The sequence below is a fragment of the Pelodiscus sinensis genome, chromosome 18 (assembly GCF_049634645.1).
Source record: "Pelodiscus sinensis isolate JC-2024 chromosome 18, ASM4963464v1, whole genome shotgun sequence".
Classification (NCBI taxonomy): Eukaryota; Metazoa; Chordata; order Testudines; family Trionychidae; genus Pelodiscus; species Pelodiscus sinensis.
Genome location: NC_134728.1, coordinates 11,289,417 through 11,411,312, shown reverse-complemented (window position 1 = coordinate 11,411,312; position 121,896 = coordinate 11,289,417). Strand labels below are relative to the sequence as shown.

Genomic DNA, 121,896 nt, shown 5'->3' with positions numbered 1-121,896 from the left:
GATACAAAAAAGTACTGTTGATTTTGTCACGAAAGAAAGAAAAGCAAACATTACCCAGAACTGTGCTCTTGCAAGCCAGGACAAGTATTTGTGAGCTGAAATAATGCTTGTCTTAATGGCATTTTAATATTTTTAGAAGACCTGAATATCCAGCTACGTGTTTAAGGGCAGTTGGCCCCTTCAGAAGGGAACATTTGCTGTCTGAAGGGCAGGATTGTAATAGCTTTTAATTGATGTAACTCTTTCACATTTTGTTTTCTGGACAGGTGTACCCCACCCATTCTTTTGGTCCCAACACTGATCTCATGTTCCAGCTAAACTCCAGACACCAATTAATCTAACTAATGGCCACCCCAGGGCTTTTAGATACAATGATTCTTGGTAGCTGATGCTCTATGTATCTTTCTCCCCAGACTGACACTTGATGCATATCCCCATCCCAGCGGTGGCCTCCTTTCACTTTAACAAGCCAAAGAAAGTCAAAATGCTAGATAATCCTTGTTATTTACTAATAAGTAGCTATTGACTTCTGTTGAAGTAATTATTAGTATTTATTCATACAAGAGAATAAATAAAAATGTCAAATATAGCAAGAGGAAGCTGAAAACAATATTTACCTCAAGGAAAATGAATTGTGTTCTGTTGCTTAAACAAGAAGTCTTTCAAGGTACTGTTAAATATGTAGGTTTGTTAGAAATAACAGAAAAAAGGTTTGAAAAGTCACGCTATTGTTGAGATTTGGAAAAGCTTGCCCACACATTCCCTTTTACCAGTGTTAAAAATGTAATTGATTTTCCATGGAAATTAGCAATCTTAAAGAGGACATGAAAATCTAGAAATTTTATGATTTATTTGTGGGGTAGCCAAAAAATCTTTTTTACAGGGCATGTTACAGTCAGGGTGTTATTTATTAACCATCTATGTGACCTACTTTATCTTACAGGTTAGTATTATTTATATCAAGGAAGTAAATCATAGAAAAATAATGACTCTCTTTTCTAGGAAGAGGAACTTTTTATGGGTTTGTACTGTGCTTAGCACAATGGAGCTCTAGTTCTGTTTATGATCACCATGGTCATAAAACAAATAATAGTTGTTTTCAATAAATCACATAAGATGTTTTCTTACCTTACTCAGCCATCACATTTTGAGTTTCTCTGGCAAAAATCATAATGAGCTGGAATAAATGGCAGGGCGCATCACTATGTTTGTTAAAAATTCAAATAGTATTGTTTGAACCCCCCCCTCAGGCCTCCTCACTTACCAGGGGTCTGTTCTCTCCCACCTCAGGCTTCCCCCAACCTACGAGGGACCTATTCTTTCCCCCTCAGCCTCCAGGAGCCTGTTCCCAATCCTTCTCCCCCAAGCCGGCACAACCACCAAGGGCCTTTTTATCCCTCCCTCCAGGGCTGCAGCCAAGGGGCAGGGGGCAGGGGGACTACTTACTTGGTGTGCCGTGTGCTGGCAGGTAGGATGTCAGAGCCCCAGTTCTACTGGCCATTCTCTTGGTGATATGGCTACTCCCCGCCCGCCGTGAATGGACACTGTATATTTCCCTTGTGGGCTTGCCCCCAGTGGCCACTCTCATATCATGTCCCTCCAAACAGCAGCCCCATCCCTTTGTGTGTTATGGAAAACTGTCCTTTTCCTGGGGTTCCTGGTTGTCCTGGCATAACCAAACTCTGCCCTTGCTTTAAGTTAATAGAAGAGGAAGCTGCATACCAAATATTTAGGAGGAATTCTTGAACAAATTTTATATCTATCTATCTATCTATCTATCTATCTATCTATCTATCTATCTATCTATCTATCTATCTGTCTGTCTGTCTGTCTGTCTGTCTGTCTGTCTGTCTGTCTGTCTGTCTGTTCAGATTTCCTCCTGTATTTTATGTAATTGTGACAGAGTGCAGACAGTGAGTAGGAAGTAGGGCTCTGATCACTCTGATGATAATTTGTGCCCCAGGCAAAGCTGATTGGGGGTAATAATCTGATCAGACTGGTGGGCTAGGTGGGGGAAAATCTTCATTGGCTCCATCAGCACCAGACGGATTAAAAAAGGCACAGGAAGGAAATGCAGTGGGAGAGGTCAGCAAATATAGTAAACAGATGGGAGCATGGGGGCTTGTGGTGATACTTGTGAAGGAGAACAGAAATACAGTTTCATGTAGAGCACATCTAGGGGAGTCCATGCAGTTTCTGTATGGAAGAGGTCATGAGGAGTGTAGAGCCCCCATTACAGTGATGTTACAAAAATGTTTTATTTCCTGTTTCACTATGTTGACAGTTGAGTTAAAGTATTTCAAAAGTCTAAGCATCAAGGACTTCTTCATTTTTTTTGTTGGTGAATTACTGAGTTTCATTGAAGTCCAACATAAGTCTTGTGTTGCTTACACACATATGCTGAATAAATTCATGAAGTCATCATGTGAGCAGATGAAGTAGCCTTTTATAGGGGCAGCTAAAAATTGGGTTAGGCATAGTCCAAGAGAAACCATTTACTTAAAATACTTAAATAAACTTTTGACTATTTTTTACAAGGGTGGGTAATAAAATGACAGTAATTCACCAGGGTTAGCAGGCCTCCACAACTATATATAACTGTGCCTCTTCAGATACAGGTGATCCCAGTTTCGAAGCAAAAAAACGCTCCTCTCTGTTTAGGCAGCTAACAAACAGCTTTATTAATTAATAAAGCACAGCATGAGCCAAACGTGGTCCCAGCAGAGCCGGGCCCAGTAAGGCTGGCTAATACAATCAATCCTAGTATCTTTATACCCTTAGCCAAACAGTCTGACGTCAGGGCATCCAATTACAGAAATCCTCAATTAAACTTGGAAAAATAAAGCTTTATCAGCAAGATGGCGGACAGGTACGAGGGAGTGCATCTCCTGTCCCAACCAGCCCAATTAACACATACCAATAGCCCATCCTGTAGGCCTCTTCTCACAGGGTGACAGAAAGTTCACTCTGGTCTACGTGCTTGAGAGAAAAGCTGAAATGGTTTCTGATATACAAGATGGCTTCTAGCTAAATATGAAATGGTTTCTACAGCTTCTATGCCAGCTCCAACTGGCTACAGAGCGTCATTCCTGGCCAATGCATGGTGTGGACCAGGACACCACTTCCCACAGCTCCCAGGGGCCAGTGATCACTGGTGCATGAACAGGCGCAGGTAAATATAGCAGTGTGAACCTTGGTGAACTTGTTCTGGCCTATGGGCCGGTATTATCTTACCCTGTTTTACAACATGTTTGTGCAATTATTTAGAAATCAAATTCCCTAAGAACTCTGTGGAGGAAGCTACCTATTTCTTTATTCATTGACATATGTAAAATATGCAATAAAGTACATAAACATGACACCAGCCATTACTAGACATTGTGATTTGTTTTTTTAAATCCATTTCCATTTAACCATACCTCTATCACTGTTCAATGAATGAGAAGAAATCTGCCCAGGAAGGAATGTCTGCTCACTTCCTGAAATAGTGGTAATGACTGTGGAACTGTGGTGTACTAGTTATTCTGAAGAACTATCTGCCCCTTATGAGTTATTGTGTGATCTTCTTGAGATCAGTCCAATTGCTGTGTAACTGCTGAAAGCTTGAGTTTGTGTCTTCTAGATTAGCAGGATGTGAAATCCTTCCTCCATGCACAAATCTCCTATCGTTCGGGGAGAAAAGGACGCTCAAACACCTTGACAACATCATTCCCCACTCTCCTTTCATCTCAGTGGAACCCAGAGTCTGCAACGAAGGGGAACAGGTGGTGAGTGGACAAAGAGAAGTTGGCAGCAGTAGAGGGCCCTCTGCAGCCCCATAGATAGTCCCTGGAAAACATAATACAGCCTTTTCCCACAGTCTTCTCCATGTCTTGGGGTAAGTCATAGCCAGGGGAGTCCTTGTTAATACAGCTCTAACAAAGCTACACTGCCAGGGAGTTTTTTAATTAACAAACTATATTTTTGCCCAAGGAAATATGGATTGGAGGAGCTGCCAACTACTGGCATTGGAAGGCTAACAACACTACCTTTGTGCTGAAATGCAGAAATTTTTGAAATCTTCTCTCAGATGGCTTCTGTACCAATTTTTCTTCCTTTGATAATAGTCCTTTGAACTTACACTGTGCCTTCCACTTATGGACTGAAAGTAGGGCAGAAAGGTTTTTTTTATGGTTGTTAAGTAACTATCTCAACAATTACTAATTTAATAATCTATCGAAACAGAAAATGGTCAAACCAAATAACTGTCTTTGTGATAAATCAAGACTGAGATTCCCACTACTTTAGTCATAAATGCTTCTTGCCATACTTTAGGGGGACACTATAAGAAAAACAAGCAAAATAATCACAATTATTAACTAGTTTCAGAATGGTAGCCATGTGTGACGTAGTGGGGGTACTTGCTGGGCTGTGGTGACCTCTGCTGTCTGGAGCAAAACCCACCAGGGAAAACCTCAGTATGCAAAGGTGACGCCAAACCTGTTGAACCAGACACCCCCCCATGGAGAGGGACAAAGGAAGGGGGAAGGCTGCCCTGGTTGGGGGGCAGGGCTGGAAGAGTGTGAGTTAGTTGCTGTCTGGGAGCATGGAGGAGACAGCCTAGGGAAAGGGGCTGGAGTTTAGGGGCCCAGTCTCCCCCGCATCTCAAGGGGGCCTGAGGCATCCTAGCCCAGCTCTGTGACCAGATTACATCTGTGCTGTGCTGTGCTGTATCCTGGAGAGGCAGTAAACTTCCTTTATTCCACCAGCTGGTGCAGTCTATTTGTGCCATTTCGGGGTGCAGGAGACAGGGGACCCCCAATGCGCTGTCATACCATGTTAGTCTGTTTGAACAAAAACAACAAGGGGTCCTCTAGCCATCTTAAAGACTAACCAATTTATTTGGGAATAAACTTTTGTGGGCTGGAATCCACTTTGTCAATTGTATTTGATGAAGTGGGTTCCAGCCCATTAAATCTTATGACCAAAAATTTTTGTTATTTATTAACTAGGAGAAACAAGGTGGGTAATGAAATATTTTTTATTGGACCAGCCTGGGTTGGTGGAAGAGACAAGCTTCTGAGCAACTGAGAACTTTTCTTCAGGTCACAGAACTCTGTGTAGCTCCAAACCTTGTTTCTTCCACCAACCGGTTGGGCCAATACAAGCCATTACTTCACCTGCCTTGTCTCTCTAATACCCTAGCACCACTACAGCTACAACAGTACTGCAAAAAAATGATTAACTATGACAGTTTTATTATTAAGGAAAGAAAAAAATACTAAGAATGGTTACTTCAGCATGCTTCTTGTGAGTTTTTAATAATATACATATCACACCACTGAGAGTGGGCACACCTCTGCTGAGGTTGCTTTTCTATAGCTAAAACAAAAGTGTATTTCCAAAATTAGTAGAGTCCTGTATTAGTGGATTGCAGATACAACAGCATTCATAGATGGGTAAAGGGATTTTGTTTAAGGGCAAGTGAGTCCTTTTTGGTTTATAGTGGATATCCTAAACAGTTTATGAATGAGGAAAGGTGAGTGATTTTAATTAAGTCCTATGGAACTAAAGAAAGTATTTAAATTCAGTTACTTGAAGCCATTCCATGAACTGTCTTGAGAAAGGCAGATTAATTAATATTAAGAATCATAATATTAAAATTAAATCCACTTTACTCTCTGTTTCTCTTATGTCTCCTTGTTAGCGATACAACCTAAATCTTGTTGGTGTTAAAGAGAAGCTATTGCTGTCTTAAATTACCATACCATTTCAATAGCCTATTAAAATCATTACAACAAGAAAAACCTAACCCTAGCTCCTGGACAAGTCCTTTGGCAAACTTTTTCAGCCCTCATGTTTGATGACATCATTATGCTACAGAAGTACAGGCAGTCCCCGGGTTACGTACAAGATAGGGACTGTAGGTTTGTTCTTATGTTGAATTTGTATGCAAGTCGGAACAGGTACATATTGTAGGGGAAACTCTAGCCAAACATTTCTCCAGAGCTCAGTTTTATTCTCCCACACCTCACTTCCCTCAGTCCTTTATTCTCAAGATGAGGTGTCTGCTGAGAAAAGCCGCTTCGCGTCTCCCTGGTCTGCTGGGGGGAAGCAGCTAGTGCGGGGTTGCCTCACCCCGTTTGTAAGTAGGGATCCGATGTAAGTCGGATCCATGTAACCCGGGGACTGCCTGTAGTGCTATATTGAAGGCTGCTTCTTTTTGAGGCAATAAAGGGGCTACTTTGCTTTATTGCTGCTGTTTGCTTAATTGAAGGAGGCTGAAGTGGGTGTGTAGCGACATTCCTGATATTGAAGTGGAGATGAAAGAAGTGTGCTACTTTTTTAATTCAAAGAGATTTATATTCTTCTTTCATAATTCCATTGGACAATCAAGATAACTTTTTTAAGTCTTGGCTGGATTTAAATATTAGTTGCTTTCACCCTTTCATTGGATGAAGATGTTCATAGATAGTCCAGGTACAATCATGAATATTCACTTTGTTAATGTAAATGCAACAAGAATTGTAACTGTGTTGTGGAGGGAAATCTCAGAACATCTTTTAAGTTTAGAGATTTAATTCTTATATTCATTACATTTTCTGAAATACTCTTTGGTTTAATTAGGCTTTCACTAGAGTTGAAGTTTTGTTCATATAAGTCCTGACCCCTTATGTCATCTACAAAAATAATTTATTAGCTTTCACAATAGTCTCTTCAAACGTGCATAATTTTCAAAGAGAGTCTTTTACACCTATATGCAGACAATGCCTTAGACACTATGGGTACATCTAGACTACAAGCCTCTTTCGACAGAGGCTTTTTAGAAAGTATCTTTTGAAAAAGCTTCTTTCAAAAAAGAGCGTTTAGACTGCACTAAGCAGATTGAAAAATCGATCCGCTTTTTCGAGAGAGAGCGTCCAGACTGCCTGTACGCTCTGTCGAAAAAAGGGCACCTGGAAGCATTTCTGCCAGGACATGAGGGTAGCCTTTATTTCCGGGTCCTGCAGCATGCTCTTTGCAGAGACGCGTGCTTTAAGGGATCCTCCTGAACAGCCATTCCTCTGCTCCTGCAGCTGGCTTGCCTACCTCCTAGAGGGACAGCAAAGCTTCTGCAGTGCTTGCTTGGAGTGCCCTGCTTTGTGGGACACCATAGCATTTGGTTTCCTGGTTGGTTTTTGTGCTTTCAATCATTTTTTTGCCATGGAGCTGGAGCTGCCCCTGGGCAGGCGATGGCCCCACACTGTGATGCTGGAAGTTCTGCTGCATCTTCATGAGACCATCATCATGTTCATGGCACAGCTGGATTCAGAGCCCAGCTTTGAGCCCTTCACTCAAACTGCAGCCCCACTGTCCTTACCACCTAACTTATTCCTGGAGAGGGGAGTTTGAAGGCTGGACACCAGTTCAGACTGGTGGGACCATCTTGTTAGGGAGCAGGGGGACGACAAGGCTTGGCTCTGAAACTGCCATATGCGGAAGTGCATGTTCCAGGAGCTGTGTGCCTGGCTCACCCCTGCCCTACAATGTCAGGACACCCACTTGCGACCTGCCATCCCCCTGGAGAAGTGTGTCGCTATTGCTCTATGGAAGCTGGCCACCCCCGACAGCTACCGCTCGGAACACCAGTTTGGTGTGGGGAGGTCTACTGTTGGGGCCGTCTTGATGGAGGTAAGTCACTCTCTAGGGACAGTCCATAGTGGGGGAGGTGGATAAGGGGGACAGTCAGGACCGGGCAGAGGGAATGGGGTGGGAATGGTAGAAGCCCTCCTGGCCTCTCACTGCTGTGGTGGGGGGGGGGGTGGGGAAGGAGGGTTGCCTGAGGGGGTGCTCTTGGGATCGGGGAGGGGTGAGGGAGCACCTCTCATCAGCTCAGGCAACTCCTCTAATTTCCTCTTATATGTGTTTCTATTTGTCCCTTTCTGCAGGTGGTGACGGCCATCAATTCGGAGCTGCGTCAAGGACTGTCCGCCTTGGAGACCTGGATACCATTGTGGCTGGATTTGCAGGGCTAGGATTTCTGAACTGCGGTGGAGCACTCAATGGGACTCACATCCTGATCCGCGCACTTCCCCATTGTGCAGCGCAGTATATTAACAGAAACGGCTACTTTTCCATGGTGCTGCAGGCCCTGGTTGGTCACCGGGGACAATTCACAGATGTTTGTGTCAGGTGGTCAGGCCAGGCACACAATGCCTGCATCTTCCAGAACTCATACCTGTACCGCAGGCTGGGACATTCTTTCCAGAGCAAAACTTTGCAGTCGGGAATGTGCAGATGCCTATGTCCATCGTGGCCGATGTGGAGTACCCCCTTATGCCCTGGCTCACGAAGCTGTTCACTGGGCACCTGGATTCGAGCAGGGAACTGTTTAACGCCCACCTGAATCAGACTCGCTTCCAGGTAAAGTGCGCCTTTGGCCATCTGAAGGGCAGGTTTAGATGCCTGCTCACTCGGCTGGACATGGGTGAACGCAACATCCCCAAAGTGATTGCTGCCTGTTGTGTGCTGCACAACCTGGGGGAGAGGAAAGGGGAGGCCTTCCTCCCTGTGTGGGGGACATGGGCTGATGTGGAGGGGAGGCTGTTTGAGCAGCCCTGGACAGCTGCCATCCTCCAAGCCCACCAATTGGGATTGTGTATTTGGGAAGCCCTGACGGAGAGATTCTCCCAAGGAGCCCGATGAGTTTCCCAAGGGCCTTCCAAATGTGGGTGTGCCCCATGCCCCCAGTGCCTTCCCCCCAAAACCTATCTCTGCCCCCCGTTGTACACATTCACACAGAGAACAGAGATAGGTGTGCTTGACAAAATGCTTACAGTTTATTGCACTGTTGTATGTTACAAAACCTATATCACTGTTTTGTAAAGAAAAATAAACTTTTTGTTAACAATGTAAAATGCTTCCCTTAGGGTATGTCTATACTGCTACCCTAGTTCGAACTAGGGTGGCTAATGTAGGCATTCGAACTTGCAAATGAAGCCCGGAATTTAAATATCCTGGGCTTTATTTGCATGTTCCCTGGTGCCACCATTTTTAAATGCCCCCTAGTTCAAAGTACCTACCCGCAGCTACATGCAGCACAGACTAGGTAGTTTGAATTAAAACTCCTAATTCAAACTACCGTTACTCCTCTTGCAATGATTCTAGCTTCTACTAGACTAGCAAAAAGACTCCTCACTTACTTACACCCACCAGCCCAACTCAGTTCACTCAACTATGGCAGAGGGGAGGCTTGTTCCTCTGAGACCTCTTACAATGAGGGTGTCTCTCCTGCAAACACTGGTGTCATATTTTACAGTTTCCACATTTATGGCTGGCATGATTTGTGACCCCCACAACATCCCCAAATTAGTTACAATACACCACATTCCATTCCAACACTGATCGTCCATCAGGCCTGGCTGAATTGGATTTACATAGCCACACCTTGTATTCCCTCCCCCTCCTGGCATGAGCTGTATTTACATATCAAGTCAACAGTTAACAGTTAATTATCTTGCAGAGCTAAACAATTGGAGTGAGCACACTCACCCACAGGGCAGCTGTCTCCTTTTAGCTGTCTGATAGCAAGCAGTAGTTTAGCCCCTGCTTATAAATGCTCCACTGCTTCCAGTCCATCCCTACAGAGTGATGCCCCAGAAATACTGGTGTCCTAGGCAACTGCCTACTCTGCCTATGGCTAAGGACTTCCCTGCTCTTCCAACCAGAACTCCAAGAGGGCTTTGATCTCAGGCGCAGACTAGGAGGGTGCCTGGCATTTGGTGCCCTTGGCTTGGTGCGGGGATGTGTCCCTGGAAGGGTCAGGAGGGCTTTGGGGAACTTGTCCCTGGGACATGGCTCTGAGTGTGCCTTCCAGCAAGAGCCGAGAAGTCAGGATCCTGGTTGGAGCTGGCTTGCTGCCACAATGCTACTCCTGGGCGCCTGTGCCTTTAAAAGATGCTACAGGCAGGAACAATGGCGGTGAAAGGTCTGGCAGGGGTGTCCACCAGGGCTTCTTCCTGGAAGCATTTAAAAAAAAAAAGAAAAAAACCTTTTCCACATCCACACATACCTTTTTTTGACAGATCTCTGTTGAAAATAGCATTATTTCTCATAAAATGAGGTTTACTGCCATCAACAAAACTGCCGAGTTTTTTCGATTTACTGTCGACAGAACGCGGCAGCAGTCTAGACACAGGTAAATATTTTTTGAAAAAAGGCTACTTTTTTCGAAAAATCCCTGTAGTCTAGACACACCCTATGGGCAACCTCTCTTTCCTGCAAGGCACTGAGTGCCCTTGAAACTAGCCGGTAGCAGCCTGGGCACTGCACTCCACTTTTCTGTAGATATTGTGTTGTTCTCCAGCTTCTCAGATTTTGTACTTCTGAAAAGAAATCTCCAGTTGTCATGGTTGTGAAGAAAACCGCAGAAATGTGACCTTAACTGAAAATGTGGAGACCAGCTAGTTGAGTTTGTAGGAGCCTGGAACCACGGGGTGGGGCAAACTGCCCCATTCTTCCAGGGAAGTTGTTACTCAGAGGCCTAGTGATGATTTCAGTGTCAACATTGTTAATTATTTTATTGCAGCAGTAAGAAAGATGATATCAGAGACATGCACAAGGCTGGAACAATTTGTGTAGCGGGGTGCTGAGAACCATTGAACCAAACTCTAAGTCCTGTATCTGATGGGAACCACTTCAAACCAGATGAAGTAGCACCTCTAATTCCCTCACCCAGGGGGTCTCATTTTACTACAACAGGTGGGTAGTGCTGAAGAGATACCACTATTTATCCATCCCCTCCCGCCCAGCCCAGGAAGTCAGCATGTGGTTCTCCTAAAGCATAACCCAGGTGGAGCCCAGCAGAGCGGACAGCGCATGGTCCTATATTGAACGGTACCACCTCCCTTGAGCCGAGCCTCGGGTTGCCACGGGCATGGCCACAGTTTGCTTTGGGGGCAGAGCTCTCCCCCCCCTCCTCAGTCTGAGCCCCCCCCCCCAAGCCACACGCTTTGGTGAGAAGTGAGGGGACAGGCTCACGCCGCGGGGCGCCCTACAACGCAGCCCTGCAGCCTCCAGGGAAAGGGGGTGAGGGAGGAGGGTGCCCCCAAATCGCGCGCCCGCCACCCACACGCTCCTACACCGTCTGCGCGGACCGGACTCGCAAGGTGCCCCCCACCCCTAGGGGGGCGGGTCTGCCTGCAGCTCCAGTAGCGACTTGCAAGGCGGCGGACAGCTCCCCCCAGCCGGCCTGGGGAGCCTCTGCATCGCCCGCCCGGGCCCTGCAGTGGAAGGGAGGGGGCGGCACGTGGCCGCCCCGGCTGCTCCCCCAGCCGGCTTTATAAGCTGGGAGGCAGCGCCGCCGCGGATCACATCAGCGGGAGTTCCCGGGACCGCCTGCCCCGCTGGCCATGGGGTGCCTCGCTGCGCTGCTGCTCCTGGCGGTAGGTGTGGGGGTCGCCGCGCTTGCGAGGGGGACAGGGCGCCTCGTGGAGGTTGGGCAGGGGGAGGTCGGGAACCGCGCACTGGAGGAGGCTGGAGCTTTGCACAGGCAAGGGATGCGGGAGCGGGGGAGATGATGAGCCGGTGTTAGGGGAAAACCCTTTGGAAATACCCATCTTTGCTCTTGAAACTGTTCTCCGGTCAACCCACCGGCTTCGCTGAGGCACCGATCTCAAAGAGGGGGGCTTGGCAACATTTGAGTTTTTACAACCATTTCATATTTTTAAGCGTTTGGGTTTTTAATCAGTTTCAGTTTTCTTTGTTGTGAGAAGTTAGGGAGCGACCAGACACTAGTTATTTAATGACAACAGTTAAGAGTCAAAAAGTTATGGTTTTATAACCATTACAACGCAGGTGGTCAACAGAATATATCAACACATGCCAAGTAAAAACTATATCTTTCAATTCAATCCTAGAATGTTCTCCAACCGAATTTTTCTTACTTTGCCTATCTGTAAATATCAACCATCATGGAAGGAAATGTGTCAGTTTGTGTATGTTCTGTGACATCAACATTTGCCAAAAAAATCTAATCCTTCCAAGCCCACAAATAGGTTCTTGCATGCAAAATGTAACCAAACAAGATGGGGATACTCCCACAAGGTAAAACTATGGAAATGACACTTAAAAAGACCGGATACCATTCTCAGTCCCCAGTTCTAGAAAGACTTACACACCTGCTTTTCTTAGCTTTTTTAAGCATAATACTAGTCCCATTAAGTGCAGTGGAACTAGTGACACACATGAAGTTAAACATGTGTGAAAGGTTCTGCAGAACCTTATTTAAACACAAGAGCATACCAGAGAACCCACAGAATTGCAAAGTCAATTGATTATTTAATAAAAACATGTATATTTCACACCTGTTCATTTATGAACTACTAGAATTAATACAAAACCAGTATAAAGTGAAAAGACCTTGTTTACATAGATGTGCTCTTTTATGGCTACAGGCAGTCCCCGGGTTACGTACAAGATAGGGACTGTAGGTTTGTTCTTAAGTTGAATCTGTATGTAAGTCGGAACTGGCGTCCAGATTCAGCCGCTGCTGAAACTGACCGCCAGTTCTGACTTACATACAGATTCAACTTAAGAACCCCAAGCTTCCCCAAGTCAGCTGCTGCTGAAACTGATCAGTGCTGATTCCAGGAAGCCTGGGGCAGAGCAACTCTTCCTCCGGCTTCCTGTAGTCAGCGCTGGTCAGTTTCAGCAGTGGCTGACTTGGGGACGCCTGGGGCAGAGCAGCTGGGGTGCTGCTGGGTTGCTCCAGTAGCACCGCTCCTCGGCGCTACTGGACCAACCCAGCAGCACCCCAGCTGCTCTGCCCCAGGCGTCCTGATTCAGCCACTGCTGAAACTGACCAGCAGCGGCTGAATCAGGACCTGGGGCAGAGCAGCTGGGGTGCTGCCGGGTTGGTCCAGTAGTGCCCAGAGCGGGCGCTGCAGGACCAATCCGCAGCGCCCCAGCTGCTCTGCTCCAGGGTCCAAAACAAAAGCCTGGTCTGCTGGGGGGGGGCACACTAGCCGTGCCCCCCCCAGCAGACCAGGGACACGGGGAGCAGAGCCGCAGCGGCAGCGGGGTGCCGCGCCTCTGAGGCTTTGCTCTGGCAAAGTCTCAGAGGTGCGGGACCCCCCCGCGGCTGCGGCTTGAGTCCCGGTGCCTGTGGTCTGCTGGGGACGGTCCCCAGCAGACCACAGGCACCGGGACTCAAGCGGCAGCAGCGGCGGTTCCCCGCGCTTCTGAGGCTCTGCTCTGGCAAAGCCTCAGAAGCGCGGGAACCCGCCCGGTGCCTCTGGTCTGCTGGAGACGGTCTCCAGCAGACCAGGGGCACCGGAGCAGCTTACGAACGGGGCTTTCTCGCCCCGGAGCTCACAGGTAGCAATCTGCTACCTCGACCTCCGGGGCGAGAAAGCCCCGTTCGTAAGTGCGGATCCGACGTAAGTCCGATCCGCGTAAGTCGGGGACTGCCTGTATAAAGTTTCCTCTTCTCTTAACTACAATTTCCTCTTCTCCTAACTTAAAAGCAAGGTCAGGGTTTGGTTGTTCCAGGACAACTGGAAGTCCTGGCAGAAGGACAGTTTTCCATAAAATGCAAAGGGATGGGCTGCTGTTTGGAGGGATATCAGTTTCCATTGGGGGCAGAGAGACTGCAGGGAAGAGCTATGCTGCAGTGCAGAGTGTTCACTGGCAGCAACTATACCACCAGGAAAGTGACCAGCAGGATTGGGGCTCTCCTATCTTGCCTGCTAGCACACAAAGTAGCTCCCCTGACCCCAAACCTTTCCCCCCTTTAGCACAGTGCCAGAGGTGGAGAAAAAAGGCCCCTGGCAGTGGGGGGACAGCTGGGGGAGAAAAAAGCCCCCCTCTCCTGAGCCCCTCCTTACCCTCCAGACCTCACTCTTATACCCGCCTGTCCCAGGCTCCTCCATCCGCTCTATATCCTGAAAGCCCTTCCCTCAGTCCTGCACTCCCTCCCCCACACCACCACCCTTCTGCTTTGAAGGATCCGGGCAATGCAGGGTAAGTCTGCTATGCTCGTACTCCTAAAAAAACACGCACAATTACCATGATTATATGTGCATATTTCATAGACTAAGGCCAGAAGGCACTACTGTGATGATCACATAGCCTGTAGAATTTACCCCAGAAACTGGATTAGAGCATGTCTTTAAGAAAGAAAATTGCATTTTAAAGATTTTAAGAGTTTGGATTCACTATTTCTCCTGGTAAGCCATTCGTTCCAACCCTTAATTAGCTTCACTGTTAGAAATTGCCATATTTCAAGATTAAATTTGTCTGATATCAATTTCCAGACATTGGTTCTTGTTACCTCTTTATCGGCAAGGCTGAAAAAGTCCTTAGCCCCCTGGGGTTATGTATATTACGGAGAAGATTGACCCTCCAAAGGTCGATCTTCTAGCATTTGAATTAGCGGGTCTAGTGAAGACCCGCTAATTCTAATTGAGAGTGTGTCCCCGTTGGCACCGGTAGACTTGTTCATCATGAGGAGTAAGGGAAGTTGACGAGAGCATTTGCTCCTGTCAACCTCCTGTTGTGTAGATGGCCCGAAAACACAATTTAAGATACATTGACTCCTTAAGTCAACTTTCTCCTTCAGTGTATACCAAATCCCTGAGATCTCTTGTGCCTGTGTCAATGCCTCTGTCACTTTTCAACCTTCTCTTCAGTAAGCTGAATAAATTAAGCTCCTTAAACCTCATAGTGTAACACACCTTTGTTTTTGAGCCCCTAGTCATTTTTCTAGCCTTCTTTGTTGCTCTCTCCAGTATTTCCATATCTTTCTTGAAATAGGAACATCACAACTGGACATAATATTTTTATTTGCCAGAAGTAGATTTAAAAAAAATAATTTAAATGGATAATATCAGTGTTTATTTTCAGACTCTTTTGTTTTTATCTGTAAATTTGCAGAGCTGCAGGAATTTATGAAAGTGTTAGACATGGTGTGAAGGTCACAGAGTTATTTACCTGTAGATGTTGAGATTCAGAAAGTTAAAGCTTTAGGGATGGTAATATTAACACAATCTGTGTCAGTATCACATATCAAAATATACAATATAAATAACCTTAAAGGAAATTCTAAGATCACAAACACCATTTTTTGTACGTTGCCTAATAGTAGTTTTCAGTCATTGATTGATCAAAATATCTTGGTACGTTTGGGTATGTCTACACTACAGAGTTAGTTCGAACTAACTTAGTTCGAATTAGTTAATTCGAACTAATCTAATTCGAACTAACGCGTCTAGAACTAAAAACTAGTTCGAATTAGTGTTTTGCTAATTCGAACTAGCATGTCCACATTAAGTGGACCCTGAACAGGGCTTAAGGATGGCCGGAAGCAGTGCCGGCAGGGCATCAGAGGAGGACTTAGAGCGTGGAGATGCTGTCTCAGGCTAGCCGAGGGCTGTGCTTAAAGGGACCCGACCCCCACCCTGGACAGACAGTTCTCAGGGGTGCCCCGCTTGAAAACCAGTCCTGGCTTGGAGTGCCCGGAGTGCCCACACTGGGCACATCACACCACTCGGCCATCATCCCGGCTGCACTTGCCGCAGGCTGCCATCTGGGGAGAGGGGGCAATTGGGGGGCTGCAGGAGAGCTTCCACCCCCAGAAGCCCGCAGAGCCAGCCCAGTCCTCCCCATCGGGGGCTCGTGCCCCATTCCTCCCTCACCTCCTTCCACTTACTCTTCCCTAGCCCCTCTTCTTGATGTACAAAATAAAGATAACGTGTCTTCCAAAATGGAATCTGTCTTTATTGAACAAAACTGGGGGAGACTGGGAAAAGAGAGGCTAGGAGAGGGGAGGGCAACTAAAATGATCAGGGGTTGGGAACAGGTCCCATATGAAGAGAGGCTAAAGAGACTGGGACTTTTCAGCTTAGAAAAGAGGAGATGGAGGGTGGACAGGATAGAGGTCTCTAAAAGCAGGAGTTGGGTGGAGAGGGTGCATACAGAAAAGTTCTTCATTAGTTCCCATAAAGAAGGACTAGAGGACACCAAAGGAAAGGAATGGGTAGCAGGCTTCAAACTAGTAACAGAAAGTTGTTCTTCACAAAGCAAAGAGTCAACCTGTGGAACTCCTTGCTGCAGGAGGCTGTGAAGGCTAGAACTAGAACAGAGTTGAAAGGGAAGTGAGATCAAGTCATGGAGGTTGGGTCCATGGAGTGGTATTAGCCAGGGGGTAGGAGTGGTGTCCCTATGCAAGGTTTGTGGAAGGCTGGAGAGGGATGGCACAAGACAAATGGCTTGGTTACTGTCTTCGGTCCATCCCCTCCAGGGTTCTTAGGGTTGGCCGCTGTTGGCAGACAGGCAACTGGGCTAGATGGACCTTTGGTCTGACCCAGGACGGCCATTCTAAGCTCAGGGCTCAGGGTCGGGGTCTCAGTGGACCCCCTTGATTTTCATGCACACCTGCTCCTGGGTGGCCAGGCTGGCAGCTCTCCTGCCCTAGCTGGCCACTTTCCTGTGCCTAGTGCGGAGATCGTGGACGAGGTCCACGATGTCTGCACTAGCCCAGGCGGGTGCCCGCCTCTTGCGGTCCCGGGCAAGCTACCGGGAGCTGCCAGCCTGGTCCCAGGAAGAGGAGGAGGGCTGGGGGGCATCGGGTGGGTGGCTCAATCCGTGCCAGGTGCAGGGTCTGCTGGCTCGGTGCTGGCAGGCTTGCACCTGGCACGGGCACCGTAGCCAGCCCGTGCCCCTTTAAGGGGTCCGGGGCCAGGAGGGGGGCAGAAGAGTTTCCCTGGTGGTGCCCAGAGTGGCCACCAGGGAAACCTGGGGAGGGCTAGCCTCCCACTAGTTCGAATTAAGGGTCTACACAGCCCTTAATTCGAACTAGTAAGTTCGAACTAGGCTTAATCCTCATGGAATGAGGATTACCTAGTTCGAACTAAGCGCTCCGTTAGTTCGAATTAAATTCGAACTAACGGAGCGCTAGTGTAGCGCCTATGAAAGTTAGTTCGAACTAACGTCTGTTAGTTCGAACTAACTTTGTAGTGTAGACATACCCTTTGTGTGTATGGTGAAATTGACATTTCCTGATATCTATTATAAAAATCTAATTCTCCCAAGCCTAACAGAAAGGCAAGATCACTCCCCTTCTTCTACTTGGCAGTTCTCTTTTTATAATTCAAGGGTCACATTAGCACATTTAGCCACTTCATTGTACTGAGAGCTCATATTGAGGCAATTATCTACAATGACTCCTAAGTCCTTTTCGGAGTCTCTGCTTTTCAAAACAGTGTCCTGTCCTATACATATAGCTCATGTCCCTTGCACTGGTTGCATTAAAACCCATATTGTTTGATTTTAATTGTTTATTCAGGCAAGTCAGATTATTCTGTAACAGTGACTTGTCCTCATTATTTACTTCCCTACCAAACTTTGTATCGACCTTTATCCCGGAAAAGATTTTATATGATTTACACTGAATATTTTTAAACAACAAGGCTACGTGTAGACTGACATGATTTTCCGCAAATGTTTTTAATGGAAAAGTTTTTCTGTTAAAAGCATTTGAGGAAAAGAGCATCTAGATTGGCACGGACGTTTTCCACAAAAGCACTTTTTGCAGAAAAGCGTCCGTGCCAATCTAGATGCGGTTTTGTGCAAAAAAGCCCCGATCACCGTTTTCGCCATTGGGGCTTTTTTGCGCAAAACAGTTTTTAGCTGTCTACACTGCCCGTCTTGTGCAAAAACATTTCCGGAAAAGAGCTTTTGCCCAAACGGGAACGTCAAAGCATTTGCGCAAGAAGCACTGATTTTGGACAGTAGAACACCAGTGCTTTTGCGCAAAATCAAGTGGCCAGTGGAGACAGCTGGCAAGTTTTTTCCGCGAAAGTGACTGCTTTTGCGGAAAAACTTGCCAGTCTAGATGCAGCCCAAAAGTGTTAGAGCAAGAACAGATCCCTTACATAGCAGCAAACTGATACCTTCCAACAGTTATATTTTCAGGTCTTTCAGTGAATTAATTTTTAAGTCCACCTAATGTGCATCCTGTGAATTCAATATCTTGCAATTGTTAGATATGTTGTACTAAATATATTAAAATAGAGTTGGGTTTATCAATCATCTTATCAAAAAAGAAAACAAGTTGGTTTGACAGCACCCATTTTCTGTAGCATTAAATATATATTTAGCGTCTAATTCTTTGATAGTCCCTATATCCGTGGTCCCCAACAATGCGCCCGCCAGGTGCTCGGGGCTGGCCTGGCCCCGGGCACATGGCGCACGGGCGCTTGCGGGGGGAGTGCGCTTGGCGGGTGGAGCGCCGGGCGTGTGGCACTCGGCGGGAAGGGGCGGAGGGGAGCGCCGGCCCCGGGCACGCGGCGGGGGGGGAGCACCGGCCCCGGGCACGCAGCGGGGGGGGGGAGCGCTGGCCCCGGGCACGCGGCGGGGGGGAGCGCCGGCCCCGGGCGCGCGACACTCGGCGGGGGTGGGGGAGGAGCGCTGGCACCGGGCGCGCGGCACTCGGCGGGAGGGCCGGTCCCGGGCGCGCAGCCCTTGGAGGGGGCCCTGCCCCCGGGCACGCAGCTATGGGGGTGTCCGGCCCACGGGTGTGCGGCTGGGGGGGGGCCGCCCCTGGGCATGTGGCTAGGGGGGGGCCGCCCCCGGGCACGCAAGTGTCCCCGCCCCCTGGCGCCCGGCGGGCAAACGGCCACGCCCCCTGGCGCCCGACAACCTCAAAAGGTTGGGGACCACTGCCCTATATTAACCAATTCATTATTTTGCCACGCTATGTTGTCAGGCTAGTCGGTCTACAGTTCTCTGGGTTATCCTTTCTACCCTTCCTAAATATTGGAATTATGTTTGCAGTTGTCCAATGTGCTAGAATTTCCCCAGCTTTCGAAGTTTTGTTAAAAATTATTAGGAGTGCTTTAGAGAGCTCTACATTACATTTAAAACTTTTGGCTGATGACACATCAACATAAGAACGGCCATAGTGGGTCCGACCAAAGGTCCAACTAGCCCAGTATCCTGTCTGCTGACAGTGGGCAATACCAGATTCCCCAGATGGAGCAATCACAACAGATAATCCTCAAGTGATCTGCCCCCTGTCACCCAGCTCCAAAGAAACAGAGGCTAGGGACACCATTCCTCCCCATCCTGGCTAATAGCCATTGATGGACCTAACCTCTGTGAATCTATCTAGCTCTTTTTTGAACCCTGTTAAAGTTCTAGCCTTGTTAGCCGACGGTTAGGGCAATGTGTGTGTGTGTGTGTGTTTTTGAGAAAAGGTTTAACGTTCGTGTTTTTACTGCTAGGACCGGGGTTCCATCGCAGAGGGTAGCCAGCAGGCCAACAGACGCCCCGTTATATAGGAAGAGCTTATTACACTTTAGATTTTAGCTGCTAGAACACAAAGTTTTTTCACAGCGGTCAGCCTGGGGAAGGCTGAAAAGTGCCCCAACGGATCTGTCACCTGGGAGTGACACAGATTTAAACGCCCAAGCTTTTTTTATGTTTGTTCCTTTATGACCGGCTGAAGTTTTTTTAAATTGTGCTTGGTTTTATTACAGCAACTGAAGGAGTCAGGTTAAAGCTTAAACAGTTACAGGTTTATTAAAAGACTTATAAAAGCATATGGTTACAATGGCTATTGCTCTATTTTTTAAATGCTAGCAAATATATATATATATAGGTTTTAAAAATGATTACAGGAAAAAGGTAAAGATAGAAAATAGAAATAATGGTACCAAGTGACAGCTTAATCTTTAAAGAGCTCTAACACTATGTATATATATACTTAAACAAAGGACCACATCCGGGTACAATTTTTACCCCCTTCTGTGCCTCTCGACTCCAGCGTGTCAGGCCAGGGCCGGTCTCAATTCCTAGGAAAGATGAATACGAGGTGGGCGTTCCCTTGAAACCTTGGGAGATTAAACACCTAACCCGACCAGCAGATAGATGGTAGATTGACACTTAAAGCAAGTGTGCTGCTGGACTTATCTTTATACCCCTGGGGGCCCGTATTTTTTTTTTTATTTTAAGAGGCCAAATTTTACTGGTTCGTTTTGTGGTGCCAGTTTTTACAAGCAGGTTACAAGTTAATTTACACTTGTAAGAGAGGAAGATAGCTAAATTAGGACTGCCGGATGTTCTTGTTGGGCAGGAGATTCCTTTCCCCGCGGACAGCTGTGTGTTCGTATCAATATGGGTTAAGTCAAGGGCACGATATACAGCCTTTTAGTTTGACCACCCTTTTATCTCTGCTTACTGTTGGTTATGGTTACTGAGCCAGCATATCTAAACCTTTTGCTCCAAGGTTTTTAAAGAATATGCTGTTTTCCTGCTCTTATGTGCCCTGCATGGTTTTAAGCAGACAAAGATGAATCTAAAATGGGGGTTTACGTCTGGCTACAGGCCTTCACCAAGTCCTCTGGCAAGGAGTTCCACATGTTGACTGTGCGCTGAGTGAAGAAAAACTTCCTTTTGTTTGTTTTAAACCTGCTGCCTATTAATTTCATTTGGTGACCCCTAGTGCTTATATTGTGGAAATAAAAAAATAAATAACTTTTCCTTGTTCACTTTTTCCATACCAGTCATGATTTTATAAATCTCTATCATATCTCCCCTTAGTCTCCTCCTCTTTAAGCTGAAAAGTCCAAGTCTTTTAATCTCTCTTCATATGGGACCCGTTCCAAACTCCTAATAATTTTTGTTGCCCTTTTCGGTAACCGGGTTTGGTTCTTTAAAGGATTTGAAACCACAGACAGAGGAATACCTCTTTTTAGGGTCAAACAAAGATTTTTTTATTTTTTCTATTTACTTTATAATTAATTTTCCATTTAAATCAATTCACTATTTTTTATTCTTTTAAGACAATATAATATACAAAGAAAAAGTAGAAAAACAGTACAGTTAAAAAACAAACAAGAAATAACTTCTCCTACAGATATACCTTCCTAATTTACCTTTAAACAATTTATGGAGTTAACAAATATATAATACTCACGTTAAGAAAGATAGAAGCATTGCTTAGATTCAGGAGATATTCTTTTCTTTATGTTTTTCCTTTCTTTGGATTTTTCGTTGCAACTTACGACCGGTGTTGTTCCCCTTTCAGAGCTTATTTGTTCCCCTTTCGGAGCTTATGTGCGGCAGCGAGATTCAGCGACGGGGAGGGAGCCCTGGTTGATCAGACCTAGCTTTTTGGATTCGCAACCCGTCCACTCTTGGTCTGTTTCAGCCAACCTTATATACTCTGTTTCGGTATTTTGGTAGTCCTCCACTCGCCTGACAATTGCTGACGTTAGATTTTTGTTGTCTCATTCTGCCCTTACAAAAACTTTCGTCTGCTCCATTTGGGGTAATCAGCACTTTGTTGCCACTGCTGTCTGAGTTACTTACTTCCCTAAAAACAGGGTTATTGTTGGTCATCCAATCAAATTTTGTTTTTATTTTTATCTCCTGTATCTCACAATGCTGCCTTTCCTTTACACTTACAATTAAACTGGTGCTCATTTGACATATTCTGGGTAGGCCTCAATACCTTCCTTTCACAGCCCTTTTCTGAATCTTTTCCAATGCCAATGTATCTTTTTTGAGACGAGGCAACCACATTTGTACGCAGTATGCAAGATGTGGGCATACCATGGTTTTACGTAGAGGCAATAAGATATTTTTCGTTTTATTCTCTATTCCATTTTTAATGATTCCTAACATTCTATTTGCTTTTTTGACTGCCGCCGCACACTAAGTGGATTTTTTCAGAGAACTATCCACACTGACTGCAAGATCTCTCTCTTGAGTAGTTGGAGCCAAATTAGTCCCCATCATATTGAAATGTATATCTAATTAATTATTTGGATGTCAAGTGTAGGTGTAGCTGTGTAGGTCACAGGATATGAGAGACAAGATGTGTGAGGTAATATCTTTTAATGGACTGATTTCTTTTGTTGAGTTGGTCCAATAAAAATATTCTGTCACCCAATTTGTGTATCTAATGTGTGTGTCAAATTATTTATTATGACAATTGCATGTTAATCATGCGGCACTGTTATACTGTCTTGTCAATTTTGATGCTAGTTATGGGCCTGTTCCTGCTGCTCTTTCAACCAGTGGTGAAATTCCTATTCATTTCAGTGCCTAACATACACATTTGTTCAATCACTCTCTGGTAAATGCGGGCCCATAATACATAGCAACATTTACTGTTTTCTTCTGGGTTCAATAATTATGCTTCTGTGTAAGGCTGGTGAAACTTACTTAAATGACTGCAAGAGAGGGGAAGGGGGGGAATTCCTGAAGAATGAGAGCATTTGGAAAACTATCTTAGACTTGTCCCTGATAACACAGAACAACAGGTTTACCTTATGTCGAATTTGTCATGCCCCAGTTAATATCAATAACATTGCATTGCTCTATCACTCTACTGATGGGATAAATAATCTCTTGGTTAAATAACTGTGCATTATCCCAAAGAAAAACAAGAAATGGTTATTTCCACTCTAGAGCCCAGAAGTGACAAATACAGTTTCTAGCTTTTCAAGTACTTTCCTTCAACAAACAGAAATTCTACCTAATTGTCTTGATAGGAGTTTAATTTCCTCAACCCAAGTTCTCCCTGTGAGCTAGAGCATTAGTTAAAAACAGTCTTACAAGTATGAGATAATCCATTCTCACTCATGCAAATTCCTGTTATTTTAAATTTTGCATTTAATAATACATTACCAATTTTGCATATATGCTGTCTCTTCAGATACATGCATCAGCACTGCAAAGAAGGGAGAGACCTCAGCGGGTGTTAGTTTTGTTTATAATAGCTCTTAATGTGTCTGTCTCTGCATTAAGTCTTCAAATATATAAAAGGATTAGAGCTGCCAATTAACTGCATTTAACTCATGCGATTAACTAAAAAAAATAACTACCACAATTTTTTTAAAAAATGTGGTTAATTACACTGTTCAACAACAGAATGCCAATTCAAATTTATTAAATATTTTTTATTTATTTTTACATTCTCAAATCTATTGATTTCTGTTACAATACAGAATACAAGGCATAGAGTGCTCACTTTGTATTATTTTCTGTTACAAATATTTGCACTATAAAATGAGAAAATAAATAGTATTTTTCAGTTAATCTAACACAAGTATTGTAGTGCAATCTCTTAATCATGAAACTGTAATTTACAAATGTAGAATTATGTCCAAAAAATCTTGCATTCAAAATAAAACAATGTAAAACTTTAGAGTCTACAGTCCACTTAGTCCTCCTTGTTCAGACAATTGCTCAAACAGGTTTGGGTACATGCCACTTATGCTAAACATTTGTATGCCTCTTCAGGCTTTGGTCATCATTCCAGAGGACATGCTTCCATGCTGATGATACGCTTTAAAAAAATAATACATTAATTAAATTTGTGACTTATTTCCTTTGTGGAGAGCTGTATGTCTCCTGTTCTGTTTTACCTGTATTCTGTCATATGTTACATGACATAGCAGTCTTGGATGATGACCAAGATACATTCTTTGTATTTAAAAAAACAACAACAAAACCCATTTTCACAGCAGAGTTAACAAATGAAAAGAAGGTACCAATGTGGGATTTCTAAAAATAGCTACAGCACTCAACCCAAGGCTTAAGAATCTGAAGTGCTTTCTAAAATCTGAGAGGGATGAGGTGTGGAGCATGCTGTTCGAAGTCTTAAAAGAGCAACACCCCAGCATGGAAACTACAGAGCCCAAACACCAAAAAAGAAAATCACTCCGATGATGAAAATGAACATGAGTCAGTCTGCTCGGCTTTAGATCATTATCAATTAGAACGTGTTATCAGCATGGACACATGCCTCTGGAATGGTAGTTGAAGCCCCATCCTATGGGCTGTATTTTTCAACCAGTTAATAAACAGCACTTGCAAGTAATAATGCATGTCACAATATAGCCTTGGCAGACACCTAAAATTAATACATGCAGCTCTAGAATGTATACATACAGAATCAATCCTATTCTCCCTAGGGGAAGACCAGATAACTTGATAACATGCCATAAAAGGGATAATAATATTGTTCTTTAAACCCAGATACAGCTGACACGCAGTTCACGCTTTTGTTTGTTATTTAAGGAAATGGGTAAAGTCCTTGGAATGACCTGATTAATATCAGTCACAATAAAGTTGTTTTTTGTACTGACTGTGCCCTTTACAATAAATGACATTGATTTGATCTTCCATGGAAAAGCTTGTTTTGTGTTTGCAGCTAAGTAGTTCTGCATAATATCCTTTCATAATTTTACATAATATAGAGACAGAAAACGCTCAAAAGGCTGGACTTTCTTTTCTGGTCATAAAGTGCGCTAGTGATCTTAAAGACTAGTTGACTATCCGATAAGCAACTGCTTATCAGATAATCAGTCGACTAGTCGATTTCCTGCTCTCTCCCCTTGCTGCCTCTATCAGATAGAGGCAGCAAAGGAGGGGAAAGGGGGTACTTGAAAGCAGGAGTGCAGCACAGCTGAGCCCAGGATCAGCTGTGCAGCACAGTGTGTGTGGAGTCTGGGGTCAGCTGGGTAGTCCCCAGCTGCCTTGGAGTTTCAAAGGGGTCGCGCCGCATAGCTGATCCCAGGACCAGCTGTGCGGTGCTCCATGTGTAGAGCCTGGGGTCATCTGGGGATTCCCCAGCTGATCCTGGGTTCCACAGAAATGCGTCACTGGAGCCTAGGATCAGCTGGGAAGTCCCCAGCTGACCCCGGCTCCAGTGTGGCATTTCAAAGCGGCAACTCACCATGGAGCCCAGGGTCAGCAGGGGACTCTGAGTGCATTTCAAAGCTAGCACCCGCATGCAGCCCGGCATCAATGGGACTTCCTGCTGGCACTGGGCTGCATGCAGAGTTCCGCATTCCTCCTTTGAAATGTACAAGAGCCCCAATAGTTAACATCCTTAAACTGCACTCACAACATTTGATCCACAATTACACTGCAGTTGCAAATCAAGTAGTTTAGCAGATTTGACTCCCTCTGCAAATAGTTTTGCAGACAGAAAGTTAAAAATTTCAGTTTTGTAGGTATAGATTACATCTGGTAAATGGAGCCTAAGTCTCAGCTTTGAAAATGTAAGCCCACTTGTAAGTTCAAAAAGCTCAAAATAGAAAATCTTTTTATCCTGCTACAGCTGTGAAACATGTTTTGTAGAACTTCTTTCCTTTAATTTGAAAAGGAGCCCAATGGAGTTAGATAACAAATTCCATGGATGTTGGGCTCTTGATTCCATTGAAAATCTCGACTGGCCTGTTTTTTCTCCCAATGCTACTGACATTAATAGAAAGAGAGCAAAAAGTCATAAAAGTCAACGAGCTTACTCTTAAAGCTGAAAATAATTGACCACTTACTTGCAAAAGAGTATCCTGTTGTGTGGTAATTATCCTTCTATGTTAAGTACCAATAATATGGTGGGTCTGTATACCAGGACATTAGTATAGCCTAGTATTTATGATACTAGAAACTTTGAGTAAGTTCTGGAGCGATAAAGACACCTATTCCATTGTAAATCCATCTCGGTTTTAAATTTTACAATTTGGGAAGTGCCTGAGCAGAACTCTTCTGAGAGTCAGGTATCTTTTGGTTCCTTTTTTTTGGGGGGGGAGGGAGGAAGGGTTCTGAAAAGACAATGTACTTTCTGTTGGGTAAGTACAATATTAAATAAGTCACTCTGAGATCTTATAGTAAGTCACCCCCCCAATTAATGTTATTTTGTTTTATAAGATTACTGTTGCCAGCAACTCCTCTCATGAACAGAACAGTGTCAGTCTAAAAAAGACAACCCATCAGACAAGCGGCAAGGTTTGTTAATCTACTAATTTCCTTAATAAAAAATAAATTTAAAATTGGAGTGATACGTATTTTTTTAGAATTTTCATTGGCTAGTCTTGGCTTGCAAGAAATCACCATAATGTGAAAATACAGACAAAAATTAGTTACTTTATTTAAAGATCAGGGCACACACTTCAATGAATCGTTTATGCGTGAGAAGTCAAAGGGAAGAGTGGCCTATTTGCAAAAGAATTTCCATCATGTACCTTCACCCTTTGTATCTAAGGTTATGTCTAGACTACAGGCTTCTTTCGGAAGAGGCTTTTTTCGGAAGAAATCTTCTGAAAAAACGTCTTCCGAAAGACAGCATCCACGCTGCAAAAGTACATCGAAAAAGCGATCTGTTTTTTTGAAAGAGAGCATCCAGACTGAATGGATGGTCTCTCACATATAAGCAGTGATTGCTGTGGACGGCACGACCACCACGGCACCTGTGTTTTTTCCTCTTTCCTCTTCTTCCGAAAGAACTCCCTCTTCCCCGTCCACACACGCCTTTCGCAAAAAGGTTTCTTTCTCATAGAATGAATATTGCCAGTGCCAGAAAAACCCCTCTGTTCTTTCGATTTTCTTGTGGAAGAATGCAATTGCAGTGTGGATGTTCCTCAAGTTTTGTCGGCAAAACAGATGTTTTGCCGACAAAACTCTGTAGTGTAGACATACCCTTAGAGTCAGATTTATTCTTATGTCTGCACCTGCTACTATATGTGTTTGTGGTAAAAGTCTCCCTATTGGAAGAAGTATTAGACAATAGATAGGTATAACATTTGATCAGTCATTTTCTTCCCTTTTGTCTATTGAACCCCACTTAGGACTGGGAATCAGGAAATTCCAAGTTCTAATCCCAATTATGTTGAACTTTCATGATATTAGGGTTATACTTAGACCTCTTACATTATAAAGAAGTTTAATCATAGAAGCAAAATCTGAAGTTCACAATTTATTGGGAGAGTTACCTCCCACTTTTGTGACCTGAATATGTTGTTATACCAACAGGGGCTGGATCTTTATCAGTCAGACAGTCTTCGTCCTCTAAGGCGCACAAAAAGGAGATGGGTTATAACCACCATTGAACTTGAAGAGGAGGACAAAGGACCATTCCCCAAACTTGCTGGAGAGGTAAAACAAAAGCTTTTAGCAAGGACATTCCTCCTTTCCCATATAGAATACTTTATTAAATGTGGAGACATCACAGAGTGGAGCCACCAATATAATGGGGTAGAGAGGCTGCCACTCTTCCACTGTGGAACAAGATGGATCCTCATTTGAGTGACTGGTACCTTCCTGACATACCACATCAGACAGAAATATAAGAATTGCCATAGCAGGTTGGACTAGTGGTCCATCTAGGCCAGTATTCCTTCCCTGACAGCGATCAGCCCCAGTAGCTCCAGAGGAAGGGAAGAAACCCTGTAGTGGGCAACTCAGGAAAAAACATCCATAGGAATTGTTTCTTCCTATGAACTAGTGTTCAGTACATTAGAGTTTATATGGAGGAGAAAGTCCAATAGAAAACAAAAGTTTTTTTTCTTTGTACCTTATTTAATTAACCTTTTTGTCTTTTTTTAAAAAAATATTTCTAATTGATGCCAGTACTTTGTTTCTCACTCCATAGCTACTTAGTCTGCTTAACCTCTTAAAGAGATTTCGTCAAAGGCTTTTTGAAAATTGCTGATTTTGAGCAGACACTAGATTTTTGGTAACATCTCACACCCTTTGTTCTTAAGTTCCTTCAGAACTCTTAGGTCCAGATTATCTGCACTTGGGAAGTTGTTGCTCTTTATTTTAGCAGTTTGTCCATGCGCTTAATACATTAGGATCTAATCCAACTGGCTTTCAATTAATTTCAATAGAATGTGGCTCAAACTCTTAATTATAGTGGCTCTATCACTATTATGAAGCTCTCACGCTTCAGGTAAAAATGGCTTTATATAAAAAATTGGTTCACAATTTGAATTAACTGCAGATTGAACCTCTCTAGTCTGGAACTCTCTGATCTGGCAACATCTGTGGTCCGACATGATTTTAGTTAGCTAGATGCCCATTTATCATAAGTGTGGCCATATTTTCTGTGGTCCCATAAAGTTTGTTTAAGCCATTAGTCCTGGCTCTCTGTGTTCTGTGCTGTTATTTAGCTCTAATTTACCCCTAAATGTCTTTGAAGAGCCCAGTAAACAGTGAAAGTATTGGTAATGCTGCTAAACAATACTGATCTCTCATGGTCCGGCAAACTCTGGTTCAAGTGCCAGACTAGAGAGGTTCAACCTATAGTTGCTAAAAACATCCTATGGCATTTAATCTCTGTGTATGTGTCTACCCAGCAAAGTTATTTCGGAATAACGGCCGTTATTCTGAAATAACTATGTGAGCGTTTACACAGCAATTCCGTTATTTTGAAATAATTTCGAAAGAACAGATGGTTTATTCTGACTTCTGTAAATTTCATTCTATGAAGAATAATGCCTATTCTGAAATAGCTATTTCGAAATAAGGCGTGTGTAGACGCTCCACTTCTGCTATTTCAAAATAGCCCCTCACCAGGACAATTCTAAGTTTATTTTTCCTGGGGCTCTAAATCAAGATAGCACGTCTACACTAGAGAAGCCTGCCTCAGACTGATTTAGAGGCTTCTCTGCAGTGTAGACATGCTATTTTGAAATAAACTGTTTCAGAATAACTATTCTGGAATAGCTTATTCCAAAATAACTGTGCAGCATAGACATAGCCCAAGAGTGTAGAGTAACATAACCATGACTACAGCAATGTACCAAATCAATATGTTCTGATTTTTTGACAATGTCTCTTTAAAAGCTTCGAATCCTGGTGTCGAAACTTAATCCTATGATAATTAGCTTTTCTCTAATGTTCCATTTCTTTTGTAGCTGTTCAACAATATGGCATTTAATATATCCTTAATATATTCAATCAGTGGAGCTGGTGTGGATGAGGCTCCAGAGTTTGGGTTGTTTTCTATAAAAGATGATGCCGATGGACATGTGTACGTACATCGTACCATTGACAGAGAGAAAACCCCTTCTTTTAAGGTAATTAGAGTTTAGAGGTACATTTAAACATATGGGAACATTAAGTTACACTCTTATCATTAAATGTTTCATGTGAAGATGAAAATGTAATAGTAAATTCAAGTTTGTATTTGCTTTTTCCTTTCTTGCTTTACTCTTATAAGTCAAGAAATGCCAATGGTCTCCATAAAATTGCTTAGATTAGACACTGATCAATGTCATTGTCAAGCATAGCACAAAGGCTAGATGTCCTGCAAACCCAAATTTTACACTTTGCATAGTTAAAGTGACAGTGCTATGAAGCAGCACAAGTCCTTCTTAGGAAGTGTGGCTGAACCATACCCTGAAGTCAAAGGTTCATGTTGTACACCTCTTGATAAATTGCAACTTTGGCAGCAAAGCATGAGTTTTAAAACAAAAAATTATTAGGCTATAATGCAGTGCTACTGTGTGATTACTGTTTCTGGGAGCAAATTTTTGCTGATATATAAAGGGGGTATTGATATTGGTCATCAGAAAACTCTTTTTCCTCTGATAGGCAAATGTCAGAGTTCAGTAGTTAGGTTCCAAAACCAAAGGGTGGCCTCTGTACCCAGGGTGGCTAGGCATTGTGAACCACCCTCCAGATGTAGAGTTGGGCCCTCTTCCACCACATGCATTAGTGGCTGGAATGCTGCCCCACAAGCACAGTGTGGAGAGGAAACCAGGCCAAGCTGGGGCCAGAAAAAAGCCTGCTGAACCTGGTTCACAATCTGCATCAAGTGGCCAAGAAGGCAGGTGCAACAATGGTCTCCTGAAATTACATGTTATGTTAGATTCTCCCACTGATGCTTTCTCTCTGTAAGAATGTAGTGTTAAGTTCCCTGGCAGTGCTGATTGTTTGTGCATGGTGAAAGACCAGTAATACTCTTGTCCTGGAGTGGGTGAGCTGCCTACAATAGCAAAGTACATTGAGAGAGAAGCTATAGCTTCAGGCCCCCAGCAAGTCTACTGTTTTCTCTTGATGCCCTGCATCAGTAACAAAAGGTAAAAGCTAAAGTAGATGAAATATAAAATCAGAGCTCAAGTTATTGTTAACTTGGCTTTCCAATTCTTTTATTATAGCCTTATATCACAGTAACCAGCACAGTCTAGCCTTTAAAAGGGAGCATTAGAAATTATTGATATTATTATTAGGGCAAATAAATTATTAATTTTTAATTTCTCTGTAGAAATCTGCAGTAGACTGTTTCCTTAAATTTATTCCATGATTAGTAAAAAAAAAAAAAGTGTTCTCTGTGGATTAATTGCAAATACTGCATACTCATAATTCTTTGCAGAATTCTGCCCTTTTGCATTGACCAAATGAATCTGAGTGTATAGTTTTTGGTCCCTGCCTGGATGAATATGCAAATACTTCCAGAAAGGAAAACTTCAGTACATGAATTTAAAACCTGAATATCTATAAATGGGATTTTGAAGTTCACTCTATGCCAGCCTTTCTGATTGTAAAGCTCATTTATTCCAGGGAAGGGAGTATAACTAAAGCAAATATTTTTGGTCTAGTGATATTTGCATAGTGTCTCCTTTTATTGTGAGTGTCCATTGTATAGTCAGGGACAACATGGAATCTCATTAAACTAAAGTTATGGGCAATATTTTCACAAACACGGAAGTGATTTAGAAGACTGTCCCTTTTAAAAGCAGTTGTTAAGTCACAGTCTCATTGAAATTCATTGGAACATAGGTGCTTTTAAAAAATACTACCTTTGTCCCTGCTTATGTATGTTCAAGCTGATATTTGCACACATCTAGAAGTTGTCCATCTGTGGTGTTTGCATGCACATGATTATGTACAAATGCAACAGTTGCATGCCCAGAAGTATGATCCATACAGCTAAAGCCCAGGGCTGAAAACGTGACCCATAAAATAATGTTGTACCCAATTTTGTCTTTGATTGTTTTAAACTGCTGGATTATTTTGTGCAGCTGAATTTCCATTTTATTTATGTACAATGAAGGGTTAACTAGCAATGCCCCTAGCCACAATACTGATGTGCACCTTACTCCCCCTTGCGCAGCCAGCTGCTGAGGGGCTTCTGACAGATGGTACTGCCAGCTATCTCATCAGCAGGTGCCACTTTCCCCCTCAGCCTTACTCTAGCTGCTGAGAGCCAGATCTACCAGTAGGGGGCAGAGGCAGAGCTATAAGCTTAGTTATCCAGTACGTTCAGTTAATTGGCAACCCCCATTTAGTGCCAGATAACAACGCTTTCACTATATTTATTTTTACAAAAAAGTCTAGAACTTTTACCATATACTAACTTTGCCAAGTGAAGCAACTCATTGTTAATGATGCAAACGAAAAAAAAGGTTGCTAAGTATGTTTGTAACTGAAATTAGCTTTGTCATCAAGAAATTTCCTGTGCAGTTCTGATGACTAACTTTGTTTCTGTATTGATATCCATTTCTCAGATATGTTTTGATGTTGTGCATAGAGCGACTGGGGAGATAGTGGACAGATCTTTAATTTTCATCATTAAGATTAAAGACATTAATGATAACTCACCCAAGTTTCCCAAGGACGAATTTAACATTACAATAAAAGAAAGCCACAATCAGAGTAAGTGCCTCTAAAGAAGCAATTTTTACTGGCTTGTGGGTTTTTTCTCCCCTGTAGTTTTAAACATAGGTTTAGAGAGTGAAGGATCAATTTTCCAGTCCTGTTGGAATCCTAAGTAATATACAGACAAGTCCCAATTCTATAAGCACCTAATAATAGGTGCTTACAGATTATCCTAAGTAGCCCCAGTGTCCATGAAACGTACTTTTGTTTTTAGGTCTGGGCCCTATAGCAATTCCTTTGCTACTATCATTTCTGACTGCGGTGTTGCAATTGGATTTAAGTCTTAGCTAAAGGAAGAATTGGTCTGAAACCAATTTCTTATAAAGAATACAGCAAAAGGGAAGGCAGTCTGGAGAGTCATTATTATTGCACAGTTTAAATGATGTTGCAAAGCTTGAGGCTTAAAGTGAATTATTTTCCTAGATCAAAAAAGTGTCTTCCTGTTTATGTGAGAAGATAGAATGCCAAAGTTTTTGTCTACATCACATTTAAATACACTGTGGCAGCATGTTATACATAAACACCAAATATCTTTAACAAAAGCTCCTGAGTCCTTTGGTCTGGTACTTTTTTTTATCAGTCAAGACTTCTACAAAATTGTAGCAAAATAAAGGGGTTGGAAGTAGACAGGGCCAGCTCCAAACTGGAAATAAAAAAAACCAGCTTAATATTCTACTCCTGATTATGTAAATGGCAACACTGCTATTGATTTTAGTGGGAACTGTTTACCAGAGGTGCTGAGAATGTCACAGAATTGGACCCTTTCATCACAGATAGGCACATAGAAGCTTCCATAATGGGTCAGACCAGGGTCCTTTTTACCAAGTATCCTGTCACTGACAGCAGCCTGTACCAGAGCTTTAGGGGAAACTAAGAGAGCAGGATAATTATGGAGTGATCCATCCTGTCTTTCATTCTTGGCAGTGGATATTCAGAAATTTAAGGTCACCCTGAGCCTGGGCTTGCATCCTTGACCATCTTGCCAAATAGCGATTGACGGACTTATCCCCCTTGAACTCACATTGTTCTTTTTGAACCATGTTGTACTGTTGGCTAATGCAATATCCAATTGCAATGAATTCCACTGATTAGTTGTGCATTATGTGAAGAGGCATTTCCTTTTGTTTGTATTAAATCTGCTGCCTATAACTTCATCACATGATCTCTGTTTTTTGTGTTGTCTGAAAGGATAAACAACACTTCTCTGTTCACTCCTTCCGCACCATTTCTGATTTTGTAGATCTCTTTCAGCATGCCTTAGTCATGCCTTTCCAAAGCTAAACAGTCCTAATATTTGTAGTCTTTCCTCGAACGGAAGCCATATTTGAACTGTTTCCAGTTCCACTAATGAATCAGATGATCAGCAATAAATTGGGTGTGCTTGGAAAGAACAGTGATGTGAACACACAGTGTGAGGCTGGCTGGCAGCACTGCTGGGTTAGAAACCAGTGAATTACTTAGTAGAGAAATACAGAAATGCAATCAATTATCTTTGTAGATTAAGTCTTTCCTACAAATTTGTGTCCATAAATGAGCTAATTATAGCAACAGGAGAGGAGGCCGGAGCTGCTAAGCAATAGCCACGTAAGTGGCAAACCTCAGTGCAAATGTGGAGGAAAATATGTGTAGGCACAGAGAGGAGTCTAGTGGCCATGCAGAAAGGCGGGGGGTTGTGGGTAATTAGGGTGGAGGGGGGTAATAAAGAGGGATAAAGGTCATTAGGCCCAAGTACATCCATATCAGCTGTGAGCTTTTGTAATAAATACTTCAGTTCTTCATCCTAGATGAGCCAGTTTTCCAAGTGACAGCCCTCGACAAAGATGAAGAAAACACGGCTAATTCTCGGGTGACCTATTCCCTTCTTACACAGACACCCAATCTCAAAGAGCCCAGATTCAACATTGATCCTACCAGTGGTCTGATAATGGTTTCAGGATGCTTGGAATATAAGGTGAAGTACAAAATATGTTGTGATCTATACTTGCCATGTGTCCATTGATGTTCATATAGGAATCTGTGGGACAGGTGGAGGCTCACAAGTATAGTTTAAAGGATGAACAGTCTAGCAATGACCAGACCCTTTTCCCTAACCTACATTTTAGAAGTTAATTAACTTGTTTTTCAGACTGCCAGATCTTTTAAACTTCTGATCAAAGCCAGAGACCATGGGACCCCACAAATGTCATCCACTGCAACAGTTAACATTGCCATTGAGGATACAAACAACCACCTGCCTGCATTTACCAAGGAAAATGTAAGGAGAAAGTGCAGCTACTTTACTGAACCATCCTAAGCCAAAGATATTTCAATCCTGCCAGGTGCTGAGTCCAAATTAAGAGCATTTGGCACCTTGCAAAATCAAACTCACGTGTGTATGGATGTGAATTATTAACACATTAGCATTAAGTGATGGATACTCAGCTGAACATGCGCTCATAGTGTGACACTGTGGCCAAAAAACGAATGCCATCCTGGGAGGCTTGAATGGGAATAGTTAGAGTAGAGAGATTATTTTACCTCTGTTTGGCAGTGTGTAACTGCAGGTGGAATACCGTGTCTAGTTCTAGTGCCCACAAATCAAGAAGGATATTGCTAGATTGGAGAGGGTTCAGGGAAGAGCTATGGGAATGATTAAAATCTTGGAAAACCTGCCATTAGTGATAGACTCAAGGAACTCAAGCTATTTAGCTTATCAAAGAGATGGTTAAGGGGTGACCCGATTACATTCTAGAAGTACCTGTCTGCGGAACACTTATATAATAATGGGCTCTTCAGTAGAGCAAAGAAAGGGATAACAAGGCTGGAAGTTAAAGCTAGACATGTGCTAAGTAGAAATAGAGTGCAAATGTTTATCGGTGAGAGTAACTAAACTGTTGGAACAATTCATTCCATTACTGACAATTTTTAAATCAAGACAGGATGTTTTTCTAAAATATCAGTTCAAGGGATTATTTTGGGCTTGTTTGATAGGAAGGTAGGGATAGGGTCCAGAGAAACCTAGACAAATTGGAGGGTTGGGCCAAAAGAAATCTCATGAGGTTCAACAGGGGCAAATGCAGAGTCCTATACTTGGGACAAAAGAATCCCAAACACTGTTACAGGCTGGGGACCTACTGGCAAAGCAGCAGTTTGGCAGTAAAGGACCTAAGGATTACAGTGGATGAGAAGCTGGATATGTGTCAATAGTGTGCCCTTGTAGCCAAGAAGGCTAATGGCATATTAGTGTGCATTAGGAGGAGCATTTTCAGCAGACCTAGAGAAGTGATTATTCCCCTTTATTTGGCACTGGTGAGGCCATATCTGGAGTATTACATCCATTTCTGGGGGCCCCCACTACAGAAAGGATGTGAATGCATTGGAGAGGGTCCAGTGGAGGGCAACCAAAATGATTAGGGGGTTGGAGCACATGACCTATGAGAAAAAGCTGAGGGACTTGGGTTTATTTAGTCTGCAGAAGAGAAGAGTGAGGGAGGATTTGATAACAGCTTTTAACTACCTGAAGGGAGGTTTCAAAGAGGATGGAGAGAGGGTGTTCTCAGTAGTGCCAGATAGCAAGATGAGGAGCAATAGTATCAGGTTGCAGTGGGGTAGGTGTAGGTTGGATATTAGGAAAAACTTTTTCACTAGCAGGATGGTGAAGCACTGGAGTGGGTTACCTAGGGAGGTGGTAGAATCTCCACCCCTAGAGGTTTTTAAGTCCTGGCTTGACAAAACCCTAGCTGGTGTGATTTAGTTAGGGTTGGTTCTGCTTTTGGGCAGGTGGTTGGACTTGATGACTTCCTGAGGTGTCTTCTAGCCATAGGATTCTATGACCCTAGGGGCCACATGTTCCAGAAATTCACCATATTGTCCGAGTTCACTTATGAGAGCTTCACTCAGCTATCTCAGCTCTTGAGGAAAGAATAGAAAGGATGTATGTGAGTGCCTCAGGAGAAATTAAGATAGTACAAAATACAGTTGACCTCAGAGCTGGCTTTTTTAGCTGCTCATCTTTGGATCAAAAGATTTCTTTTTTTTTCCTGTTCATCTTATCACCTACTTCAGAAGCCTAATTCTGCAGTTATTCCACACAAAGAGTTTCCATTATTCTCAGGGAGGATTCTATGTAGCTGGCTGCAGAAAAAAGATTACAAATAATTTCACATTTACCTTGCAGGATACCTTAATCATTTGCCCAAATTATTACTAGATTTTGATATAAATTGTCCCAGGATTAGTCTCCAAAAGCCTGGACATTTATCAGAAGAGGAAAAAGATATTTTCCTCAAGTATTAAACAAATTGTAATGTAGGAGACAATGTTTCTGGCTTTGGAATTGTTGAATGTTAGTAGAAATCTCTTAAATGCAGACCGGAAGACATTTGACAGTGAATTCCCATGTATTGATATTGGTTCCCCTAAAAGTTTTAGTGCCATTTCTGTAAGCTGGTGCTATGAAAACAGCAATTGCACATTGCAGAAAAGTTAACTCACTGCCGTGACACTCTCTTTTGACTGGATTGCAGACTCAGATCCACAACAATGCTGTATGTATTGTTATACTTGAGTCCTTACCTTTTCATTAAATGCTTTTGCTGCTGTATCTGAGGCTGGGAGAGATGGAAATCCTACCCCATCCAAAAACTAAGGAGGTCCAGAACTCGCTTCCTGACCTTTAAGGGACCAGAATTTCTGCTTGAGGAAGGAGCCATGACTTTAGTCTGAGCTGAAAGTAATTACAGCCACCCAATTTCTAAACAGCATGCTATTTCCATTTCCTCTCTGCTGCCGCCTTCTTTGTCTGGTTTTGGGGAAAGAGCTCTGAAGAGCGTATGAGTCGGCTGAGGATTTTAGGGGTATAGTCCATTTGTGTAAGAAAAAGTAAAACCAGTTTTGTAACTTGCCTATTCTAATGAATGAAGATGGGGTGCTTAACTGTTTAAAACCCACACATATGCTGTCAAGGTGCACACCAGCAGAAAAGGGCCTTACATTGGAGCATTGGCCACAAAGTGCACAAAACAACGTTTGACTAAGACATAGCCATGGAAGATCTCCGCCCATGGAATTCACTCATTCATTTGCTAGAGTTGGAAAGCTACAGGATACAGAGCAAAATGCACCTGTTCCAGTAGGCTACTGGGTGAAGTTTGGACTTTATGGGTATAAACATGCTAGTTAAATTCTATGGCTCTCTGTAGCTATTGTGATTTCTTCTCTCCATATGTGTATCAGTGTTTGTATTTCTTTGTAGTTTCAAATGGTATGAAAAGCACTGTGAGATACATGGGTGTGGAAAAGCTTCCCCAGGCTCTGGCAATGGATGGTGCTTTACCTAAGTTCTAGGATAGAAGTGCTAGAATCCATCACCCTTAGTTACATTGCGTAGGACATTGTTTCTTGCGTAGTTTCATTAATGTCAATGAGTCAGTTTGCAGAGTAAAGTGCTACTTTGTATGAGTACATAGCATAAGAATTAAGGGTCAACAAATTAAATTAACAAACAGAAGGTTTCAAACAAACAAAAGGAAGTATTTCTTCACTCAGCGCACAGTCAACCTGTGGAACTTCTTTCCAGAGGCTGTTGTGAAGACAGGACTTTAACAGGAGTTCAAAGAAGAATTAGATACATTCATGGAGGATAGGTCCATAAGTACTTATGAGCCAGAATGAGTGTCCCTAGCCTTTGTTTGTCAGAGGCTGGAAATGGGTTATAGGAGAGGGATCACTTGATGATTTCCTGTTCTGTTCACTCCCTCTGGGGCATATGGCATTGTCCACTGTTGGAAGACAGGATACTAGATTAGATAGACCTTTGGTCTGACCCAGTATGGCCATTCTTATGTTCTTATGAGTAAGGGAGGCATCATTGAGCCCTAAACAAAAATTAAAAGTTACCAGCAGACGATACAGCAGATGAATCTAATAGACATAACTATTGTGGTGATATTTTCACTGGACAGAATTATATCCCCATCCAGATTTTCAGAGATTATTCAACCTCAGGCCACATCCACAGAGCCTCTGCAATCCTGAGGACGGGGGTCCTGGAGGAAGCTGTAGGAGAGGCCCTCGTGTGTCTACACTGGAGCTACCCTGCCAAAGGGGAGGACCCTAAAGCTAGGCCAGAGGAAGTGGGCCATGTGAAGTGGATCTTCAGGGTTTGGAAGGGTGATGGGAACCTGGATTGATGGACACTGATGAGGCCATCTTTTTTTTTTTCAGTATCAGCTGCAAATTTCAGAAGGCAAAGTAGGGCCAGGTGTGTTAAGGCTCCCGGTGGAAGATGAAGATTCTCCAAACACACCTGCTTGGAGAGCAAAGTACAAAATCGAGGAAGGCAATGAAAAGAAACAGTTCATCATTGAGACCGACCCTGAGACAAATGAGGGCATTTTAAGCATTGTTAAGGTAGTGTTTCTGAAGCTGTAGATTTGATACAGTATGGCATTTCATAGCATGGACAGATTGATTGCAATGTTAGTAGTTGGCATGGCTGTAATTTGGGGTCAGTTACAGCTCTGAGTTACAAAGAGATGATCTTTCCATAGGAAAAGTCATAATTGCTAATGGAAACTTTTTTTTTGGCATTTGTAGCCTCTGGACTTTGAAGAAGTCTCAGAGAAGAGACTTGTTATTTCTGTTGAAAATGAAGAGCCTTTCTCTTTATGCCATAATGGGAAGCCGACGAATTCTCTGTTAGCCCCCATCACTGCATCAGTGGGTATGGAAGTCCTAGATATAAATGATGCTCCGGAATTTCTCCTTCCACTGCTTTTTCTTGCAAATGAAGAAGGCGTGAAACCTGGAACGAAGCTTGGAGAATATATGGCTGTAGATCCAGATGCGGTGCCAAATAAGATAAAGTGAGTGGAGATACTGTAAACTCTGAGCTGGGGAAATTGTTAAGAAACACAAAGGAAAGAGCTTTTAACTTTAATAAAAAACCCTCTTAGCACAACTATTCTAAACTATTCTAGTATTGGAGTACTAGAGTGGCTGGATGCAGCAACCCTCCAGACATAGATAGGAAATATTTAGTTCTGCTTCTGAAATAGTAAAAGCAATTATGCCAATCATACAGTACTTGCTTGGTCTTTTGACCCTTAACAGTGTTTTTGTACTGTGGGCAAGTCATATTAGTTAGCACTAATATGGGGAAGTTTGCATTGCCACTAGCTACATTGTAAATGTTTTGGCAGATGAAGAGAATTCAGTCCCTAGTGAAGCTGTCTTATCACTTCTCATCAATGAGAAACAGTAAACAAACAAACAAGTGAATTCCCAGAGTGGAAATATCTGGGGCTTAAAACGGAACCAGGAGATGTAATAGAACTGGAATTGGAGTGCCTGAGATATTTAAATCATTGTTTAACCATGGATTTTTATGTCTTGTTTTATTAAGATACAAAATAGTTTATGATCCGGCAGGTTGGATGAATATTGATGAGAACACTGGTATTCTTACTGCCAGGAAAGAACTTGATCGGGAGTCCCCCTATGTGAACAACAGTATTTATCCTGTTATTGTTCATGCTATAGATAATGGTAAGTTTCTGGTCAGAGATAGCAAATGAGACTGCATCTGAGTATGTGCTTTGAGTGTTAAGCCAGGTCTACACTAGACCCGGCAGCTTGGCTTAACGTACGCAACTCCAGTGACATAGAATACGTAGCTGTAGTTGGCTTTCCTTAAACCGATCTTGGTGGTGTCCCCATATGGGAGACCAAAGGGAGCAAACACTCCCATCGGCTTCCCTTACTCCTGGAAAGAGCAGGAGTACTGGACGCTGGCAGAGGTGCCCTCTGAGTTCAATTTAGCGAGTCTTTCCCAACACTGTCTTGCCCTAAAATGATCTCCACCCTGTCCCCTAATCAATGCCTCAAATGAGTGCGTGGGAAAACAGGCAGGCCAGTCTTGCAGTCACCTAAAGTCCACCAATTCTGATCTCCAGAGGACGCAGGGTGTGTGTGTGTGTGTGACATGCCTCCTCCGTGAAAGAGGCCTACTTCCAGCCTTACTTAGCAGACAAGGGCGCTGTCTGATCTCAGATGATCGCAGCTGTGCTTGTAGCTTGCAGAGGGAGAGGTGGGGCATTACAGGTCCCAACCAGCATCTCTGACTTCACCCACACACTAATTAGCAGTGGTACAGACAATGGAGGGCAGGGTAAGGCCATGCTACAATCCCTCATAGACAGATGGGAACATAAGGACCGAGACTGACTTGTCCAAGGTGTCACAGGAGCATTATGGCAGAGCAGGGACTTGAACCCTGGTGTAGCACTGTGTCGTCCACCTTTCTTCTGTAGGTTCTGTGTGCTCATACCTGAGATAGAAGCCTGGGGGGCTGAGAGAGAGAGGATTATGTTCTCGTCCCAATTCACCTTGCTGTGCACCCTGTGGAAATACACCTAAATCCTTGGTATCTCAGCTAAGCCATCGGCATCATGGGATGATAGTATCTGTCTAGCTGACAATAGTATCAAGAGTTACATAACATAAGAATGGCCGTACTGGGTCAGACCAAAGGTCCATCTAGCCCAGTATCCTGTCTACCGACCGTGGCCAGCACCAGGTGCCCCAGAGAGGGTGGACCGAAGACAATGATCAAGCAATTTGTCTCCTGCCATCCCTCTCCAGCCTCTGACAAACAGAGGTCAAGGACACCATTTTATCCCCTGGCTAATAGCCTTTTATGGATCTAACCTCCATGAATTTATCCAGCTTCTCTTTAAACTCTATTATAGTCCTAGCCTTCACAGCCTCCTCCAGCAAGGAGTTCCACAGATTGACAACACGCTGTGTGAAGAAGAACTTCCTTTTATTAGTTTTAAACCTGCTACCCATTAATTTCATTTAGTGTCCTCTAGTTCTTCTATTATGGGAACTAATAAATAACTTTTCTTTATTAGCCCTCTCCACACCACTCATGATTTTATAGACCTCTATCATATCCCCCCTCAGTCTCCTCTTTTCTAAACTGAAAAGTCCCAGTCTCTTTAGCCTCTTCTCATATGGGACCCGTTCCAAACCCCTAATCATTTTAGTTGCCCTTTTCTGAACCCTTTCCAAGGCCAAAATATCTTTTTTGAGGTGAGGAGACCACATCTGTACACAGTATTCAAGATGTGGGCGTACCATAGTTTTATACAGGGGCAGTAAGATATTCTGGGTCTTATTTTCTATCCCTTTCCTAATCATTCCTAGCATCCTATTTGCCTTTTTGACTGCCGCTGCACTCTGTGTGGAAGTTTTCAGAGAACTGTCCACGATAACTCCAAGATCTCTTTCCTGATTTGTCGTAGCCAAATTAGCCCCCATCATACTGTATGTATAGTTAGGGTTATTTTTCCCAATGTGCATTACTTTACACTTATCCACATTAAATTTCATTTGCCATTTTGTTGCCCAATCACTCACTTTGGTGAGATCTTCTTGGAGTCCCTCACAGTCTGCTTCTGTCTTGACTATCCTAAACAGTTTGGTATCATCTGCAAACTTTACTACCTCACTGCTTACCCCTTTCTCCAGATCATTTATGAATAAGTTGAAAAGGATTGGTCCCATGACTGACCCTTGGGGTACACCACTAGTTACCCCTCTCCAATCTGAAAATTTACCATTTATTCCTACCCTTTGTTTCCTGTCTTTTAACCAGTTCTCAATCCAAGAAAGGACCTTCCCTCTTATCCCGTGGCCATGTAATTTACACAAGAGCCTTTGGTGAGGGACCTTGTCAAAGGCTTTCTGAAAATCCAAGTATACTATATCTACTGGATCCTCCTTGTCCGCATGTTTGTTAACCCCTTCAAAGAACTCTAATAGATTAGTAAAACAAGATTTCCCTTTACAGAAGCCATGTTGACTTTTGTCCAACAAATTATGTTCTTCTACATGCTTCACAATTTTATTCTACATGCTTCACATGTTAATTATTACCGGCTAATTGTTTATTCCCTGTAAAGCACTTAAATATTCTCAGGTAAAAAACACACTATGAAATGATTTGACTATCAATCTGATTGGAGACTCAGTCTGGATAATCCTAATGTCCATACATCTTGCTAATGTATTTAATTATTTAGGATCTAATAAGAAACACACTGGGCATGACAGTCATGTCAGACTGTTTCCTCTTGTGAATATCTTGGCCAGGCTCTGTTGTTTCCACCTAGGTGTTCCGCCACAGACCGGCACTGGCACCATTCAGCTTTACTTGTCTGACATCAATGACCATGTGCCAACATTAGTTAAACCTTCCTTGGAAGTTTGTGACAAAGAGAAATGGAATCCCCTCATCATAAAGGCGGAAGATAATGACTCCCATCCGTATGCTGGTCCTTTTACATTTAAACTCGCTGATGACTCAAAAAGTATAAAGCAAAACTGGAGATTAGGAAAGAGTTTTGGTAAGTTCTCCCTCCCACACACCCTGTGAAACTCCTGCTCACTTTGGCATCCCATCACTGTTTGACACAAGCACAGTCATGTTTACCGTCTGTTATATAATTATCACTTCAATGGCTTAAGTTCTGCATTCTCACTTTGGAATAGATTCAAAATAAATCCACGCTCATGACAATGGCGTAGCGTTATACTGGAGTAAACGTGAGTCAGACTCTACTTAGATGTCTTTTAATACAATTGTCCATGATTACAGACTCAGTAGGATTTTGTATCATTCTGCTTTGAGGCCTCTAAAGTAATCTGACATGGGGCAAGAAACTGTTTTCTTTTCTGATCATTGGCACAATTACTGTGGAACTGAAGGCACTATCCATATTGTAAAGTGATAGATCTCTTATTGTATTGGAAACATGTATCAGCTATAACAGGGCTGGCCTGAGGGAAAATGGCTCTGTGGGGGAACTTGTGTTTTGGCACCCCTTGAGTTTAAGTATGCAGTAGTGAAAATTTCAGAAATAAAGCTGTAATCTTTAAGTTTTTATAATTGACTGAAAAAAATTGATATAACAATTGATTCAGTTTGTTAAACTATAAGTCATAAAACATCATAGCTAAGTGTCAAACTAAACCAAAACTAATGAATAACAACAGATACTAAATGTTCATCAAAATGCTAAGATTCAGAAGGCAGCACTGCGAGCCTTTGCTGCTGCAAACTGTGACATTGCTTGTGATGGGGTGAGATTGTGAGCCAGAGTATTCTCCATAGCTGGGGGGTGGAATTGGAGTCTCAGGAGATTAAGGGACAAGGCATGTCCTGGGGGCTCATGAAAAAAGCTGCTAAGTCCTTTGCTCCCCTTGTCTCTGCCCCTTGCAAAGGGAATTGTCATGATCAATTTTTCTTGGCCAATCACTTCCTTTAAGAGCTATGTGGGGAATGGATTATTTTAGATTAAATATTTACCGTAAAATATGAGGCTCAGAAGGAAGGCTGCTGGTTTTGAATGGCATCAGATTGTGAAATGAAACGGTGGGTAAAAATATCTGAATGGGTCACTGCCTTCAGTGGGGCAATTCCTCCACAGTTGGAACTGCTCTGCAGGAGCCCTAGCAGCTCCCTTGCTGCAGTTGCACTTCCCCTTTTGTGCCTGGTGCTTGGCTTGCAGCTCAAGGTGAGCTCCATGCTGTCACATGGGAGCCGCATCTTGCCTGAGTAGCCCTCTGGCCACTTTTGACTCACCAAGGTTGCCATTTCAGATTGTGGGGGCGATGAGGAGGCAATTCTAACTGATGCCAGAGGATACTTAAGCACCTGAAATCTTTTTTTTTTTGCAACTAACTTAGAAATTAGCTATTGATGGCACAGCGTGCGCGCACACACACTCATCCCGAAATATTTCCATCAGTAATAATTCAATTATTTACTGCGAAGGAAAGCAAAAAAAAATGCTGCTCGAGAGCTTGTTAGAGTCAAAATTCAGTGATATAAACTTCTGAACTGGGCTTGTTACAAAAGGATGAGTAAATGAATAGTTAAATCAACAGATCATGTCTGTCTGGTTTTAGGATATTTATTTGGTATCTCTTGACCTGTAATAACACTTAGTGGTTTTTTGCTGTAGTCATGGACAGATTGATTGCAATGTTAGTAGTTGGAACTGCTGTAATTTGGGATCAGTTACTGCTCTGAGTTACAAAGAGATGACTCACAAGGGGAGTGAGGTAATATCTTTTATTGGACCAAATATTGTTGGTGAAAGAGAAAAACCTTTTGGAACTCCACAGAGATCTTTTCCAGGTCTGTGGAGTGAAAAAGGGCCGATCTCTTCTATCAACCAAAGTTGGTCCAAAGCCAAAAAAGATTTTTCCTCACCCACCTTGTCTGTCTGTTCTTCTGTAAATATGATTCAGCCAGCCAGGCAGATACCACCTGCTGTGACCCCCATTTCCCACTCTGTTGGGGGAGCACCCGGGGAGCTGATCTCAGTAACACTCATTTTTCTCATGTCCCCCCCCCCCGACTTACCTCATATTGGGGCTCAGCAGTATTCCCCCTCAGACCAAGTGAGTTCAGCTTCTGAGCCAGAGGAACAGGGAGAACAAGGCCTTGAACTGCTGATGGGGGAGCACAATATAAAGGTTCCCCTCCAACAACTCAAGTGTCATATACCCTCCCTCCCAGCTGGTAGCTCAGCTCTTCCCCTTGTCCTCAGTTTCCTTTGGGAAAGCAGCTGTTCCTTCCTTCCGTACCTAGCCTCTCCCTGCAGAGCTGAAGCAGCAGCAGCAGCAGCAGCAGCAGCAGATCACCCCTCCTCCTCAGTATTGCAAGCTATTTGGTGCACATGCAATTGTTTACCTCTCCTGTCTTGGCCCCAGGCTGCCTCCAGCAAGCAGGAGAGGAAGGGGGAGAGAGCTGGGCAGGCAGAGGTTGGCAGAAAACTAGGGATGGGTTAATGTAACCCAGTGCAGTGCATGTCTCCTTCCCCCCCATGTGTCACTTCTCTGCAGGGGAGGGATGGGATAGAAACAGGGGTTAGCCTGGTGCTGTGATTTTCGCAGAGCTAAATGTGTGCACAGTACACCAGTCCTGCCAGCAGAGCCAGGGGAAAGCCCTTTCCTGGACAAGTGGGGGCGTTTAGGGTGGGGAGAAGAAGAAAAGGGAGAGGTGGACATAGACCTGCACTACACTAACACATACCCACATAGCAGGGCTGCTCTAAACCCGTCAGCCAGAACAGAGAAGGAAGTTGCACACACACACAGTCCTTCAATCTCCACCACAATCCTCTTCCAGCACAGCCTGCTCCAGCCATTCCCCACATGGCTTCTGCAGAACGCCCTCTGTCTCAAGGAGAATGGGGAACCTCCCCCGCACCCTTTCCTGCTGCTGCTCCCACCAGACCAGAGGAGTTACTCGAGACAAGTGAGTGAGTGTCTCTGCCCTTCCAGACCCTGGCTGAGCTGCTGTGTTTCCTCCCTGCTTAGGTAGCTGGCCCCAGAGCAGGTCAGGTGAGACTTCATATGCTTCCCCATCAGCACATCGCCCTAAGCGGCAGTCCTCATCGCCCGTATCAAGGGCTGGCTATAGGCAGGCACTACACCACTGGCCCAAGTTATCTGGGTAGCAGCATGTGCAAATGAAACCCCAAATTGTGAACCCCATCGCGCTGACATTCTGTCCCTTTGTGCTTCCAATCAATTTTCCCACTCTGTGTGTAGACTTCAGAAAGGCTCACAATGTGAAAAAGCCACTTCCCCCATGACCCTGTGCTTTCAGGCAGCTTGTGGCTTTATCCATGAGGCTCAAGAATTCTTACCTTTCTTCTTTTAGGTGACTCAGTTGAACTTTTAATGTTGAGAAGCCTCCCACGTGGCAAGTACGAGGTGCCTCTCCTAATTCTGGACAGGCAGGGATTGTCAAGAAAGCAGAATTTGTTTGTGAGGCTCTGCCGTTGCCATGATGGAAACGTATGTGAAGAACCGAATTTCACGTCATTGAATCTTGGAGGTGGCGCCATTGCTGTGATGTTGGCAGCTTTCTTGTTACTTCTTGGTAAGATACCTGCTAAAATTTACCCCTCGCCCATCACTTGACTATAAGATCTCATGGGAGCTGCTGCCTATTAATATGTGTCCTATTGTACTTGCCTTTAACAAGTTGCAGTAAAATGGCCATTTGAGTCTCCTAGTATGTCTGAGTGCAGCAGAGGTGGAACTAAATAACTGCCCTTTTGTGTCACCACCATTCAGTGGTCTTAAGCAGATGATGTATAGCCTTAGTACATTGTGGAGCCACCTTTGTCTTGCAGTGGGAACCACAACTGTGCTCATGCAACGACCAGTGCAATTTTCATCTCCATCAACCAAGGGAACAGTCTGTTTGGTTGTTTGGCAAAATGCCATCATGTGCCGTTCAATGGCAGATGTCATCCAGTGTTGACAAACGAAGAGTAATGAGCACTGGAAGGGAATCATTTAAGCAACAGGTACACATGGATGCCCCCCTGTAAATTAGCTGTAGTGACTCAGAGAAAAGTCTGAGTTTTATTGGTGGACAGCTCAATTGAAACCTGTGCTCAGCGTATAGTCGCGATCAAGAAAGCTAACAGATGATTGGGCTGTCTGAAGAGCGGGTTAGAAAGTCACACTGTCCATGCTCATTTGGCATCATACCTTGAGCTAGGATGCTCTCTTGTGGAATTGTGTGTTTGTCTCAGAAGTACAATGAAAATAGAAAGGGTCCAGAGATGAGCAGTAGAAATGAACGGTCCCAGAAATTCTTCCAACTAAAGAGAGTGAAAAGCTCAGGGTGGCATATTTTAGAGAGGAGAAGAGATGAAGGCGGCATGTGAAATGTGGATTCTTTCTCAGATTAGAAAGAGGGAGCATCTAATGAAGTTGAAAGGCAGGACACTTGAAATAGATAAAAGGGAATTCTCTCTTTTATAGCATATTGTTAACCTGTGGAATTCACTGCCACAGACATCTTAGAGGCCAAGAGATCTGTAGGAAAATAGAATGTTAGATAAAATATAGACATCTGAACAGACAATGATAAAATTCATCTTTGTTGGATGAAGTTAAAATGTTTAAGGATAAAACTGTTTGGGAATAGATATGCAGAGTTGTGGTAGCCCTGTTGTAATAGAGCCCAAGATATTAGAGACACATGGTGGAGGGGTAATATCTCTTTTTCGACCAACTTCTGTTAGTGAGGGAGCTGAACTGTTGTGCTTATACCACAGAGCTTGAGGTCTGGGAAGCCTATTGAGTGTCACAGCTAAATGCAAGGTGGAATATATTGCTTAGCTTAAGAAGTTAACACTGATTTCAAGGGATCATTCAAGGGGCAGTGGCTTGTTAACACCCCTCCAATACTGAGGTAGGGATGGGAAGGGAAGGAAGAGGTAAGAAGCTGGGGGGAGGAAGGTTTTGATTGTTTTAATAAACCATAAATCCGGTGTCTCTGTTCAATCCATGAACTTTAAAGTCTAGAAAAGTTATGTTTGTGTTTTTATGGTGCTGTGTAGGTTTCCTATGAGGATGGGGACTGATAGGTTCTATATATAGCACGATCACTTTGTGACAAGTGTTCACCCACAGGTTACAGAGTGTTTGTCTTATTTTCCTGTGCAAATTCATTTGGGTATGTCTACACTTGCAGCCTATTTCGGAATAGGGCTGCAAAAGTAGGCATTTGGAATTGCAAATCAAGCCCGGGATTTAAATACCCCGTGCTTAATTTGCATCTTCCCAGCCGGGTGCCATTTTTTGAAATTTACAAGCCCGGAATAACGGCCCACGTCTTCACGCAGCAGTGAAACAGGCATTCGAAATAAAGCCCTATTTCGAACTACCCATTAAACCTCATTGCAGAAAGAATAACAGGAAGTTCGAAATAGGGCTTTATTTCAAACGCCCGTTTCATTGCCGCGTGTAGACGCGGGCCGTTATTCCGGGCTTGTTAAGTGTGGGGCTTTAGTGTCCCAGTACATGAGAGGCATGGGGGAAGGGGACAGAGACAGGTTGCATGGGCGACAGGTGGAACTCTAGTGGGCTACAGGCTATGGGTTGCCCACTAGTGGTCATGCGGTCCACTGAGATAAAGGAAGGCTAATCACCTGGCCTGCTCATTAGTCCTGGTTGCTCATCACTGATGGAGTAGGCTAGACAGAAATTTCCCATAGGGCCAGGTTAACCTCACTGTTGCCTCTTGTGGGGTTTCTTGCACCTTCCTTTGAAACCAGTTTCTGGAGCTGGCTATTGTCCGTGACAGGAAATTGAGCTAGCTGGACCCCATGTCTAACCCAGCCTGATGTTTGAAAGTTACAGAATAAAAGGTGACACAGGGAGGAAGGAATGATCTGAATTCTGGATCTCTACATTCACGGAGCTCAGAGAGGTGCCGAAGGGGTTGTTTTAAAAGGCTATGAAGTGGCAGTTCTGGTCATTCTTTTCACTTTTCAGTGTCTGTCTGTCTTCTGCTGCGGTGTTCATGCGGGTCTCAAACCAGGAAAAAACAGTCCTATCTCCCTTCTGAAGAAGGCAACCAGACTTTAATCAAGTACAATGAAGAGAGTGGAAACGTTTTGTCTCAGGTGAGCAATAGCGAACGTATCCACCTACCTATTGTGAGCATCTTGCCAGCTTGATACCTGTCTGTCTAGATTATCAACCATCTGGTCTTTTCACATATTTGGGGTTGAGCAGAATACTCCTCCTTTTCTCAGCTAAATGTGGCAGAAGAATGACCTATTGTATGGTATTGGGTTATTCAGGTTATGGGGACTAACTCTGCCAATTTCTGGGTAATCTTCTTCCTGGACACCTCATCCTGTCGGAGTGTATTAACAAGGTGAGCATGGTGCTTTGCTGAGGAAAGAGCTGAGTGGCTTCTCTGTCTCTGCTTGCCATGTGATACCAGCCTGTTTGTGAGAACTGGGAAATCACAGCCAACATGACGAAGGGTCGGGGTTGCAAAATACTGGTTGGTATCCAACAATGATTAATAGTTCTTTGTTCTGTACATTTAGTGAATGCATGTCTTCATCTCTGCCCTCCATAGGTTACAGCAGATGATTTGGATTATGCTACCCAGATCTCTGTGTATCCAGAAGTTAAAAAAGAAAAACAAATGTCTGAGGTAACCATCTGTTTGTTTATATAATCTTGTAAATGGAGGAGTCCCTTTTTAATGCCCAGCTGTCTGGAACGGCTTGTAACTGAGACCCCCTATCTCAGGACTGAATGTTGGAAAACTGGGCTGACAACCCAGGATGGTGGTTTGTTCTATATTTAGATTTCACCAAACTGGTAACCAAGGTGAGCTCATGGGTCACTATATCCATCTTACCATGGAGTCACAGAGCATTCCCTTAGACTCTCCAGCCTATCTTATCATCTGGACAGACTAGAGTTTGCAATGAAAGCTCACAAATAAAAAATCAGACCCCATCAGGTTGCTCCGAGTCCCAAGCAATCAGTTACTTGCCCCAGAGCCATTGGTATGCCAGATCTCACACCAAACATAACACTGGAAGCCTATTCTATAGTAAACTAACTACACTGCCAATTTCCCAAAAGTCTTCTCAGGATTCCCAGATTATCTCTGGCGATCTCTGCTTTGCATGTGGTACACTTCTCTCAGAATCAAAACAGCCCTGTGATAAAGAATCTTTCCTTGTATCCATCTTTTATAGCTTCATCTGACAAAAAATAGACAATGTCTCTACCCATGTGGACTTTTCTTTTGACAGTGAGTGAGGAATGAATTTTGAGTCCTTGACCGCCAGTCATCACATTTGATGGCCACTTGCTTTGAAATTAGCACTTTTCTAGTAAAGTCCATCATTAGGGGTATGTCTAGACTACAGGGTTTTGTCAACAAAAGTGGACTTTTGTCGACAAAACTATTCCTGTGTCTACACTACCGCCGAGTTCTGTTGACATAACGTCAACAGAACTCGGCAGTTTTGTCGACGGCAGTAAACCTCATTCTACAAGGAATAACACCTTTTGTTGACAGAGTTCTGTCAACAGAAGGCGTTATTGCATCTACACTGTTCTTTGCGTCTACACTCTCATGTCGACAAAGCAAGCCACTTTGTCGACAGGACTGGATGTAGTCTAGACGCTCTTTGTCGACAGAAGCTTTGTTGACAGTATCTGTCGACAAAGCCTCTGTCGACAAAAGCCTGTAGTCTAGACGTACCCTAGGATTCCAGAAGGTTTCTTTGATGGGTTATTTAGTTACTGGGGTGTTTGCAGTGTAAATGTTTGCTATTACATTATAACAGGACACAGACAAGTAAAAAAAATGGCTAAGTAAAAAAATCCCATTTCCATGATGCTTAAACACCAGATACAGTTTTATACATTTCACAATTGCTTTGGTCAATTGACCTGGGGCTTTGGTATGACCTGGCACCTGGTCTGCTAATGTTACTGAAGTGTCTAACATGCAGCCTATGACATCAACCACAGCGAAAAGAATAACTTAATACAGCCCTATTTGGAAATAAAAACCTTATAACTGAAATGAGATTGTGCTGCCATTCAAAACACTGTGTTTAGTCACTTATTTCCAGAGGCTGAAATTTCTCAGGATTAGTCTCCATCCAGAACAAAATTCCCTTACCCCTTCACCCTCCAAGATTATTAACTCTTGTGTTTGTCATTGCAGGATGTAAATGGAATGGTATCATCTCCTTTCCTTACATCCAGTCAAGGCTATAACCAAGTTCTGTGGGTAAGTAAACTCTACAAACTGTCATATTTACTATGTGTGTTTGGGATAGGACGGGGTGGGAAAGGGAGGGCAGATTAACCAGAGTGGGTTTGATTAAACCCTAATAACTTTCCTGGAATCATGCAACAGTTCCCTGTTTTTATTTTGTAAAGGATGTTGGTAGAGAGGTCCAGTCCATATCAGTAAGGGACGACCATAATTCCCAGGTAAGTAGAATGCTCACTAATAAGCTCCACAAACTATCTGGGTCTGGGTTACAGGTTAGAGAAATGCAAAGCATAATCCCTTAATTTTCATAGCATAACCCTGAGTCTGTAAACCTCATTTCATACACAAGGGTCTCTGAGACTAAGGAATAAATATTGGCAGAGTCAGGTCTTGCATTCGGTGTCTTTAAAAGGAATCCAGTGAATTATTATGATTCACCATGTTCACGATGGTCGTCCCTAGGGGCCAAGCAACACGGGGCCCCCATTGTGCTAGGTGCTGTACAAACTTGGAAAGCAGAAGGTCCCTGCCCAGGGAGCTTGCAGTCTAAATAGACAAGACACCTAGAGGAGAAATGGCTGTAACAGAGTGAGTGCTGAGGAATTTATTCAGACCAGAATGACACTTGTAAAATCTTGGTGGAGGGGCTTCGGTCTGACTGGGGTCCAATGCTGTGTGTCTCTTTCAGAAGGCCCAGTATTACAGACACATGAAGACCCTGCAAAGAAGACCCCTCGCTGTGTTTGTAGAAACAGTGGGTGAAATGTTGAATCAGGTAAGGAATGGCAGGTTTGGAACTCCCTGGTATTGTCAGTGGCTCCCTGCTGGGCTTCCATGGGAACTTTCCAGTTTGGCTGCTGCCCATAGGAGACACTGCCTGACTATCATTGTTGCCAGCTCTGAATGGTGTGGCTTCATCTTCGGTCTGAAGGGGCTAGGGCAGCCCACAAATTGGAATGTCCGTGGAAGCCACCAACTGTTTGAGCCCTGTATCATTCTTGAGTTCTGTAGAATGGGAAAAGGGGCTAGGATGGGTGGAAAGGGCATTTAATGTGCAGCAAATTTCGAACCCCTCATAAGAGCAAGGTACAGAAGCTGGGGGAGCCTGAGGAGAGGCCACTTACAGCAATCTCTGGGCCTTTGCTGAAGCGGTCGTGTCTCCAGCACTTGGGGTACGTCTAAACTACATGGCTCCGTTGACGGAGCCATGTAGATTTGTTTGTTCGGCAAAGGGAAATGAAGCCGCAATTTAAATAATCGCAGCTTCATTTAAATTTAAATGGCTGCCCCTCTCTGCCGATCAGCTGTTTGTCAGCAGCTCAGGGCAGTCTGGACGCTCCCCTGCCGACATGAAAGCCCTTTATCGACCTCCCCGGTAAACCTCATCCAACGAGGCATAACGGGGAGGTCGATAAAGGGCTTTCAGGTCGGCGCGAGAGCGTCCAGACTAGCGCGCTGAGGCGACAAACAGCTGATCAGCTGTTTGTCAGCTCAGCGTGGCAGCCATTTAAATTTAAATGAAGCCGCGATTATTTAAATCGCGGCTTCATTTCCCTTTGCCGATCAGCCTAATCTACGTGGCTCCATCGATGGAGCCATGTAGTTTAGACACACCCTTGGTGTATCACCCACAAGTTACTGGGACACTTGCGTGTGTGTCACACCCACACCTTTTCCTTTCTAGACAGGCGCTGGGCTCTGTGGTGCTTCCCATTGCAGGTGCATAGGTGAAGTCCAGTGTGTTACTCTTTCTGTTCTGTGCTGGCTGGGAACTTGTACTTTTTCATGGCTTCTTCTGACAGCTTCCCTGTGCTATTCTACTGCAGTACAGCTCCCAATTCCAGCGCCCTCTTTGGCATAGCTGATGGGCTGGGCTGCCTCCTGTGCATTAAGGAGGTTGTGTGCTGGGTGGGAATGAATAGCAGTGCTTACAGAAATCATCCTGGGATGTCTTGCTAACCTGCTACTTATTACAAATCCCACTGACTCCTAAACAGATGTTATAATTGGAGTCTCCATACAGATTTTGTTTTCTCATTTGTTCTCTATCCCTTCCTCAGGGGCTCTATCGCCTCCGTGACCAGGAGGAGAACATAACCACTTACCAGCCTCACATATACGCGGAGGAGGGAAAGCTAGAGAGAAGCAGCTCTGTTGGATCCCTGCTGACAGCTGACCATGAACTGCCTGAGGATTTCTTGGAAAATCTGGGACCAAAGTTTGCTGCTTTGGATGAAATCTGCTGGAAATCATTTCAGTCCAAGCCACTGTCATAGGAACAATGGAACTGTGGGGACATTCCCACCGGCTTGGAAGGGACTCGATCCAAGCACACACATCTGCTGACTTTTGGTGGCTGTCTCCTACAGGAAATGTCCCCCAATTTGTGTGTATGGCTGAATGATATACTGTCAACAGCCAGGCAGTGGTTTGGATCGGTGTTTAAACTTCTTTCTGGGTCTTCCCCTTTGGGTTCTCTGCTTGGATTCACAGGCCCTTAGATGTCGGCACAGGGCTCTTTCTTTTATAACAATTACTCCCAGCTGTCTCTGAGCTAAAGAGACTGAAGTGCAGACCCAGTCTGGTCAGGTCCCAGGCATCAGGAAAAGCATCTCTGGCCTCCTGCCGTCAGCTGTTTTTCCCCGTGCTGATTAAAAGCTCAGCACTTTCCTTTATAGTTTCCCTTTGGCCAATTTTCTTTCCCCACTCGCTCTGAAACTTACCCAACAAAGATTGTCATTTCCATTAGCCAGCTGTAGTGGCCCCCTTTCTGCCTGCCCCCATGTGATGCAGAAAGACACTGTTATTGTTGTTGGTACTGAATATCGTGGCTTCCTCTTCTGTGTGAAAGGATGAGCACAGCCCATGAATTGGAATGTCAGAAGAAACAGGTCACCAGTTGTTTGAGCCCTGCATCTTTCCTGAGTTTTATAAGTATCTGTTCTCATCCTTCACACATCTAGAGGTTGGAATCATCTGGAAGTAGGAAGCTGTTTTAAAATCCAACAGATAGTGCTTAAAGCCCATGTAGGATTGTAGAAGAGGATGAAGAGCCACCATCCCGATGATATTCACAGTAGAGCTGCTGGGAGTTTAGATCGCGGAGCAAGCACAGATTGTGGTAAATGCTAAGGTTTTTTTTTAATTAATTAGCCATTGAAGGCTGTTTCCTGCTACTCCTGAATCTGTGTGGCTGTTCTTCTGTATGCAGCTTGTTTTCCACCCGTGGATGCTGGCTCACACCCATTTTATGTGGGCAAAGCCTGTGTTTGTACATTCAAAATAGGTATGTGCTCACTTCAGTGAGTGCAGACATGTTGCAAAAGCAAGCGTCTAGAATCCGGAGGTGGGCCCAAAGTTTCTCCTTGTTTGGCTAGGAAAGAGCAGAAGTTTTGCGGTGGGCTCAGGATGTGGTGTGGGTTGCTTTGGCAGAGCAAAGGAAATAGATGAAAAGTGCCCATAAGGTTTCCATCTAGAGCAACTTCCTGGCTGCATTGTTCCAGGGACATTCTAAGTTCTTTGCTGGGGCAGACACATGCTGCTGAAATGGGCATCTTGGTGCATGCAACGGATGGTCTGAAGGTGGGGGAGAAAGGTCTGGCAACTCACAGGGGATATATCAGCAGCCAGTGTGGGAGGAAGGAGATCCTCCTTCAGCTCCAGTCGGAGCAGCAGGAATGGAGCACTAATCTGCGATGCTTGGTGCAACATAGCTGGTGTCTGCATAACTGCAGGTATGTGCCTTGTTACAATCTGATGACAGGAGCGCAGAACTTAGTCTTATGACCAGAAGGGCACAGCGTCTTATCCTGTCTGGCAAGCATCTGCCTGGGTGGGGAATGTGTGAGTTGGTGACTTTGAGCCTGGAAGTGGATTGTTGGTCATGACCTTTAATTGACATGCGTGAGTTTGTTTAATGGCTTAGCGGGGGTGTTCTCTTTTGTACATATGCTTTGAGGAATCTGAAGGAGGCTTTTTACCTATCTAAAATAAACATACACTCCTGCTCCTGTGTGACCCCCTGGCCTCCTCTCTTGGGTGTCTTTGCGTGTGGAGCTGTCTTCTGCTTGATACCCACCCAGGCCCATTGTTACCTTTTGGGGCAAAGCTCAACTCTCTGTGTTCCTGTTCATACTGTCCTGCTGTCTACTGTAGGTCTGGCTCTATCCTCCACACTTACTAGAGAGGTTGAGGAGGGCCATGTAATAGGGATTCAACCTCTCATTTTCATTGTGTAAGGGGCTGGTCTCTTCTGTTTACAGATCTGTTTCTCCTGTATCCACCATGTTTTAGCACCAGGTGACAGTTGCGTGGGCATGAAATGAAGTGCCATATGCCAGCACATCACCACATGGCTTTGCAAAGATTGAATTTCTGCCAAACCTGGGCATATCCCTAAACAAACCAGCCACAGAATACAATGGCTGGCTTCTTTGCTACAGGGCTTTACACCCCTATTTCTGTGGTTTTGCTTTAACCTTTTCTGTCCTCTTATCTAAATTTAGGAGTGGAAGAGGTCATGGCTCAACAGTGCTAAGCGTCTTGTTCAGATCTTGAGTCAGCACAGTACTAAGTGTTAACAAATAAACCAGGAATGATTAAAGCTTTATGTGGTAGCAGTATGTTACCCCTGTGCATCCTCTTATTGCTGTTCCTGCACTTGTGGCATACACCTCTTTGATTTCTGGAAAATCCATCTTTATAGTGAGAAACAAAAGGAGCTCAAACTAGTTATCTTATTAGAGGGAGCGTAAGCAATGAATTGATCATGGTCAAGAATTATCAGACACTAAAAGGAGCTTTTTAATCTAGTGAGCAATGGCAGAAGAAGAGCTAGATGCTGGAAGTCAAAGTTAGGAAGATTCATACGGAAATAAGACACAGTTTTGAACAGGGTAGATAATTAGTCATTGGACCCAAGTTGCCAGGGAAGTGATGAATTCTCCATTAGTTGGAGTTCTTAATTCATGAGTTAATGTCTTTCCAACGTGCTGTGTGTACACTCTATTTCAACCACAGGCAATTAATAAGATGCAGGAAACACTGGTGAAGTTTGTGGCCTGTGCTATCTGGGAGGTCAGTTTAGAGTAGTGGTTCCCAAATTTTTATACCCTGTGAACCCCTTTCATGCAAATGTCAAATCTCACAATCCATCTCCTAAAAATGACTATTTCCAGGGATTTTCTCCCTTACTTCAACTTAAATTATAAAAGCAGCAATCTTGGAAATATAAAATTTGTTTTTGATAAACTTATTGCACATTATTTGTTATTACATTAGGATTTATCATTACACAAATAATGTTATTTACATTATGAAAATGGCAACATTCTTCCAAGATTTCACCTTTGCAGCTCATATCACTTTGATTAAGCCTATTATAGGACACGGTTTCTACGTGTTTCATCATGTTGAGACGTGACACAACATGAAGGTCTTTAAGAAGCCAACTCAAATAAAGAGTTCATCATCTTACAATCATTTGGGTCTTGAGCAGACCAGGCAAACACTGCATGACTACCACAAAGCTTAACCTTGTTCTTCATAATAATTTTAAAAACAACACTAGTGGCCTATTTTAGTTTAAAAACAGCAAAGATATCTGTCTCCCTTTCCATTTCTCATAAGGAGTCCTGAAATTTAAATCTGCTCGTGATGGATGCACTTGCTTTGAGCTGCATCTTGAAAGTCTGGAACCACTGGAGAAAGATGATGTCTCAAGTCTGGTTCGGCATTGACTCTGCTTCTGTATTTGGTTTTCAAATGTGCATATGAGGAAAATACTCTCTCATATAAATACGATGTTGAAAACAGTAACAAAACTGTAGAACATTTTCTGCCAATAGGGGATATTAGTTTCTTAAGCTCAGCCAAAAGTTGATCAATGACAGACTTCTAACCCTCCTTTCCAGTTTATAATTTCAGGTGTTCTCAACCAATTTCACTGTTTTCCTTAGTATTCAATATCGATGTTCAGAGAGTGGTATTATCTAAGAGGTTGTGAGATAGCTGGAGAGTGTTTTCTGACCTTGTGAAAAGTCCATTTAGGTGTGCAATTATATTGATTTTAGTGCACTGGTCCAACATAGTTTGTTATTCCAGGAAGTCATGAAAAGTACACAACTACCCCGTTAGATGGTTTTCCAAACATCTTTCCCAGAACTACAACTTCCTTATCATGGATTCAACTTGGATGTGCACATTGAAAACTCTTATGTTGAGGCCCTGACAAAATCAACATAGGTCATTGTCCCATGAGAAAAATATGTGCTAAGTAAAGTAGGAGCCAGTCGTAATTTTCCATACATGAAGCTAGTGGAAAAGATGGGGGCTGAAAAAAAACAAAATTCTGTTCTAACCTCAAACAAGTACACAAGGATATTACCCCAGGAGAGCCATCTAACTTCAGTAGGGGTCAACAGATAAGTGTGTACACTCCCCATTTTCTCACAAAGTCTGGGAAATATTCTGGAATTTGATGGCTGTGATTTTATGAAACTCACGTCCTTCAGCTCCTGGGTTTTACCTCAAGGACTTGTCTATGGACACGGCAATGAATCCAAGAGACATTTGATGCAACCTTTTTTGTTTGAGCTACAAATCTGGAATACTTCCTTATCATTGATGTGGCCCTGTCAGTGCAAATGCCTAGGCAATGAGACCTATTTATTTCTCTTTTCTTGGAAATATACATTAGTCAGATTGAAGCAGTCTTCCCCAGTTGTGCATTTTTTAAATGACTGGCAAAACAAGAAGTCTTTTTCAGCCATTCACATAACGTACAAACACTAGAGAAATTGATTAGCAATATTTGTTGATTCATCCAGTAGTATTGGATAAAATGGACTATTTTTCATTCTGTGTACAATTGTGGGCTCTACGTTACTTGACATGTCATTAATTCTTTGCAACAACATATTATTGGATAGAGGCTCTATGTAAGAATGTTTAAATATCAGTTAATTTACTAGTCGAATAGTTGATTAGAGTCCCCCGCTAACCCCGGGTTCTGGGGAAATGCCACACGGAACCCACAGTCAGTTGGGGAGTCCCCTGCTGACCCCGGGATCCATGTTACACTGCCAATTTGAAATGCCACACAGAGCCTGGGGTCAGCGGAGGACTCCCCATCTGATCCTGGGCTCCGTGCAGGATTTCAGAGGAACCCGGGATCAGCTGACCACAGGTTCTGCGCAGCATTTCCTCAGAACCCAGAGTCAGCTGGGGACTCCCCAGCTGATCTCAGGTTCTGTGGAAATGCCACATGGAGCCTGGGATCAGTTGCTGACTCAGAGCTCCATGTGGCGCAGCCCCTTTGAACGCCATCCCAGTGTTTCAAAGTGGCAGCACCACACAGCTGTGCAGCGCTGCCTTTTTGAAGTACCCCCTTTTCCCCCCCTTTGCTGCCTCTATCTGAAAGAGGCAGTGGGGGGTGGGGAATCAACTAGTCTACTTTACATCCTTAGAACTGTGTCAATCCTTTTTGCAGGCTTGTCTCTGAACATGCAATGAACTACATCTTTTATACATGGACCAATCAAGCTTTCTTCTATGGTATGGAGTTTTGATGCTTTTGCTATGCAGTAGCTCACTCAGTACGACATTTCAAGTGCATTTTCATTATCAGTACTTGCTTTGTATATAAAACTGGTAATGTCACTTTTCCACTTGGCAAATATTCACTTGAAAAAATCAACAAGCATGTTGAGTTGTGCAGAGTGCATTCTTTCTCAAGTAGGGAAGGTTTGAAGCTGCTGTTTACTAGAACAGCCCCACAAATTATGCACTGTGGTTTTGGACATTCTTGATCACCATTGCACATACGCCCATATTTTATATAATTGGCAACATATTTTCTTTTCTTCACAAGTGACCTTCCAAGACCATCATGATTATTACATTTAGATTTTCCACACTTTGGACTTGACAAAACACTAACTTATGTGGAACATTCATTTTCTTATGTCTTTACCCTCTCCGTTTTCAGCCACTGTTGTCCATGATCAGGTGGACAACAGTTCAAATAAAAATAACACACCAAGAAAATTAACAAACAAATTAGTAAATGAGAAGATTCACTCTCATCCCACAGGAACAAAAGAGCATGTCACAGAGAATGGCTTAGTATTGACTAAGGGACATTACTGCCTGCTACAGTGGTTACAATGACCTTGGTTCCTGTTTGGCATGCAAACACTTTCTTCCATCAGTAGAGATTCGTTTCTGAGAACCCCCCGCAACATTTTGTGAACCTGCAAGGGTTCATGAGCCCAAGTCTGGGAACCACTGGTTTAGAAGATCACAAAGGTCCTTTCTGGCCTTGAAATATTTGACTGTCTATGAGGCAGTATACTCCTACTACTACTACAATTACAAATAATTTTACAGAAGCCTTTGCAGCATCTTCAAAAAATAATTTGAAAAATGTGAAGCATCCCTGCCACGTGGTATCAAATTTACCATATTAATGTGTAGAACCCTGCAAATCTATATATCTACTTTATATTAATGGACCATGTTTGTAGATCATGGATAGATGCAGATCCAAATTTTATATCTAGATTGCTGCAAAGATGTGGATATCTGCTTTATATCCATGGATGGCTGCAGATACATATTTTGTGTCCACACAGACTCTAGTAATGTGCTTTTACTGTACTGTGCTGTCACAGGTGTGCCGCCACTGTGTGGCGGTCCATGCCGTTACACATTTGCAAATGTCCTGTTGTTAGTATTAGGTGCCTCACTAAAGCTGCAGCTTGCTTCATGCTAAGGACCATGGACAGCAACAGTGGGCATGAAAGCTCACTTTCTCCAAAACACCTGTTTCCAGAAAGAGAAATGGCATGGTAATTGTGATGGAGAAGTAACACAATAGGCTTCCTCGTGCATCACTGACAAAACTCTTGATATCAATGGTGATGGTAAAGCTAGAAAGGATCCTGGAAATTGCCTCAGGGTACACTGAAAGTATTTGCGCAGTGTACACACACACACACACACACACACACACACACACACACACACACACACACACGCATGCACACTGTAGCAGGACAATGGACTTATGATATTGATGTTTATTAATGAGGAGACGGAGGATGTCTGAAGAAGCTACTCTACAACCACTAGCAAATCATCATGTGTAGCAGGAGATGGGACCAGCCATAATCTAATTTCTCTGTTGTGTTCTTTCTTCATGAGAAAAGCAAAATGCTCCCCCAGAAGTAGAATGGTAGGTCTCTATTATTGAGGGCTGTATAACAGAGACCCACTATTCCAGGCATTCACTATTGTATCTCCTATGCCAACTTACCTATGCCATAAAATAATACCATCCACTCCAACCCATCCAAGGAGCACAAAGCCCTTTGAGGATGCTAAATTAATGCAACCTTCCAACATGACTGTGAACTATGGAAGTAACATCCTTCTTACAGAGAATGGAAACTAAGGCCAAAAAACACTGACACCCAGTATTTCTGATCCTGCATTCTCATTTCAAAGTTTACTCAACCTATCGATCCCTGTGCTCAGCTGCCATTAAACCAATGAGTCAAAGCTGGAAACCTTCACTCCAGTTTGTCTAAAGCACTTTTGCTGAAGGGTGAGGAGCTGTTTTTCTACATGCCTAGGCTATTTCTATTTGCTAACAATAAATCATTACTCTGATAAATTGCCTTTAACTGATCATTGCAGCTGGGAGCTTAGATAAAGCCCCCCTTTTTTTAGCAAGCCCACAGCAAAGTAGCAACACCTACGAGGACTGTTGTATTACAAACTGAAGCAAAATGCAGGACAATGTAGCACTTTAAAGACTAACAAGATGGTTTATTAGATGATGAGCTTTCGTGGGCCAGACCCACTTCCTCAGATCAAATAGTGGAAGAAAGTAGTCACAACCATATATACCAAAGGATACAATTAAAAAAAATGAACAAATATGAAAAGGACAAATCACATTGCAGAACAGAAGGGGGATGCGGGGGGGTGAGAAGGGGGAGGAAGGAAGGTAAGTGTCTGTGAATTGCTGATATTAAAGGTAGGGAGAGTGGGATGTTTGTGAGTTAATGGTATTACAGGTGATAATTGGGGAAACTGTCTTGGTAATGGGTGAGAAAGTTCAAAGTCTTGTTAAGTCCTTGTTGGCAAGTGTCGAATTTTAACATGAATGACAGTTCAGAGGATTCCCTTTCAAGTGCAGATGTAAAAGGTCTTTGTAGCAGAATGCAGGTGGCTAAGTCATTTAGAGAGTGTCCTTTCTGGTTAAAGTGGCAAGAAACTGTTTTCTCTTTGTGATCTTGTCTGATATCTGTTTTGTGGGCATTAATCCTTTGGCGAAGTGTCTGAGATGTTTGTCCAATGTACATAGCAGACGGACACTTTCGGCACATGATAGCATAGATTATATTTCTGGATGCGCAGGAATATGTGTTCTTGATCTTATAACTCACTTGGTTAGGTCCAATAATGGTATCAGCAGAATGAATATGTGGACAAAGCTGGCAACGGGGTTTGTTGCAAGGGAAGGTACCAGGGTTGGTATTAGTGTGGTATGTCCTGTGGTGGTTGGTAAGAATCATCTTGAGGTTAGGTGGTTGTCTATAGGAGACTATGGGTCTGTCTCCCAGAGCCTCTTTGAGTATGGTATCCTGTTCCAATATAGGCTGTAGTTTATTGATAATGTGTTGGACAGGTTTAAGTTGGGGGTTGTAGGTGATGACAAGTGGTGTTCTATTGTTGGTTTTCTTGGGTCTGTCTTGAAGTAGATGGTTTCTAGGTATTCGTCTGGCTCTTTCAAATTTGCAAATTGAAAGAGCCAGACGAATACCTAGAAACCATCTACTTCAAGACAGACCCAAGAAAACCAACAATAGAACACCACTTGTCATCACCTACAACCCCCAACTTAAACCTGTCCAACACATTATCAATAAACTACAGCCTATATTGGAACAGGATACCATACTCAAAGAGGCTCTGGGAGACAGACCCATAGTCTCCTATAGACAACCACCTAACCTCAAGATGATTCTTACCAACCACCACAGGACATACCACACTAATACCAACCCTGGTACCTTCCCTTGCAACAAACCCCGTTGCCAGCTTTGTCCACATATTCATTCTGCTGATACCATTATTGGACCTAACCAAGTGAGTTATAAGATCAAGAACACATATTCCTGCGCATCCAGAAATATAATCTATGCTATCATGTGCCGAAAGTGTCCGTCTGCTATGTACATTGGACAAACATCTCAGACACTTCGCCAAAGGATTAATGCCCACAAAACAGATATCAGACAAGATCACAAAGAGAAAATAGTTTCTTGCCACTTTAACCAGAAAGGACACTCTCTAAATGACTTAGCCACCTGCATTCTGCTACAAAGACCTTTTACATCTGCACTTGAAAGGGAATCCTCTGAACTGTCATTCATGTTAAAATTCGACACTTGCCAACAAGGACTTAACAAGACTTTGAACTTTCTCACCCATTACCAAGACAGTTTCCCCAATTATCACCTGTAATACCATTAACTCACAAACATCCCACTCTCCCTACCTTTAATATCAGCAATTCACAGACACTTACCTTCCTTCCTCCCCCTTCCCACCCCCCCGCATCCCCCTTCTGTTCTGCAATGTGATTTGTCCTTTTCATATTTGTTCATTTTTTTTAATTGTATCCTTTGGTATATATGGTTGTGACTACTTTCTTCCACTATTTGATCTGAGGAAGTGGGTCTGGCCCACGAAAGCTCATCATCTAATAAACCATCTTGTTAGTCTTTAAAGTGCTACATTGTCCTGCATTTTGCTTCAACTATCCCAGACTAACACGGCTACATTTCTATCACTGTATTACAAACTGTCCCCATGGGAGTGAGATGTGAATTGGGTTGCCCTTCTCCATTTAGGGTCCTGAAAAGTAAAACAAAATTTAAAAAACCGCAAACACCCTCTCCACACGCACAATAAAAGCTTGTCACTCTTCACAGGTACTTTTGTCATATATCACACCCATACTGACTTGATGGACATGCATGGGGGAGGGAGGTGTGTCAAATCCAGAGTCTACAACACCAAAAGCAGAAGGCAAAGCCCTTGAGCTGAAAGAAGGGGCCTACCATTACAGGCATTCACCATTGTATCTACTATGCCAACCTTTGCGTACTCTATAAAATAATAGCACCCACTCCAACCCATCCAAAGCTTAAAGCCCTTCATACACACTAAATTAACCTTCCAACAGGACTGTGAACTATGGAAGTAACGTCCTTATTACAGAGAATGGAAACTAAGGCAAAAAACAGATACTTTCTCGGTCACGGTCACCGAAAATCCCTTGCTCAAAGCCAGAAAACTTGGCTGCCCTGGCCCTCAGTCCTGGATTTTAAACACAAGCCCTTGCTTTCCCATTTCAGTGCCTAGAGTAGGTGCCTCTGATGCTGCCTTCTAGGTTCACGCTTTTTATCTGTACTTATATGGGCTGCAGCACTATGCAACCATTACTGAACTTACCGTGCAACACGCCCATGAGCTAGAGCAATGCTGATATCCCCATGCTACAGGCAGGTTGCTAAGGCACAAGAGTGAATGGTTTGCCCCCAGACATGGGTGGAGTCTGTGGCAGAATGGAGAATAGAGAATTGAGCTCAGAGCTCTCAGCTGGTACCTGCACCACAAGGCCGTCCTTCCTCTCACACCCATCAGTCGTGCAGTTACGTGTGCAAAATGCCTGGTTACAGTTCTCATTCATGTTCACCTTTTCACACCTAAATGCATGCGGCTGGCCACACTGTTTCCTGCCTTGCGCACATAATTGTAGTAATTATACATCCAATTTAATTGCATAATTGGTTACTTAGTTATTGGAACATCTGTCTGTGTGTTTCAAAGCCTCTTGCTAGTGGCTTCAAAGTGTGCATCCAAGGCCCTTAAATCCTATTATAAATATTTCCTAATATTTCAGGGAAAGCAAATGAGCACCAGCACCCCGGATCTGGAAGCACAGACTGGTGAAGTGTCTTGACCAGATTCACAAGTGAGACACTGGCAAAGCTAAGGAGAGAACCCAAGCAGTGGGATTCCCAGTTCACTGCTCTAACCCCTAGACAACACTCCCTCCCTTGTCAATCAGTGTGTGGATTTTGACTGAACTGGCATTTGCTCTCAAAAGGGAGTTTAAATTATTCCATTAATCTCCTACTAGTCTAAAAACTCAAAACATCTGCTCAAGGCATGAGTAGCTTTTTAGCATCGTTTGGCAGCAGGGGAGCCCAAGCTGATGAGGTCTGTCCTCTCTACTAGATTACTACAATCAAAAAGGATTATTTGGATGCTTTAAAGCGACATGATGATTAATAGCTAGTGAGAAAGAAGCATAAATCAGGAATATCTCACCCAGATTACACATTTGCATCCATCATACTTTTACAGGCATAACTGCAGGAAGCCAGTCAATAAATGGCTCTTAATCATGGGAGACCAAGTAAGACTCTAGAGACATGCAGGCTTGTGGGTGGCTGGAAGCAGCAAGTTTTCTTGTGTCACTTGCCCATGTCCTACTGGAAAGATGTCCCCCTTCAGTCCCTGTGACACTTGGCTAGTACCATCAGTTGCTGTTATAATACCTATTACAATAATACAGGATCATTGTTCAGCCTTCCAAACTCTGGGTGTAATCTGTTTTTTGGGGGGTTTTTTTTAGTGTCAAGCTTCCAATCAAGACCACCCATAGGTCTAAATTTCAAGCGCTGGTCTTCTCATTCCCCATTAAGAGTTAGGGCTCCAAAGGAAAGCTGCTCTCCTTTAACTGTGTCTGAAATATTTTTTGGACAAGCTACTGTAGAAGCTGTAGAAACCATTTTCATATTTAGCTAGAAGCCATCTTGTATATCAGAAACCATTTCAGCTTTTCTCTCAAGCACGTAGACCAGAGTGAACTTTCTGTCATCCCATGAGAAGAGGCCTACAGGATGGGCTATTGGTATGTGTTAATTGGGCTGGTTGGGACAGGAGATGTACTCCCTCGTACCTGTCCGCCATCTTGTTGATAAGGCTTTGTTTTTCCAAATTTACTTGAAGAGTCCTGTAATTGGATGCCCTGATGTCAGACTGTTTGGCTAAGGGTATAATGATACCAGGATTGATTGTATTAAGCAGCTTTACTGGGCCCGACTTTGCTGGGACCACGTTTGGCTCACTATGCTTTACTAATAATCAATAAAGCAATCAGTTGTTAGCCGCCTAAACAGAGAGGAGCGTGTTTTTGCTTCGACACTATTTACACACAAAAACCTCCCTTTTGTAAAAAGCCCAAAGACATTTTTTTTGCACATTTAAACCAAAACAATTTGGCTGGACTCTTTTTTCATATTTCTTTGAATGTGTTGCAACAAGTGGGCTAGTGTGTATGTGCTGTGTGGCCTTGTTCAATAGAACCAGAACTGCTCCATTATGTGTTAGCCACATAAAATTCGCACACACTGGGTGCATATTTTGCCTGTTTAACTCCCAGTCTGGTGCCCAGAGCAATGGATTAATCCCCAACAGGTTCCTAGCAGAAGATTTAGACTGTGAGAAACACTAACAAGAACAGGTTTCAGGGATAGCTGTGCTTGTTAGCCTGTTTCAGCAAAAACAAGGAGTCTGGTGAGACCATAAAGACTAACAATTTTATTATGGCTTAAGCTTTCATGAGTTGCAATTCACTTGATCAGATGCATGCATCTAATGCCATAATGAAGCTTATGACATAATACAATTGTTAGTTTATAAGATGCCACCGTAATCCTTACCGTTTTTACTCACAAGAACAGTTGCTTCAGAGAGCGAAGCAGATGATAATGTACTAGAGGGTTGTGGTGGCATATGCACTCCCCATCACCAGGGTGATTATATTCTGGAGTGCGGATGCCACGTCCTCGGCCACGAGGCAACTGACCGTCTCTACAGTCCATGAAACTTTCCTTGTCTCATGGTAACCCCAAGTCTATAAGTGGCCTTGCTTGCAGGGCAGTGTGGCCCAATGGCTAGAGTCAGTATACACCTCCTTGATCCAGGACAGTGTGGCCTACTAGCCAGGGTCAGTAAATAGCCCTCAGTTCAGGGCAGCATAGCTTACTAGCCAGAGTCAGTAAATAGCCCTCAGTTCAGGGCAGCTGGGCCTATTAGCCAGAGACAGTATGGTTGGGGCTAATGCCCTGGTATGGTAACCTGGACCCATGCTGCTCTACTGGGTCCCAACCCAGAGCCCTGTGAGTAGCAGACTGGTCTGCCACTCCCTCAGCAGAGAATCCAGCTGAAACATGCTGAGTATATCTGGGTAGAAGAGGCTGCACCTGCACCCTTCCTGGGTTACTTCCTACTGCTTTGGTTGGACCAACGTCCCACATGGTAGCTGGGTCTTCCATTTCTCTGGCAACAACTTCTCCCTGGAACTCTGCGGGGGTTGCGTTGCGGCCTTCTCCTGGTCTTCGGTTCCCACCGTCGGGGTTACTGGCTGCAGCAACTCAGGAGCTCCAGCTGGAAGTCCTTCTTCTTCACTGGACAGCCCAGACTGAACTGCTCTGCTGTCTTTTATACTGCCCCATCATTTGGAACTTGCCTGGGAGAGGGGGCAGGACTTCCTCCACCCACGGGGTCTTAGCCCCACCTGCTTCAGTGTGGGGTATGCTCTCCCCGTCACAAGGGTTCAGAAGGGAATACCTGCAATATGGCAGCAATGAGAACTAGTCCCCAGAACTTGTGTGTTCCGGAAACTCCAATCCATATACAGGAATGTGGAGCTGTGTTATGCAACTGACCCCAGAAATAAGTAGCTGCCAGGACTGCAAAGGGACCCTAGCAGAGCAGAGTTGAGCTCAGCTGTCTCAGGCAGGCATCCTAACCATGAGGCCATTGCCCAATGGGAAGCAGTGTGACAGGTACAAACACATGGAGAGCAAGTGGCATGTGCTGCTCAGTGAGAGGAAATGGTAGAGATGAGGCCTGATGCTGTAGAATCATAGAACACTAGAACGGGAAGGCATTGATTGCTTAGCCTGCAATTGTATTCTGATTGTGATGCTGGCAAATAAGGGTGTGCACCCCATATACAAGTCACTGATGAAACATCACTTTGTGGTGTATTTTTTGCCTGATCTTTTTCTTCCCCTTTACTTTATGCATTTCAACAATGATTAGTGTCTGACCAAAGTTGGAAATGCCTGGGTGAGGCTGTACAAGCTGACAGTCTCAGTCCAATCTCTAGTGCTCCCAGTTCAAAATGACCCTCCAATGTGCTCTGGATGGTCATGGACCAGCTCGGAGAGAAAGCACAGCTGGGAACTCATCCATATGTAAACAGACCATTTGTAAATGACCTGCTTGGTCGCTTTGCCTGGGTCTTATTACCAGCTGCAGAGATATTTCATCCCTCCCTGTAGTAGGGATCTCTCCTCCTGCAGAAGAGGGCAGTGGAGCTGAATTAAGTCATGAGGATGCAGTTTGGATGGGATGGGAGAGGACTTCTTGCCCCCAAACTGCTGTGGAACTTCTCACTTCTCTAGACTGAACCTGCTCATTGAAACTTAACCTGCTGACCTTGATCTCAGTAATACAGGGGGTTCTTTCTCCTTGTACCAAAGCAGGCTGCTCCAAAATGCCTGTTGTCATTGTTTAAACCACCGGCCCCTCCCTGCACTGCACTCAGGGGCTGGGGCATTTCTCAGGCAACTGGAAGCACTTGACAAAAATACCCCAGTGACGTATCACCCACTTTGTTAGAGTTTATGGCTTAACTCTTGGTGGTCTCTGCAGGACTCTGTGCTACCCTCTCATGTTCACATGGCACCGTTCATCATGAAGCTCTGTTTATGTGTTTGACATAACATATCAGGATCAGCTCAGCCTTACAGAAATGCAGCCACTGCTGGCTTGCAACATACTGTTATGAGCTGAAACTGGGGTATGAGTTGAGCTAAATTGCAAGTTAGATTGGTAGGTGAGAACTCACCCTTCAATTAACAACATGAGCCCTACCTAAGACAAAAGATGATAGCAGGTCTTTTTTGGCAACCTATTCCTTTGGAGTGTGTGTGAGGGTGTGTGTGTAAGAGAGAGAGAGAGGGAGGGAGGGAGGGAGGGGCTGAGAGAGAGACAGACAGCCTGAAGGAGCAGCTGAAAGCCTGGTAGCTGACACTGGAAGAAACATGGAAAGAGGTTTTTGGGTCAGAGATGGAGGCTGCTTTTGGTGCCATAAAAAGTAGCTGTTTCCTGCCTGCCATTTGAGTCCCTCTGTGCTCAGGACTTGGTAACTTCTTTGTATATAAAATACCAGACTCCATCAATTTCTGCTTTTAACTGGAACCATCTACTGGACTCTGAATTTTTTGCTAGCCACTCAGATTAAAATATGGTAATAATATCTACACTTCATTTCAGTGACACTACATGTATATTTAGATGGGGGGGGGGGGGAGATTTTGACAGGAGGATAGGCAGGATATATTGGCTTGTTGAAGGATTTGGCTAGGACACTAATAACCACAAGTAGTCAGGGGTTCAGTTTCATGGATCATCTGAGGCAGCATCCCCAGCTGGGCAGAGTCTCTCAACTCTGTGACACATCAAAAATTCCCAGCAGCATCTAAAGAACGATTCTGGTCTGTATTGTCTCTTATGCCAACCACATCCTGCCGCATCTGAGGCTTCGGCTACACTGCCATTTTTTTCGGAAGATATGCAAATCGTGCTTCTATTTGCATATCTTCTTCCGATTCTTTTTGTGGAAGAGGTTTTTCTGATATTTGGCCCTGTGCAGATGGGGCCAAATGTCTGGAAAAAAACCCTCTTTCAAAAGACTCTGAACCTGGATTTATGAGGAATAAGGGGTCTTTCGAAAGAGGGTTTTTTTCTGACATTGGTCCCCGTCTACACGGGGCCAAATATTGGAACAACCTCTTCCAGAAAAAGAATCAGAAGAAGATATGCAAATGCAAACATGATTTGCATATCTTCTTCCGAAAAAAAATGGCAATGTAGCTGTAGCCTAAGTGTTTTTCAGTAGTGCAACCTGACATCTATTACACGTTTGTTCTTTTTCTCCTTCTCTCCAGGAGTAGACTGTCCAGTGATATGGGATAATGGGATATGGGATGATCTGGTGCCAACCAGATATTTTGAAAATATTATAAAACTGGCACCTGTAGGAGAAAGAAAGAGCCTGAAGCATGGGCCTGGTGCTTGAACCAAAGTAAGTAAGAGTTATACTGTGAGTAATAGACAGATGTTTTTCTGCAAGTCAGTGTCTCTCAGCACTAGAACTGCTAACATGGAGGGAAGCACATGAAGTATGTAAATACATGCCACCAGGACAGTACAGGGACATCCTGCTAAGTCCATGATAAAATAGAAAACAATAGAAAATAATAGAAAACACCAAGAAACAAATAGAAAACAAAAAGAGTGAAAGCATAGCAATGGGCAGTGACTGCTTTGGAGGAAAGTACAAAGGGAGGTACCAAACGTGTCATTAATGACGTAAGCTGTGTATCACAGATTGTTCATTTCTGTCTATAAATATTGGAGTACCTCGACTTAATTCTTTGGCTGGCCTAGTGGGTGATAATAAAATCAATACTATCGATTGAGCCACGTTCATTGTCCTGGGTACAACTACAAAGGGGCTCGGAGGCCATCTGGCTACCGACAACTATTAATGTACTTCGACTTGACAATAAACCTGACTCAGGTGCCTTCGTATCTTATCTAAGTCTGTGGTCTTTCGGGGTGAGAAGTCTATTATGCTAGCTACCTGCACAGAGCTGGCATGATATACTGAGGGAGCATATGAAAACCTACGCAGCCAAGCGTTTATCATCACTGATGGAGCAGGAGACCTGTCAGGATGCCACACCAATGAATCCTGAATTTACCGTATCACTGTCCTGTACTACTACAGCACCATTTCTTTATGGACAATCAGGGGAAATACAGCAAAAATGTTGGAATCAGAAATTCATAACCACAGGGGTAAAATACATTGGTTGTTCATAAATGTTGAACATGATAACAGATTATTAATAATTTACTAAGATTTCCTTTGTTCAACATTCTCAAAAGTAAGGAAAGAAAATTATTTTGGGGACGTGATTAGAAAAATCTTGAACAGCACTGAGAAATATGAAATATTATGGATTCTGACTGAGGCTTTTGCAATATAAAGCAATCAAGTAACTAACCAGAAGATGGCATCAGGAAACCAGATATGGAAGCTAGTAGAGCAAGCAGTGGCAGAATATTCCCTGTTGCTCAATTCAAAACAAACCTCTTAAGGAATTCTTTTGGGCAAGAGAGGTTGCCTGGCAGGGAATGAGGGGTTGTTTCTTCTCTCACCTGCATCATTTGAGAAAAGGGCTCATTCATAGATTTTCAGGCCAGAAGGGATCATTGTGATCATCTAGTTTGACCTCCTGGATATTACAAGTCGAAATTACTTCCCTAAAATAATTTCTATTTGAACTATAGCAAGTCTTTTAGGAAAAAACATCCAACACTGATATAAAACTTTCCAGTGATAGAATCCGTCACAACCTCTTGGTCAATTGTTCCAGTGATTAACGAACCTCACTGAGAAAAACATATAACAAATGGGTGATGTGGAGAAGAAGGAAGGTGAGAAGCCCATTGTGTTTTTTTGAATATTTAGGTTACAGTTTGTCCGTTACACAAAAATGTTGTTGATGATCCAGCCTGTTCACATATTTCTTTTAAGTGGTAAGTTATAAGGACCGATAAAAATGTCTCTATTTTCCTTTGAGGCAGATGTGCTCTGATTGGTGGATTAAATTATCGTTGGGTACATCTAGACTGCACTCTAAAATCAAAATAATGTTATTTAAAAATGTGCTATTTCAAAATTTGGCGCATCTACACAGTATCAAATTTCAAAATGAAGCACTGTTTTGAGACATCCCTTATTCCTCATGGAATGAGGTTTACAGGAATGCCGAAATAGCATGTCTGTTATTTCAAAAATTATTTTGAAATAGCGGACACGTTCCCTGGATGCAGGGTAGCTATTTCGGGATACCTCTGGTATCCCGAAATAGCCTTGCATCTAGACATACCCTTTGGTACTTCAAGAAATTTATGTTTCAAAAGGGCAGTGCTTATGGGAGAACAAGCAAATTGCTATTTGTGGGTAGAAAACTTTGCTTGCAATTGCACTGGAGTATGCAAATGTCCACATGTGGCGTTCATATGCAGTTTAAATTCCAGAGACTGGTACTCTATAAATACCACAGAGCAACAGGAAAGATAAATGATGCTCAGTAAAATACCATAACTGCTGGTACAAAGGTGCAACCTATAAATATTCAAGTAGAGGATGACTTTTTCCCTTCACCGTGTGTGTTTAAATTTGCAGTTGACAGCAGTAAGTAGCCGCATGATGGAGCAACACTGTAGTGTGTGCTCTAAATTAGTCTGGACTTTGCCAAATCAGAATCTTATGCATGCACAAACTAAGGTTCCACACATGAGCGAACAAATGGGGAAATGGAATTAAACAAACATCCCTCCAGGATCAGGGTTCAAATCCCAGTTAGGTGGTGAGTGAAAATGAACTTGGTGGTTTCCTCTGCGCCTCAGTTTTCCCACTCGTTTGCAATTTGCCACACTTTAGCATCATTGGCAGACTGCTTCTGAAAGGCTAAGAGCTGGATTAGCCGGTTTGCTGTGGGTCAGGATTGAGATGCCGGGCCTGCGCTGCAGGGGGAGTTTTGCACACGCCTGGCTTAGCATCCCTCACATTTCTAAGCACTGGATTCAGTCCAAGGCGGTAAGAAAGGGAACAAAGCTAGGGATTGGAAAGGATCTACATGCTAAACTGTAGGAGCAGGGAGGAATTAAACAAATATCTGATTCTCCAAACTCAGCATGAATTAAATATTGGGGAGAAATCCTGCTGTCTTCTCTGCAGCGGGGAAAGGCACTGGATGCAGCAAGACTGGTGCTCGGGAAGGAGGATTCAAGGAGCCAGCTCAGGGGTCCACCCCTGCTTCACAGCACAGCACAGCACAGGTCTCCATGGGAACTCCGTCCACAGGGATTGGAAGAGAAACTGAAGAGCCCAGTGGAGTGTGTTTGTATGGGTGGGAGGTGGGGAGCAGTCCTCAGGCTACTTTGCCGCTGCTCTATGGTCTGAGGGAAGAGGCCTGATACTCATGGAACCCCCACCTGGATTTTGTCAACTAAGGTGGCCACCTTTCAGGTTCAAAGCCCCAGGAGCTCTGAAATGATCCCAAGCCCCCTACACCCAGACAGCTAGCAGTGTGGACTGAGCCCCCTCAGATTCCCTGGGACAGCTACCTCCTAAAAGGGACAACCCTGGTAAAACCTGGACAGGGGGCAACTCAACTGCAGTTATAACTGTCATGGCTGCCAGAGCCCTCTGACATCATCTCCCAGCAAGCTTGGCATCAGTGCTGGGGACCAAATGGACTAGAAATTTCTGCTGAGGCCAACAGGGAGGCTGCTGCATGGGGTGCTCTGGACAAGCAGTTTGCTGTGACCCGCAATGAGCCAGGTTGGCTCAGCCCCTGGGGGCAAGGGAACAACCTGGCTCAGAGACAAGGGCTATGTCTAGACGGGCAAGTTTTTCCGCACAAGCAGCTGCTTTTGTGAAAAAACTTGCCAGCTGTCTACACTGGCCGCTTGAATTTCCGCAAGAACATTGACTTCCTACTGTCTGAAATCAGTGCTTCTTGCGGAAATGCTATGCTGCTCCCATTCGGGCAAAAGTCCTTTTGCACAAATGCTTTTGCACAAAAGGGCCAGTGTAGACAGCTCAGATTTGTTTTGCGCAAAAAAGCCCCGGCCGCGAAAATGGCGATCGGGGCTTTCTTGCGCAAAACCGCGTCTAGATTGGCACGGACGCTTTTCTGCAAAAAGTGCTTTTGCGGAAAAGCGTCCGTGCCAATCTAGACGCTCTTTTCTGCAAATGCTTTTAACGGAAAACGTTTCCGTTAAAAGCATTTGTGGAAAATCATGCCAGTCTAGACACAGCCAAGGAGACTGTATAGCTCTGAGCTGTGAGGAGCTGAGCAGCTCAAGGCATCTCTGGTTGACTCCCCCGGCCCTTTGTGCAAAGGGGGAGTCTTTGCATTGCTGTGGGGTCCAGTTACATGGGTCAGGCAGCTGCAGCTCCAGCCCAGCAGAGACCCATGTCAAATTGGCAGGGAACTGACCCTGTGCCAGCTATTGAGAGCCAGAGCAGGAAGCCAGGAGAGGACACTGCCCCACCCAGGGGTGGAGACCCAGTAAATGGACCTTTTGTGTTCAGGCAGCTCACAGCACTGTGGCTCTTGTCTCCACTGTTCCGTCTGCCTGGGTAGGTGCCAGGGAGAGCTGGCAGGAGTTGGAAAGGTTGGAGGTAGGAAATGTATTCACACGCAGTGCCTGTTAATCTTAACCCCTGTCTCCCCCAGAGGCAATATTCCTGCACTCGGCAAAGGCCCCTTTGTTCCTCTCTGATTCAGGGTGTGTCCTTCCTTTTCTGGGGTTTTCTGTGTTCTGAGATTTACATTCCTTGTCTGCTAGTGGCATTGTTCGTATCGCAGCACCCCTTGTGTCCCAGACTCAAGATGGAGGAGCTGGGAGTCAGAAACACGAAGGACCCAGGCTCCAGCCCATCTGAGGAGAAAGGAGAAGCTGCTGCGCGTAGCAGACACCGGCGAGAAGCAGGCATGTTGATGTTGGGGGGGAAGGGCGACGGGGGTAACTGCTCCCTGGCAATTCAAAAGAGCCTTGGGCTCCTGGAGGCCCCTGTTGCTATGGCAGCAGCAGCCAGAGCCTTGACCCTTTAAATCACCACTGGAGCCCTGGGCAGTGTGGTTTAGGCCACACTGAAGGACTGGCGGGGGAAGGCTAGCTCAGCCCTGCCCCTTCGGCCCAAGGCTCTGCCCCCTCTGGGAACACAGAGCTGGGCCCCTCCACCTTGCCCAAGGACCTGACAGCTCTGGGGAGAAGACTTGAGCCAGGTCTTGGGGAAGGGGCTACAAACACTGAGTCCTGATCTACACTGGAGAGGAAGGTTGACCTAAGATACACAACTTCAGCTATGGTAATTGTGGAGCTGGAATCAACATATCTTAAATCCCCATCAACACAGCAAGAGGCTGATGGGAACAAACGCTCCAGTAGGTTTCCCTGACTCCTCGCAAGGAGCAAGAATACCGGTGCGTCTTCACTGGACCTGCTAAATTGAACCCTTGAAGATCGACTGCAGCAGCGTCAATCTTCCCTATAGAGCAGACATGACCAGACAAACCTCACTTCTGCACAGCCCTAGTGAATGGGATGTGCTGGGGAGAGGAATTGGGTGGCATTCATACATCTGTCTAGGTCACTTATGGCCCTTGTAGCCACAGTCTCAGTGTTCATCACACTTATTAATGGATTTCAGTCTCACATCACCCCAGTGAGGGAGGGCAGTGCAATTTTCCCTCATTTTTGTAAAGCCCGGTGACTTTGCCCAACGTCACAGAAAATGCCTGGCAGAGTGAAGAACAGAATCCAGTCCAAAAGCCCAACTCCAGGACAGGTCCCTTTGGGATAGATCAAAAGGTCCCTGTCAGACCAAGATTAGTGGGATGGCTCTTTAACCTATTTTTCTTTAAGGTCTGTATTGCAAAGAATGAAAATGATAGAATGGAGCTTGATCCTGCTGAACACTAACTGCAAATTAGAAATATCAAACACCCGCATTGGCAGTCGGATTCATCGACCACTGCTGCACCGCTGCTGACTTGACTACTATTACTGCAAGTGTGAATATGACGCATTGGGACATCACTCCCCTGGATACAATAAGGGCCAGGACAATTTTGTTTACTTTTTAAAGAAAAAGTTTAATTAACTGCATTGCTTTGGCACTGTATAAAGGAACCCAGACAAAATACCTGTGTTGTTTGCAAGATCATTTACCCTGTAGCACAATTCCAGGGTGGGGATTCTTGGTGCAAATAGAATAAGAGAGAGTTTCAAAGGCATATATGTGGTCAGGTGCCAAACTCCCAGGTCAAGTCAATGAATTATAAATGTACTTAGTGAGTTCTCAGTGTCAGGGACAATCTGTTTGTACAGCGCCAAGCACAAAAAGGTCGTGGTCCGTAACTACGGTTCCTAAATTCTATCACTATATATATATATATATAAAAAAAATGGGAGTTCTTTGAAAATCTCCCCCAATGTGCAGACAGTAAGAGGAAGCATACTGTATCCTGTATTGTGTACTGCCTGCCCTGGACAGTTTCTCTTTATTACATGAGATGAGAATTTAAAAAAAAAAAAACTTTTTTGCTACATTTAGCTCAAGAAAGTCCTACTGCGATCACAGCTCTCATAAAAACAACTCTTTCCAGTTCAGCCTGTCATCTCGCCAAGAATGCTGTTCAGATTAATACAAACAGTCTATTTAATTGACTTGCATTTAGAAGAGACATGGGAGGGAACGAAAAGTGATTTATGGATGCTGTACCAACAAACGTTCCAACGAAGCCAGGACACATTTTTACATAACAAAGGAATGGCGAGTGCAGCAGGGGGCATCAACACGGACATGGCACCCGGGACAAAAACAACATGGAGACATGGCTTTTAGTGTACAAACTCGAGGGCATTCAAGCTACTGCAAAGTTGTTGACGCAGGCAGTTGCTGATGGAAATCTAAGAGAACCTGTCATCTCCATGTTATGATATTGACAGTATAAAGGGTATTTCCATTTCAAAATGCGTTTTAAAGTGACTCTCTATTCCTGAAATCCATTAGCTCTAGAGAGAATTCCCTGCTTCTGGCCCTGACACTGCTTTCCCTTATGCTAGGATAAATCTGGAGTGACTCCACTGAAGCCAATGGATTTGGCTGGTAGAGATGAGAGGATGAGCAGGACCTTCAGAGCAACTTTGAAGAAGTGAACATGCCCGTGTTCTGAGGGCGGCCAGCGTTACACAGATGGAATCAAATCGTCTCTGTACATGCATGGTGATGGGGGACAAGAGGAGCTCTTGGATCTGGGCTGAATGAGGCAGGGTCTCTTGGCAATTTCTTACCTACAGGGCCCTTGCAGTCTTGCTACCAAAATGCAACTCTTCAAAGCTGTATATTCTAAGGGACTAAGCAAGGAATTCTGGAGTTACTTAGACTGGAAAGTCCAAGCCCGTAATGAATCATATAGAGCTTAATTGTACCATGTGTTAGGGATGGGGGGAGCCCAAACACACTGTCTGGGAAGCAGACTGTCTCCTGGAGCTTTGCAGTACATAGAGTCAGGAGAGCACATCCCTGGCCCCTCTGTGCGGGGCTGGCCGGGGTACTAGAAGGAAGAGCCATGGATCTACTTCCTCTTCCTCACCCCATTTGGTGCTCTGGGCATAATTAGGGATAATTTCTGCCTGGCCCTCACAAGGGCCACAGAAATGGGAAGTCTCTTTGTCCCCTCCCCTGCACCTGAATGCTCCTGGAAGAGCTCTGCCAAAAACTTGCCTTAAGAGAGCAAGGCATAAATGACCTCCTCTGAACTTACTGGTATAAGACACGGCCTGCTGACAAAGCAGGATTGCAGAATCATGCACTGTACCATCAAGTGAACGTGTATGTTCAGCTCCTATTGCACAAATGCCTAAAGCCTTTGCATTATTGCAGAAATGTCTAAAATATTTGTAAAAAAAAAAATCAGGCTGAACATCTAGTGAACACACAGGATTTGATATTGCTCCCCTTACTGGTCACAAGGAGTCTCACCCATCACAAGGACACTACCCTGAGTGTCAGGTACTACTGGCGGGGGGGGGGGGGGGGGGCAGTAGAAAATGGGGCAGAATTAGGTCTGTAATAAAGAAATCAGCAGTTCTGTTGTTAAACTGAGACTTTAGAGACTCATATTCATTTTTCTGCTGTGCCATCAAACTTCCTGTGTGATCCTGGGCAAGTCACTTAGTCTCACTGGACCTCAGATCCCCAGCTGAGAAATGAGGGCAGCAGCACTGTCCTATCTCACGGGATTTGGTGAGGTTAAGAGGTTAAATGGTGCAAGATGCTCTGATAATACGGTAACAGAAGCCTGGTAAGTACTGCCAATAGAAATATAAAGTAGCTCTGAACCAACACTGTGTTAATGTACCACATAAATATTGTTCTTAGGTGTTGCAACAGTCAGGTTTGTGAGCCAAGTGAGAGACGAGCCCAGGAAGATATTGTTCAGCATGCTGAATAAATATTAAGCAAGATACATGTTCCAAACACCCAAAAGTACATCTTCTACTTTCTTCATGCAGAAAAAGCTAGTTTCTCTGGGGGAAGAGGAGGGGGACTGACTCTCTGCCACCAAGTAACAGGAAAGCGCACAGCAAAAGCATGACTAGGGCCAAATTCTCCTCATCTTCTCCATAGCTGTATCTAGACTGGCAAGTTTTTCCACAAAATCATATGATTTTGTGGAAAAACTTGCCAGCTGTCTACATTGGCCGCTTGAATTTCCGGAAAAGCACTGACGATCTCATGTAAGATCGTCAGTGATTTTCCGGAAATACTATGCTGCTCCCATTTGGGCAAAAGTCTTTTTCCGAAAGACTTTTGCACAAAAGGGCCTGTGTAAACAGCACAGTAGTGTTTTCCGCAAAAAAGCCCCGATCACGAAAATGGTGATCGGGGCTTTTTTGCGGAAAACTGCGTCTAGATTGGCCACGGACACTTTTCCGCAAAAAGTGCTTTTGCAGAAAAGCATCCTGCCAATCTAGATGTGCTTTTCCGAAAATGCTTTTAATGGAAAACTTTTCCGTTAAAAGCATTTTCGGAAAATCATGCCAGTGTAGACGTAGCCCATGTGAATAGTCCCATCGACCCTAATGGAATGCATGGGTGGGTGCTTAGTGCCTCTGAAAATTCCAGGACATTTATTTGGGCAGCCAAGTGGATTTAGGAGGCTGACTTTAGGCACCCATATAGGAAAATCTAGGGCCAGGCCTTGCTTAGTGTCATACTGTGGGAGTGTGGCAAAGATGGGAACAGAACCCCAGTCTTTGGACTCAACGTAATCGGATAGCTGTGCCTCGGAATACCTCTCCCCCCCATAGATCAGTGGCGAGCACTCAGACATTTGTAGAACTGTTTTTCTGTTTGATCTCATGGGATCAAAAGTTCATCCTGATCCAAACCCCACGGAAATGAATGGGAGTCTTTCCACTGATCTCCATGGAGTAAAGCCCGTCAGGATTATTCCACAGTAGAATTTAAGAGGCTCCAAAGGAGTTTGCATGTTTTGTACTGGCACCTAAATGTGTGTGGTTAAAATTACAATTATTTCCAGGAGATAAGGATTTGGAATTTCACATTATGCCAGGCAGCTCTTACTTCTACATGGGTTCTAGCACCTTTGGCGGGCACTACTCAGAACTAGCAGCCTCTCTGCCCACACCTTCCCCGGTCAAGTTTATTTTAACCTAGGGGAGAATATTGCTGTTTGGGATATTCAGTGCATTCCACGTACTTTCTGGTTTACTAATCTCCCAGCTGCAAAGAGGACAGAAAATGAGCTTGATCCTATTCGTAACAGGAGAGAATGCAAAGCCACGGCTGTCAGAATCAAACCGGGCTGCTGAAGGTGGAAAGATACAAAGGAACACGAAGGGAAAGAAAGACACAATAGTCTGGCTGGTTACTTGACATCTGAATTACAGCAATTACCCACCTACTCCTTTATCACTTTACAGCTCCATCCTGCCCTCCTTACACAGACTCAACTCCAAAATTAAATCAGTGGGAGTTTTGCCAGAATAAAGAAATGGAAGATTAACCCCCTCAGGTGTCAAGGGCTCATGTGTGCTACCAGAAGGCAAATGCAGGACAGGAACACCATTCGCTTGGCTGGAATCGCCACGGACCCCACAAGAACGAGAGGGAAGAAATATTTTCATTGCAATTTATTTATTTATTTCTCAGTGCATGGCTCCCTAAGGCTAGTCTGAAGCACCAACTGGTTCCAGTCCTAACCCTAGCCCAAATTCACAATCTGGCCATAAGCATTTCTTTAAAAAAGAAAAAAAGTATTGAATTTACCAGAAAAAAGTGGCCAATCTACAAGCCTTTGAATCATTCTGTGATCTGACCTAGAATTATATCCTAGCTATAGAATTCCATAGGATTGTCGAAACTGATAGCAGGAATCTCATTCTCTCCTAAATTCTCCAGGTGCTTAGAGTAGTTTCTATGGAACCACACTGGGTTTTATTGGAAAAAGCTACGCAAATTGCAGAGCGCAATTTGCGTAGCTTTTTCCAATTGTTTTTCCAGAAGAGTCTTTTCCAATATTTGGCCCAATCTGGTATCCTGGAAAAACCCTGCAGTGTAGACATAGCCCTAGTAATAGCTGCTCCAGGAGGTACCCATAGCCCTGGATAAGTGGGGCTAACTCATGCACCCACCTGTGCTGCCATAGCAGCACTGCTATTGTTACTGATCTAGCTAATGCAAAGCTAGCTTGGGGGTGTCCACATGTTCTTCAGTAATGTGTCCCAGTAGTGCTGTAGGCATAGAACTCACGCCTGCTTTCTGGGATTGTGGCGTTGAAAGTAACTTGAGTCACGGTAGGCAAATAGAGTCTTGGAGAAAGTGGGGCTATATTAGCCCTGGTTTACACTAGGGAGTTATTTGAAAATAACCCCCCTTATTTTGAAATAGTAAGTGGAGCAGCCACACTACCCAGCCTATTATTTCAAAATAAGGGGCTGGTTATTTCAAAATCTGTACTCCTGCTTTCCTCGGGGAATAGCACTTATTTCAAAATAGTTATTTTGAAGTAGCATTAGTGTGGATGCTCCACTGCTGCTATTTCAAAATACTACACCCAGAGGCTGTGTCTAGACTGCACCCCTTTTGTGGAAAAGGGATGCAGATTAGACACACGCAATTGCAAATGAAACGGGGATTTAAATCTCCCCTGCTTCATTTGCATGAACATGGCTGTCGCTTTTTTCCGGCTCGGGGCTTTGCCGGCAAAAAGCTCCAGTCTAGACGGGGATCTTTCGGAAAATAAAGCCTTTTCCGAAAGATCCCTTCTTCTTGATTTTAAGAGGAATAAGGGATCTTTCGGAAAAGGCTTTATTTTCCGAAAGATCCCCGTCTAGACTAGCACATTTTGCCGGCAAAGCCCCGAGCTGGAAAAAGCGGCAGCCATGTTCATGCGGATGAAGCGGGGGAGATTTAAATCCCCGTTTCAATTGCAATTGCGTGTGTCTAATCTGCATCCCTTTTCCGCAAAAGGGGTGCAGTCTAGACACAGCCAGAGTGATTCAAAGTAATTACTCCTCAGTGCTTCCTACCTAAGTCAAGGTAGTGCATCCACATTAATGGAGCCTGCCTTGGACTAATTTTGAGGTTTCCCAATTATAGGGACATTCTATTTTGTTATTTCAGGAGTTATTTCATATTTGGTTAATTTGAAATAATTTTCTAGTGTGGACAGGCCCTTAGATTCTGGTTCTGAACCCTGCCTGTCCCCTTCTGTGGCTAACCCAGATTTGAACTAACATTCAAAATGGTAACTTCTTTATAAAATAGAGCGACAATGAGGGGTTAGCTGTGGGCATGTGTGTGCAGGATTCTTTGAGCCATATGGCTCATAGTGGCAAGTATCAGCCCAGATCCACGGGCTGATTAGGGTCAGAAGGAACCATCATTATCATCATCTCGTTTGACATCTTGCATGTTACAGACCACAGAACCGGCACAGCCACAGGTGTACAGCAACCTCCCTCTGATCAGACCAGGCTCTGATCTTGCTCACACCAATTTAAATCTAAAATAATTCCACTGAAGAAAATGGAATTACTACAGATTCATTTGGTGGAATTACCTTGGATTGACACTAGTATAAGCAAAATTAGAATCTGCTCCATGGTGAGACCTTGAACACAATCAAGGCACATGAGTCCTACAAATGATAAATGTGCTTGCTATAGAAAGCAACAAATATTAACACACAGGATTGCATCTTTCTGTCCTGAGGCTCTGCAGAGACAAACTTCCCATGAGAGGGAGTTTTGCTTGTGTAAGTGTAACCCACACACCTTCTGTCCCATCTAGTGACACTGAAACGACTTACAGAGAGACTAATGAGTCTGCTCTGTGGCCTTAGCTGACAGGCATCTGGCTTTTAGCTCATGTGGTAGAGGCTAATGTACTAAGGTCCGAGGTTCAATTCTGCCCGCAGACAGCCAGGGTCTGTTGGCTTTAAATAAGGACCAAGGAAAGGAATCAGGATTTGATCCATAAGCAAATCTAGAGTACATACTTGAACTGGATTTGTGTTCCAGATTGGGACTTCTGAGTAACCCCTATTGTGCAGAGCATTGAGGAAACACAACATAAAAGGCAACTTCTGCAATAACTCTTATACTCCTTCTTAGGCTATGTCTAGACTGCAGGCTTCTTTCGAAAAAGCCTCTTTCGAAAGCATCTTTCGAAAGAGCCTCTTTCGAAAGATCGCATCTAGACTGCAGGCGGATCTTTCGAAAGAGCAATCCGCTTTTTCGAAAGAGAGCACCCAACGAGTCTGGATGCTCTCTTTTGAAGAAGCCCTATTTACATTGAAGAACGCCTTCTTTCGAAAGAGGAACTTTTGAGTCCATTTTGAGACACTTGAATGAGAGGAAAGTGATCAGGAATAGTCAGCATGGATTCACAAAGGGCAAGTCGTGCTTGACCAATCTGATTAGCTTCTATGATGAGGTAACTGGCTCAGTGGACATGGGAAAGTCAGTGGATGTTATATACCTTGACTTTAGCAAGGCTTTTGATACGGTCTCCCACAATATTCTTGCCAGCAAGTTAAGGGAATGTGGATTGGATAAATGGACGGTAAGATGGATAGAAAGATGGCTAGAAGGCCGGGCCCAGCGGGTAGTGATCAACGGTTCGATGTCAGGATGGAGGTCGGTTTCTAGTGGAGTGCCCCAAGGTTCGGTTCTAGGACCGGTTTTGTTCAATATCTTTATTAATGACCTGGATGAGGGGATAGATTGCACCCTCAGCAAGTTTGCAGATGACACTAAGCTAGGGGGAGAGGTAGATACGCTTAAGGGCAGAGATAGGGTCCAGAGTGACTTGGACAAATTGGAGGATTGGGCCACTAGAAATCTCATGAGATTCAACAAAGACAAGTGTAGAGTCCTGCACTTGGGACGGAAGAATCCCAAGCATAGTTACAGGCTGGGGACCAACCAGTTAAGTAGTAGTTCTGCAGAAAAGGACCTGGGGGTTACAGTGGATGAGAAGCTAGATATGAGTCAACAGTGTGCCCTTGTAGCCAAGAAAGCTAATGGCATATTAGGATGCATTAAGAGGAGCATTGCCAGCAGATCCAGAGATGTCATTATTCCCCTTTATTCGGCTTTGGTGAGGCCACATCTGGAGTACTGTGTCCAGTTCTGGGCCCCCCACTACAAAAAGGATGCGGACGCATTGGAGAGGGTCCAGCGGAGGGCAACCAAAATGATTAGGGGTCTGGAGCATATGACCTACGAGGAGAGGCTGAGGGACTTGGGTCTGTTTAGTCTGCAGAAGCGAAGAGTGAGGGGGGACTTGATAGCAGCCTTCAACTTCCTGAAGGGGGGTTCCAAAGAGGATGGAGAGAGGCTGTTCTCAGTAGTGACAGATGGCAGAACAAGGAGCAATGGTCTCAAGTTGTGGTGGGAGAGGTCCAGATTGGATATTAGGAAAAACTATTTTACTAGGAGGGTAGTGAAGCATTGGAATGGGTTACCTAGGGAAGTAGTGGAGTCTCCATCCCTAGAGGTGTTTAAGTCTCGGCTTGACAAAGCCCTGGCCGGGTTGATTTAGATGGGATTGGTCCTGCCTAGAGCGGAGGGCTGGACTTGACGACCTTCTGAGGTATCTTCCAGTTCTGATTCTATGATAAGGGGATGGTTGGATGAAATAACATGATCTTGGTAACTAATTGACCATTCATTTCCAGTTGGAAATAGGTCAATGGAGGGATGATAGGAGTTGCTATAGGGAACTTTCTGGGTGTCTGGCTGGTGAGTCTTGCCCACATGCTCAGGGTTTAGCTGATCGCCATATTTGGGGTCAGGAAGGAATTTTCCTCCAGGGTAGATTGGCAGAGGCCCTGGAGGTTTTTCGCCTTCCTCTGTAGCATTGGGCACAGATCACAGCTGAAGGACTCTCTGCATGTTGGGGCCTTCAAAGTATTGGAAGGCTTCAATATCTGAGACATAGGTGAGAGGATTATTCTAAGAGGGGTGGGCGAGATTCTGTGGCCTGCACGGTGCAGGGGGTCAGACTAGATGATCATAATGGTCCCTTCTGACCTTAAAGTCTATGAGTCTATGAGTCTATGAGTTTACCGCCATCGAAAGAAAAGCCGCGTTCTTTCGAAATAATTTCAAAAGAACGCGGCTTGAGTCTGGACGCAGGGGAAGTTTTTTCGGGAAAAGGCTACTTTTCCCGAAAAAACCCCTGAGTCTGGACACAGCCTTAGTGAGGACTGGTACGATAGCACATCTATCCTGATGCAACATGGCACCAAATAACAGCAAGTTACCATGGCACCTTCCCCTCTATGGCTATGTGTACACTCGCGGCTTCTTGTGCAAGAAATATGCGAATGAGGCTAAGCGTGGAATGTCGCCGAGCCTCATTTGCATACCTAATGAGCTGCCATTTTTGCAGAAGAGGCTCTTGTGCCTGAAGCAGATGTCTACACTGCCCCTTCTTGAGCAAGAAAAACTCTCTTGCGCAATGCCATTATTCTTGAAAATAATCAGCGTAACGGCATTGCACAAGAGGGTTTTTCTTGTGCAAGAAGGGGCCGTGTAGACAGCTGCTTCAGGTGCAAGATCCTCTTCAGCAAAAGTGGCAGCTCTTTAGTTATGGAAATGAGGCTCGGCGATATTCCAGGCTTAGCCTCATTTGCATGTTTCTTGTGCAAGAAGCCGTGAGTGTAGACATAGCCTATAAGTGGAGTTTAGTGCGTTCTCACACCAGAACTCCAACTAAGCATATCCACAAACTCCCATGCAGGATGTTTGCCATAAAGCCAACTTCTTTGCATACACAGCTATGAGGAGTTGTGACAAGTTGCCATCAGCAGTGGAAGAAGCAGAACAGAGTGACAAAATGGATTCCTTTTTAAAGAGATGTGGCCTGATGGATCTCAAACTTTTCAAAAGAGCCACAATTCAGGTATCTGGACTAGAGGCTTGCAAAGGTACTGAGTGCTTTGTGCAGCTGCCCCCAGTGTCATGTTTCCAAGGTGGGAAAAGATTTTGTGTTCATGGCAAAATTTCCCCCACAGATTTTTTTAAAACTTTGCTGGGAGCTGAATGTAGCTTAGCACTCAAGAAAACCAGACCCTACAAGATGCTTGCATATGGATTTGAGAGCTTATTTTTTACCAACATTTTGGCCTGCATGCTACAAACCAAGCGGAAAAAAGTTACATAAAAAATTAACACAAGAGCCAAAGGCAGTAGAAAGGAATGACAAAGCCAGATGTGAAAAGAGCTCTGTGTCGCTCAGTAGCTTCTCTCTTTCACCAGCGGAAGTCAGTCCAATAACAGATATTACCTCCCTCACCTTGTCTCTCTATATCCTGGAACCAACATGACTACAAAAGCACTGTGAAAAATAATTAGGCACATACTTTGTAGTCTTAGAACCTTTTCAGAAGCATGTTAGAGCTCATTAGATAAAATCTAGAGAAGAAATACAATACTGGGAGAAAAAAGTCTTCTGTTTGATTTGAAAATGAGGGTTGAGCCTGACACCTGGATTTTTTGACTTGACCAGGGATCAGCAACCTTTCAGAAGTGGCGTGCTAAGATTTAATTTATTCATTTCTATTTATGATCTACGCACCATGGATACTCTCTAAAGTCAATAATAGTCCTACTTACATTTTAGCAGCTTCATTTATCTCTCTTGGTGGCCTCAAGTGTGCGCCGCTTCCTCCTTCACCTCTCCTGTCCCCACATCCCTGTGCCCTCAGTGCACACACCAGCACGGCAGCAGCACTGGGAGCAGTGCTGGGGTGAAGAGGCTGGAGGGGAGAGGGCCAAGCTTGGCTGCACCCGGCTTTGGCCAGACCCACCTCCTCCGGAGTCCAGGAGGAGAGGGCTGAGCCTGGCCACATGTGGCTTCTAGAGCAGGAGGTGTCCACGTACCACTCAAAATCATCTTGCATGCCGCTTATGGCATGCCTGCTGTATGTTGCTGACCCCTGGAGCACAGAATTTGATGAGAGGCTGAATCAACAAAAACTCTACAACGCAAACATAGACATTAATTCTCAGCCTGTTTACAGCTCAATCACTTAGAATAACATAATCTTCCTTCTAATACAAAACATAATGAGAGGGATTGGAAAGCCAAAGATCGCTTTGACTACCCAATGAATAACATCAGCACTAGTGTAAAATACGAAACACTTATCCTTCCTCCATTACTCATATCGATACTTCCTGTTGGAATTACTCAAGTAAGGCTCTGCTCAGTGTAGGAGTGGCAGGACTAGGTCTTAAATAAATAGGAAGTCATAAGTCAGGGTAGTTTCATGCTTTCATAATGTTTTTCCCAATCTCTGTTTCTAAATATACATCCAGGGTCTGATGGAAACACTACTGCTATAGTCTAACTAGACAAATAGCCCGTCATAAGACGGGATTTTCAGGTCTCTCCTCCATGTCGATCTTCTCTCCTGAGCCTCCGGTCTCTTGCTCCGTCTCTCTCTCTCTGTCTCTTCTCTTCCTATTGCCTCCCCCCCCCAGCTCTCCTCAGCCTCCTGCCTCTCTCTCTGTCTCTCTCTTTCTCTTCTCCTCCCCCTCCTGCCTCTCACTCGGGGGACTGCGCAGCCCAAATGGCCGTTTGGGCTCCGCACTCCACGTGCTGCATGGGGAGCACGGAGCCCAAACAGTCGCTTGAGCCACTTGCTCTCACGCGGCAGCCTGGCTGAGCGTTGCAGAAGTCAGCCGAGCGCCACGGTGGGAGGCGAAGGGGGCGGGGTGGTGACATTCATGGACAGGGGGGAGGGCCTGGAGCCACTGTCAAGCCGCACGTCACCGCCTCCTGCCGTGGTGCTCGGCTGACTTCTACGCCGCTCAGCTGGGCCGCCGCAGGGGAGCAAGCGGAGCAAGCGGCCGCTTGGGCCCCACACTCCCTATGCAGCACGGTCCGCCCAGACGGAACAGTCAGCATTTCAGGCAACAGCGCCCCCCAGAGGGAATAGCCAGCATTTCGGCATTACAGACTCTCAGACACTGGGCTACTATATATATGGTGGGTATCAGGAGGTATTTCCAAACACCCCCCAAACTTCCAATATTGTCAACAGGAGCAACCCACACGAGGATATAGTTTCTGCTGGTGTAAACTGATGCAGCTCCATTGACAATGACAGAGAATTTGACCCTTCAAGCGTAGAATGTGGCAGCTGTAAAAAAAAGAACAAGCCTTTCCCTCTTTTGAAGTCCATATCAAAGTCTGAAAGGCCTATTGTCAAGAAACTGGCTAGAACTCACAAAGATGCCTAAGAGAATAAAGTACCCCAAAGACATTAAACTTCACTGGTAGCTGGGTTCTCAAATGCAGTACATCCCTCTTGAAAAGCCTTGCCTTAAACAGAGACTGTAGCCTACCCACGGGAACATCAATTGGACAGTCTCCCATGAAAGTATGTATCAATCCAAAATCCTTATGCTTACAGGGTATTGATTGCACAGTCAAGTAAACGGATCCTATGATGTTAGCGCCTTACTTGCCAACTCTTTTGACCCTGGACTGTACCCATTCACTAACTTCTTTGTTAGGCCTCTCAGGGCCCGGATCAAAGCTCACTGAAGTAAATGGGAATCTTGATATTGACTTCATTGGTTCAGACCAATGAAGGAACATAATCCTGCAGGGAATCTGTGTTCTACTGTTTGGCTTTGCTAACGACTCCTTGTGTAGTTTCCAAGTGTTCTTTACCACCTTGGAAAACTCACTGACCTTCCTTTCTTAAATATTCTCTTTAGATCAAACTTCAGCACTTCTACACTGTGATTAGGTTTCACATCATTTCTACCCTTAACCCCTCCATTACCAGAGTGCGGTAGGCTTATCCCCCTTCCCCTGGACAGCAGAATGAATTGCATGTACAACCGCTTCCGCTCCCTATAACACACTCCAGAGCCATCTCTTGGGGAAGAGTTTGTCAAGGGAGTCTCTCAGTCCTGTCACTTGATACAGCAGTGCCCTTTCCAAGGACTCAGGACACTAGCCCTGCCTGTGTATGTTAGAGTGTCTTAAATGCCATATTTCATCCAGTCACCTTCACTGAGTGATGTCAAAGTGACTTTCCTCTTACATTATCTATTCACCTCCCATTTAACTGTCCACTTCAGAGCTTTCCCCCACATCTGTGCTCTGACTCCTACTTGTGATTGGGGCCCTTAACTCCTCTCTCTCCTGCCTCTGTTCATTGGCATTGTTACCATCTGGCCATTTCTGATTTCTCCATGAGCAACATGCTTTCTCCACTCCTATCCTTTTGTTTCTTGTACTATTCAGGCCCCATAGCCACAGAGCCTGCGGCAAAGAGCAGGGCCGTGGTATGCAGCTCCAAAGAGAATACTGAAAGGCATGTGGCACACAACCCTTAGGCTCTTCTGAGCCCTTGGACAGTAATTACACCCAGCCCTGATGTGACCATGCAGAAGAGGCGATGTTAGACTCATCGCTCCCTCCTGTACCCCTGCATGGGCATGTTCTGGCCACTCAGTTCAGCTCTCTATCTTTTTCTCTGCAGTTCACAAGGACTGTGGCAATTTACACTTCAATGGTGAGCACAAAGACTTTAGCTGGAAGGAAACAGACTTCCATACTGTATTATTGCCACGCAGTCTCGGGCTGAGGGATATTAAGGCGGAGAGGATGAAATTAAAACAGCTTTATAATTCCAAGACCGCAAGAGCACAGTAGGTGGCACTCAATCTCTTGAGGATATAGGAAATGTCAGGGCTTTTTTTTTTTAATTAGAAGAAGGCAGCCTTGTCTTTTTCTCTTGCAAAATTAACAGCTCAGAATAGGTAAATCACCAGCTGCGGATCAGTTTCATTAATGTCCTGTCAACGTGAGCAGTCACCTCTATTGATCAATATCCATATGTGCATCCCTGAGATATCTGCCTTCCCACGAGTTGTGAAGGGGGCAATGTGAAAAGAGGAATCAGATTGTCTGGCTGAGGGTCTGTGCAGGGATCCATTACAACTGCACAAATCCTGGCTCATCAATCAATTGTTACAAGCTTATTAAGTGAACATATTGTCAATGCTGTATCACTGCTCAGACCTTAGAGTTATCCACTACCGTTGTGTTCTCTTTATCAAAGGTTACTTCAGTAACTTAGTGCAGTGCTGGAGTACAGAAGGAGGAAAGCCCTCTTTTCGATATCCAATGCTTGCCATTACATCATCAGCATGTAACAACACATCTTCTGTGGCAATTTACACTGCTAGCATATATCCGATCCCAATATGAGATGCTGAATTCTCTCCCAGCCAAAGTCAAAGGAAATCTGATGGCATCTCAGATATCACAGTGCGATATCTATCTGAACTTTCAGAATTGTTAAGAAAGTTTGCCGGCCCAGGAACAAATTCTAGTCACTTACACTTTGCATGACCTTAGAGGAAAGCCTAAAGAGATTTCACCGACAGGATAAATGTTTATCTCCTTTAATATTTCCATATCCCTGTGGTCAAGTGGGATGTGAATTATTTTGTTACAAAGCTGTGGCAGAGGTAGGCTTTTAAAGTTATTTACAGTAATAGTGGAAAAGAAAAGTACTATTTTGCTAGTCAGCAGACAGTGTTTCTGACCAAATGGGAGTAAAACTGGCAGGAGTAAGCCCATTTAAGAACGCTGTGGCTGAAAGTAAAGGGAGGTTTTCCCCCCAGAATGCTTAGATGTAAAGGGTGGGATTTTAACAAGTACTCAGCTTGTTGGGCGCTGCACTCATTGATATCAATGGGCCCTGAATGAGACCAGTGATAAATCCCACCTTAGCGGCAGGACATGATTGCCTAAGTGCTAACTGTGCCAAAAGTGAACAAGCAAAATTTTGTGGGTTGCCACTCCCGAGAGATGTGGCTTGAGCCTCTTCTCTGGTGCTTGCTGCTTGGAGTAGTGTCTACAAGACATGTTGCTTCTGCAGGTATCACGACGGACTTGCTCCCATACATCAATATCCTCCACAGGGCATATGCACAGCATATAAAGACTTTCTTTTCAGTTTAGAAAAGAGGAGACTGAGGGGGGATATGATAGAGGTATATAAAATCATGAATGGTGTGGAGAGGGCAGATAAAGAAGTTATTTATTAGTTCCCTAAATAGAAGAACTAGAGGACACCAAATGAAGTTAATGAGTAGCAGGTTTAAAACTAATAAAATAAAGTTCTTCTTCACACAGCGTGTAGTCAACCTGTGGAACTCCTTGCCAGAGGAGGCTGTGAAGACTAGGACTATAACAGAGTTTAAAGAGAAGCTAGATAATTTCATGGAGGTTAGGTCCATAAAAGGCTATTAGCCAGGGGATAAAATGGTGTCCTTGGCTTCTGTTTGTCAGAGGCTGGAGAGGGATGGCAGGAGACAAATCGCTTGATCATTGTCTTCGGTCCACCCTCTCTGGGGCACCTGGTGCTGGCCACTGTCGGCAGACAGGATACTGGGCTAGATGGACCTTTGGTCTGACCCAGTATGGCTGTTCTTATGTCTTATGTTCTCTTGGCACAGCATGGCCCATTGTCCAAGCATATTGGCATTAGTACCAATGAGAACAATCCCCTCGGTGGATCCATGAAGACCACGGCTAATGCATCCGCTTTATGCCTGACTCCACTCACACCAGGCAGAAATTACCGTTGAACAGTGATGTACTTGGAGTACACTCACTTCCCATACTGTGAGTCCTTGGCGAGTGGATGGACAGGTGTCCCAGTAATTTGCCATGCAGGGATCTGAAACTGAGAGTTGCTTGGGAGCCACTATCTAAAATAGCTTTAAAAGTGAGTCCTCCAACGCAGGTCCTACCAGACATGTAGGCAGGTACTTTTCTGGAGTAGTCACAGTGCTTCAGTTGGGACCCTCAGGTGTTTCATAAGAACTGTCACTCTGAGTCAGACCAAAGAGTGGGATGAGGAAAGAAATCCTCTTGGAGGATACGCAGGTTCTGCTATGTTATGCACTGCCAGTTATACTGCTTGATGTTATTGGTGTTGGCAGCCATTGTAAAATGAATTTGGTGAGATTAAGTGCAGAGGGATTGTCTGTAATTTTTAATAATCCTCCTCTTTTACCTTCTTAAAAAGAGGAACTTGATTGTTGTGGATGTATTAATGGAACCTGCCTGTCAAAATAATGAAATTGAGAGTGCTTTTACTAGGTATGTACATGATAGTAAAGTTAGCATTATATATCTCCCCTGTGCCCAATGTGTTTTATCAAAGCAATAAGAGCAGAAGCATCAGTTGTAATACACCCTATAATGTTGTTCAAAAATCCGCATATACACCAGCACTAAAATACTGACCAGCAAACCCCTCCCCCCATTATAAATACTCCTAGAAGACGTTATCAATGTTGCTACCAGTTTTTCAATATCCGTTGATTTAAATGCTGCCCTTGGAATAAATATTCCCCTGAGGGACAATAAGCTTTCTATTTAACTGATCCAGAAGGTAGATTCTAACATGAGGGATATAGTTTGACATTTACTCTCTCTGGGCCTTGACTTTAAAAATTCATTGCTATTGCATTCAGAATTATCACAATGGTGCATTCAAATTGTACGTCTTCCAGGTGTAAATGACCAGTCGGAGACACAGTTGGCCACTTTTGTCTATCAACACCCACGTTGTGCATGCAATTGAAGGATTTTCTGAAGCACACAAGGGTCATGTTTAAAAAAATGCCATCCATTTTTTTGTCTGTTTCAGATGTTATCTGTTTCATTGGTTATCCTATACTTTGAAGTCCATGGAGTGTCTCAGGGTATGTCTACACTACATGGCTCCGTCGATGGGGTCATGTAGATTGCCTTTGTAGAGATAGGAAAATGAAGCGGCGATTTAAATAATTGCTGCTTCATTTAAATTAAAATGGCTTCCGCACTGTGCTGATCAGCTGTTTGTCTGCACACAGCTGTAGTCTGGACACTCTGCAGTCAACATCAAAGGCATTTGTCGACCTCCCTGGTATGCGGAAAAGCAGATAATTTTGCAGAAAAACTTGCCAGCTGTCTATACTGGCCGTTTGAATTTCCGGAAAAGCACTGACGATCTCATGTAAGATCGTCAGTGATTTTCCGGAAAAACTATGCTGCTCCCGTTTGGGCAAGTCTTTTTCCAAAAGACTTTTGCCCAAAAGGGCCAGTGTAGACAGCATAGTACTGTTTTCTGGAAAAAAGCCCCGATCGCGAAAATGGCGATCGGGGCTTTTTTGCGGAAAACCACGTCTAGATTGGCCACGGACGCTTTTCCGCAAAAAGGCTTCCTAATAGCCTAATCCGAACTACCTAGTCTGTGCCGCGTGTAGCCGCGGGGCACGGAGTCCGCACTAGCGGACATTTAAAAATGGCGGCGCCCGGCAAATCCCGGGCTTCATTTGCAACTCCGGTTGCCTACATTACCACCCTAGTTCGAACTAGGGTGGTAGTGTAGACATACCCTCACATAGTTATTTCAGAGTAACAGCCATTATTCTGAAATAACTGTGCTGTGTAGACACACACTTAATGACCTGCCACCCATGGGACCATACCTGGAACCCAGGGGCTAACCTCATGGGTCACTTTGGCATTTTCTTCACTCTCTAACAATTTGCTTTTGTGCATGTGTGTGAAATGTCTGAAATCCTTGGGGCTGGGAGGCTGTCCTACCTGTGCCCTCCTGCAGTTACCAGAGACCATTAGTGTCTCTTCTTTGTCAACCCGGCCTTACTGTGAGCAACTCCAAGAGCTGCTGACCACATTTTCTTTCCCTCTCCATCTTCAGGGCACCTACATTTTACACAGCATGGATCAAAGCTTCACAGAGTTTGTCTCACAACACACCTGCTCTTCTGTTCATCTGTGTATGGACCATCTTCTCACCCACCCCACATTCCAGTCACATTTCTCCAGCAAGCACAACAGTGGATTATGAGCAGCTAAGATGGCTCCTCCTGTACCTGAGTCTACCAGCAACGGGGCTCTTCTCTGCAAGGAAGAGTCCAAACACCTAGAAATAAGGAGCAGCTAGCTCCTGTTAGCCTCACTTGGGGAACCCATCTGATTTTTAAAATAGTTGAAAATATCTGGCTGTATACATTTCTTAACACCCCTTTCTCTCAGTTACTGCAATGGGAACAGGACGGCTATATGTGGTACAGAAAGAAAGGAATTTCTGGTGGGGGACAACAGGTGCATCGGGACCCATCTCCCTTAAGTAGTCTCAAATTGGAGTCACCTTCAAAAATGGGCACATGTTTCTCCTCACTATCCCAGTCCTCCCACACCCAAATGACCCAGCTGTGTTCCACTTTAGACTGTGTGCCTCTCAGGGCAGACACTTCTTTATATTTGCCAATAAAGTGCCATAGCATCTATGGCAGGAGATAAACATGGGACCAGACTTTGACATCAAGGGGCTACTCTAACCAGTTGAGGGTCTGCCACATCCTCTGTAACAATGAACTGGGTGGTCAATAGCATGTGGAATAGAATAATAGAACACTAGCACTGGAAGGGACCTAGAGAGGTCATTGAGTCCAGTCCCCTGCCCTCATGGCTGAACCCAGTACCATCTAGACCAGGGCTACTCAACACGGCTCGTAGGTGGGTGCTAAAACAAAAAATAGTCAATATAATGATCTTCTTTTGATATGTGTTTTAGTAGTTAAATTCCTGGACTGTCATTGCTTATTAAAAGTGGTGACATATGGGTAGAAATTGGATAAATATTGCATTTTATTATTAGCAGCAGAACTGACTTAAATGGGGTCTGTGTGTTGTGCAGTCTTGCCTTAATTTTTATATTCATGCCCGTCAGTGTGAAAGAAGCTATTTGCATATACATTTGCATGTATATGCAACCACACTTACGCTGTGGCCCTTGGCATATGCTGTGAGTATCATTGTGGACCCCAGGGCTTCCAAAGTTCAGTAGACCTGGTCTAGACCATCCCAGATAAATGTCTATCTAACTTGCTATTAAATATCTTCAGAGATTCCACAACCTCCCTAAGCAATTTATTCCAGTGTTTAACAAACCTGAGAGTTAGGAAGTTTTTCCTAATGTCCAACATAAACTCTTCTTGCTGCAGCTTAAGCCCATTGCTTCTTTTCCTATCCTCAGAGGTCAAGAGAACAATTTTTTTCCCTCCTCCTTGTGACAGCCCTTTAGATACCCGAAAACTGTTATCACGTCCCCTCTCAGTTTTCTCTTTTCCAAACTAAACAAGCCCAGTTCTTTCAGTCTTCATTCATAGGCTATATTATCTAGACATTTAATCATTCTTGTTGCTCTTCTCTGGACCTTCTCCAATTATTCCACATCTTTCTTGAAATGTGGTGCTCAGAACTGGACACAATACTCCAATTGAGGCCTAATCAGTGCAGAGCAGAGTGGAAGAATAACTTCTTGTGTCTTGCTCACAGCACTTCTGTTAATGCATCCTAGAATCATGTTTGAGGTTTTTTTTGCAATAGTGTCACACTGTTGACTCATATTTAGACCAAAACAAAGAAGTAATTAAGCATCTCTGCCATTTCCAAATTTCCTGTTATTGTTTTTCCATCCTCACTGAGCAATGGGCCTACCCTGTCCATGGTCTTCCTCGTGCTTCTAATTTATTTATAGAAAATCTTCTTGTTTCCCTGTATGTCTCTAGCTAGTTTGAGCTCATTTTGTGCCTTTGTCCTTCTAATTTTGCCCCTGTATACTTATATTGTTTGCTTATATTCATCCTTTGTAATTTTTCCTAGTTTCCACTTTTTGTATGACTCCTTTTTGATTGTTAGATTATGCAAGATCTCCTTGTTAAGCCAAAGCGGTCTTTTGAATACAGCCGCTCCCCGAGTTGCGAACAGTCGAGTTACGACCATTCGCACTTACGACCAAAGCTCCCATGGAGCGGTCGTAAAGGCGGTCCCCGAGTTATGAACATGACCCGCGCTTACAAACAGCGCGGTCACGTGTAACTCAATGGGGTCTGAGTTACGAACGGATTGAGTGACAGCCAAGTGTTTGGTTCGTAACTCGTTCGTAATTTGGAGAGAGGCTGTACACAAGGGCTAGCCAGTTTCACAAGTAAGCAGTTATCCCCTTCAGCCACATATAAAGTCCTTGTGAGCTGAGTAGTGTGTTAGTGTTGTGCACCCTGCTCTCTGAATGGCCTGAAGACTTAAAGTGCCCTTTAAATGACTGGTGGTTAGACAACAAAATAGGGCATGTGGTCTGGCTGTTTTCATTTCAAAGGCCTAGCCAGAGCTGACAAGCATGAAGGGCAGAAATTCTGCAAAATGCATTGTGGCAGAGGATGAGATGGCAAGAAAGGGAACAGAACCAAACAAAAACACAACAGGCTTTTTGGTTAGGGAAGAGATCAAAGGTAAAAGCAGTGCTGTTAGCCTTTCAAAATCTTTTCAGGAGTGGTGTTTCATGTGAACGCCTGCTGTGGTGCCGTCTGCTGTTCTTTGTGTATGTCTAATCTGTGCCAAGGAGACTTTGGGAAAAGTTCAGTGGAAATGTGTGAGTTGCTGATATAGCGGGCAACAAAGTAAAAAGTTTATTTTATTATGGAGACGAAGCTTTTCTAATCTGGGACCATGTCTTCCTGTGTGTACGTGCAGGACCTAATGTTACAATTCCTGATCACTCCTAGAGTCTCTGTTTGCTGCTGCATTATGAATGACTGATAACTGTTAAAATCCCTCTCCAATTCAGATCAAACCATTTTCAAAATGGTCTTCAGTGTGTTCTTTGGGTCACTGATGGGATTCCAGATGGGACACATTACAGATACTCACTGAATTCACGAGCTTTGCAGGGGGTATGAGCATCGACTCATTTTAACTTTCCGTCTTCCTTCCAGGCAATAGGAACCTATCACATGTCCTACTGCTGAGTAAATTCACATAACAAATATGAGCCATTTGTCCTGGATGGCTTGCAAACAAAGTGGCAAAACTAATTGGGTAATTTTGCTATGAATTATTCACCCTGCTCTATTAAATCCCTTGTTCAAAGCTACCAAAATGACTAATAAGGAATAGCCTTTTAATTGCTTTTTATTTATGTCCGCTTTGTGATTATTCCACAGGATTTTAAAGAGATGTGAGATTTGAGAGCAAAGCATCCTTGGAGCTCCTGGGTGAGGTTTCCTCTCTGAGACAGAAATGCAGCTCATGAATACAAAGGCATTTTTACATTTTATAACAAACACAGCTGAGCAACTAAGTCTCCCGTTCACCTTCTTGACTGTCCAGCCCTAGATGTAAAACCTTTGCAAGGTGACAGTGCTGGGCCATTACTCATTCATGAAAGCCACAGAGGCTGCGGTCCTGACTGGCTGCAAGAGGCCGCCCTGCCTTCTTTAAGGGAAAGATGCAAAGGTTCACTAAGCTGTACTGAAAGTAGCTTAGGGTATGTCTACACTACAGCGCTAATTCGAACTAACTTAGTTCGAATTAGTTAATTCGAACTAAGCTAATTCGAATTAGCGCAGCTAGACTTAAAAACTAGTTCGAATTAGTGTTTTGCTAATTCAAACTAGCGCGTCCACACTGATTGGACGCTGGGGCGCACTTAAGGGCAGCTGAAACCGGTTCCGGCAGGGCATCAGGTCAGTAGTTGCTTTGTGTGGCTGCTGTCTGAGGCTATCTGAGGCTCGTGCTTAAAGGGACCCCCCTGGACAGCCGGTTCTCAGCTTTTCCGCTTGCTTGCCTACCTCGCCAAGGGACAGCAAAGCGTTTTTCTCTGCGCCTATCTGTGTCGGTGCTTCCCTTTGGGGCTGCCACCGCAGTTGGCAACATGGAGCCAGAGCTCGCCCTGGGCTTTCTGGTGCAGTTTTTGGACTTGCTGCTACAAGCCTGCCAGCAATGGCTGGAGGCTGCCTGGCACCACCTGGTGAACGTCAGCCCCCTGCCTCTCCCTCTGGCCTCCCTGGGGGCTGTGGAGGAGCCACAGCAGCACCTGGACACCAGCGTGCCCCACCGCATCTGGCATCTGGACACCAGCAGCGACTGGTGGGACCGCATCGTCCTGGAGCGCTGGGGAGACCAACAGTGGACCCAGAACTTCAGAATGAAGAAGGACACCTTGCTGGAGCTCTGCAAGTGGCTCGCCCCCGCTCTGAGGTGATGGGACACTCGCATGAGGCCTGCCATTCCCCTCCAGAAGCGTGTGGCCATCGCCCTGTGGAAGCTTTCCATACTGGACAGCTACTGATCCGTCGGGAACCAGGTCGGTGTGGGGAAATCCACTGTCACAGCAGTGCTCATGCAGGTACGGCGCTCACCAGCCAGTGGGCCGGGAGGACGAGGGGGGCTTCAAGGAGGGGATGGGCCGCCCCAGAGAAAACAGGGGAGGGGGAGGAGGCGAAAGTGCCCTGCACAGGAGGGTTCGGTCTGTCCCGACTGTATTACATGCCACCCATGGGGGTTGCTTCTGGGAGTGGGGCACAGGGCAGTGCCAGGTAACGAACACTCCCAGCCACCCAGGCACCCAAGTGATTTGCGGTTTGGTGTGTCTCTCTGCAGGTGGTCAAGGACATCAACTAGGTGCTGCTCTGCAGGGTGGTCTGCCTCGCCGACCCGGACGCGGTCATCCAAGGGTTCGGCGCCCTCGGCTTCCCTAACTGCGGGGGGGGGGGGGGGGCCATCAACGGGATGCATATCCCCATCCGTGCTCCGGAACACCAGGCCTCCCAGTACATCAACCGCAAGGGGTACTTCTTCATGCTCCTGCAGGCCATGTCTGACTACTGGGGCCAGTTCACGGACATTAATGTGGGCTAGTCCAGTAAGGCACACGATGCCAGGGTGTTCCAGAACTCCTCCATGTGCCGGAGGATGCACGCCGGGACCTTTTCCCCCAACCACCGCATCAGGTTTGGGGATGCGGACATGTTCGTGTGCCTGGTGGGGGATGCGGCCTACCCTCTACAGCCCTGGCTAATGAAGCCTTACATGGGACACCTTGACCCCTCCCAGCAGGCCTTAAATGCCAGGCTCACCAGGGCCCGCATCATGGTTGAGGGGGCCTTCGGACAACTGAAAGCATGGTTTAGGTGCCTCCTCACCCGCCTCGACCTTGCTGAGCACAATATCCCTCCCGTGGTGGCAGCATGTTGTGTGCTGCACAATTTATGTGAAAGGAAGGGGGAGGCTTTTCTGCCAGCCTGGATGGCTGAGGCTGACTGCATGGCTGGCCAGTACGCGCAGCCCTGCACTGTTGCCATCTGCGAGGCCCAGCTCCGGGAAGCCCTGCGGGAGAGCGTCCATGTGGAGGAGGATTGAACTCTCCCTGCATGCCCCACTGGGGCCTTCTTCCACCCTCCCCCCTTCCCCTTTCCCCTCCATAACTCCCCTTCCTAATGTAAAATAAAAACACGTTTGCCAAAACCTCCCTCTCTTTATTGTACATAACTGGGGTGGGGGGAGGGAGGGATGAGGGTGTGAAAGGGGAGGGGAAAACCTGGGAGGAGGGAGCTGAAAGGGGGAGGAAGGGGAGGAAGGGAAGGGAAAGCTCAGGGTTGGAGGTCCTGCTGGCTCTCCCGTCTCGCAGCACTGCGGGTGCGGGGGCGTCAGAGGGGAGCGGGTGTGGAGGGTAGGGCAGGAGGAACAGGGGGTGTGGAGGAAGCGGGAGGGGGAGCAGAGGTGGGAGGAGGAGTGAGAGCTGAGGCAGCCGCAGGGGCTAGAGCAGGAGGAGGCAGGAACCTGTCCACCAAGGTCTGGAGGTGGCCACAGAGGGCACGGCCATGCTCCTCCAGCGCCTCCAAGCTCTGCTGCCGCAGCCGCAGATCCTCTCGGACCCAGTGGTCCTCGGTGTGGAGCTGGTGCTCCAGGAGCCGCAGGTGCTGCTGCTGATAGTCCTCCAGGTTGTGGGTGTGCCTGCTGGTCTGGGTGTGGGTGGCTGTTGCAGGCAGGGTGGTGCGCCTTGCAGTCCCAGGTGCTGCGGCTGTGGTGAAACAAGAGCAGTGGTCAGTTCTCCCTGGGGACATGGTGGGTGAAACCCAGCCCCCCTCTGCAAGGCGAGGTCGGCATGTGGGGAATGGCCCAGGGCCCCTGCATGACACCCAGCTGCTGCTCCATGATGGGCAAGGCCAAGGTGCACGGTCCCTGGGCTCCCTCTTCCCCCAACCTCCCGTACACATAAAGGGAGCATGAAGGTACTCACATGTGGAGCCCTCCCTGGCCTCGGACGACACAGCCGATGTGCTCTGTGGGATGCCTCAGGGGTCCTGGGTCCTGGGCAGGCTCCCTACAGGCTCCAGGCTCTCAGCATCCTCCTCCTCCTCTTCCTCCGTGTCAGGGATGGGGCCCTCTGCCCCGGGGTCGATCACCACCCGGGGGGCATGGACTGTGTGAGCCCCCAGGATGCGGTCCAGGGCTTTGTAATGAGGGCAGGCCTCCGGGTCGGCCCCTGGCAGGGGGGCGCTGGAGTAGGACTTCTGCAGGTCCTTGATTTTGCAGCGGACCTGCTCCTGGGTCCGTATGTGGCCTCTGGTGGCCAGGCTGGCAGCCATGTGGCTGTAGACGGCTGTGTTCCTGTGGCTGTGTTCTAGTGTGGAGATCGTGGCTGTTGGAAGCCTCCCCCCAAACCTCAATGAGGTCTACGATCTCCGCACTACACCAGGTAGGCGCCCGCCTCTTGCGGCCCCGGGCATGCTTCTGTGAGCTGCCAGCCTGGTCCTAGGAAGAGATGGAGGGCTGGTTGGCAGCTGGTGGCTGGCTCATCTTGTGCCAGGTGCAGGGTCTGCTGGCTGGGTGCTGGCAAGCTTGCAACTGGCACAAACACTGTAGCCAGACCGTGGCCCTTTAAGGGCTCCGGGGCCAGGAGAGGGGCAGAAGAGTTTCCCTGGTTTGGCCCAGAATGGCCCCCAGGGCAACTTGGGAAGGGCTAGCCTCCAGCTAGTTCAAATGAAGTGGCTACACAGCCCTTACTTCGAACTACTTAATTCGAACTAGGCATTACTCCTCGTAGAATGAGGTTTTCCTAGTTCGAATTAAGCGCTCCACTATTTTGAATTAAATTCGAAATAGCGGTTTGCATGTACAGTTGCTATGAAAGTTAATTCGAACTAACATATCCGAAGTGTGCATCTACACTGCACCATAACACAAAATAAGATACGCAATTTGAGCTAAGCAAATTGCGTATCTTATTTCGTCATTTGGCATTGTCTGTACAGCACTAAATTTTGAAATAAGCGCTATTTCGAAATGTCCTTTACTCCTTCTAGAATGAGGTGTACGGGATTTCAGGATAGCGAGCCTGAAATAATGAGCTTGCTGTGAAAACACGGGATAGCTATTTTGGGATACTCCGGCATCCCGAAACAGCATTGCCATGTAGACGTACCCTGAGATACCCAAAGAACTTGTCAGTAGCAAGTTGCAATTAAAAAAACTAGTTAATCAAAGACTGAACTATTTCCTGAGCATATGCTTGCTCAGTGTCCACAGAACTTCCTTTACTACTGTTGGAAGCTTCCTCAAGACCATCTCTCATGGGCAGAATGAACTTTTACAAGTGGCACTGGATTTTTCTATCTGAAGCATGTTTATTTGAGCTCTTCAGGAATGGGAATGTGTATTCTTGCATTGTACAGCACCCTTCGGTCCCACAGCGTCTCTTAAATCATACATCATGTCAGATCTGGAATGACTGACTTTTCACCAAGGCTACCTCCAGACTGCATCCCTCTGTCGGCAGAGGGATGCAAATAAAGCACTTAGAAAGTGCAAATGAGCCTGGGATTTAAATAACCTGGGCTTCATTTGCATACTCACGTTCTGGCGCTGTGCCGATCACGCGCCATTTCAAAAGTGAAAGTGCTGTGTAACCGCAGTTCTGTCAACAGTGGAGAGCTTTTTCAACAGATCCTATACTCCAACCTACTCCTTGGTACTTAGGGGTAGCTGGTCCTCCCGCTTTAGAAAGCAGTATTAGATGGAGGGAAGGCTCTGAAAAGGATCCTCACATGCCAGATATTCCAGCAACTATGGAAATCTTCCCTCTTCCTTAAATAAATAGTTTGAGAGAAGTTCGGAGGAAAGACTCCAGCTATTCATCCAAACACCACTTGATAGAAGGTGCTATCCTATGGGAGATCACACACTTGCTTTCTGACTGTTAAAAAAATGGCTTTGTTGCTGACACAGAGTAAAGAGAAAAAATTGGGGACTTCATTAAGGTAACTATCCAAGGTCAGTGGGTTTGTGATCTCCTAATGCCTGCTGGTTTGATATTAGCTTAATTTCCAATTATGCCATTTCCTTCAAACCTGGCCAATGTATGTAGCTCCTTCTCTTTCTCTTTATACCATTCTCCCACCATCTACGACTGGGAATTATCTTAACAAACCAACCACTTGCAGAACAGTGAGGCTCTAATAACACCCTTGATCCTATATACATGAATCTACTTTAGATCAACCCCCTTTCAGTCCATGTCCCAAGGGTCTTTATGTGTTCCATACACCAAATGCTATAAATAAGATTTGCACCTCCGGCGCCAGTGAAGGCTGTCATTATGTTCCCTTGTGCCGAACCTGTGCTCCCATTCATCTTGCACATTTTTGACTTCTTCCCAGAGTAGAATAAGCAGAACAGCTGCCTCTATAGGAATCAGATTGATGCACATGATTACATGGACTGTTAACTTGGGCTATAAATAAATAAAAAAATATTTACCTGTCAACACTCACAGACACCTTCACAAACCAGTTGCTGATGACTCTTCTGTTCACCTTGAAAAGGACAGGAAATGAAGAGTGCAGTATGATATACTTAATAGATTGCCCAGAATTTACTGTAGAGCTTGTATTATATGACTTTAGCCATGCCCAGTAGATACAAGCTTTTCTTAGAGTCAGGGATGATTTACTCAGAAAACAAAGCTTATATGGCCATATCATGAGGGTGTTTACATCAACTGAATGCTACAGCGCTTCCAGGCATCTCAGATACAAAATGTAGAGCAGTAATTTTAAAGCTGAGGGCACACAGTATTAATGTTGCAATGCAAAACTGGCTGGAAGTCAGTTTTTAGTTGGGGTTTTTTTTGTTGTTGTAAAAAATATGGAAGGGGCAAATTCAGCATTTTTGCTTGAAGATAATGTATGTGGGAGGATGGTCTCCCAGTGCACTTGGGGTGGAATCACACATTTATATCCCATATCACGGTGCAAAAGCAAAATCCTGCACTGAAAAGGGCTTTGCTAAGGACCAAAAAAAAAAAAAAATGCAAATGGATAGAGAAAGTCTCGAAAAGGCTGTTATTTTATTGAATTGCCTTTGTAGGCAAAATAACAGCTAATGGCAATTAGACCCAGCTCAGTGGGCTACACTAGATGAAAACAGGTCTGGCTAATCCCCATGCCCAGAAAAGCCCGCTTCTCTGTGCAAGCTGCTCCACCAATCAACCCCCAGATCTCTTGCTTAATTAATCTTACCAACCCCGAGCATTAAAAAATCACGAGTGAAGTTGTTTAAAAATGTGATGCCTGCTATTGTTCCAACGAACATCTAAGTTGACTACAGCTGAAAGAGGAAGAAAACGTTTCCTGTTTGTTTGCTTTGTACCTTTGCCTGCACTTTTTATCAATCTTGTTTCACTGTTTTCACTGTTTGTGTAGGTCTGTTGCATAGCAACAGGCATAGAATCTCATTTTTAAAAAAGGGATTGTAGTACCATAAAAACTTGGCCTGATAAAGCCAAGAGAAAATATAGTAAATACCCAAACATTTCTTCTAGGAAATTAACTAGAATTTGAATTGATAGATTGCATCCCCTCTCACAAGCCACTACGTTTCCCCCTTTAATGTTGCAAGTGTATTGTACAACTTCTCCAGAAATACTCATCTTTGCCCTGTCAACAGAGAGCACATGAGCTCATGAGAACAGTACAGACTCCTTTACAACTACAGAACACTGATTGGTGGAAACTGTGCATCTTCTCTTGGACTCCATTATGTTTTGGATCAGGCCCTATATTAGTTTTCAAAGTCAGTCTTAACTGATGTGATTTCAGGTGATGACACTTAAAGCTGGAAACTCAATGGGCCTTCATGTGCAAAACAGGATATGAAAGTCTCTTTTTCTGGCAAAACAGACGCAGATGGATCTTAATATAAAAGAAAAGGCATTCACAGAGCACCCATGTTTGCTAGCAAGAGAGCTGTGGTGCATGCTATGCACATGTTATGGAAAAGAAGCAAATTTCAGTCTTGATCCTGTAGATATTCATGAGTAGCCAGACTGAAATCAATAACAGAGCTTGTACACTTAAACAATAAGCATGGGACCTACTGTTGGCAGCATCTGGGAATTAAATTGCTCTAAATGTTGGGTTGCAAATCCAAAGCAAACCCAGCAAGAATGAGCAACCTTTTTTCCCTTTGTTCAGGTGCCCAATCAGGAAATTCAGAGTCTTGTGCTGGCACTGCTCACCCAGCATTACTTTGACAAAACTCCTGTTATAAAATATTCTATCCACTGATGCGTTTTCCCAGCATCTCTCACAGCAGATGCGGAAACACTGGTCAGCAGAAAGTGTATTTCCCTCCTTCCCCACATATAAACCACAACACATTTGATTATTGTTTCTAAACGATTGTAATCTCCTGTGGCCTAGCTGGTCTGAAGATGTAAAGTGCTACTTAATTGCTAAGTATTAATACAGTAGATTGAGGCTTCCAAGCGCCCACAGCACAATATGCTAATTCAGACACCACCCATTAACCAAAGCTAATCATACACATCCCTTAGCTCTTCTTCAGCACCTGGGTGGAGAACTGACAGATCTGTCAGGGTAGCAATTTATTACTATCTCTACTCAGCTTATTAATTCACTATCATAGCAAACTTATTATGACTGACTGAGCAGAATCAAAATATCAGCTAGGGTACCTGTTAGTATTCATAGCAAACCAAGGACCTCCCAAATAACTCTCCATTGGTGTTTGGTGCCTGATTTTTGGGTTAATTGTCAGAATGCAATGGGGTGGAGGCAGAACAAGAATTATCTCGCTAACAGCACCACCTCTATAAGGGGGAGGAGGAAAAATGGTAGCCAAAGGCAGAGGGGAATGAATAAGCATTTACAGAGCTCCCCAGCTGCATTACAAAAGAGGGCAAGTATCATTGTCTCCATGTTAAAGGGAAAGGGAAATCTAAGGTGTAATTCCACGGTAGGTATATGGGTTGCCAAAGGTCACAGGGCAAGTCATTGCTAAAGCATCCAAGCTCAGATCTCGTATAACTCCCCCGGTAACATGCTACCTTCTTGCAGAGGGAAGCAATGAAGACAGAATATTTTTTGCTAATTATCATGGGCACTTTGCCTAAAACGGGTGATCCCATCCCACTAATATTAAAATGATGGACAGAATCGTTGGGTATGTCTCCACTATAAAGTTAATTCGAACTAATGGACATTAGTTCGAATTAACTTTGATAGGCGCTACACTAGCGCTCCGCTAGTTCGAACTTAATTCGAACTAGCGGAGTGCTTAGTTTGAACTAGGTAAACCTCATTCTATGAGGACTAAGCCTAGTTCGAACTTACTAGTTCGAATTAAGGGGTGTGTAGCCCCTTAATTCGAACTAGTGGGAGGCTAGCCGTCCCCAGCTTTCCCTGGTGGCCACTCTGGCCAACACCAGGGAAACTCTATTGCCCCCCTCCTGGCTCCGGAGCCCTTAAAGGGGCACGGGCTGGCTACGGTGCCCGTGCCAGGTGCAAGCCTGCCAGCACCCAGCTAGCAGACCCTGCACCTGGCACGGCTCGAGCCAGCCACCTGATGCCCCCCAGCCCTCCCCCTCTTCCCGGGACCAGGCTGGCGGCTCCCAGGAGCTTGCCCAGGACCGCAAGAGGCGGGCACCCGCCTGGTCTAGTGTGGACATTGTGGACCTCGTCCATGACCTCCGCACTAGGCACAGGAAAGTGGCCGGCTAGGGCAGGAGAGCTGCCAGCCTGGCCACCCAGGAACAGGTGTGCATGAAAATCAAGGTGGTCCATTGAGACCACCGACACTGAGCCCTGAGCTTACAATGGCCGTCCTGGGTCAGACCAAAGGTCCATCTAGCCCAGTAGCCTGTCTGCCGACAGCGGCCAACCCTAGGAACCCTGGAGGGGATGGACCGAAGACAGTGACCAAGCCATTTGTCTCGTGCCATCCCTCTCCAGCCTTCCACAAACTTTGGGCAGGGACACCACTCCTACCCCCTGGCTAATACCACTCCATGGACCCAACCTCCATCACTTGATCTCACTTCCCTTTAAACTCTGTTCTAGTTCTAGCCTTCACAGCCTCCTGCAGCAAGGAGTTCCACAGGCTGACTCTTTGCTTTGTGAAGAACAACTTTCTGTTACTAGTTTGAAGCCTGCTACCCATTCCTTTCCTTTGGTGTCTTCTAGTCCTTCTATTATGGGAACTAATGAAGAACTTTTCTTGATGCACCCTCTCCACCCCACTCATGCTTTTATAGACCTCTATCCTATCCCCCCTCAGTCTCCTCTTTTCTAAGCTGAAAAGTCCCAGTCTCTTTAGCCTGGGGACCTGTTCCAAACCTCTGATCATTGTAGTTGCCCTCTCCCACCCTGTCTCTTCCCCTCTCCCACCTCCTTTTCCCAGTCTCCCTGAGTTTTGTTCAATAAAGAGAGATTCTATTTTTGACCACATGTTTTCTTTATTTAGTACATCAGGAAGGGGGGCTAGGGAGGGGTAAGTGGAAGGAGGTGAGGGAGGAATGGGGTACGAGCCCCCAATGGGGAGGACTGGGCTGGCTCTGAAGGCTTCTGGGGGTGGAAGCTCTCCTGCAGCCCCCCAATTGCCCGCTCTCCCCAGATGGCAGCCTGCGGCAAGTGCAGCGTCTGATGGCCGAGTGCTGTGATGTGCCCAGTGTGGGTACTCCGGGCAATCCAAGCCAGGACTGGTTTGCAAGCGGGGCACCCCTGAGAACTGTCTGTCCGGGGTGGGGGTCGGGTCCCTTTAAGCACAGCCCTCGGCTAGCCTGAGGCAGCAGCTCCACGCTCTAAGTCCTCATCTGATGCCCTGCCGGCACTGCTTCCGGCCATCCTTAAGCCTGGTTCAGGGTCCACTTAATGTGGACATGCTAGTTCGAATTAGCAAAAGGCTAATTCGAACTAGTTTTTTAGTCTGGATCCATTAGTTTGAATTAGCTTAGTTCGAATTAACTAATTCGAACTAAGTTAGTTTGAATTAGCGCTGTAGTGTAAACATACCCATAGAGATTAAGGCCAGATGTGGCCACCAGGTCATCTAGTCAGACCTCCTGGACCTCACAGGCCACCAACACCATCCACACACTAAATCCAACAACCAAAATGAGACCAAAGGATTACAGCCCACAAAAAACTAAACTCTGATGTCCTACAGGCAGAGAATAGGAGAGATGAAGGTGCCCCGGTGCACAGTCTTCACAATAACAAGGAAACAATTAAGTGAGAGCTACACTCAGATAATCCGGAGAATCGATCTGACTCACATGCTGCAGAGGACGGTGAACCTCCCTCCTCTAAATTCACTGTCAATCTGACCTGGGGGAATTTTTTTCCCACCCCCATATGTGGCAATCAGCTAACCACCAGAGGACTGATGTTCTATAACAGCCATCCAAGGGAAGCAACGGGGGAAAAGGAGAGATGGGGAGGAAGTAAAAAGTGAATGTGGGATTTTTTTTCTTACCAGTTTGAAAATTTCTAACATTGTATCAAAAATTAAAATTGGAGAACCAAAGCTTTCTACCTAATAGCTTTCGCTGAGGACACTTGGACCATGTCTAAAGCTGACTCTCCTCATGCGCACAGGCACTTCGCCATATGCTGCCTTCATTGATGTTGATCCTGCAGAAGTAATTTGGAAGCTGCGTCTCACCAATGCTGGATCCAGTCCTGTGCATTCTGTCTTATTCATCACTTTGTGCTCATGCATATCTCTCCAGATCTGAACTGTGAAGGATCAACCCCTCTGCCTATCCAGACCAAGCCTGCAAGGTCTGCCTGCCACCATTACTATGCAAATCAGGCTTTGCTGTATGTCACCATATGGTGGGGCTCTTGAAAACAGAGTTGTTTTATAACATGATCACAGATAATGAATCTCTTTAAGTTAAAATAATGAGAGATGGGAGCTGATGAGCAGGTGTTTTATTTAGCTCTTACCAACCACCTGTAGCCTGGAAAGTTATCAGGAGGAAATCATTAGATGGTTGGGGATTGCTTTCTGAAGTCGTGCTAAATTAGTACATACGAGCTTGGATATTTTCTGAAAAAACATTTTGCAATTGTCTTTCTGCATGAAGTCTGTAACTTGGATGTTCATTTACACAAATCATGGACAAATTAGAGTACTATACTTCTTGAGAGTCTCTCTTAAAGAACTACAGGAACCTTCTAAACAGTACACGTTATAGGACAACTGAAAATGCTGAGCATTTCTGGGACCTGACTTCTATTAAGTGAAATCAATGAACTTTTTTTACATGTGTTACAAACACAAATATGGATACTAAATCTTTGGCATTGGTGTGAAAAGCAATACAAGCTAAAGGAGAAAGTCTGTTAGGGTATGTCTACACTGCCACCTTAGTTCGAACTAGGGTGGCTAATGTAGGCATTCGAAGTTGCAAATGAAGCCCGGGATTTAAATATCCCGGGCTTCATTTGCATCTTGCCGGGCGCCGCCATTTTTAAATCCCCGTTAGTGCGGACTCCGTGCCCACAGCTACACGTGGCACAGAGTAGGTAGTTCGAATTAGGCTCTCTAATTCGAACTACTGGTACACCTCGTTCCATATTTAAATCCCGGGCTTCATTTGCAACTTTGAATGCCTACATTAGCCACCCTAGTTTGAACAAGGGTGGCAGTGTAGACATACCCTTAGCTATCAGCAGTAGCAGGCAGGGCTGACTTATCCATTAGGCACAGCAGGCACAGTGCCTAGGGCCCACGATACTTTTAGGGGCCCAGGAAAATGTTTTAATTTCTTTTAAAATCAGAAGAAAAAAAATGAACTTTTAGGGTCGAAGAAAATGTTTTAATTTTTTTCTCACATCAGAAAAAAATGAAACTTTTAGGGCCCATGAAAATCTATTACATTTTACCTAAAACAGAAAATAAAATAAAATGTTGAAGTATTTAAAGTTATATAAAAAATAATTTTAAATATTTTTTTTATGGAGGAAGGGGCCCACGAAGGCAAAAGTGCCTACGGCCCATGAAAGTCATAATGCGGCCCTGGTGGCAGGCTTTGTATCCTCTATATGAATTAGCTGTCTGAAGGAGACAGAACTCTGTGAAGTATTTCACATACAAATAATGCAGCAGAGAATGAAGATTCTTACGTTGTGGGCATAATAACTTGATATTTGCAAACACCAGTACATGCATTGAAATGGCAGGATTTTCATTGAACAAAACCCGGGCCTTTAATATTTGCTGAGGTTTATCACCTTTCAGGATATTCAGACCCAATCTTCTAAGGATGCTAAAACTGACATGCTTTTAATAACTCATTTGTACAATAACACTCTTATTAAATCCACATGGAAAATCTTATTGGAGACAGTTAAGTCTGTAACTGGAATAGCAAAATGCTCAGGCTAAATCGGTAAATTTACAGCAGGTTGATCTATTGACTCCCTCAGTTAATACACTCTCTGAATGTTCCTTAATGAAGTCATTAAGTCAATAAATATCATATGTACCAAGTGGTAAAACACAGTGATGATCTAATCTATTTCAAGTTGCTTGGTAAATAAACCTGCTAAATGAATTAAATCCCCTCATTTATGCTGATGATATTCATATGATGAAACTTCATACATGCTCACAGAGAAACCTATTAAGAAGATCAATGTATTGTTCCCCCTCCACCAAGGCTAAGAATTACAGAGATTATTGCTGTGAGAACCACCAACATTTTACATTTCTTGCTTTTGCCTAATGGAAACAACACATCATCACATAACATGTTTCAGAGCACTCCTTTGGTACGTCGATCGATAACAGGCTTCTTTAGACTTTTTTCCTTACCAGTGCCCCATCCATTGAGTATGTCCCATGCTTCTGTGATTACTACAGCCCCAGGGCCTTTAAATTCCAGCAGTGTCACAGGAAATTTCCACTCAAGACTCCTAGGGTGTGTCTAGACTACACCTCTCTGTCGACAGAGAGATGTAGATTAGGCACATCAAAATTGCTAATGAAGCAGGGATTTAAATATCCAGTGCTTCATTAGCATAAACATGGCATCCGCTTTTTTTCGAAACAGAGTTTTTTTTTTTTTTTTAAAAACAACAGTCTAGACGCAGATCTGTTGAAAATAAACCCTTTTTTTCAACAGATCCTCTAAACCTCATTTTTTGAGGAATACAGGATCTGTCAACAAAGGGTTTATTTTCGACAGATCCGCGTCTAGACTGCCATTTTTTTTCGAAAAAATTCCGTTTTGAAAAAAGTGGCAGCCATGTTTATACTAATGAAGCACAGGATATTCATTAGCAATTTCGATGTGCTTTATTTGCATCCCTCTGTTGATAGAGGGATGCAGTCAAGATATAGCCCTAAAGACTCACTGGGGTACATTGCATTGCAATGGTAGAGGTAGCTAAAGAAATGTGCTTCCATAATGGACAGGGATAAGCACACTCACTAATGGACTTTGCATCATCTTTACAGGCCTCCAACACCCCTGTAAAGTGGATGGGCAAATAAAAGTCCCACATAGTGAATCTCAGAGACAAGAATACTATTGGTTCAATCAAATCAATGGCAGAGCCAAACTCAGAACTCACAACCTTCTGATTCACCTGCAGCTGGGTCCTCCAGGATATCATGCCTTCCCCAGGTAGAGAAAGCATGCTTCTTTTAAATTGTGCACAGTAGCTCTGGCAGAAAAAAGAATTCCCTGCACCTATTCCCTAAACATCACCTGTTGTGGCACAGAAATAATTTGATTGTGTCTTCATAGATTTTCAATGTCTTTATAGACAGTCTAGGTTTTCAGCAATGAATGAGAAAGCTGAACCCACTTAACCATCGACTGCAGCACTTGGAGCTGGCTTTAGTTCTACCTCTTTACTCAATCAATATCTTAGCTGAGGTGAACGCAAAATAGAATCATCTATACTTTGTTAGAATTGCCAGCGTAGGACATATCTGTGCGCAATGGTCTCTAGCAGCATGTGATTAACTTGAAATAGCTTTAACGTTAACCTGTCACCATGGTACATTGAAACTGTTTGTCATGGCAAAGTGGGATACTGCTGAAGTTTCAGTCATCCTTCAGGATGAAGACTTGCTGGAACAAAGTTTGCACTGCAGTTAAGTCAGTTCATTTAACTGAGCCTCTCACCCCCTTTAGAACCTGTTGCTGCAATATCTTGAGCCAGAGACATAATAACACAAGTAATTATACTGCACCTTAGAGCTTGTCTTCACTTACTGGGCGATCGACACTGTGGAGATCAATTGCCCAGGGTTCAATATCGCAGGTCTAGTAAGAACCCACTAAATCAACTGCGTATGGCACCCCTGTTTACTGTGGTACTCCATAAGGTCGCAAGGAGAAAGGGACACCGATGGAAGAGTTTCTCCCGTCAACCTACCACAGTGGGGTCACCACAGAAATTTGACCTAGGGTACATCAACTCCAGCTATACTATTCATGTAGCTGGGGTTGGGTATCTTAGGTGGACTTTCTCTCCTAGTGTAGGTCTAGCCTCAGGGAACGCTTCGCAAGTCTCAAACCTGGGTTCAAACATGAAGAATACGTATTGTTATGCCTTTACAGAGGAGTTAGCCTTACAGAAGCTAAGCAGGTTGGCCAAGGTAACATACAACATAGTGGCAAAGATAGAAATGGAAACCAGGAGTGATGATGACCAGTCCCCTCCTCTCAACAACTGACCTCACTTAAGCTTGACCAGATAAGAAAGGGGCACTGTGATGGGGCATCTGCCCTGCACTGGCACTTTAAGGGTTAAAACCCAGTCCTGGGAGAGGACTGAGAGAGTGGAGCCCACAGCTGAGGCAGATACAGCCAATTAGGGCCCAGCTGGGGCTGTCTAAATAAGGGCTCCTGGTGGTGAGGAGAAGACACACTCTTGCTCTAGCTGGGGAGCAGCAAGAACCTGGATGCCAGGGAAGCTTGGGGCTTCCTGAGACAAAGCAGCACTGGGAAAAGACAGGCAGAGCCGAGGAGCTCTGGCCTGACCTCACTCACAGGCTGCAGGGCCTGAGACAAGGCCTGAGTGAACTAAGGCTGCAGGGAAACGGCCAGCATAGGCAAAGGCAGCAGGTCAACACTCCTTTGCCAATGCTCAGTGGCCATTTCAGACTGCAATTTGCCCCTGAGGTAAGGGGCTGGATGAAGACTGGCAGTGGGTCACTGAGGCAAGGTGGGTATAGTGGAATTGGGGGTTCCCTGGGAGGGGAGGACCCCAGAATGCAGGGGCACTGACCTACGACAGTCTGAGGAGGAAAGGGCACTGGGGCAGAAAGGGGCATGAGGTATGTCTAGACTACATGCCTCTGTCACCAGAGGCATGTAAATTAGACTATCCGACATAGTCAACGAAGCCAGGATTTAAATATCCCCGGCTTCATTAAAACAAAAATGGCCACCGCACTGTGCCGGCTCAGCTGATCATCGGCACAGTGTGGCAGTCAAGATGCAGATCGGTCGACAGGGAACGCCTTTGTCAACCGCTCTCTTATGTCTCCCTTATGCCTCTGTGACCCAGCCGAAGCTTTTCATATTTGGTTTGTGTTCAAGCTGAATGGTGCGAGGGATTTCCAGCTACTGGAAGTGTACCAGTGTTGTGCATCAGCAGTAATGAGGCCTGTTTGACTTGCATGGCAAGAGTTGTAATTTCTGCTTGTTCTTTTGCACTGCAATTCGGCTCAGCAGCTGACGGATTCTTTTTTTAAGTAAACCTTGGGTTCTCTTCTGAAGAAGATTTGTCAATGGATCCATCTCTGAGACCATTTTTCCAGGACACTAAAAATAAACAGGAATCTTGTTGGCCGAGTCTCCTTTCTAGAGACAGAAGCTGCTCTTACACCATAATAAAACATACCTGTTGTTTACCCAGAGCACACGGCATTGCATAGAGTAGCCCACATACAGTAGAACCAGCAGTGCACTAAAGTGGAAGCACGCTAGCTATCCCTTTCAGCATATGGGCAGGAACATCCTCTCATTGCAAATAAAAGGGACTGTTTGTAGAGGCTGAGGCATGAAACCTTCATCTACCAGGTTGCTGAACCACAGAAGTTGGGGAGCTTGGCTACTTCTCTTGGCTGGAGAATCCACATAGTTACAGATCCACCAACCCAACCATTCTTTTCGTTTGTTCTCACTCCTTCAAAACATCTGCACCTTGGAATAGACAGAGCCCTCATAGAGCATGCAGCAAATTCCATGTGCCCCTTGCTTCCTTCTCCCATTGCAGCAGATCCACACCAGTCCACTAGACTCCGAGCCCTGTAGGCCCAGACATGATGGGGTGGCAAATTTACCCAATAAAGCATAAAGAGGAAGAGCAAATTCTTTTTACTTGACTTTTAAACATTTCCAATATTTATTGGACCTGAGCAGGAAATGGTTTTCATGGTTCAAGTATCTCCAGGAGTTAAAAGACTTTTTGTATTTATTAATTGTTTTTGTTTTAGGGAAGGGGAAGTGTTAATCATCCTGCATCAGGCCAAAAAGTCAAAGTCTCAAAAGTTTGCAAACCAAAAAGTATGTTTTCCTATTTGGGTCAATCAAAACATTTAGTTTCAATGTTGACCCATTTTCTTGACCCTTTTGAGTCTGATGAGCTTAAATGTTGAAACGTAAAATCATTTTGGACCAGAAAATGGAAAATTTCATGTAAAACCAAAATATTTTGACAATTTTGAAACTCAGCATTTGAGTCTGGAAATTTATCAAAATTGACCCAGTTTCAGTGAAGAGCCATTCCTTGGTAGAAAAAAAATCACCAAAAAATGTCCAACTGACTCTACTTTCGTATGCACCTGAGTTACTGGATCACTTGTGAACCAATACTTCTCTGTGGTACATGGATGCACATTCATTGTTGTCTTTAAACCTGTTAGAGAGCCTTTGATGCTGTACAAATTCTCGCTAGGCATTTAATATTACTTGTCTAAACTACCCCTTTTCATCTGTATTAAATGCATATTTAGTGATATCTCTATTTGCTGCCCCTCTGTGAATAGCTCCCATATGCTGGATTTAATAGAAGCATTGCATCATCTTTTATGAGTACATCAACTTATTATTTGCAATTAACCTTCGATTGTCTAATAAAATCCGGAGATTTTTTTTTAGCCAGTTTATGCCCGAGGAAAAGGCTCTGAATGTTTCTCTATGAGAATTCATGTAATAACTAAAGATAATCCTTTTTATTTCAGGCTGAAAAGCCGAATGCACCATTAGAAAAAAACAGGTAAAGGATGAAGTAAAGCCTGAGTGAAGTAAAGCAATTGTCAGAGAGGGGATTCTTCTGTTCTCACTTGGCTTTAATATCACAAAACAGAGAACTCCAGCATGGGCTGGCAATCAAGGGCAGAAATACATGGAGTTAACGGTCCTGATTTGGGCCCTCCCAATGATAAACCTACAATGTGCTTGCTAGATATATGAGGGTATGTCTACACTAACCACCCTACTTCGAACTAGGGTGGCTAATGTAGTCATTCGAACTTGCAAATGAAGCCTGGGATTTAAATATCCTGGGCTTTATTTGCATGTTCCTGGGAGCTGCCATTTTTAAAAGCCCGGTAGTTTGAACTCCTAATTAAGGAGTTTTTTACATGAATTAAAGCTCCTAATTCGAACCACTGTTACTCCTCATTGCAGGAGGAGCAACAGTAGTTTGAATTAGGAGCTTTAATTCGAACTACCTAGCTCGTGCCGCATGTAGCTGGGGGCCAGGAATTAGAACTACCGGGCATTTAAAAATGGCGGCTTCCAGGAACATGCAAATAAAGCCCGGGATATTTTAATCCCAGGCTTCATTTGCAAGTTCGAATGACTACATTAGCCACCCTAGTTTGAACTAGGGGTGGCAGTGTAGAAACACCCTGAGAGAACTGGCAAAGAGAAAGGAGACTGTGTTTACAGGGAAGTATCAGAGGGGTAGCTGTGTTAGTTTGAATCTGCAAAAGCGGTGAGGGGTCCTGTGGCACCTTATAGACTAACTGAAGTGTAGGAGCATAAGCTTCAGTTAGTCTATAAGGTGCCACAGGACTCCTCGCCGCTCTTAGGTGGTTTAAACCTATGGTCTGGAGCTGCCCAGATCATTACTGCAAGAAAGGATGGGCTGGAATCACTAAAACTGGATCGAGATCCAAATGCCCAGTGTTCAGTGTTTTGGCTCAGGCTTATCTCTAGTTACAAACCCTGAAGCTGTGTGGACCCAGGCTCATGGTAAGCTCTATAACAACCCCTAAACCGGTCCAGGTTTGCCAGGAGGGCTGCTGAAAGACACAGACCTTTGAAATTAATCCAGGTCCCTCATTTCCTGGGTATGGATTGTGAGGAGAGTCTTTTTGACCATGTGAAACTTGGCAGTACTGCACAGCCTCTGCAAACTAGAAAAAGCACCGCTGTGTTTATTGAGTGTGGCTTTGGAGGATTTTTAAACTTGGAAATTCAGGGTTGAGATATTAAAAAACAAAACAAACCCAAACACACACTGAACATTTTGTCAAACCTCCATGAACCAAAACCGCAAAGGTCTGCAATGCTTTTGTATGATATTTCCTTTAATTTAGAAGCTGACCACCTATTTATGCCAGAATAGGGCTGCCCTAGGAAATATGTGCGCTTTACTCATGTTAGCTAACATGGAAACCAACATGAGGTAAAATCCTAGTGAGGATCCCAGTGTGTGTAGTTTTAACACGAGTAAGCAGGTTCAGGTAAATCTAGGCTCTCCCTTAGTCTTGTCTTCACCTTCCTAACTCAATATACCTACACTCTCTGGCAGATTTTACCCTTGTGTTGGTTTCTACGTTAGCTATCACGAGTAAAGAACACACCATGTTTCAGCGTGAAGATCCACCAAGCTGCTGTGTATCATAGCCAGAAACATGTGACACCAGCTTCTCTGCTGTGAAGTGATATGAAGTGGATGGCTTTACCCAAACAAGGGAACAATCTGCTGCAAATCATTTCCTCTCCCCTTTTTCTATTTAACAAAAGGAGCAGGAGGTCGGGGGAGGGACACTTTCTTTGTTAGCTTTAAATGAATTTAGTGCTGGTGCAATGCACCATAATCAGCGCTCTCTATTTATCAGAAAGAGAGATTCAGCATAACCATGGCATCCCTACTGCCTCAGCTCTGAGCTGGGTGGAGTCAGGGCTGATGAGAGAATGTGTGTGTGGCGGGGGGAGGGGACAATTGTACCAGGACCCCAAGCTCAGGAGGGGGACCCCAAAATATCTGTAAAAGCGACAAGGAGTCCTTATAGACTAACAGATGTATTGGAGCATAAGCTTTCGTTGGCAAAGACCCACTTCGTCAGATGCATATATCTGTAACATTAATGAAAATAAAATGAAGTGGGTGAGGGTGGGTCCCTAGCAAACATGATGTACGTGGGCCCCAAATTTCGCTGGATGGACCTGGATGAAGCACGTGCTAGGAGGGAGAGAGTAATTCAATCTTCATACCCGGTCAATCCCTGCCTTTGCTACAGATGTTGCTAGTATTGCCAGTTAGCGCCAATACGGATTGAGTGGTGTTTCTAGATGTGGGATATCTATCTGCCCACTGGAAACGGGGGGAAACCACTAGTGTTGTATCTCCATTGATCAGAGAGCTGTTAAGTCATCTCATGGACTGCATGACTGAAGCCAGGTCATTTGAGACAAGAGGGTAGTCCCCTTCCAGCACTACTACTGCCCTAAGGATTTGTTATCATCGGATATTTCTTCTCCTCACAGAAAACTCTCTCACTTTGGTGTGAAAAATTAGGCAAGACTAAGCTACATTTTAAAAAGCATTTTCTTGTCTTCAAAAGGAAAAGAAACAGGAGGAAGACGCTGGAGTACCAGAAAGGTTGATAGACAAAGAGGGACTGCAGCCAAAGCCTGAGTGGTAAAAAAAAAATCCATCCATTCTTCATTTAAAACTAAAAGCAGCTTTCCAGCAGAGGATTTGTCTTCATACAAGGCCCTACTTCTTTTTAGAAGAAGAGAGCAAAACACACTTTAAAGAACCATCCTGAGAGACTTCCAACCACTCTGAATCTGTCACACCAACCTAGATTAGCAAATGTTATGGATGAACCTCTAGTTATAATACAGAGCATGTGTGAAATCTTTCATGACTCAGGGATTTAAAAGCCACAGTTGATACTGTATATGAAACGAGTTCATGCATAAATTATCCAACTCCCCAACCAGGGGCATTTTTATTCTTTACTTTGCGTAGCAACCAATGTAATAGAAGAGAAGGTTACTCACACTGTGCAGTAATGGAGGTTCTTCAAGATGGTTATCTCTGTGGGTGCTCCCACTTAGGTGTCTGGGCCACTGTTGTGGCTCACACATTTATCTAGATCTCCACATGACCACCTGAAAGACAAAGTTTCAAACAGATGCCTGAGCTCTGAATATAAAAGTAACAGGAATATTCACACGTGAAATCACAAATTAGTTCACCACAAATACAAATGGGTAGGTGGGCTTCTAAAAAGTGCAAATAGCAATTAGCGTCCATAAGCACTTTGTTTGCAAATGTAGCTATGATAACTGCATACACAATTTTATGGCCTCCCAGTTTGAACATTTGCCCCAGATGCTTGGAAAAGACATCAAGTCCTTCACCTAATTCATGCCTGTGTACTAAATTTAACTTGTGCATTGAAAGACTGGTTCTTTGCATCAGCGTTATGGTTTCCCAAACAATTATAGAGGAGAAAGAATCTTACCTGGCTTGTACATGATGCAGAAAATCTATACATGCAATAAGCATAAGCACATTTGAAGATACATAGTGTATATCCATATTTATATAGACATTTTATATGGAACTTTATTAACATTTATATTACTGCAGTATCTAGAGGCTCTCATGCTAGGCACCGTACAAACATGTAGTAAATGACAATTTGCTGCCTCAGTGAATTTACAATCGAAAAGCAAGACGTAACAGGCCAGGAAAGGTGTATGGGTGTGCGTGAAATAATACGATGTCCATAATGCAGTCAAAAGCAGGCTGCAACATTTGATAAATAATCTCATTGTTCTAGCAATGATGTTTCATGAAAGCTATTTAAACATTGAAAAACACAGGCCTACCTCTGAAGAGAGGCTAATGCTTTTGGGTACCTCTATTTCTGGGTGTTCAATTTTAGACACCTTAAAGAGACCTGGTTTCCAAAAAGTGATTCTCAACACTTAATTTACAAACCACAACAATGGATTCTTCAGCTTACACATCCACATTCTTTGTTCAAGTATGTAACTTCATAGATTTGTGTTAAAAAGCTATAATTAGTTTTGACAAATTTCAACTTTTTTATAATTTGGCAGATAATTGTGTTTATTTTGTTTATGTTTTAAGCACGTATATCTGTTTCTTTAATGTTTCATAATTGCAGAAAACTATGGGGGTCAGAGAATTAGGGTATGTCTACACAACAAAGTTATTTTGAAATAACAGCCCTTATTTCGAAATAAATTTCCTAGTGTCTACACAGCCAAACCGCTATTTCAAAATAAATTTGAAATAGTGGAGTGCTTATTTCGAATTTGGTAAACCTCATTCTTGGAGGAATAACACAAAATTCGAAATAGCTATTTCAAAATAAGTGCTGTGTAGACACTTATTTCGAAATAGGGGGCCTCCAGCCTTCCCAGGGTTCCTTGGTGGCCACTCCAGCCTCAACCAAGAACACTCCACTCTCTCCCTTCCCTCCCTCCCCTTAAAGGGGTTGACTCTGGTCACAGTGCCTGTGTCCGCTCCAAGCCTGCCAGCCCAGAGCCAGCAGTAACTGCCCCTGACCCAGGGGCCCCAAAACATGAGCTAGCGAGCCACTGGCAGCCAGCCCTCCACCACTCCCCTGGAGCAGTCTTGCCAGCTCCCAGGAGCTTGCCAGGGCCCGGAGAAGGTGGGCGCCTTCCTGGTCCAGGGTGATCATGGAACTTATTCAGGCTTGGGGGGGATGCCCACAATGTCCATGATCTCTGCACTAAATGGAGGAACACGGCCATCTATGGTAGGATAGCTGCCAGCCTGGCCACCGAAGGCCATATGCGAACCCAGGAGCAGGTTTGCATGAAAATCAAGTTGGTCCGGCGAAACCCCCAACTGTGAGCCCTGAGCTTCTCCTCCCCCTTCTTCCCCTTGCTTCCCCCTTCCAGCTCCCTCCTCCCAGGTTTCCCCCTCCCCTCTTTCACTCTCTCTTCTCCCCTCTCCTACCTTCTTTCTCCAGTCTCACCAATTTCATTCCCTCCCCCCTGCAATTTTGTTAAATAAAGAGAGCTTGTGTTCATGAAAATACGTGTATTTTATTTGACACCAGGAAGGGGAGTTAGGAAGGGGTAAGTGGAAGGACGTGAGGGAGGAATGAGGCACAAGCCCCCAGTGGGGCAGACCAGGGAGGCTCTTAGTGCTCCTCAGGGTGGAAGCTCTCCTGCAGGGCCTCCTGGATACTGACAGCCCCCTGATGGACCTCCCAGATGGCAGCCTGCAGAAAGTGCAGCCAGACTTGCAGCAACGCATCCAAGAGACGCACCAGAGTGCCCAGGGGCAGCTCTGGCGCCATGTTGCAGAGTGCTGTGGTGTCCCAAGTGAGGGCAACCAGAGCATACAGAGACAAAATGCTTTGCTGTCCCTCATTGAGGTAGACAAGCAAGCAGGGAAACCTGAGAACTGGCTGTCCAGGGGGGTCCCTTTAAGGACAGACCTCAGATAGCCTCAGGCAGCAGCTCCACATAGTAAGTCCTGACCTGGTGCCCTGCCGGAACTGGTTCCGGCTGGCCTTAAATGCGATTCAGAGTCCACTCAGTGTGGACACACTATTTCGAAATAGCAAAATGCTATTTCAAAATGCATTTTCTGTGTAGATGAGTTATTTCAAAATGAGCTATTTCAAAATAACTATTTCAAAAGAAAAAACAGGACTATGTAGCACTTTAAAGACTAACAAGATGATTTATTAGGTGATGAGCTACATAGTCTTGTTTTTTATTTCAGCTACACCAGACTAACACGGCTACATTTCTATCACTATTTCAAAAGAAGATATTTCAAAATAACACTATAGTGTAGACGTACCCTTATTTAATAACAGCAGACAAAACAATTCAAAAGGTAATTTTATAAACTCTTAAAACACAAATTGTCACCATCACATGTTAAAATATATTAAATAAATATCCCTAAATCGACAAATCAGACCCAGTTTTACTAGTCATTCACTACCGTATTTGTAACAAGCCAAATTTTAAAATATAAATCACGGGATTATGGCTCTAGTAAATTCTCAAACAGTATTTTTCTTACTTTGCCTATGTGTAAATTTCAATTATTGTTGATGGAAATACATCTCTGATGGTTTATGTATGCATGCTTAAATTTGTATTTATTAAAATTTATCAGTAAAAATCTAATCTTGCCAAGCCTAGCTATAATAGATGTCTTAATGAGAAATACACTTTAATAACACTGATTAACAAAAATGTTTAAATGACAAAGCCTTGTAAATGGAAGATGTATTATCAATAAAATTAATAGACAAACCCATCCCTTTGCTTTATTCTACACATGATGATAAAGAGGAACTTGTGTTCAATTCTTTATTTGAAACATCCTGTTATGTGAGCGGGAATAATGCGTCTAGGAGATTTTATACAACAATGAGCTGCATATGTGTTTCAGTAATATTTAAAAGTGATGGATGTAAATGACCCTTCTGTATTTCATCCTCATGCAATATTTATTCAGCAGAAGAGAGATGGAGGGGTGGGAAATGAACTTTACAAAGTAATTACTTTTGATCTTCACAAAAATCTATTTAAAGGCCTTCAAATAAACATCAATTTTGATGAGTGCAGTGTAAATTGCAACAGTTATATGCCACATTCAATGGAATTGGGATGTACATTAAAGCTAACAGATGATCGAGGGACTTATAATAGAAAATGCAATAGTTAGCAAAATGTTTTGTACCGCTTGTAATCTCCCCACTGGATAATTAGCAACAGTTACTTTGTATAATGATTTTATTTTTGAGAAAGTGAAAAGCATCACTTTGAACAATGAAAACAATACATATTCATTTTGCTTCTAAATGCTTCTGTAAAAAGAGTAGTGGAAAAAAATTCTGTAGGAAATAAGGTTCCGATCTATCAAAGCACTTGCACTCATGCTTACTTTTGAACAAACATAGAATCACTGAATACTAGAACTGGAAGGGATCTCAAGAGATCATTAAGTCCGGTCCCCTGCCCTCATAGCAGAACCAAGCACAGTCTGGATCATCTGTGATAGGTGTCTACCCCATGTGCTCTTAAATATCTCTGGTGATGGAGATTCCACAATCACCCTAAGCAATTTATTCCAGTGTTTAACCAACCTGACAGTTAGGAAGTTTTTCCTAATGTCCAACCTAAACCTCCCTTGCTGCAATTTAAGTCCATTGCTTCTTGTCCTATCATCAGAGGCCAAGGAGAACAATTTTTCTCCCTCCTCTTTAGGACACCCTTTTAGATCCTTGAAAACTGCTATCCTGTCCCCTCTCGGTCTTCTCTTTTCTAAACTAAACAAGTCCAATTCCTTCAGTCTTCCGTCATAGGTCATGTGTTCTAGATCTTTAATAATTTTTGTTCCTCTTCTCTGGACCTTCTCCAATTATTCCACATCTTTCTTGAAATGTGGTGCTCAGAACTGGACACAATATTCCAATTGAGGCCTAATTAGTGCTGAGTAGAGTGGAAGAATGACTTCTTGTGTCTTACTCACAACACTTCTCTTAATGCATCCCAGAATCCTGTTTGGGTTTGTTTTTTCTGCAATAGTGTCACACTGTTGACTCATATTTAGCTTGTGGTCCACTATGACCACTAGAACACTTTCTGCCGTACTCCTTCCTAGATAGTCACTTCCCATTCTGCATGTATGAAACAGATTGTTCTTTCCTAAGTGCAGTACTTTGCATTTGTCTTTATTAAATTTCATCTTATTTACCTCAGGCTATTTCTGTAGTTTGGCCAGATGATTTTGTATTATGACCCTATCCTCCAAAGCAGTTACAACTCCTCCCAGCTTGTATCATCTGCAAAACTTAACAAGTGTTCTCTCTATTCTATCATCTAAATTGTTGATGAAGATAATTGAACAGAACTGGTCCCAAAACAGACCCCTGCAGAATCCCACTTGTTAAGCATGACTGTGAACCATTAATGACTACCCTCTGAGAATAGTTATCCAGCTAGTTACGTACCCACCTTATAGCAGCCTCATCTACTTTGTATTTCCCTAGTTTATTGATAAGAAGGTCATGCAAGACCACATCACATGCTTTACTAACATAGAATCATAGAATCATAGAACTGGAAGAGACCTCAGAAGGTCATCAAGTCCAGCCCCCTGCTCTAGGCTGGACCAATTCCAACTAAATCAACCCGGCCAGGGCTTTGTCAAGCCGAGACTTAAACACCTCTAGTGATGGAGACTCCACTACTTCCCTATGTAACCCATTCCAGTGCTTCACTACCCTCCTAGTGAAATAGTTTTTCCTAATATCCAACCTGGACCTCTCCCACCACAACTTGAGACCATTGCTCTTTGTTCTGCCATCTGTCACTACTAAGAACAGCCTCTCTCCATCCTCTTTGGAACCTCCCTTCAGGAAGTTGAAGGCTGCTATCTAATCCCCCCTCATGCTTCGCTTCTGCAGACTAAACAGACCCAAGTCCTTCAGCCTCTCCTCATAAGTCATATGCTCCAGCCCCCTAATCATTTTGGTTGCCCTCCACTGGACCCTCTCCAATGCGTCCACATCCTTTTTGTAGTGGGGGGCCCAGAACTGGACACAATACTCCAGATGCGGCCTCACCAAAGCCGAATAAAGAGGAATGATGACATCTCTGGATCTGCTGGAAATGCTCCTCTTAATGCAACCTAATATGCCATTAGCCTTCTTGGGCACAAGGGCACACTGTTGACTCATATCTAGCTTCTCATCCACTGTAACCCCCAGGTCCTTTTCTGCAGAACTACTACTTAACCGGTTGGTCCCCAGCTTGTAACTATGCTTGGGATTCTTCCGTCCCAAGTGCAGGACTCTACACTTGTCCTTGTTGAACCTCATCAGATTTCTTGTGGCCCAATCCTCCAATTTGTCTAAGTCATTCTGTACCCTATCTCTGCCCTTAAGCGTATCTACCTCTCCCCCCAGCTTAGTGTCATCCGCAAACTTGCTGAGGGTGCAATCCATCCCCTCATCCAGATCATTAATAAAGATATTGAACAAAACCGGTCCTAGAACCGAACCTTGGGGCACTCCGCTAGAAACAGACCACCATCCTGACATCGAGCCATTCATCACTACTCGTTGGGCCCAGCCTTCTAGCCATCTTTCTATCCATCTTACCGTCCATTTATCCAATCCACAATCCCTTAACTTGCTGGCAAGAATATTGTGGGAGACCGTATCAAAAGCCTTGCTAAAGTCAAGGTATATAACATCCACTGACTTCCCCATGTCCACCGAGCCAGTTACCTCATCATAGAAGCTAATCAGATTGGTCAGGCACGACTTGCCCTTTGTGAATCCATGCTGACTATTCCTAATCACTTTCCTCTCATTCAAGTGCCTCAATATGGATTCCTTAAGGATCCCTTCCATGATTTTTCCAGGAACCGAGGTAAGACTGACCGGCCTATAGTTCCCTGGATCATCCTTCTTCCCTTTTTTGAAGATGGGCACTACATTTGCCTTTTTCCAGTCATCCGGGATTTCTTCCGATCTCCACGATTTTTCAAAGATAATAGCCAAAGGCTCCACAATGACATTTGCCAACTCCCTCAGTACCCGCGGATGCACTAAGTCCGGACCCATGGATTTATGTACGTTTAGCTTTTCTAAATAGTTCCTAACCTGTTCTTTACCCACCACGGGCTGTCCATCTTCATCCCATCTTGCATCACTTGGCGCAGAAGTCCAGGAGCCGACCTTGTCTGTGAATACAGAGGCAAAGAAAGCATTGAGTACTTCAGCTTTCCCCACATCATCTGTCACTAGGTTACCTCCTTCATCCTTTAGGGGCCGCACACCCTCTCTGATCACCTTCTTGTTAACATGCCTGTAGAAACCTTTCTTGTTATCCTTCACATCCTTAGCCAGTCGCAATTCCATTTGCGCTTTTGCCTTCCTGATAACCCCCCGGCATTCTCAAGCTATACCTTTAAACTCCTCCCTGGTCATTTGTCCAAGTTTCCACTCTTTGTAAGCTTCCTTTTTGTGCTTAAGTTCACCAAGGATTTCCCCTGTA

General features: G+C 44.3%; 1 protein-coding gene across 1 annotated transcript; it reads left to right on the top strand.

Moving 5' to 3' along the window:
* The first annotated feature begins 11,315 nt into the window (after nucleotides 1-11,315).
* Nucleotides 11,316-54,615, top strand: CDH26 (cadherin 26). Its single transcript, XM_025186156.2, has 18 exons — nucleotides 11,316-11,402; nucleotides 25,684-25,761; nucleotides 26,785-26,907; nucleotides 28,671-28,832; nucleotides 31,266-31,413; nucleotides 33,201-33,367; nucleotides 33,542-33,670; nucleotides 37,621-37,806; nucleotides 37,993-38,261; nucleotides 38,801-38,943; nucleotides 41,574-41,807; nucleotides 45,137-45,358; nucleotides 47,773-47,903; nucleotides 48,371-48,448; nucleotides 49,988-50,053; nucleotides 50,206-50,259; nucleotides 50,730-50,816; nucleotides 52,102-54,615. The coding sequence occupies exons 1-18, from the start codon at nucleotides 11,370-11,372 to the stop codon at nucleotides 52,315-52,317; spliced, it is 2,526 nt and encodes an 841-aa protein (XP_025041941.2). The 5' UTR covers nucleotides 11,316-11,369; the 3' UTR covers nucleotides 52,318-54,615.
* Nucleotides 54,616-121,896: the final 67,281 nt, after the last annotated feature.

What these genes read in the sequence shown, in the direction of transcription:
- CDH26 (XM_025186156.2), top strand. Translation starts at nt 11,370, where the DNA reads ATGGGGTGCCTCGCTGCGCTGCTGCTCCTGGCG. An exon ending in AGAAAACCCCTTCTTTTAAG is followed by an intron (nt 28,833 to 31,265) that starts GTAATTAGAGTT and finishes TCCATTTCTCAG; the next exon opens with ATATGTTTTGATGTTGTGCA. An exon ending in AAGAAAAACAAATGTCTGAG is followed by an intron (nt 48,449 to 49,987) that starts GTAACCATCTGT and finishes TTGTCATTGCAG; the next exon opens with GATGTAAATGGAATGGTATC.